The sequence below is a fragment of the Lethenteron reissneri genome, chromosome 54 (genome assembly GCF_015708825.2).
Source record: "Lethenteron reissneri isolate LAM-NWPU_2019-01 chromosome 54, ASM1570882v1, whole genome shotgun sequence".
In the NCBI taxonomy this organism is placed as follows: Eukaryota; Metazoa; Chordata; class Hyperoartia; order Petromyzontiformes; family Petromyzontidae; genus Lethenteron; species Lethenteron reissneri.
Window position 1 is genome coordinate 5392388 of NC_083832.1, and position 129946 is coordinate 5522333.

Here is a 129946-nt window from a genome sequence, read left to right on the forward strand (position 1 = left end):
GGGCCATGGGTGGTTGTTTGGCCATACTTCTCCGCATTGGTTAAATGCCGGTTGTTGAGATCAGGAAGGCCGTTCAGATAGTCATTCGTGAATGATGTTCGCCGTGGCTGAGGAATCGAACCTGGGGACGCCGGGTTGGTAGCATTGCGTGCTAACCACTGCGCCACCAACAATAGTATTATTAGTACAACACATGAATGGGACAACTAATTAAATAGCACAGCAAATTAAAACGTGCGCAAACATGTGTGGAGATACGCGTGCTTTGAATTACACCGAGAGACAAAAAGAGGGACGCGTGGATGAGAGAACGCACGCAGGTAAACTCCATCATTAAGACCCAAAGAAAGTCAGAATCAGAATATGTCTTTATCAGATGGGCTTGGGTCGGACACGTCTCCCGGAGGGGTGATGGCCAATGGTTCGGACGAATGAGAGTGGCAGCCAAGGAACGTTTCGCATCCGATGGGTTACAGCCACCGGGGGGGAGAGATGGAGCGATGAAATCAGTTCGTCTGAAGGTGCTAGGTAGATTCTTGCATCGCAGGATCGTGAGATCGTGGCGTGGCCTTGAAGAGGCGTTCATCCAGCAGTGGATTGACCATGGCCGATGATGACGCCGGTGGTGAAATGCATTTACAGCGGCGTCGTGGATACACAACAGAGGGCTGCAATTCAGCTTCGTAAGCATAACTTTTGTTCTATTGATTTAAATTCCTTTAATTGCGTTACAGCCCAAGGAGATTTATGATATTTTTCTTTACAATTAATTTTTAGTTTGCAATTTGGCAGATAAAAGATATAAGTGGCTTCCAACTAATCTTAATCGGCGGGCGGTGCTGATCTCCTGTTCCCTGCTCAAAACCGATTATGGGAATTCCACAATCCTATGGCAGGGGTGAGTCTATCCATAATTCAACCACTATTTACTCTACACCAAATTGTATGTTTTCAAATGTTTATCATCACCAGAGGAATTAAGACTTAAATTTTGATTTAAAGCTTTCGTGACGGCAGGGATTCATCTTCTTGGTTCTTTCGGTAAAGTCCCTTCTACGTGACTTTACTGATAGAACCAAGAAGATGAATAAAGACTTGTTTTGATCCCCAGCCTGGATTTGAACTCAAACCCTTCCAATTGCGAGCCACGTGTCTCTGACCACTGGACCATGTCACCACTTTAGTGAGATGTTAACGAGCTCGCCTGGCATACGGGAGGGAGTGGGTTCGATCGCCTGTTGTGTATTTGGAGTTTGCATGTTCTCCCCGTGATCGCGTGGATTTTTCTCCGGGTCCTCCAGTTTGTCCCTGCACATTTCAAAAACGTGCGTTTAGATGATTTGGCTGCTGTACATCTCCGCACGATAAGCCTCTTCGTCGAGCGACCATTTGTGGCCAGGTCGCGTCTGAAAATGAGCTATATGGCTCAGTGGGCCCAACCTGGTAAAATAGAAAATAGTTTACACGTGATGAAAGTTCGTCATCGAATTGACGTATACAGTGGCGTAGTAACGACATTATCAGCTTAGGGGGTGCGGCAGTCTGGTCGGTGGGGCCCCAAGATTTGATTCGTCTGCGCACGGTCGCACCCAGGCTATGCATCACGGCTCCATCTTGCCCAATCACATCATTGCATTTAAAGCGCGTTTTAAATTAGTGATGTTGTTTTACACTGTAGAAATCACATGTCGTGGTGGTTGTCAAGGAGGCCCCAACTCGTAGCTTTGGCAGCCGCGGCGGAGTATATCTTTATCGGAAGAGCCCGGTCAACAAATCACGCCACCACCACGGAGAGAGGACACGTGGACTCCAACTATACAACAACAGGCATCGTCAGGGTCCGGGATCGAACCCGCGTTCCTCCTGTGTAGTAGGCGAGGAACGTGACATCTCGTCTCCACCGAGGCACCCTTCATTGCTCGTGTTAACCCTGCGCTGCGTACAGACTGCTCCCAACACCGAGCGTGAACCGCGCCCCAACATTCCCCTGGTCTTGGAATGTTTGTTGAAATTATCTTCGTGAGACTTGGGTTTCACGTAGTCTCTTTCTGTACAAAGTGGTTATCGTGCAGTAACGGCTCAGCGCGTCGAAACCGCAAACACACTCTCTCTGCAGGCTCCTGTTTCTCGTTCGCCCATGAAACAATCCGCGGGGCACTGCTCTTCGTTATGCGTGCGACGATTCTAACGTCTGCGCGCCGACGTGGAAAATCATTGCCCGTAACTTTGTCATTTTTGTCACACAGCGATACCCAGGTGTACGTCGGGCATGCGGCCCTGAAAGGTGCGACGACGAATATCGAAACGACGTAAAGCGAAGCGATTTACAGAGGAGTAGTTGGTGGGTGGGTGGTGGTGGATGCGAAAGCTGAAAGGCAACGGATAACGAAACAAAGTTCAAGTTCATGTATTAGGTATAGCCCTGTGAGCCATTCGGCTCTTGAATCGGGTGCAACCGCAACAAACAAAAAAACAAAAACATGAACAAGAAAACATTTTAAAGTGACTATGCGCAAACAGAAAATCCAAGAAAAGACAGAAACAAGACGGACGATGCCGTCAGCGATGTGTGGGGTTGAGGCGACGCAAATCAGGATCGTGGTGTTAATAAAGCAACGACGTATTTGCGAAACGACGTTAAATGGGGAGACGTAAAATCTAAATATCACTGCACCCAGGCTTGCGATAGAGACTCGATACCGCAGGTCTCTTGGGCTCTCATCTGGAAGCAAAAAATAAATAAACTTGAAACTTGCATGCAGAAGATAATTATGAAAATGGATTTGCTACGAATGTGTCACTTGACAGCCTGGGCAACCCTTGGAAAATGTTCCATCTCAAGGGATTATTCAGCGAAACGTATTACTTTGAAGAGTAGATATCCACTCGGAAGTTGTGGCAGATTTGTTCCCGCTTACGTGCGCCTTACCGCTCAGATAAGAGAAGAAAAATTCGCGAATGAAAAAGCAGATAAAGCTCTGTACTCATTTCGTGTCTCCCATAGCTGCAGTTCGGGTGATCACGTGGCGTGCGAGTGGAGCTTCGCTTGCGTTGCGCACTTTGCACTTCCATCCGATTTTGTCCTTACTCCGATTTACATCTCGCTTCGTTGCGTTTTTGTTTGTTCCTCGACGTCATTTGCTTGAAAGCTAAATTTCGATTCACCTGCTCCTCGTCCTCGTGCACGTGACGACTCCACGTCCACGATCTCCCGAGCTTTGTCACCGGCGTGGGTCAAACGAAACCAGCCTGGCACGCGAACACTCGAAAACGATACACTTGGCTGCGAATCGCGTGTCACGGCTTTGCCTTGGTTTTGTTTGTTGCTTTACACGGAGCGCCAATGCAACGCTCGGCTGACGGCGAAGAAGGAGGCTTGCAATTCATATTCTTAGGTTTTTTCGGTAAAGTCACGTAGGTAAAACATTAAAATTAATAAAAGTAAAATAAAATAAAAATCACGACGATTTTTATTTTATTTTACTTTCATTTATTTTACTTTTACTTTTATTAATTTTATTTTATTTTACTTTTATTAATTTTAATGTTTTACCTACGTGACTTTACCGAAATATGAATCCTTGCAGTCACGAAAGCTTCAAATCTAGAGGCTTGCAATGACTGTGTTCACGATAACCCCGGCATGCGCTCCCCAACGAACAGAGGCTCAACAATTTTTGCTGTTTTCTCCAAGTTTCTGTCGCCCAGATCAACTTAGGCGATGGGAGGATACAACGCCCAACTTCTCGCAAACCGAGACATTTTACCGGCTCCCATTTTAAAGATAATGCCTCGACGGCTAAAGGCTTCATTTATGCATGAGAGAGCATCAAAGATTCATGAACAGCGGGAGAGTGCTTTTAATCTGCATGGGTTGCGTCAAATGCATTGAATTTATTACCGACAATCAATCCACACACACACCTTTCTTGTGCGCCAGCCACTCGATAAATCTTTTGAGCCAAACACCACAGTGGCATTTCGAATGTTTTCCCTTTTGATAAACGATCACTGCAGATTAAGAATACATTTATTTTAATGGATAAAAACCCACCACACACAATGCTTGATTTACAAAGCGGCTGCACATTCTTCACCCAACAGAGTCGTTTGATGCTAAGTTTAAGTGTCGACACAGGTAAGCTGTGATCAATTGGTCTTCATCATGTGCCCGCAGATCAAAATCACCCTGAATACATCTGTGCTCAAACGCATTTCATAAGCTAAGCAAAACTCAAGCCTGGCTTGTCCTCCAGTTAGAGGTTCAGCGATCAGATCGACGAAGCTGGCGGCCTCCGAGATGCTGCGTTCCAATGCCACCTGTGCTTGTAAGCGGGCCCCGGTGTGGAGTGAGCTGTCACGAGGCCTTTGACCACGTGTTCTATTCGTGAGGCTGCGAGGTTGTTGACCAGGAGATGGCGATGCTGAGTGGTACCTCCCTTACTTGTGTCCTTGGCGAGGTTTATCCGGGCTCCTCCCCTTTACTGCCACGACCAAGCCTAAGTCGCATGCATGGAAATGCCACGGTGGCTAGGAGATGTTAACTACCTCGCCTGGTATACAGGAGGTCGTGGGTTCGATCCCGACCCTGACGCCTGCTGCTGTATATTTGGAGTTTGCGTGTCTCTCTCTCATCATCATCATCACGGTGGCTATGAGATGTTAACTACCTCGCCTGGTATATAGGAGGTCGTGGGTTCGATCCCGACCTTGACAATGCCTGTACATGTGGAGTTTGCATGACTCTCTCCTCGTGGTCGCGTGCATTTTTCTCCGGGTTCTCCGGTCTTTCCCTCCACATTAAGAATCAACGTGCATTTAGAATATTTTAGCTGCTTTAAATTTCCACATGATGAGCCATTTCAATGAACTATCATTTGTGTCCAGGTCGCTTCTGAAAAAGGGCTACATAGCTTGGTGGGCCTGACCTGGCGAAATAAAAAATAGTTGTTTCGTGGTTTTATCCCAATACCGGAATCCTGGGTATGCAGATAACATTATTAATATATTCATATAAAATATTAGTCAGCAGCCCATGCTTTCAAGTTACACCTCAATGATGAGGTTGTGCTGTGTAGGAGTCGTCGTTACCTGAACAACAATATAAATACACACACACAGGTACATTGCGTTCACCCGCTTATAAGATGCTTGTCAAAACAGGGTGGTGGCATATTGTTGAGGCCTTCATCCAGCAGTAGATCGTGCATGGCTGAATCATGACACACACTTCGTGGGTAATGGCTGACTGCATCTCTATCTAGGTTTCTTTTTTTCCTGGCCTTGCTGCATCCATCCAAATGATCCTTTACTGGCCACTAAATATACGGCCGTAGAATTCGATTATTGGCATTTAGAACCGGAGGTCATCGACTATAAACGCTCCGCCGGTCAATTCAACTTAACCCTGTGCTGAGTATGAGGTCCCTTATGACCGCAAGGCATAGGGGGAGGTCTTCGCCCGGGAGCGGATTGTCAAACCGGCCTGTAAATGATAACGTTACACGCGTGCCCGAACAACTTTAGGCAAGCGCAGACGTCATCCGTCCATTACCACACCTGAATTACCAGAAGGTGCTGCAACCTTTCGGTTCACGTGGAATTTGCGGGCAGGCATGGTGAATGTCAAAAAGCTTTTAATCGTTTTATATATAAAAAAAAACGAGCTGCGCTTTACAAGACCAAAAAAGAAAGAAAAAATAATCATCCTCGCCTTTCTCCCTCTTTCTTCCTTCTGGGAAATGATCCAAAAATGATGGATCACGAAGGGCCGAAATGCTACGACCACCCCAGACTCTCGGCGGAGCGGTCGTTAAATAATTTAAGCCTCACAATTAGCGAGCTCACCTGCCGTCCCTGCCTTTCAAGTGCGAGCAGAGAGTCAATTAGCCACGCGTGAAACGCTTCGGCACACACACACACACACAAAACAACCAAAGAGAAAAATTAGCAAAGGCCTCTCCTTCATCCTTCTCAGACGCTGGGCTTGCTGGGCGATCGGAGCGAGCTCGATGTTGTGGTCATGGGGGAGTCGAAACCGCGGGGGGGGTGAGGGTGGTAGGGGTGGGGGCAAGGTTGGGCATTGAAAATATGAAAGGTCTTGGTTTCCATACCCTCCCCCCCACCTCCATTCAATCCCATCCCCCATCTCTACCTATCTCCCCACACACTCCCCTATTACACCCACTCCCGCATCCACCTCCATGCACCCCTACCCCACATCCACCGCCACTCCCCCCCACCTCAACCCCCCCACGTCCATCCACCCCCACACCTCTCGTAGAGTGATGCACGCTGCGAAAGAGGAGCACGTGGTTTAGAGAATATTCGCAGGCCTACAGACTCCACGCACGTGGATTAGAGAACACTCGCAGGCCTACAGACTTCATTCCCACTGTGAAGGGAAGTGAGTGGAGCCCAGGTACGATGCATCACGACGAGATTGGACGATGGTAGATGGCCAAGCATGGCAGCGAAGTGGCAGGCCAAAGAATGAAACGTGTACAAGATTATGCCGGTGATGAAAACAGTGTACGGGAATGCGCGGTGAACTTTTTTCGCACCGTACGTAGCCAAACGTGCTCATCGAAGGTTCGAGATGAAGGACAACAAACTAAACACAAAAATAAGTTCAACAGAAGTTAGTTTTCAATCCATATTTAAAAGTGCATGGCTCCAGTGGCTGCCTCATATAGATGCCGTGACCATCTTTGTTCGATGGCGTAGCCAAAAGTCACTGCGAGGGTGACCGGAGTTCACGTGATGATGGGTCATGTTCCTTGACGAAATCACCAAGGCATCGTGGCTCATTTGTGGCCAGCACTTTGTGTGTGTAACGAGTATATATGGAAAGTCTCCTTCAGATGCATAAACATCACCGGTATAGATACCCTCAGGCATGCCCAGTGGTAGAACACCGCACGCAGCATGGTGAATATTCCAAGGGAGAATCAATTTGGCCACAAGCGACGGAGAACGGTCGGTTTTCGTGAAATATGTCGCGGGGTTTTTTGTTGTTATTGTCGTTTCAGTTTAGTTTTTTAACAGCTGTTGAAACGATACAAAGCCGACTGAAAAATGCTATCTGAAAGGGAAGCACTGGTCAACAATTTTTTTTTTCTGGCCTGGATTTTTGCAGCTGTTGTAGACTAATTTTAGGGTGCTGATTCCAAATCTGATCTCAGATTTGCTCTATCACATCATTTTTATGCTATCGGCATACCCCATTTTCATTGATTTTACCCGAAATTAACTCTCTCACTTATGATTGCAAGTTGTTGCGAGTCAATGACTGCTTTAGTGTTAAAATATGGTGCTGTATTTTTAGGATAGTGTGTTTATAACATCATTTTATGTAGATATCAACATTCATTTAATATTTTTCTTCTGCAGTTTTTATTGAAAATGCAATAGTTGATATCTCAAAAACCTGATGTGATAGACAAAAACTGATGCCAGATTTGGAATCAGCACCCCAAAATTGCATTAAACCCGTTGGAATACCTTATGCCAGAAAAAGTGTGTTGACCAGTGTAATTAACGTGCGCCCACGCACTTCAGATTGCCAGAGGTGGGACACGGGGTCCAGACGCAGCTACACGTTGCAGACACAATATTGACGGATTTACAGTTCAACCGAAACCAACGGTAAGCCACGTTGCCTTTACATTACCCCCCCCCCCAACCACTCCTCCCACACCTCCGAAGTGACAAACAATTTGAGTAGACGCTATCTGACCCTTCGTTCCTTGCGTCATCCAAAAGGGTGACGTCACAGAGAATGACGTCACTTCCCGTTCCCCACGAAAGCAGTAGTGTATGTAGTGTATGTTGGACTTCTTTTTCGCCGCACGTAGCCAACCGTGCTAATTGGAGGTGCGGGGGGAGGGCAAGAAACTGAGCACAATAAAAGCAGTACTAAAGAAACGAGTTACCAATTTAGCATAGTGGTGTGGTTATAGTAGTGTATAGTGTAGTGTGTGTAGTGTAGTGTATAGTATTGAATAGCATAGTTGAATAGTGTCGTGTATTGTAGTGATTTGTATAGTATAGCGTAGTGTGTAGTGTATAGTGTAGTATGTACGTATATTGAACTTGTTTCACACAATATGCAGCCAACAGCGCTAATCGGAGGAGCGGAGGATGGACAACAAACTAAGCACAAAAAGGCAGGTCTAAGAAATGGCACAGACGACACTAATTATCGCACAATTGCAATGGTGCAAAAACCAAAACCGATCTGAACATGTCCTTAAAAATACAACATAAATCCACAACAAATCCCTCCCTTCAATCTGCTATCAAGAAGCTTGGAAAATGTATATATATATTTTTTGAGTCTGCAAAAGAAGCCGACGAGACTTCAAAGACTTGACAGGCCCCGTACATCGTTAAGAAGGCGTTTTGTCGTCAAAACCGGTTAAAGTCTTCGTCCCAGACACGAGGGCTCCCAAAGTCAGCCGAGAAATCCCCTCTCGCAATGGAGGAGACGACGGGCAATGCACAGATACGCGCAGCGCCCCTCCGGAGGTGCCTATTATTAAGTAGAACAATGAATTAGAATCGCTTAGAAGCAAACGTCTGTGGCGTTTATCGTCAGCTGCGCGCTGGGATTGTGGCTCTGTCTAAACGATCATTAGTCACTGTAAGTAGCACACGTGTGTGTGTGTACGTATTTTTTCACATGGGGAGCGGTGGCGCAGTGGTTAACACTGCACTAGAGCTACGGACCGAGCGTCCCGAGTTCCGATTCCTGCTCACGGCCACCGACACTAATGACGGTTATCTGAATCGGTCCTGGGCCTGCCCTAGGTCCACTCTGCCTCAAATAAGTACCCAGTGCGGTGTTTAAATTTCACCACTTGGGGTCACAAAGGCGGCCGGGCGTGGTGTTGACCACCCACCCCCTCGTGTGCCGTGCCGACCTTTATAGGTGCTCGCTAACACCACTTGCCCCAACAGTCTGTTACTACTATACGGGGGATTCTAGATTTGAAGTATTCGTGACTGCAAGGATTCATACTCTTAACTATATATTAATGCCCCATCACAAATAACTCCCACTATAGTTATTTTGCTGTGCCTTTTTTACACCTGATGAAGGAAGCTTTATGCGCTGCTGCGAGACCTTGAGCTTGCCACTAAGAGGTGGGGCCTTACCATCAGCCCCACCCAAACTATGCACCTGCCAGGGTATTTTGTACCATCGGACACTCCACCCCCACAAATCCCAATTGGTGATGGGGCAGTTGTGGAGAGAGTGGAGAGTTTCCCATATCTGGGCAGTGTGCTAATGACCAGCTCCAGTTTAACAGCAAAGGTCTCACTCCGAATCAGTCGAGTGGCATTATCTTTTCATCGGTTGCGTAACGCTGTGTGGAAGCTACCTGGTCTGTCACTCCGCACGAAGCTTCAGGTCTTCTTGGCCACAGTCATTCCCTCCCTTCTCTAGGCGTGCGAAACGTGGAACCTCCTAATGGCACAACTTCGCTGGTTAGAAACATTTAGGGTGGCCTGCCTACGATCTATCATGGGTTTAACCAGGCTGGATTGTGTGAGGAGCTCACAAATCCTTGAAAGATCTGGACAAAGTCCCATCGATGAGCTCCTCCGGCAGTCAAGGCTGCGTTGGCTGTGACATGTAGCCCACATGCCCAGTCACCGCATGCCTAAACAGCTTTTGTTCAGCCGGATCGAGGGGGCTAAACGGGCGCAAGACGGGCTAGAGAAGAGATGCAATGATGTGATACAGGCGGCTGTGGAACTGAGTGGACTTGCCGATGACTGGTACCAGTGGTGTAAAGATCAGCCTCTGTGGAGGAGGCTTGTGAAGGACGCTCCTGAGCAGTTGGAGGCAGTCGCCCTCCAACAACGACGGAGGAGCGACGCTCACAACAACGAGCGGAGCGCCGGGTGGCTAAAGCACAGCAAGTTGGTACGGTAGGGGGCACAGGTGGTGCATCAGCCAGTCGTTTCATTCAGTCGACCAGTGGCACCTTAGTCTGCCCCGTGACCTCCTGCCAGTGGGCGTTCGACACTTCACGTGGCCTGAAGGTGCACATAGCCTGGCACAAGCGTCGTGGTGACGTCAACGCCACTTAGTGGCGAATAGCGGTTGTTGTTGTTGCGTGTTTGTGTGTGTGCGTGTGGCTCTCGGGTCACTCACGCTCCGTCGCTCGCGGCAGACGCTGGAGAATTCGTAGGAATGGAAGGAAGGAAAAAAAGAAAACAATTACCGATGTACGTTGACAAATGGCCTTTTCTGCTGTGTGTGTGTTTTTTAGAGTAGTTATGTAACCGCTTTCAGAATACCCACGGCCTATCGTCCCACCTGCTTTCTGAACCGGAAGGTCCCATCGCTGGACTTTTGCGTGCAAAGGCGATAGAAAAGACGTTGTGATATCTTCTTGGTTCTTTCGGTAAAGTCACGTAGAAGGGAAATAATAAAATAATACAAATAAAACATAATAGAATACAATTCTCACGACGTTTCGGCCACAACGCAAGCAGCCGTCCTCAGATGAAGAACAGGTCTGTCGGAAAGACAGCGTCTGAATGAACACCACCAAGCTTGGCAGCGTATATTTAAGCTGGGTTAGAGGAGAAGAGAGCCTCGGCAAAGGAATTTGCATAACGACAAAGGAAATTAGCATATTTATGGAAAATGCGTATCTGAATATCTGCTTTTTCCATAAATATGCTAAATTCATCTGTTGATATGCAAAATCCTTTGTCAAGGCGCCCTTCATCCTTTAACTCAGCTTAAATATACGCTGCTAAGCTTGGTGGTGTTCATTCAGACGCTGTCTTTCCGACAGACCTGTTCTTCACCTGAGGACGGCTGCTTGCGTTGTGGCCGAAACGTCGTGAGAATTGTATTATATTATGTTTTATTTTTATTATGTTATTATTTCCCTTCTACGTGACTTTACCGAAAGAACCTAGAAGATGAATCCCTGCAGTCACGAAAGCTTTAAATCGAAACGTTGTGATATAATTTTTTATTGTATGCTTATTTGCGCGCATGACCATTACGGTTCTGCCAGCAGCAGCAGCAGCAAGAAGATCAGAAGCTAAATTCCCAATGTTGAGATCTGCTGCTGGCCACGGCGAGAGGGCATCAGGAGTGAGTTTGTGTCGTGATGCTGTGGGTTTACTCTTTGCTCCATCGCTTGAATTGCATGGCCACAGCTGCACTACTCTGGCTTGTCTTTAATGTCCCTCCATATGTCTCCATATATATATGGGTCTCTGTGTTTGTCTATATATCTCTTTGTTTGTATGTGTCTCGAGTTGCCTCCTATGTTTCTCCATGCATCGCTTTATGTCTCTAAGGGTTGAAAATATGGTCGATCGGCTGAGTCGCATCGCACCACTCACTCTACTGTGGCTTGGCTTCAATGTTTCTATATGAGTCTCTATGTATCTATCTCAGTCTCTATGGGTCTCTATGAGTCCCTGTGGGTTTACTACACGGCCCAAAGTTTCGGTTGCATGGTTAAATTCACTCTACTGTGGCTTGGCTTCAATGTTTCTCTAGGAGTCTCTATGTATCTCTCTCTGTCTCTATGGGTTTCTATGAGTCCCTGTGGGTTGACTACACGGCCCGTAGATTCGGTTGCATGGTTAAATTCACGCTACTGTGGCTTGGCTTCAATGTTTTTCTATGAGTCTCATAGTGTAAATGCTTACGCCGAGCTCTCAATACTCTGATAGTGCACTGTTTTTTGAGTTGTACGCCTTTTGGCGTCATCTGGTACAACACCAAGTGAGACTAGGCTCTAAGAAACGCTGTCTCGGGTGTGGACCAATCAACTTCAAGGACAGTGCATATCATTATCATCATCAGAGTTGTTTCTTTTTGTTTGCATTTTGACTGCTTGTGTTGTGGTTATTGCAAACATGATGCCTTGTATAAAGGTGTCATTTTTTGTACCAGTTGAAAGGGTAAAAACCTATTACTATATTTTGCCACTGGTAAAGGAGGTCTCATAGTCTCTATGTATCTCTCTCAGTCTCTATGGGTCTCTATGAGTCCCTGTGGGTTTACTACACGGTTTAGTTTCGGTTGCATGGTTAAATTCACTCTACTGTGGCATGGCATTAAGGTATCTCTAGGAGTCTCTCCGTATGTAGCTCTTTGTGTCTCGATGGGTTTACGACCTGATCCTTAGTTCGGGTAGCATGGCCGTGGTTCAATTTAACAGCGTAGGCTGTTGTTTTTGTGGCGATGTTGCAAAGCACCCGCACGGGTTTTTGGGGGTTGTGCCGTCCTTCGCATTCAGATTTCCTGAAACAGCTCGCAGCACGCAGAGCGAAACGTCGGACATCGTGCCGAACGACGCGCGGCGCAAACATCCCGACGGCTTCGGAAAGGTTAAAAGTCTCGGGTTGTGGCTTAGAGGCATGCGCCGGAATCCAGAGACGTCCCTGCAGGGTTGGCAGGTCGCATTAAAACCGCGCGTGTTTGCGTCTGCGTGGCGCATGGAATCATTTTTTATTTTTTATTTTAGTATTTGAATACGAGTAGTAAAATGCTGTGCCGTGAGTAATATACATATATATTTAATAAAGTTATCTTAGTGGTTTCTTGTTTAATTGAGCGTGGCCTAGTACTTATATCTAAATTCACAGCCCTGAGTAGAGTGATGAAACTCTCACATTCCTGTGGGGGGGGGGGGGGGGGGGATGAGCAATTCTTAAAAGCAATGGCTGTGGTTTTCGCACAAAGTAGTCGAAATTTTATTGACCCCAGCGGCATGATGGGCCGAGTCAAGCTCTGGCTGGGATTTGAACTCGCAACCTGTCCACGTTGCGCCGCTCAACTCTACTGTAGAACCACCCAGTCAAATATTATTGAAGGTTAATAATATTAGTAATAGTACTCAATTACACGGACAGATGTAGCGCAGCGCTCTTGATCCCAAGGCTCCTGGCGGCCGCTGGTGGCCTTTAGTGCGGCCCCCCAACAACACACAAAGGGTGACAACACCCCCCATCATCATCATCGTGCTACTGCCAAACCCCCAATGGTGTTAAATGTTTGGCAGCCCTCCTCACACTGGTGAGGTCTTATAGGCAATAGTGCCCCCCCCCCTCCCGTCTCTGAAAATGAATACAGCACACTGGAGTAGGCTGGCAATTGACCTACAGCGTCCTGTATCAATCCGCCGATTTGTTTTATGGTTTCATTCGCAACGTCGAACAACAATGAGCACTTTGATACGAAATTCTGGACGATTTCAATTTTGGTGCCACCTTTTTGGCGTGACGATCATCCGTCCATCCGTGACTTTCCCCTTAAAAAAACTAAGGTGGTGCCACGTGACTTCGTGTGGCCTCAAGCGTTGCCTTTCACGTGGGATTGGCGCGCAACGTTTAAGCGATTCGAAAAAAGTCACGAAGAAAACGGAAGAAAAAAACCCATCGGCAATTTGCCATTGAATCCCAAACGCATCGATCCCTATTTCGTAAAGAAAAAAAATACAAAGTAAAAGCAACGGAGGGGTTGAGTGTGTATGATGAATAAGCTACTTTTGTAAGGAAATAAAAAAAATTCTCCGCAGCAGCAGACACTTCGAGGCGGTGATTTTTCACACTTACGCTGTGCAACATTCAGGGTTGCATTAAAATCAACCTTCGCTTCAGCGGGCCTAGAGCCAGTTTAAAATGTTTAACCAAAACCAGCCGAGAAGCAGGGTGCTGTTTACCGCTGCTTTTCCCTGTAATAGAATGCTGTCAGCTAAAGGCATTTGCCAATGTCGCCTCACTCTCTTATCATCTCAATGGAACCCCCTCCCGCCCCTCCCCCACACACTCCTTCTCTTTCAAATTATTGATTTCGGACACGATAACGTTTTCAAATGTTTATTGCATTGACAATATATTTGTAGTTTACGTGTCTCTCTCTCTCTTTCTCCCCGTGGTCACGTGGATTTTTCTCGGGGTCCTCCGCTTTTTTTCCGCCGCATTTAGAATTAACGGCACGCGTTCAGAGCATTTGACTGCGGTAAATTGTCACGCGATAAGCCGCTCTGTTGAGCTTCTGAAAAAAAGAGATGCATAGCTCAGCGGGCCTCACCTGGTAACATAAAAATATAAATAAACGCTGCCAAGCCTGGTGGTGTTCATTCAGACGCTGTCTTTCCGACAGACCTGTTCTTCACCTGAGGACGGCTGCTTGCGTTGTGGCCGAAACGTCTTGAGAATTATTTTATTATGTTTTATTTGTATTATTTTATTATTTCCCTTCTACGTGACTTTACCGAAAGAACCAATAATAAGTTCAACATGCATACAGATGGAACAGGTGACGTCCAGATTTTTCGTTGAAATCGGACTCAGGTCGCTGGGTTCATAGCATAGCGTGCTAACGCACTGCACCACCACCACTCCCTACCCACACTTCTGCATTGTCACATTCACTGAGCATGTATTTACACACCAAGCATTGCGCCACGGTCCATTAAGAGGCGGACGCATCGAGTAACGCACTTCATTTGCATTCCAGCTATCTGCAGGGCTGAATGCTACAGCGGTGAATGACAGAGAAACTCATTTGCTAAGACGCCTCAAATGCACTTCTACCGCGCGCAAGATACGGGGGAAGGATGTTACGGTCAGAGGCAGGGTGAGACGGAATGATTCAAGCCAAGAGGACGCTGCATCAAATCTGTAATCATCACCCCCCCCCCATCCCTCTCTCCCCGACCCCCATGACTCAACCAAGCTGGGATAAGTCTTGCACCGTAGGGGGGTCTGAACAAGTTTCTCGACTGGTTATTTGAACACCGTTCTACTTTTCATGAAATGTTCATTTTCGCAAACATGTGACGGGCGATGCCCAACGGCAGGCAATGCAACTTCGTGTCCAGCTGCCGACGGTAAAATAATAAATACACATATATATTACCCAATAGAAGATTCGTTCGGGGAATTACTTCACGCAAAGTAAGTGGCAGGAATATTAATGGTGATGTATTTAACAGCATACACAGGCTTTTCGTTCGTGTGCTATTTTTTTTGTTTGTTAATTACATTTATTGACACCGGAAAATTCCTTGAGATGGGACGATGTAACGATGGGACGATGGGACGATGTAACGATGGGACGATGGGACGATGAAACGATCTCACCTCGCAAGGGTGTCCAGGGTGTCGAGTGACACAACGCAAGAGAGATTTGACGGTTTTCTTCAAATAAGTTCGGTTTATTTGAATGAAAAAAAATCCTAAAATCATGAGCATGGATTAAAAACTCAATATATCGTAAACAAATTTACGCAATATTTTGCTCCCGACCATAATAATGAAATGCATTGCGCCTTTTAATAAATTCATCATTTTGCCGTCTAGCGGTGGGGCAACGGTTAGCGCACCGCGCTATGAACGCAGCCAAATGGGTTCGATTCCTGTCCGTTGCGACATTGAGATGTGAACCAATCTCTGGGCGTCTCTCCACCATCCCTCCCACTTCAGCAGCCCGCATCGATCCGCGGGCTAAAACCTGTTCAAACAACTCCTATCAGCGGCAAAGAATGAGACGTTCAAATCCAGCGGTGGATTGACGAAAGGGCCGCAGATTGCCATCGGTACACTAACAATAATCAGGAGCGCAATCCGATAACGTATGTTGAACTTCTTTCGCACCGTACGCAGCCCAACCTGTGCTAATCGGAAGTGCGGCTAATTGCAATCGACTCATCCCCAAGTCGCGTACCATCGAGGGTGGCGCTCGGAGCACGGACGGTGCCGTGAGATGCCCCCCCCCCCTGCATTGTCGAGCTCTGAATTATAAATATTTTCATCACAGCACAAAATATCCGTCTCCTCCGGCGCATGCATTTTTAATTCGAATATAATTCCGCTGGCTTTTTGCGCCGATGCATTATTGATGGGAGGGTATATTACTTGTTAGCTCTCTCGCCGACCCAATGCAGAGAGACAATTGTTATTTTGTAATTTCCCGAGCACGGCGATGTTGGCTTTTCTTTTGTATCAGTCGACCTCCCACCTCCCACATTCACACGAGCCCTGCGCAAAGATAATTATTCGTCATGCCCACTGTTAAATTAAAACACTTAGTGGCGGCGCGCATAGTTAATTCAAGTAACGTTCACGAGGGAACAAGTATAATTTTTCAGTGGGTGATGGACGTCTCGCGTGCGTGAGGGTGCGTGCACTGCGAAAAACAAACCCGGCGACCCGAGTTCGATTCCCGCTCACGGCCATCAACACCAGTGACGATTACCTGAACCAGTCCTGGGCATCCCCTAGGTCGACTCGGCCTCAAATGAGTACCCGGTGTGATGTGTAAACATCGCCATTTGGGCGTGGTGCTGGCCACCCACCCCCTCGTGTGCCGTGCCGGCCTTCGGAGGTGCTACTCGCTAACCGCACTTGCTCCAATAGTCTGTTAAGGCTATACGGGGGATCTTTGTCTGTGTGTGGTTAGGTTAGGGGTCTGCTCTCTGAACCTGGGGGACCGAGTTCGTTCCCCGCTCACGACTATTACCGGTAGGGAATATTTGAACGAATCCTGGGCATCCACGAGGTTGACTAACCCCGAAGCCTTACATGATTACCTGGTGTGGTGTGTGAACGTGAGCACAGGTAGAGACAAAGTCGGCAGCACGTGGTGTTGGATAGCCACCGTCTCGTGTGCCTTGCCGGCCTTCATAGGTGCTACTCGCTCACAGCGAGTAGCACCTATGAAGGCTGGTGGCGCTTGCACCCGATTCAAGAGCCGAATGGCTCACAGGGCTATACCAAATAAATGAAAATGAAAACTGAAAGCAACTGCCCCAAAAGTCTGTCAAGGGCGATACGGGGGAGGTGGGATGGATCTTTGACTTTGTGTGCCGACTAAACCCGTCTTAATTTGGTGAACGAAATTAGCGAGGGGAAAAAAAAAACGTGTGAACTATTACTTCAAGGGGATTAAACAAAAATTATTACGCACGACAATGACTCCGACCTCAACCCTCAACAGGGATGAACAAAAAGTAAGACTGTGTGCCTATGTTGTGTCTCTTTCTGTGTGTCTCTGTGTTGTCTCTCTCTGCTTGTGTGTCTGTCTGTGTGTCTCTGTGTCTGTGTTCTGTCTCTCTCTTTCTCAAAATTAGCAATCTTTGGAAGAACGTAATCAACCAGGTATGGTGTTGACGGTTATGTTAGCCGACTCTCTGTGTTGTACTGCATTATATTTGTAAGTTTACTAGGTTTGTTTTCTCTTTTATTTGTACCTTAATGATGATTGCTTGTGTTGCAATCGAAACGTCGTATGCTATTCATTAATTTATTATTTTCTTTTTCTATGTGACTTTACCGAAAGAACCAAAGAGTAATTCCTGCAGTCACGAAAACTCCAAATCAAGTTTGTGGCTGACGAAATGAGACCAAATTAACCACAGACGTGTGTAATGCAGACGCAGACGGAGGCGAATTAGTACAGCATCATTGCTGGAGACTGCAGTCCACCGAGCAAGACGAAACAATGGGCTATTGGATATTTATGGATACACAGCGATCGATTGATTGGACTAACACTGCTCATAGACTAACACTGCCCATAGACTAACACTGCCCATAGACTCACACTACCCATAGACTAACACTGCCTATAGACTCACATTACCCATAGACTAACACTGCCCATAGACTAACACTGCCCATAGACTAACACTGCCCATAGACTAACACTGCCCATAGACTAACACTGCCCATAGACTAACACTGCCCATAGACTAACACTGCCTATAGACTCACACTACCCATAGACTAACACTGCCTATAGACTTACATTACCCATAGACTAACACTGCCCATAGACTAACACTGCCCATAGACTAACACTGCCTATAGACTAACACTGCCCATAGACTAACACTGCCCATAGACTAACACTGCCCATAGACTAACACTGCCCATAGACTGACACTGCCCATAGTCTAACACTGCCCATAGACTAACACTGCCCATAGACTAACACTGCCCATAGACTAACACTGCCCATAGACTAACACTGTCCATAGACTAACACTGCCCTTAGACTAACACTGCCTATAGACTAACACTGCACATAGACTAACACTGCCAATAGACTAACACTGCCTATAGACTCACACTACCCATAGACTAACACTGCCTATAGACTCACACTACCCATAGACTAACACTGCCCATAGACTAACACTGCCCATAGACTAACACTACCCATAGACTAACACTGCCCATAGACTAACACTGCCCATATACTAACACTGCCCATAGACTAACGCTGACCAATAACTAATACTGCCCATAGACTAACACTGCCCATAGACTAACACTGCCCATAGACTAACACGGCCTATAGACTAACACTGCCCATAGACTAACACTGCCCATAGACTAACACTGCCTATAGACAAACACTGCTCATATACTAACACTGCACATAAACTAACACTGCCCATAGACTAACACTGCCTATAGACTAACACTGCCCATAGACTAACACTGCCCATAGAATAACACTGCCCATAGACTAACACTGCCCATAGACTAACACTGCTCATAGACTAACACTGCCCATAGACTAACACTGCCTATAGACTCACACTACCCATAGACTAACACTGCCCATAGACTAACACTGCCCATAGACTACCACTGCCCATAGACTAACACTGCCCATAGACTAACACTGCCCATAGACTAACACTGCACATAGACTAACACTGCCCATAGACTAACGCTGCCCATAGACTAACACTGCCCATAGACTAACACTGCCCATAGACTAACACTGCCCATAGACTAACACTGCCCATAGACTAACAATGCCCATAGACTAACATTGCCCATAGACTCAACACTGCCCATAGACTAACATTGCCCATAAACTAACACTGCCCATAGACTAACATTGCCCATAGACTAACACTGCCCATAGACTCAACACTGCCCATAGACTAACACTGCCCATAGACTAAAGCTGCCCATAGACTAACACTGCCCATAGACTAACAATGCCCATAGACTAACACTGCCCATAGACTAACACTGCACATAGACTAACACTGCCCATAGACTAACACTGCCCATAGACTAACACTGCCCATAGACTAACACTGTCCATAGACTAACACTGCTCATAGACTAACACTGCCCATAGACTAACACTGCCCATAGACTTACACTGCCCATAGACTAACACTGCCCATGTACTAACACTGCCCATAGACTAACGCTGCCTATAGACTAACACTGCCCATAGATTAACACTGCCTATAGACTCACACTACCCATAGACTAACACTACCCATAGACTAACACTGCCTATAGACTGACACTGCCCATAGACTAACACTGCACATAGACTAACACTGCCCATAGACTAACACTGCCCATAGACTAACACTGCCTATAGACTCACACTACCCATAGACTAACACTGCCTATAGACTCACACTACCCATAGACTAACACTGCCCATAGACTAACACTGCCCATAGACTAACACTGCCCATAGACTAACACTGCCCATACACTAACACTGCTCATAGACTAACACCACCCATAGACTAACACTGCCCATAGACTAACACTGCCCATAGACTAACACTGCCCATAGACTAACACTGCCCATAGACTCAACACTGCCCATAGACTAACACTGCCCATAGACTAACACTGCCCATAGACTAACACTGTCCATAGACTAGCACTGCCTATAGACTAACACTACCCATAGACTCAACACTACCCATAGACTAACACTGCCCATAGACTAACACTACCCATAGACTAACGCTACCCATAGGCTAACACTATCCATAGACTAACACTGCCCATAGACTAACACTGCCCATAGACTAACGCTACCCATAGACTCAACACTACCCATAGACTAACACTGCCCATAGACTGACACTACCCATAGACTAACGCTACCCATAGGCTAACACTACCCATAGGCTAACGCTACCCATAGGCTAACACTACCCATAGGCTAACGCTACCCATAGGCTAACACTACCCATAGACTAACGCTACCCATAGGCTAACACTACCCATAGACTAACACTACCCATAGGCTAACACTACCCATAGACTCAACACTGCCCATAGACTAACACTACCCATAGACTAACGCTACCCATAGGCTAACACTATCCATAGACTAACACTGCCCATAGACCAACACTACCTTGAACCTTGAAACCCGTAATATGGAAGAACAAAAATCGTCCAGAAATGAAATAAAAAAAAAGTGGCAACGGCCATCAACGACAATGGCGACTGAGCGTGACGGAGTGCCCTTGACAATGAGCCCTCAACAGGGCTCGTGTCTACACACAGTTTAAACTACAAACCAAATTAAACTATGCATTTGTTATTTTACCAGGTGAGGCCCTTTCGAGCTAAATAGCTCTCAGTTCAGAAGCGACCTGGTTATCGTCATCACGTGGACATTTATAGCAGCCAAATACTCTAAACGCGTGGTGTTCATTCTAAACGTCGTGGGAAAATCCCGGACGACCCGGGCAGAAATCCACGCGACCACGGGGAGACAGATAGAGAGAGAGACACGCAAACTCCAAATGCACAGCAGCAGGCGTCAGGGTCCGGATCGAACTCACGACCTCCTGCACACCAGACGAGTGAGTTAACATCTCGCTACTGTGGGCGTATCACAAGATGATCACAGCACGTGACCCGCAAATTGAAGTGGGGGGGGGGGGGCATTGTTCGTTCGCCTGTAGGAGGCAATGATTGTGCAATCCCCGGGGGGAAGGTGGGGGGCGGGTGGTTGTGCGTTATGAATTAAACGGAGAGAAGAGATTGTCTGCGGGATCTTGGAATCGTTGCGAATCGCTTATCGACGGCGGGAGGAGGATGGGGAGGAGGTGGCGGGGGGGGAGTGGGACCAGAGCCAAATCGTTGGCTGCAACGGGAGTCTGCCCCCCCCTCCACACCCACCGCTCGCCCGGTCTGCACGGAGCGTCCCTAATGGGAAATGGAAACAAAAATCTATACGGAGTGGCGGGTGGTCCGCGCTGTGCCACGGGCCTTCTTGCCAAACTGCGCAGGCCACGCGCCGGGGAGGTCCGTACCAACCCTCTCGCTATTACTCATTTGCTCTGTTCCGTTTTATGAAACGGCTTTCTCTTCCTCGTGAAGGTCACATCACGGGTTACTTCATCTTGTTTTCGCCGAGCGCGTCACGGGGATGGATCGTCGAGTGTGTGACCCGTGGTCAAAGGGAGAATATCGGTGCTGTTAGCGTCGATTTGTGTGTCTCGGGGTCACCTCCTGTACCTGGCACCCTCCTGGGCTCTCCTCGTTCCTACCTCTCACCCCCCTCCTCCTCCTCCTCTTTCGACCCTCAGCACCAATCTTGAACCCCCCTCAGCAAAACCTGTGGCTGTTGCGAGCCCACGGGCAAAGGGGCAGTCCATAAATGACGTCACGCGATTTTTGACGATTTTTGACCCCCCTCCCCACTCGTCACAAAAAGTCAGACCCCCACCCTCAATTATGACGTCACAAAGCTCTGCCACCTTCCCACCCCCCCCCCCGCAAAACCATATTTCCATTTTGAAAATAAAACATGCTTCAAATCGCTTTAAACTATTGTCATTGTAGTGCGCATTTAATGTGGCGCTGCACTCTGATGTTGTAGGAGAAAACATTTATTTAAAAGTCAATTTAATTAAGTAGAACGTGTTGTCTATATTTATTTAAAGTTGCGCATTTTGATCCGACGTCACATTTCTCAACCCCCCCCCCCCCCCCACCGTCGTCACACATCGTCACAAATGTCTGACCCCCCTCCCCCCCCCCATAGGTGCGTGACGTCATTTATGGGCGGCCCCCAAGAAACGGGGCGCTGTGTAGATTACACGGAGCGGCCCACAGTCGTTGTGAACTTGGAGCGGTGGCGCGGGTGGTGAGCGCAGCGTGCCGTGAATCACGTGGCCTGCAGTGGACACGTGTCGAGCGATATCTGTGTGTTTCGATGAATAAACTGTCAAACGATGATGATATATAGATACAGTGAAGGAAAAAAGTATTTGATCCCCTGCTGATTTTGTACGTTTGCCCACTGACAAAGAAATGCTCAGTCGATAATTTTAATGGTAGGTTTATTTGAACAGCGAGAGACAGAATATCAACAACAAAATCCAGAAAAACGCATGTCGAAAATGTTATACATTGATTTGCGTTGTTCTGAAAACAAATCAAGTCGTGCGGTTCCAAACACTTTGGTTTGCTTTGAAAAGCGACGCATGCAACAGATTGCGTGATGGAAACCAACAGTTCCACGTTTTAAGAAACAGGCTGCTGACTGCTTCGAGATCGTAATCACCGTGTGTATGGGCACGTACTCGGTGGCACAGGGATTATATCGGTGCCAAGTGCCGTGAACCTGGAGAACTGGGTTCAATTCCCATCCGTGACTAACACCATTGGTGAGCGATATCTGAAACGGGTCCCAGAAACACACCAGACGCCTTTGCTAACCTGTACTGACCAGCGTGGTGAAGTATGGTCATTCAAACCCAACGAATTACACGGCCAGGAGAGGCCTTCATCCAGCAGTCAAGTGACACGCGGGCTGCCACAATTTTTTCTCCTATTTATTATTTAACGAAGCCAAACTCTGTACGAAAGCGTCAATCATCATTGAGGTACATTGATGGCGATCACCATCACGGCACGTGCAGTTACTCCCAATTAACCTGCCTTCCAAATGCAATTATATATAAACACAATTCTCGCCTGGGAACTGACGCTAGATTTTATCCGATTTTTTTTTTACCAGAAAAATTAATCGGAAACGATCAAACGTTTAATTACGGGGAGGGACGTTCACTCCTCCGAACACCGAAGTGGGACCGACACACCGATTATCGGAATGGCATAGGGGGATAATGTCCCCCTGATTATGGCTGATTATTTACGTCACAATCCGCCATGCTGTGCGTTTTTGGGGGAACCAATTAACCGTTCATTTTTCTGGCTTCATGATGGGGGTCATACTTAATACATCGGCATTCAATCTTGACTCAAAGCTTTCGTGACTGCAGGAATTCATATTATTGGGTCTTTCGGTAAAGTCACGTTCAAAGTTCATTTATTATGTATAGCCCTGTGAGCCATTCGGCTCTTGAATCGGGTGCAACCGCAACAAACAAACAAAACATGAACAAGAAAACATCTTAAAGTGACTATGTGCAAACAGAAAATCCAGCAAAATATTGCAGAAAAATCATAGGTTCAATGACAATAACAAATGAAAATAACAATGAAAATAACAATGAAAATAACAAATGAAAATAACAATGAAAATAACAAATGAAAATAACAATGAAAATAACAAGTGAAAATAACAATGAAAATAACAATGAAAATAACAAATGAAAATAACAATGAAAATAACAAATGAAAATAACAATGAAAATAACAATGAAAATAACAATGAAAATAACAAATGAAAATAACAATGAAAATAACAAAAAACTACGACGTTTCGATCGCAACACAAGCGATCGTCATCAGGAGAAAAAAATTAGTGGGAAAATGTTTTAAAGGTTTGAAATGGGTGTAGCCCAAGGTCATAAGCGAAATGGGCAGGGCTAGAGATGTTAAAGTGAGGACATCGGAAGGTAGGATGGAAACATCACAGACAGTTATGACTTAAACTGGTTAATGAGTAAAAACTGAGCAATCATTGGAAGGACGTTATTAACCAGTTTAAGTAAAAACTGGCTGTGATGTTTACATCCTCACTTTAACATCATTAGCCCCGCCCACTTTGATAATGACCCTTGGGCTACACCAATTTCAAACCTTTAAAACATCATGTCTCAGCATCTTTCCCGCTATTTTTTTTCTCCTGATGACGATCGCTTGTGTTGCGTTTGAAACGTCGTAGTTTTTTGTTTTTTTGTTGATATTTTATTTCAACCTATCTCGGTGACTTTACCAAAGACCCAATAATACTACTGGTAGGAACCTCCTGGTTACACCAGCCCACAAGGGATTATTATGTCCGTCCGTCGTGCATCCAAAAATGGGAGGGGTCGGGCTGGGTGGAGAGGGGAGGGTGGGGAGGGGCTGGGTGGGGAGGGTGGGGAGGGGCGGGGTGGGGAGGGTGGGGAGGGGCTGGGTGGGGAGGGTGGGGTGGGGCTGGGTGGTGAGTGGGAGGGGTGGGACTTCGTGGGTAGGGGCTGGTCACCCCGTGGTGCCCTTATCAACGTTTAACCTACTCACGCCGGCTTGTGCCCGCCCTCACAGTCGGGCATATTTGCGGAATACACCACGCCGCCGTTGACCCTGGCTATTGACCGAACAACCAAACGTTCCTACCAGCTCCCTCCGCAGGAATGTGTTTTGTCGCCATTAGTTCCACTGGGTGCCTACAAGCAAAGGTGCAGCCGGGCTATAGTCTTGCTCTCACGGCCTCCACCAGAGGGATGCCTACAGGAAGCCGCTCTCGACAGAGTATTTGGCCTACTCTTCCACACTGACCAGATGTCTTTACTCCACCACGCTATGGCCGCAAACCCTGTCAAACTGTATCTATGAATTGTACATCTTCCCTACCTTTCAATCTATGAATCTTTCCTTCTCTACACTATGCCTCCCTTTATCTGTGAATGAGAGCCGGACAAGCCCCTCTCTGTACCAGCGTGGACGGCATCCTCTTGTTCACCTTCTGAAGCGATCGCTCGTCACCGTGGCGTGCGCGATGACCACCACCACCACGTGACTTTTCTTTTGTGTTGTGCGCGGTGCTTTTAGCGCCATAGCGCGTCGATATGTAGCGTTTATTTTCATTTGTTTGCTGGTGACTTCGTGTATTTCATATCGAAATCGCCTCCAGTGCTTTTGCTGTTGGCGGCCATAAAAGTTGTTTAAAAGTCAAAGTCTGTGAATTGTTTTTTTGTCGTACATATGCACGCCTTTGTGTGCGTTTGACCTTTTCGACAACTCGCCGTACCTAATAAGACGTTTTGCTTCCATATATTTGCACGTGATACGCGACTGCGTTGAGCTATCATTGGTTGATGGCCAGGTTTGAAAAATAAGCTAATAGTTCAGTGTGATTTTCTGGTAAGTAAAACAAACAGTTTAGCTGCATTTGTATATATATGTATTTTCTCAGTGATTTGTTTTACTTTGCACTTCTATCGTATTGTTTGTTGTTGTAACGTTCTGAACCGCCTCTACCGGGCATCTGTGAAATATAGCTTCAGAGCTCATTAGATCCCCCCCAGAATAAATAAACATTCTGATTCTGATAATCCCGTTAAAGGTGCAGCCTTGCAATTGCTCACTCAGGCCACAGTACCTTCTGGAGACGACATTGGCCTACTCTTCTACGCAGGCCAGCACGTCTTGGAACAGTGGTCGTCATTGCAAGGCCCTCAGGCCACTGGTGGCTCCTGCCCCCCCCCGACAATGCACACAGAGTGGCAACAACACCCCCATCATTATCATCATCGTGTTGCTGTCAAACCCCCAATGGTTTAAATGTGTGGCTGCCTTCACACTGATGATGTATTATCGGCGAAATTACCCACCCCCCCACCCCCTCTGCAAATGAGTGAAGAACGCTCTCTTGGAAGCTCAATGTGTCTAGCTGCCAGAACCTTTCTACCCTCTATCATGGGACCTTTTTTTGCCAGTATTTTTTGGCGTCCTCTGGTCTGACACTGGTTAAACGAGGCCATGAAGAAAACTGTCTCTGGTGTGGGACAATCAGTTTCAAAGACAATGCCCATATATCATGATAAAATATTTTGTTTGCATGTTCATCGCAAGTATTTGTGGTTAATGCGAACTTGATTCATTGCAAAAAGGTTTCTATTTGGTGTTCGAACATCTTCTGTTTCATTGCCTTGAAGGGTAAATCCTCTTCTTATTGTTTCTTTTTTTCTACCTCTATATCCATATCCATATATCGTCTCTCTCCACCTACGACCGCCCCTCCCTTTTCCATCGCTATGAATGGCTTCATCCACAGCTGTACCCCCTTTTCGTTACTGCCTGGCAGGCCTCTTCTCTGCGGTCACTGCAAAGACAAAGATCCCCCGTGTGACCTGCACAGACGCTTGGGGCAAGTGCTGTCTGCGAGCACTGACGAAGCCCGGCACGGTACACAAAGGCGAAGGTGTCCAGCAGCAGGCCAGCCCACCTTTGTCTCCCCTGTGCTGAGGCTTCTACACCGGGCCAGATACTCATTTGAGGCTGAGTCGACTTCGGGGTGGGGCCCAGGACCGGTCCAGATAATCGTCACTGCTGGTGTTGGCCGTGAGCGAGAATCGAACTCGTGTCGCTGTGTTCGTAATAATAATAATAATTTAAATGTATAATGCGCATTCCATCCTAAGAGGGAAGGCCACTTTGTACAAGATAGGTTTCCAAAGCAGTGCGCTGACCACTGCACTACCGCACACCTCCATTTGTTTAGGGCTTCGAGATGCTGTTGCATTTAGACACTTAATGAATACCAATCGTATTGCAGTGCCCTGCGATTCTCTACCCACGGCTTTAACGAACCCCTGCGCAAGTCGGTGCCACTGTGGCTGGCACTCCCGATGCAGCTTTGCTCGATTTTTGGTGCGATTCTTGATTTCTTCCCTCGGTTTTTTTTTGTAACTCCAATTTCACCGCTCCATGTCCCCCGGGGGCTCTGCTCCCCGCCTGCCTGCCTTGGCTGCTGTATAGTCACGAGGAGAGAGGGGGGGGTGTGGGGGTCCATCAGTTACCGATCCCCCTACACTTTCCACCACCACAAACTCTTCTTTTAGAACTCCGCCATGAAAGTTGCATCTGAAAGGTCACCTCTGAAATTTTAGTGAAGGCTGCGTCACCATTACTCCGGTCCCTCGAGACGGTCGCCCACCCCCTCCCCCCGGGGGGTCGGCGTCGTCTTCAGGGTGACGCGTGCCCCCCCGGGGGGGCGCTGGATTATTCGCCTGTGACAGCGAAGAAGCGAGCGAGCGAGCGAGCGTGCGAGCGTGCCACGCGTCTCCTCGTTACGGGACTCGGTTCTCACGCCGGGCTCTAACAGCCCGGCGATCAGCGATGAGTTCGGCAAATCCGAAACGCGCTTGCAAAAACTTGCGCTCCCTTAAGCATCGCCTGCGACCGCTGTGTGCGCGTCTGAGCGAGCGGTTGCGCCAATTGAGGGAATTACAAAGATCGTGACGACCAATCATCACACGTTGCTGGATGTGATCAAACACGTCGCGACAATATCACCGAGTAGATCGATGCTCAACGTTGAAGGTGCCTCTAATGCAAGCAACCCATTTGCTCCACTGCCTGCAGCTGCTTGCAAAGACGTTAAATCTAGATTTGAAGCTTTCGTGACTGCAAGGATTCACACTCTTAAGTTTTTCGGTAAACTCACGTGGGTAAAAAAATAATAATAATAAAAATATAATTGAAATAATAATAGAAGTAGAAAGACGTTCACAATTAAGAGATTGGGTTGTGTGCGACAGAGCTTCGCAAAGTATATCTTCGGCGTGGCTCCGGCGTGCAAGTCTGTCGCCCCTCGTCCGAGCAGCATTCGTCTAGCCCAGTGGTTCTTCACCTGGGTTCGATCGAACCCCAGGGGCTCGGTGAGTCAGTCTCAGGGGTTCGGCGGAGGTTAAGACACACACCCGACTCATATGATTGTGCACCAGTAAAACATATACACCTATGTTTTGAATTTGAAAAAATCATATTTTATTTTTCCAATTAAGAAGGGTTCGGTGAATGCGCATATGAAACTGGTGGGGTTCGGTACCTCCAAAAAGGTTAAGAACCACTGGTCTAGCCGGATGGAATGGCTAAACGGGGGTGGCATGGGCTTGGCAGGTGGGCTGATGCGATGCAGGAGCATTTGGAGCTGATTGGACTTGCAGATGACCGGCACGAGCCTTGGTCAAGGTTGGCCTCTGTGGAGGAGGAGGCTCGTGAAGGACGCTGCGGAGAATAAAGCAGCGATGCTCATAACAATGAGCGGAACGTCGGGCTGATAAAACACAGCAAGTTTACACAGTATGGGGCACAGCTGGTGCATCTGTCAGTCATTCCATTCATTCAACCCATGGCACCTGGGTCTGTCGTTTGACCTCCTGCCAGGAAACCTTCAACGCTTCATGCGGTCTATAGAGCACATCGCTTGGCGCAAGCGCTGTGGTGACATCAGTCGGTGGCGAATGGAGGCTGTTGTTGCTGCCGTTGCCACTTCCTTCTGGCCAGCTGGCTCAATATATTTAAATAATGAGAAGATTTAATCAAGACCGTGCCAAGAGCGGTCACCGTTTTTATTTTGTTTTAAATTTCCTGTCGATTGTGGTTTGGGGCTTGCGGAGGAGAAAAAAAAAGCAGTTGAATGCGCGGAAGCAGCAGCAGCCTCAGCTGGCCAGCAATGCACGGTCTGGGATGCTAACGCGAAACTCAGTGGGTACGTCCGTTGCTCGATCAGAACATATTGCGACTGAAACCACAATGATTCATTCTTATATATATATAATGAAGGGAATCGCATGGGCCCTTGTTTCTGACTGAATTCCATCTCGGGGAGTTTTAAATATTCGTGTGACAGCCGTGTGGCGAGCGCATTTCTCCAGGGCGGATGGGGAAGGGGCTGATCATCTTGAAGGGAACTCAGACGTGCCTCTGTGATGTCTGCTTACTCAACGATCAACGCGGGGAAGCCTTCATGCAGCGCATTTGGACTGAGAACAGGGGCTGTTCATGAATCCCAGAGCTGCCCATTGGGAACAGAGACCTCTTACAAGGAAGACCTTGGGTTGAAAACACATCAAAGCGCACTAACAATTCGAATGCAAAACACGTGACCTCCACTCAGCACTGTTGACTACGTACGGTGCGAAGAAAGTTCGACGTACGTACAATATATACCAGTACTACTGCGCAGTGACCGTATTAAAACCCGGCATGTGGAGCAAAACGTCGGGCATCACGCTGAACAACGAGCATGCCGATCAGGAAATACATCGGAGGAGCATTCATGCACACCCACTGCATGGCAGCCAGCGGCCTGTGCCTAATCCGGGCTGTCGAGTGCCGTCAGGTAATGGTCTCAGGCCAGTCAGCGATGACTACGCAAGACAATGACCGAAACTGGAGGATTTCTCCACAAAATCCGGCCGTCGCCTGATGATGCCAGTGGTAATTACTGCCGAAACGTCGTACTCGAATTGTAAATGTTGTGGGTTTACTCTCCAACACACCGGTGTGCTGTACTAGTAACGAATCGGTACTTTTTTTTGAAGTGACAAACCTTACTCATTGGCTGTGTCGGGTGGTGGCGGGTTTACCAACACATTTATATTTACGCGATCGAACCCAGCCCCCCCTCTCCCCTATATTACACTGGTCGACACACTTTCCAACGGGTTTAATGTAATTCTGGGGTGCTGATTACAAATCTGGCATCAGTTTTTGTCTATCACATCAGGTTTTTGAGATATCAAATATTGCATTTTCAATAAAAATTGCATAAGAAAAATATTAAATAAATGTGGATATCTACATAAAATGATATTATAAACACACTTTCCTAAAAATACAGCACCATATTTTAACACTAAAGCAGTCACTGACTCGCAACAACTTGCAATCATAAGTGACAAAGTTAATTTCGGGTAAAATCAATGAAAATGGGGTATGCCGAAAGCATAAAAATGAGATGTGATAGAGCAAATCTGAGATCAGATTTGGAATCAGCACCCTGAAATTAGTCTAAAACAGCTGCAAAAGTCCAGGCCAGAAAAAATAGTTTTTTTTTGTTGACCAGTGTTATGGATAATATTGCTTGCCAAAGCTCTACTACGCTTGACATAATCCAGTGATGTTCACGTGTTGGGTCAGAGGAGCCAGGCCCCCACCACCAACGGGCACCAAGGGGGGGGGGGGGGGGGGGCTCAAGCGCCTCTCGCCACGAGGTGCCGATGAAGGGAAGGAGGAGGCCTTACGCAAGAGGTCGCGGGCACTTGACCCCGGGTGAGCGTCACCAACCCTGGGCCGTGTTCACGATGTTCCGACCATTGTTTTCTCGGTTGAAACGTCATTTCTTTAGAACAGTGTTAGTGTGTGTGTGTGTTTAGTTGGCACAGTTGGCACAGTAGCGGGCACAGGTGGTGCATCAGCCAGTCATCTCGGTCATCTCAGTCAGTCGACTCGTGGCACCTGCTGGGTTTGCCCTGTGACCTCTTGCCAGCGGGCGTTCGACACTTCACGTGGCCTCAAGGTGCACATGGCCTGGCACAAGCGTCGTGGTGACGTCACCGCAACTTAGTGGCGAATGGCGGTTGTTGTTGTTGTTAGTTCTTGGTACTTCCCCACCGCGCTTTCGATTCGCACGGGCGGCTACGTACGGTGCGAAAGAAGTTCAACGTACGTACGTGCTGCAGTGTGCAACATCCGAACATCGGATTTCGGCACGCCAAAACCCCGCGCCATCCACTCCCGTGGTCTTCCCCGCACCTAGAGGCGCCGCGTCGCGTGGCTGGCGGCGTCCCCTTTGACAGCAACGAAGCACGTTGGGTAAAGAGTGTAAATGAACCGAACAAAAAAACATATCCCGGGTAAAAACAATACAATACAAAAATCGAAATGTTTGCTTAAAATCGTAAACTCATCCGGAACACACACACACACATTCTTCAGAATCTTTATTTATACTGGAGGAATCCGATGAGCAATGAAGCTCTTTTTCACAGATGCCCCCCCCCCCCCCAAGTCACCACTCCTCCCCCCCCCAAATTCACTAAAAACTCCCACTTTGTTGACAGCGACTCGGGGCCACCACCTCCTTCGATTTAAATTAGTGATTGAAAATTGCTAAACACCAAAAAGTTGACTTTGTCTGCTTACCTGGGACTCTTTCTCCTTCGCTTGCCCGTCTTGGCTTTGACCCCCGCCAAAACAAATGATGCCACCCCACCCCCACCCCCACCCCAAGCCGTCACGCCCCCAGCGGTTTCAAATGTGTGGCGGTCCTCACACACACTGATTGTATTACACTGGTTAACAACAACAAAAAACATTTTTTTCTGGCCTGGACTTTTGCAGCTGTTTTAGACTAATTTCAGGGTGCTGATTCAAAATCTGATCTCAGATTTTCTCTATCACATCTCATTTTTATGCTCTCGGCATACCCCATTTTCATTGATTTTACCCGAAATTAACTCTGTCACTTATGATTGCAAGTTGTTGCGAGTCAGTGACTGCTTTAGTGTTAAAATATGGTGCTGTATTTTTAGGATAGTGTGTTTAGAATATCATTTTATGTAGATATCCACATTCATTTAATATTTTTCTTCTGCAGTTTTTATTGAAAATGCAATATTTGATATCTCAAAAACCTGATGTGATAGACAAAAACTGATGCCAGATTTGGAATCAGCACCCCAAAATTACCTTAAAACCGTTGGAATACCTTATGCCAGAAAAAGTGTGTTGACCAGTGTTATCGGCGAAAGTGGCACCCCTTCTGAGAATTACCGAAGAACGCTGCTGTATGTTGCAAGGGCGGTCAGGGAGATAGCGGTCCAGACAATTTTTTTATTGAAACCATCTGAGTGCGGAGCCTCGATTGTGAATCATTTCATGCGCGTCGGGGGTGTGGGGGTGGAGGAGGGGGGGCTTTTCCAGGTATTCCTGTTTCCTCCCACGTGAAGCCAAAACACTGGCGAACGGAATTCACCAAACATCCCAAAATGAGCAGGGACTTCCCTCCTGAGAGAGTCTTTGATGCTCGACGCGTGAGTTATTCCCGGAGTAAATAAAGGACGTTGTGACGTGCACGGTATTAACCGTAACAATGCTCTAGCGTCGTTTCCAAGTGTCGGCCGTTGTGTGTCTGCGTCATTATCCACGTTTGCCAAATTCGTAAAAAGAAACCCCTCGCATTGTATACACACGGAGCAGTCATTGACCCCCCCCGCCCTCCTCCCCCACTACTGGCAGACAACTGCTCCAGGTCACTCGTGCAAATGAGACTCACCCTGGCCTCTTGAGTTCACGCCTTGTTAAACAAAGCTAACTTGAAACTTTAATCTTTTTCCAAAAGACTAATCACCCGATATATTTGCTCAGTTAGCCGAGGTCTGTCAAACTGTTTGATGGAGAAAGTGGCATGCTAATCACCCACTCACTAACTCAACCGGTCACTCGCTCATTCATTCACTCATTCACCTACTAACTCACTCAATTACTCACTCACCCTGTCACTTACTCGCTCAATCACTCACTAACTCACCCTATCACTCATTTACTCGCTCATTCACTCACTTACTCATTCGCCTCCTAACTCACCCACTCACGCACCCACTCACTTACCCACTCACTCACACACCCAATCATTCATTCGCTCACGCACTAACTGAACCACTCGCCCACTCACTGAGGCACGGGTGTAACCCAGACAGTGAGACAAATAAACTCTATCCCACTGACGAGACCGCGCAGTTCTCATTAAAATCTGCGCAACATCCTCGAATAAAGACCGACGCATTACCGGCACCAAACCAATCCCTGCCACCGGAACACAGATGGCGATTCCCCCGCATTGGCCCCAGTTAAACCCGAACAGGTGGCCATCGCTTAGGGGCCCTGGATGGGACCTCAAGGTGTGTGGGCAGAGACTAATGACGCGCGCCCGCAGGCACCGCGCACGTTTTGATACTTCAAATCCGCGCCTGCAATGCGTAAAAGAACCATCCCCGAAAGCTGTACCATGCAGGCGTTGGTTTCCTGCTCAAATGTGGCGACGGTTGCCACTACAGACCCGTCAACTCCTTATTACAGACTCATACGCTTAGGTTTCTTCGGTAAAGTCACGTAGAGGCGGTTAAATTTAGATTTAAAGCTTTCGTGACTGCAGGGATTCATCTTCTTGGTTCTTTCGGTAAAGTCACGTAGAAGGGAAGTAATAAAATAATGAAAATAAAACATAATAAAATAATTCTCACGACGTTTCGGCCACAACACAAGCAGCCGTCCTCAGGTGAAGACCAAGTCTGTCGAGGCGACAGCGTCTAAATGAAACACCACCACGCTTGGAGCGTCTATTTAAGCTGGGTTGGAAGGGGGGGGGGAAATGCGCATTTTATTAAGTTTTATTTTTATTATTTTATTACTTTACCGAAAGAACCAAGAAGATGAAAAGTCACGTAGGTAAAAATAAAAATAAGTAATAAAATAATAGAAGTAAAAAGAGAAATAAATTAATAAATCACGACGTTTCGGAGGCAACACAAGTCTCCGTCATCAGGTGGGACCGTCACAGCTAAATTTACTGGATTAAGTGAGGCAAAAATTCCAAGAGACCAGCCCCTAAATACAAGTTAAAGGGGGGAAGGGGGGGGCTTATCTGAATGTAGTAACCAGGGAATAGAACGTGGGCGTGGTGGGTGAGGGCTACAAGAGAAATTGGCAAACGCCGACCTAATTACAGACCGACTCAGACCTTATTGCTCACACCATGCCCCTTGCAAACCTCAACGTCCATCCTGCAAAGCCACGTGTTGAAACGTCTGAACGCCGTACGGATCCGAAAACTCTATTTCCCTGTTCAAGAATACGGGGTGAATCGGATGGGTTCACAGCTAAGCCACCACCGGTCCAAATCTCTTCTTCCCCGGGACAGTCCGGGAACTTGGCGTCTGTGTTTTTTTCCGGCGGCAGGGAATTGATTTGTGGAGGAAGGTGGCATACTCGGGAGTTGGCGGTCATCTCCCGTGTAATTCCCCCCCACCATCTCCCTCCCCCCGCCCCCAGAACCAGCGGTGGAAATTCCTCATTCCTGTGTTGGGGGCGAGTCTCCCCTAGGACAACCAGCCGCTGGCCTGTCCACGAAGCAGTGCACGTGTTTTATCGAGCCCGTCGATGATGATGCTCTGGATCGCGTGGTCACACACGTGGGACATGTTCCCCTAGCATGTGGCGCGGCACAGTAGAGGGCAGTCCAGCAAACAAAAAAATACAACATTGTTGTACTGTGCTTCTGCGCTCACATCCTCGCCAACCCCACACCGTCCAGCGGGGTGAAGTATGGTCACTCACATAATTCCACACAAAACAACAATAACAACGATGCAAAATTTCGCTCACCCACGAACAGAGAGGACCATTCAGAGGCACGCGGATGACCCACAGACACACGTGCACGAAAGCAGCCACTTCAATGAGCCTGCGTAAACAATTGTCCAAGATCTGCGGTTCTCTACGTATGGACACGTTATCAGCCAATGAACGAGTGTTTACACATTGGAGGACGCCGGAGTGCCCTTCAGAAAACACCACGCCTTGCGAGGCGACGGCAGGGGTGAACACTCCATCCCACGCAGGCTGGAAACCGATGCTGCCCACGTGTTTGCCGCACCGCCTTCACCTGGCGAGCCACGGGGTTGCTACTCCTTCTCGACGCCCAAAGGGTTGAAGTGAGGGCTACGGTGAACCACCAACCCCTCGCCGCTCTCTCCCGAAGGCGCTGAAATACGCCACCACCAGCGAGCCGGGCGATGAGATAGAATGTCGTTCGAGAGTCGGGTAAACTCCGCGCAGGCTTTTGAGCATTGTTAGCTCGGGAGTTTTGCCAGCGTCTGAAAGTGGCGGCATGAATGCGAATGAGTAACGGGTGGGGGCTTTTTTTGTGGAGGAACGGAGGGGGGTGGGGGGGTAATGCGCACGGCCAAGTCTCGGTGAGTGGGCAGCTGCGGCTAGCACGCAGACCCGTGGGTGGACAGGGGGTCACCCACCTGCGTTAAAGTTAAACAAATGCATTATTTACGACTGTAGATTGAATCCTGTGGACGTTTTTTTTGTATCGGCGCATCGAGCACGCTCACCCAACTGTGTTATAGGCACGCGGCCGTTGGCTGCATCATTTATCCAGGAAAGCCTTCGAGAATGCCGATACTTCTTGTATTCATACTCTTTCACGAAAGCTTCAAATCAAGATTGAGCTTCGTGTATTGTTTTTGTTTTTGTCCCTGCAGGCTTCTGGCAATGGAAACTTTAGCCAATGCCGGTCAGCCTCACATCAGCGGCGACTTTTGGCTCAATCAACCAAAAAAGTGACGGTCGTCACCGCATCGTGCGCCTTCGGATGCGCTTCTGTGGCAGTCTGGAACGCTCTTTCCTTCCGATATTAGGAAGCCACTGGAGCTATGCACATTAAAATCATGCAGATTGAAACCCAATTTCTTTAGAACTGCTTTTTGTGTTTAGTTTGTTGTCTTTCCCCGGCAACTTCGATCAGCACGGTGGGCTGCGTGCGGTTTGACAGAAATGCAACATCCATGCAGACGAGTTAATTACTGTTGCCTGCGGGAGGAAACTGGATTGCGTGGAGAATACCTACGCAGGATCGAACCCACGACCACTTTCGCACTGGGGAATGAAGATAACATCTCCTAGCCACCGCGGCGCCCCCCCAGGTGACATCAATTTTTCTTAGACACGAAATTTGATACTCATGCCGTGAGCATCGACAATCAATTTCATTCAAGCGGACTACTCCACTCAGCTACCCCAGTACAACCACGTGGTGTTCTGGTTGAACAAGCGGACTGCTCCACTCAGCTACCCCAGTACAACACGTGGTGTTCTGGTAGAACAAGCAGGCTACTCCACTCAGCTACCCCGAACGTTGCCGTCGAATGGAATCGGCCGTCGTGCTGGTGCCAGATGGTTTGCTGCATTGCAAGACCGCGAGAGATATTGAAGGCTTGGTGGTGGGAGGTCTTCATCCAGAAGTGGATTGATCATGGTTGATGATGGTCAGGCGTAGAAAAAGCACTCAAGTATGACCGATAACTGGATATGCTGCCCACACACACACACTCCTATGACACTTGCAATCCAGTAATTTATAATTTGATCAGATAGCTATAGTCTCACCGTCGGTCAAAGGAAAATAATAAGGCATTTCACGTGGATTTGCTACCAATTTCATCAGCGGCAATATTTTAAATGAGTTTCTCGATTGGAACCAAGCAGCACTTCACGCATATTACAAGAATGTTTTTTTCATACGATCCATCCAATAACGACAACCTTCACCCACGTACCCCCCCCCCAGTATAAAATAATTCACATCACCCTGACATTGATGCCCACGTAGCCCACGGAAAGACTCACCAAATTACTTGGTTTTGAAATAAAATTGGCTCGCTGTGGGGGTATAACATTTATTTTCTCGCGTGGCCAACGTTTCTTTTTTTTCCCTTCACTGCTGGCTCAAGAGGGCAGAGCGTCAGGCCGGTAACACAGAGCCCCTGGGTTTGATTCCAGGCTACAGCTGCTGTCCACGGGTTACTCAAGCGCAGAGAGTTCATCGCCTCAGCTCCGTCACCAATAGCTCGCATAGCGACTCATGAACTAATATAGAGACTCGTAGATTGACATGGAGATCCATAGACCCACATAGAGACCCATAGATTGACATGGAGATCCATAAACCCACATGGAGACCCACAGACTCACATGGAGACCCATAGACTTAAATGGAGACCCATAGACAGATGGAAACCCATAGACTTTATTGTGCAGTGAGTTATGGTCTCAGCCAGGTCACAAATAACTCACACAGAGACGCATAGACTCACATAGAGACCCATAGATTGACATGGAGATCCATAGACCCCCATGGAGACCCACAGACTCACATGGGAACCCATAGACTTAAATGGAGACCCATAGACTCACATGGAGACCCACAGACTCACATGGGAACCCATAGACTTAAATATAGACCCATAGACTCACATGGAGACCAATAGACTTAAATGGAGACCCATAGACTCACATGGAGACCAATAGACTTAAATGGAGACCCATCGACTCACATGGAGACCAATAGACTTAAATGGAGATCCATAGACTCACATGGAGACCAATAGACTTAAATGGAGATCCATCGACTCACATGGAGACCAATAGACTTAAATGGAGATCCATAGACCTACATGGAGACCCATAGACTTAAATGGAGATCCATAGACTCACATGGAGACCAATAGACTTAAATGGAGATCCATCGACTCACATGGAGACCCATAGACTTAAATGGAGATCCATAGACTTAAATGGAGATCCATAGACTTAAATGGAGATCCATAGACTCACATGGAGACCCATAGACTTAAATGGAGATCCATAGACTCACATGGAGACCCATAGACTTAAATGGAGATCCATAGACTCACATGGAGACCAATAGACTTAAATGGAGATCCATCGACTCACATGGAGACCCATAGACTTAAATGGAGACCCATCGACTCACATGGAGACCCATAGACTTAAATGGAGACCCATAGACTTAAATGGAGACCCATAGACTTTAATGGAGACCCATAGACTTGCATGGAGACCCATAGACTTAAATGGAGACCCATAGACTTACATGGAGATCCATCGACTCACATGGAGGCCCATAGACTCACATGGAGACCCATAGACTTAAATGGAGACCCATCGACTCACATAGAGACTCATAGACTTAAATGGACACCCATAGACTCACATGGAGACCCATAGACTCACATGGAGAACCATAGACTTTATTGTACAGTGAGTTAATGCTCTCAGCCCGGTGACCCGAGTTCGATTCCCACACACGGCCAATATCGGTGACGAACCGATCTTGTGCCTCCGTTAGGTCAACAACTCAGCCTTCCTATCCACCCACTCACGCCCTCGTGTGCCGTGTCGGCCCTTCGTGTACGCTCGCCAACAGCACTTGCTCTGATGTGCGTGCGAGCGAGTGAGTGCCGCGCTCATAAGCCATTCGGCGGTTGCTCGGTGCAAAGGACTCGCAAAGGGCGGACTCCTGGCACGATCCTTTGGAATGAAGCAGCAAAATTAGTTTTTTTTTTTTGGAGGCGGGAGCACTCGATAGCTGGCGCGCACCTTTAATTCGGTGAGACGGTGGGAAGGGTGGGGGGAGGGGAGGGCAGTGGTGGTGGTGGTGGTTGGGGGAGGCGGAGTGACCGTGGGAAGGAAATCAATGAATAGTTTTTGGGGCGTCTCTTAGTCGAGCACAGGGAGAAGCGAATGGAACGGTTTTTTTTTACAGCGAGCGTTCGAAAGGGTCTCCGCGGATCGTCGAAGCATTTTTTGTTTGTTTACATTTTTGTTGTTGTCGTAACTTGTTCTCGGTTCCTACGGAAATTGCAGGTACATTGGAAGGAGCTGCCAGCGCTTGGAGCGAAGCGTCGGGGACATCGTGGCGAACTTACACGAGGTGCGACCTGAAAGCCACTGCGGAGAATCACCCACGAACGACGCAGTCGTGAAAGCCTGAGGGATGTTTGAGTGCAATCCCCTCGTGTGCTGGGTGGGTATCCTCCAGGCGCTCCAGTTCCCTCCCACAGAGCAAATAAAACCCAATACTCCAAAATGTTTATTTTGTTGAACTTCTTTAGCACCGTATGCAGCTAACCGTGTTAATCGGAGGTGCAGGGGAAGGACTACGAACTAAACACATAACGCAGTTATAAAATAAATCGAGGCGATTTAAAAGTGCATAGTAATTCTAGACTTGAAGCTTTCGTGACTGCAAGGAATCATATTCTTAGGTGTTTTCGGTAAAGTCACGTAGATAAAACATCAAAATTAATAAAATAATAAAATAAAAATAAAGATCACGACGTTTCGTGAGTGCATAGTATCCAATGGCTTCCTAATATCGGATAGAAGAACGTTCCAGACGGACGCTCCAGCGCATCCATTATCAGGATGTATTTGTGCCATGCCACACCCCAACCTCCTCGCTAAACTACTCAGCGACCCGAGGTTAAATCAGCCTCAAATGAGGACCTAGTGCGATGTGTAAACATCGCTGATGGGGAGACAAAGGCGGCCGGGCGTGGTGATGGCCACGCACCCCCTCGCGTGTCGTGCAGGCATTCATAGGCGCTGCTCACTAGCAGCACTTGCCTCTGGACGATTAATCGATTTCAAATCGATATCGCAATTTGAAACAATGCGATTAGCAAATCGCAACGGCTGCGATTTCTTGCGATTTGAAAAGTCTTATTAAAGTCTTATTATCCCGTAAATATGCTAAATTCCTCTTGATATGCAAATTATTTTGTCAAGGCGCTCTTCCCCTTCCAACCCAGCTTAAATATACGCTCCAAGCATGGTGGTGTTTCATTCAGACACTGTCTCCCCGACAGACCTGGTCTTCAACTGAGGACGGCTGCTTGCGTTGTGGCCGAAACGTAGTGAGAATAATTTTATTATGTTTTATTTTTATAATTTTATTATTTCCCTTCTACGTGACTTTACCGAAAGAACCAAGAAGATGAATCCCTGCAGTCACGAAAGCTTTAAATCGAAATGTCTTATTACTTTCTTTTTTGAATTGTTTTTTTATTATTATAATAACTTTATCTATTTAACTGAACAATTGTTAAATGTTTGATTGTTCTGTTTCAATTAACACATTTTAATAAATACATGTTGGAAGCAATTAATATATTTTAAGTTCTCATCCTTGCCGTAAAATATATAGAGCAGTTCATATTTTGACGGTATCATGTGGTAATGCTCCATCACGCGTTTTAAATCTATTACACAGTGAAAATTGAACTGAAGCTTGACTTGAAAAAATGGCATCGCAAATCAAATCATCGCAATATCTGTCAGAAAAATCTCAATTAGATATTTCCCCCAAATCGTTCAGCCCTATCGTAGATGCGCCAGAATCTGTACGGAAACTCGCGGCACACAGCTCACGTCCATGCCAATGATAGCCGGAGCGATGATTCGATTTAAAGCTTTCGTGACTGCAGGGATTCATCTTCTTTGTTCTTTCCGTAAAGTCACGTAGAAGGGAAGTAATAAAATAATAAAAATAAAACATAATAAATCGTGAGAATTATTTTATTATGTTTTATAGTTATTATTTTATTACTTCCCTTCTACGTGACTTTACCGAAAGAACCAAGAAGCCGGAGCGACGTTTGTTCTTGACGGTAATAGTTTAGCGATCGTGCGAGAAACGAACACGTCACGGCGAGCTAGCGCCGCACATACGAAATACTCACCCCACCCCCTGCCAGGATCTCGGATAATTCAACGATTCAACGGCATTGGCACCCTCGAAGAAAGAGATAGATTTGATTAGAGCCTGCTTGTGACCTGCCTGCCCGCAGAGGATCCCACTCGTGCAGCGATCTTCATTGCAAGGCCCGCCAGGGGCGACAACACCCCCTACCATCATCGCCATCGTGTCGCTGTCAAACCCCCGATGGTTTCAAATTTGGTGCAGTCCTGCTCACACTCATGATTTCTTATCGGCGAAACTACCCCCCCTTGCTCCCCCGTCTGAGAATGAGTGAAGGACGCTGGCCTAATCGATCGCCCGCTGACCCTTTCGGCTCATTTGGTCTCCACCATGCACGGCCGTGTCACGCACGTATGTTGAATTTCTTTCGCACCGTACGTAGCCCACCGTGCTAATCGGAGATGCGGGGGAAGGACAACAAACTAAACACAAACATCAATTCTAAAGGAATGGGTTTTCAATCTAGATAATAATTTAAGAGTGCACAGCTCCCAGTAGCGTCCGAATACCGTAAGGAAGAGCGTTCCAGACGGCCGCAGAAGCGCATCTGAAAGCGCACTCCACAAGCCGCTGCTGTTGCTGCGAGGATGAGTGGAGTTCGCGTGACGGTGGTTCTTGGACGAGATGATCGAGGTAATTGTGATCCCTTTGCGGCAAGCACTTTCTCGTGTGCGGAACGAGTGCGATGACCTCGTCGCGTCTTCGTTCGGCACAAGCGGAAGCTAACGCGGCTCGGAGAATTCGTCAACGCAGCCGCGAGCCTTCGGTGCCCCTTGGAGTTTCCTCCAAACCTCTTTGCGCAACGAATTCCAACGGACAAAAAAAGTGAAGTGGGTGGGGGGGGGGTTAAAGGCGCAGCCCTGCAATTGCTTGGCCTGGCGCCACTGCCGGCAGATGGGCCCTCACTGGAGTGAGTGCATCAGAGCCCCCCCCCCCCCCTCTAGGATGATGGTATATACATGTTATTCTTCCACGCAGGCCAGAGGTGACAGTACTCGTCACACTTTACTCCACCGCACCACGGCGCTGACAATCATAGACTGTGGTGTGTCCATCTTCTTGGTTCTTTCGGTAAAGTCACGTAGAAGGGAAATAATACAATAATACAAATAAAACATAGACGCTGTCTTTCCGACAGCCCTGTTCTTCACCTGAAGACGGCTGCTTGCGTTGTGGGAGAAACGTCGTGAGAATTATTTTATTATGTTTTATTATTGTTATTTTATTATTTCCCTTTTACGTGACTTTACCGAAAGAACCAAGAAGATGAATCCCTGCAGTCACGAAAGCTTTAAATCAAAATGTGGTGTGTCCATGTATCTTCATAGGGGAGGGATTAAGAAACCGGTCTCATTGTTTCGACTGCCGCGCCGCGAGATCGAAACAAAGCAAAGACCTGGTTCAGAATCGGAATATTAATTTAGACTGGAGGAATCCGAAGAGCTATCAAGCTCCTTTGTTCACAGATGGCCAGTCCGGGGCAGGCCAGAACGTCTCAACAACAAGCAATGGGGCCGTCCATAAATGACGTCACGCGATTTGGGACTATTTTTACCCCCCCCCCCCTTCGTCACACGGCGTCACAAAAAGTCAGACCCCCCCATCTCAAATATGACGTCACAAAGCTCTGCCCCCCCTCAAAACTATATTTCCATTCATAAAATAAAACATGCTTCAAATCGCTTTAAACTATCGTCATTGTAGTGCGTATTTAATGTGGCGCTGCACTCTGATGTTGTAGAAGAAAACATTTATTTAAAAGAATATTAAATTTAATCTAAATTTCTTGCTGTGATTTTCACACCTGATGATGATTGCCTGTGTTGCAATCGAAACGTCGTGAGAATTGTATTGTTTTATTTTTTATCATTTTTTTTATTTCCCTTCTACGTGACTTTACCGAAAGAACCAAGAATATAAGTAGAACGTGTTGTCTATATTTATTTAAAGTTGGGCATTTTAATGTGACGTCACATTTCTCACCCCCCCCCCCCCCTCGTCACACATCGTCACAAATGTCTGACACCCCCCCCCCAGGTGCGTGACGTCATTTATGGACGGCCCCTAACGTGATGCAACCAGAAATGATTAAGATTGACCTGTCGAACTGTATGTGTGTGTGGGGAAGCGGTAGAGTAGTTGCTGTTAGCGCCCTGCGAGACGAACCCAGTGATCCGTGTTCGATTCCCGCTCACGACCGACACCAGTGATGATTATCTGAAACGGCCCTGGGCTTCCCCTAGGTTGACTCAGCCTCAAATAAGTACATGGTGGCGCGTGTAAACATCGCCACTCGGGAGACAAAGGCGGTCGGGCGTGGTGCTTGCCAACGCACCCCCTCGTGTGCCGTGCCGGCCTTCATAGGCGCTCGCTAACAGCACTTGCCCCAACAGTCTGTTAAGGCTACACGGGGGATATTTGTCTTTTTGTCTTGTACTTTACTATAAAATATAGGCGCCAGAATCTGTATGGAAATTCACTGCACGCAGCTCGCGTCCCGTGCCAACGATAACTGGAACGATGCTTGTCCCGATATTACTGTGTGTTGTAAACCTTCCTCCACCCGGCAAAGTCCATTCATAAAAAAAATTCACGTGTTATCAAACGTGGCCAGGATGTATTACTGCTTCAGCAGCATTAGGCACTTACCAGTCAGTGTTTGAACCATAGAGGCCGATCTTGACACCTCTGGAACCGATCATCGGCATGTCCACTCAGCTCCACATCATCCTGTACCACATGAGCCAATCTCTTCTCTAGCCCGTGCCCGTTTAGCCCCCCTCTGTCCCGCCAAACAGAAGCTGTTTGGGTTTAGCAGGGGCTGGGCATGCGGACTACGGGACCCAGCCAAAGCAGCCTTGCCTGCCGGAGGTGGTCGCAGATGGGAATGTGTCCAGATCTTTCAAAGATCTGAAAGCTCCTCAGTATGGATCGTAGGTAAGCGAGCCTGAATGTTTCAAGCAAGTGGAGATGTTCCTTCAGAGGGGGTCCAGGTTTCGCAAAGAAACAGGGAGGGGCATAGCTGTGCCCTCTAACAGACTGTTGGGGCAAGTGCTGTGAGCGAGCACCTATGAAGGCCGGCACGGCACACGAGGGGGTGGGTGGCCAACACCACGCCCGGCCGCATTTGTCCCCCGAGTGGCGATGTTTACTCACCGCTCCAGGTACTCATTTGAGCCTGAGTCGACCTAGGGGAGGCCCATCACCGTTTCAGTCAATCGCCACCGTGAGCGGGAATCGAACTCGGCTCGCCGTGTTCGTAGGGTACACGCTTACGAACGCAACTCACGGACACACACACGCGCGCACTGGTGACAAACTTGTTTTTCATTCTAGATTTGAAGTTTTCGTGACTGCAAGATCCATACTCTTTGGTTCTTTCGGTAAAGGTCACGTAGGTGAAATAATACAATGAAAACAAATGACGTCGTGATTTAATTAATTAATTTTTATTATACTCTTTTTCACCTACGTGACTTTACCGAAAGAACCAAAGAGTATGAACTTTTTTTGTTGTTCTCAGAAGTGTAAATGGATGAGTGGCTCCGAGTGTGAAACGTTGCGCTGGCGGCGTGTGATGGCAACGTCTTGCGAGCCCGGGTACCGTAGTTTCAGCCGTGCACCGATTCCCTGTCGGGGCGTGAATCATCCACGCGATTCCAGCGCTCGTCCTGCAAGGGGCAGCTTTTGTTTCCTGCTTTGGAGGCAAATTTACGGCGCTTCATTTTTTGTGTAGTTTTTTGTATTTTAATGGAATTTGGGGGAACTGACCTTTAAAGTATTTACATTTCTCCCTGTAGAGTAAGTTGTGAGTGACCTTTTGCATGCCTTCACAAATTGGAATCCATATGCAGCAATGCGCATTTCATCTCGAGTTAGTGCTGTGATGTTACATTTTTATCAGTTTTGTGGTTAATTATTACCATTGTATCTTGAGCGAACATCACTTTTAATTTGTAGTACGTAATTATCATTGTTATTTGGGCAGTTAGTCAATCGGCAGGTTATCTGTGGTGGAGTAAATTGTGGATGACTTCCACCTCGACCTAAATGTCTGGACAGTGTGAAAGAGTTTGGTGATTGGACAAAAAAAACTTAAAACATTGGTAGTGGGGAGAGAAAAGAGTACGTCTACCGTGGAGATGGAGTCACAAAATCTTCTCAGATGCAGGTTCCATATTGCTCCATCGTGTAGGAGCGTGAGAGGGCGACGGGGTGGAAGCCTTCATCTGGCAGTGGATCGATCGCGGATGATGATGACGATGCTGATTACGACTGGCGGCTGTTCAATAACGTGACGCCTCACTTTGTTGGAAGCAGCTTCAACATAATCATTTTTATTTCAAGTGGTATTTATAAAAATGTTCATTCCATTTGGCAGCCCGCAATAAAACAGTGACAAAAACCACCACTCTCTATTCTGTGAAATGTCTTACAGCACAGCACGAAGAAGCATTTGCCAGCAATTGGGTACAACGCAAACTTTGACCAGAAACAGACTGTACAGCAGATCTCAGTTCCAATTAAACATCTAGAAAACATTAACGAGGATGGTTTAAACAGGCAATGCAAGCAGGAATTTCATCATGGATGGGGGCGGGGGGGTTAGTTTTTTTTGTCATTTTCATTTTGCAGTCACATAGAAATGCTTTGGAGTTCGGTGGTTTTCAAAATTCCAGCCCCACCATCAGTTCTGAATCTAGTCCAGATTTCCACATTAGATTTCAGTCCAGATTTGAATCTGATCCCAGTCCGGAGTTCTGAATCCAGTCCTGATTTCCACATTGTATTTACGTCCAGATTTGAATAAGGCTCCAGTCCAGAGTTTTGAATCCAGTCCAGATTTCCACATTAGATTCTAGTCCAGATTGTAATCCGAATCCAGTCCAGAGTCCTAAATCCAGTCCAGATTTCCACATTAGATTTCAGTCCAGATTTGAATCCGAATCCAGTCCAAAGTCCCGAATCCAGTCCAGATTTTAATCCGAATCCAGTCCAGAGTCCTTAATCCAGTCCAGATTTCTACATTAGATACCAGTCCAGATTTGAATCCTAATCCAGTCCAGAGTCCTTAATCCAGTCCAGATTTCCACATTAGCTGGTCTTTCTCTCTTTTTTTCGTCTCGCTTTCTCGCACGCTCAAGCCAGGACAGCCCCACCCCCCCCCCGTTTGTGTCCCGTTTAAATTGGAGAAACTTGGAACAATCTGGTGAGCGGATCGCGACTTTAAAGGAACTGGCATTTTTGACAATCGGGCACCTCGAGGAAGCAACGGAAACGAATTTCGACTCAATACCTTTTTAAAATGAGGTCACAGACGACATCACGAGGTTCAGGCAGGGTGATGTAAACGGATGCTGTTTACACTGGGATATAGAGTGTCTCTCTCGCTCTGTTGATCTCTTACCCCTTTAATCGTGTAATAATCATATATTTGTTTCAATATCCCCCCTGTTGACAAACATCCTTTGACTCAAGCATCTTCCTCCACATTAGAAGCTTCGCGCCCAAAACTCCACCACCGCCACCACCACCCCAATGCAATGCGGTTGCTCTATATCAGTAACAAATGTTTGCCTTTTGTTGACGGCCCAGCGCGCGCTGCTCTGGAGTAAAATCTTTTATTTCTCTCTCTCTCTCTCTCCAAAAGAACTTCCATCGGTTATCGCCTCAAACGGAAGTAACGCAGAAAATGTAACAAAAATCCGGCGTTGCAAGTTCGAGCTGGAGAACGTTTTTTTTTCCATTCGTGTGCCTTCGTTTTCACGCCTCTTTACCACCAACCACCCACCACCCACCGCCAAAACCCCATCCCACAACCCACCGCCGCCACTTCCCCGACCTCTCTCCATCAGTCTTGAACAGCATCGCGAGCGAGCGAAATCTTCGAGACGAGCGAAGCAGCGGGCGGCCGGCTGCTCACGTGGTCCCACCACCATCCCCAGCTTTGTTCGCTCCGCTCCGGCGATAGAGGCTGCCGTGAATTCGCGAGGAGCAGGAGGGGGGGGGGGGTGAGAGAGAAGCGAGCAGGTTGCGCTGCAAAGGAGGATTCTTTGTTGGTGTGGTTTTTGAAAAAATATCTTTCCACCAAATCTATTTTGTTTTCACTTTAACTCCTGTTGGGTTGTTGTTGTTGTTGCGTTATCTCAATGTGATCCACGGATGTTGTTGTTGTTACCTCCTTGTAACCCACCGTTGTTGTTGCTGCTGTTACCTCCTTGTGACCCACCGTTGTTGTTGCTGCTGTTACCTCCTTGTGACCCACCGTTGTTGTTGCTGCTGTTATCTCCTTGTGACCCACGGTTCTTGTTGTTGTTGTTGCTTTATCTCATTGTGACCCACGGTTGTTGTTGTTGCATTATCTCATTGTGACCCACGGTTGTTGTTGTTGTTGCATTATCTCATTGTGACCCACGGTTGTTGTTGTTGTTGTTGCATTATCTCATTGTGACCCACGGTTGTTGTTGTTGCATTATCTCATTGTAACCCACGGTTGTTGTTGTTGCATTATCTCATTGTGACCCACGGTTGTTGTTGTTGTTGCATTATCTCATTGTGACCCACGGTTGTTGTTGTTGTTGCATTATCTCATTGTGACCCACGGTTGTTGTTGTTGTTGTTGCATTATCTCATTGTAACCCACGGTTGTTGTTGTTGTTGCATTATCTCATTGTAACCCACGGTTGTTGTTGTTGTTGTTGCATTATCTCATTGTAACCCACGGTTGTTGTTGTTGTTGTTGTTGCTTTATCTCATCGTGACCCACGGTTGTTGTTGTTGTTGTTGCTTTATCTCATTGTGACCCACGGTTGTTGTTGTTGTTGTTGTTGCGTTATCTCATTGTGACCCACGGGAACCCAGCCATCATGGCGACATCGCCACCGTCTCTCTCTTCCGCGTGCATCATCCTCCTCCTCTTCCTCCTCCTCTTCCTCCTCCTCCTCTCGTGGAGGAGAAGAGACTCGCGCGGGTGCACGTGACACGAGCAACGTAGAAATAGCAACGTCATTGCACGGATTTTTTTTTGTAAAAGTGTTTTTTTTCTTCGTCGCCATCGTCGTTGTTGAAGTTGTTGTTGATGTCGTTAGCAGTTGTTGTTGTTGTTAGTAGTTGTTTTAGTAGTAGTAGGAGTATCATTCTTCTGAATGAACTCCAGGGTTCATTCAAGGCTAAAGCGGAACCTTCCGTCAGCGCGCCACCACCCAGGTGTGCGAAGCTAGTCAGGCCCAGGCCCCCACCTCACCTTGGGAGGTGGAGGAGGTTGCAGCTGTCGATGATGATTGGAGTGATTGATCGGCTGAGTGATTGATCGGCCGAGTGATTGATTGGCCGAGAGTCGAGCGCAAAGTTTTTTTGTTTTGTTTTCGCTTTAGATTCCAAGACCACGCGCGGAGCCTTTATCGCCTTTCTTGTAAACTTTTTTTTGGGGATGTGCTTGGCTTCGGCAGGGGGTCATCTCTCTCACTGGCTCCCTTCCCCTCCCACGACCCCCGTTCACATCCTCTTGTCTGTCGCCGTCTAACCCGTGTGGTTGCTGTAGTTTATGTACGTGGCCTTCTTTCCCGGGTCGGCTATTCTCGACACGGAAATGATGAAGCGTAAACAATAACAACACAAATCAAGCAAAGAAAGTGGGATGTAAATAATAAATGCACACACACGCACACGCGCACAGGGACAAGAGTGGGGTTAGCGCATGTTCGTTTGCACGCACGCGCGTGTCCATGCACAGGTTCACAGTTGAGTGTGGGCGGGCATGCGGCAATTCATCTCCGCGGCGAATCGAGTACAAACAATTTGATTGCGTCTTCTTGGTTCTTTCGGTAAAGTCACGTAGAAGGGAAATAATCAAATAATAAAAATGAAACATAATAAAATAATTCTCACGACGTTTAGGCCACAATGCAAGCAGCCGTCCTCAGGTGAAGAACAGGTCTGTCGGAAAGAGACAGCGTCTGAATGAACACCACCAGGCTTGGAAGCGTATATTTAAGCTGGGTTGGAGGGGGAAGAGCGCCCTGACAAAATAATTTGCATATCAATAGAAATTTAGCATATTTATGTTTTATTTGTATTACTTTATTATTTCCCTTCTACGTGACTTTACCGAAAGAACCAAGAAGATGAATCCCTGCAGTCACGAAACCTTTAAATCGAAATTTAATTTGATTGCGTTTTTCATCTCATTCGTTGCCGTCTCGTTTCGCCAAGAACTCTGTCCACCCGAGTTCGAGTCCAGGCCACGGGTTCTGCCCTCCGACGCAACCCTCACTCATCTTCACCAACCCACACTGACCAGCGTGGTGAAGTATTGTCAACAAAATTTTGATTTAAAACTTTCGTGACTGCAGGGATTCATATTCTTGGTTCTTTCGATAAAGTCACGTCATCAGGTGTGAAATCCACAGCAAGAAAATTTAATTGCTGTGGATTTCACACCTGATGACGTGACTTTATGATGATTGCTTGTGTTGCAGTCGAAACGTCGTGATAATCTTTATTTTTTACATTAATATTATTTTATTATTTCTCTTCTACGTGACTTTACCGAAAGAACCAAGAATGTGGTCAACTAGCCACCGTGACCGACACGGCATGGGAAGGCCGTCATCCAGCAGTGGATTTACTAAAGGACTGTGAACAACAATAATAATACTCATCAGCATATATTCATTCTAGATTTGAAGCTTTCGTGACTGCAAGGATTCATACTCTTAGGTTTTTTTCGGTAAAGTGACGTAGGTAGTAAATAAGTAATACAAATAAATAATAAAAATAATAGAAATAATAATATCAATAAAATAAAGCATTATTTATTATTTTACTTCTATAATTATTTCTATTATTTTTTTATTATAATAGAAAAAATAATAGAAATTGAATAATACAATATGTATTACTTTATTTTGTATTATTTCTATAATTTTTAGTATTCATGTTTATTATTTATTTATTTTTCCCCTACGTGACTTTACCGAAAAAACCTAAGAGTATCATATATTCATTATACCATGGATGTCAAAATATCTGCTGGCACAGTCGCAGTCCACCCGTCTTTCAATCAAAACACAAACTCGTGCCTCTGCGTTTTGCCTGGAACGGGGGCCCCATAATTTTCAGCGGAGTGCGCTTGCCAATAACATCCGAGGAATCCGTCAACACGTGTGTTTAACAGGCCTGACTCCGCTGATGAGACTCAAGGATTTCAAAACCGGTCCCGACTTTTGCTCGCCTGAAATCAACTGCCGCTCAATAGCCTTGGTGTGGTAGGCCAAGAGGCTGACGGAGCCAAATTGACGAGACTGTTTTATCTCCGCGCAGAGACAGAACGAAGTTCTTGCTGACTGTGCACTCTCAATCGCAATGGTCTCGTGGTTCAACTTCTTGGTCGGGTGTCGTGTCAGCCCATCGAACATCGATTGACCAATTCCTTAAACACGCGATTCGAAATGCGAGTTCGGAAAGGAACCGGCGAATCAACACGTGCCTTGCGAAAAGGCCTTGACCCGACACAGCCTACCGTGACGACGGCTGCCTTTAATCCTAGCGCCCACAGCTGTCGACGAAGCACAAACCTGCAGTTGCTTACACATTCATTAAACACAGCAAACAGTAAACCTTGCTTATGTAAAGTACTCGGCACAAAGTCGTGCTTTGTGCAGTCGTGGAGAATATAAGTAGCAAAATAAATAGGCAGGCGACGTCTCCTTCATGCATCTGTCCCTTAATTATTTTCACTTTCCATCAGTCACGAGACATTCTGACAGTGCCTCATTTCAGCAGCATTGGTTCGGTACGGGGCGCCTAAGTGGTGAGATGTCATCTCCCTCGTATGCAGGAGGTCGTGGGTTTGATCCCGATCCCGACCCTGACGCCTGTATAGTTGGATTTCGCATGTCTCTTTCTCTCTCTGTGGTCGCGTGGATTTTTATCCGGGACCTACGGGTTTTCCCTCCATATTTAGAATCAACGTGCGTTTAGAGTATTTGACTGCTACACATTTACACGTAATGATAAGCCACTTAATTGAGCTTTCATTTGTGGCCAGGTCGCTTTTGAAAAAAAGAGCTATACATCTCAGTAGGCCTCACCTGGTCAAATACAAACTAAAAACAGCACAAACATAATCTGGGCCGGTTTTTACATACACTGTCTCATCAGCAGTCAGGCTTGCTTGAGCCATGACATATTTTGTGTGCCGTATTTTTATGTTGCTGTGTATTATATCGTTTTGTGCAGAAGTGAGAGCCATGTCATCAAGAGTGGGGCCTTGCATCTAACATTGCGCCGTGCTGCTGCATTGGTTAAAACAAGCCTGCCTCTGCTGATGAGTCTCTACACGTTAAAACCTGCCCAGAGCGTGCTTAGATCGAAGCATTGCATACGACTGTGTGGCAGCTGATGGGTTGTGTAAGGGTCACTTTGAATGACTACGTGGACGGACGGATTCGTGGAGACATTATCCGTGTAAATAAATGTATTAGCTAATATTTTTTGTTTAAAATTAATTAGCTACGTGTGTTTGTGAGAACTTTTCCCCACGGTATGAATCCAAATGTATTAAAATGAGAACAATAATCGCCTTACGCAGTCTTCCGTTCAAATGAAAAATAATACCACGTTAATTAGACAATGTTCGTTTGCATTACGCGGACATCAGACTTAATTACGGCTCTTGTATTTTTTTGTTCAGAGAAAGGAAGAAGAAGACCAAACGTAAATATTTATTAAATAAAAACAAACTTCCACTGTCAACAAACCCAAAAATATTCCGCATCGATTTGTCGGGGAGGAGACTGCATTCGATTCTCGCTCAATTAATGCAAATTAATTAATACAAATGACAAAATATTTATCATGAGACCTCCTTTGCCAGTACCAAAATATGAGAATAGGTTTTTCCCCTTTTTTCTGCCAACAAAACAAATGTTAAGATGTTAAAACAACAAACTGAAACCTTTTACATGGAATCACGTCTGCATTAACCACAATGCTTGTGGTCAGAATGCAAACAAAAAACACACTGTGATAATATATGCATTGTCTTTGAAACTGATTGGTCCACACCAGAGACAGCTTTCTTTTGAGCCTCGTCTCAAACGGCGCTAGACCAGAGGACGCCAAAAGTCTAACATCGTTTGAGACGAGGCTCCAAAGAAAGCTGTCTCTGGTGTGGACCAATCAGTTTCAAAGACAATGCAAATATCAGAATACGTTTTTTGTTTGCATTCTGGCCACAAGCATTGTGATTAATGCAGACATGATTCCTTGTAAAAGGTTTCAGTTTGGTGCGTTAACATCTTAACACAGCTGTTTTGTTGCCAGAGAAAAGAGGAAAACCTCTTCTCACAAAATATTTAATTTCGTTTGTTTCCCCCCCCCCCCCGCGCCTCCCATTAGCACGATTGGCTACGTACGGTGCGAAAGAAGTTCAACGTACATACGTACAAAGTCAGGACACGCGGGGTCATTTAATTTATTGTCACGCTGGCATTAAAACGTTTTAATTGTGTATCCTTGACGTTCATATTTTATCTGTTATCAATTTCTACTTTTCATATCCCTCTGGTGGTCACCGCAAATGTTGTCGTTTTAAAAGCAAAAAAAAAAACTCGACCAAAAACTCCGAATGAATTGAGACGAAACATAATTGATGAACGTTCAGATAATCCAGCTGCAATCTTCGATTAAAAACAAAGTCCAACATTCATTTAAAAATATAATCCATGCAGCATGCATTCGTGCGAATGAAAGGCAGTTTGACCATTTGTTATGATAAATTTCCCTTTGTGATTTGTTAAAATAAACTTAACAGCCACACGTGTGATAATTGTTTTTTTTACCCTTTTATCTGGCAAAAAAACTGACACCTTTTTTACAAAGAGTCATGTTTGCATTGACCACAATACCTGCGGTCGGAATGCAAACAAAAAAACACAACTCTGATAATGTATGCACTGCCCTTGAAATTGATTGGTCCACACCCGAGACAGATTTTCTTAGAGCCCAGTCTCACATGGTGTTGGACCAGATGACGCCAAAAGGCGCACAGCTCAAAGACAATGCACCATCAGAGTATGGGAGCTCGGGATAAGCATTTACACCATTGGAACCTCCTTTGCCAGTAGCAAAATATGATAATTGTTTTTTTTACCCTTTTATCTGCCAACAAAACTGACACCTTTTTTTTGTAAAAGCCCCACGTGTGTCCTGACTTTTGGGCCACCCTGTATAGATTTTTTGACACGCAACGTTCACGCACACGAGGAACATTTCAACCGGAACAAGTCATGGGGCCTTTTCTCTTGAGCGTTAAGGTCACTTTAACCAAAGCGTGCAATGTTAGTGGAAGGTAAAGTATATTTTGATCGTGCAAATGAAGACAATAACAGAAGAAGAAAAACAACAACTCAACAACAACAACAACGAACCATGCACGTGATTATAATTTACTACTATAATACTGGTCAACGCACTTTTCTGGCATAAGGTATTCCAACGGATTTAAGGTAATTTTGGGGTGCTGATTCCAAATATGGCATCAGTTTTTGTCCATCACATCAGGTTTTTGAGATATCAAATATTGCATTTTCAATAGAAACTGCAGAAGATACATATTAAATAAATGTGGATATCTACATAAAATGATATTATAAACACACTAACCTAAAAATACAGCACCGTATTTTAACACTAAAGCAGTCACTGACTCGCAACAACTTGCAATCATAAGTGACAGAGTTAAATTCGGGTAAAATCAATGAAAATGGGGTATGCCGATAGCATAAAATGAGATGTGATAGAGCAAATCTGAGGTCAGATTTGGAATCAGCACCCTGAAATTAGTCTAAAACAGCTACAAAAGTCCAGGCCAGAAAAACATGTTTTTTTTTGTTGACTAATGTAATGAGACATCAATGTTTGTGTCCGGCGCGTAAACGTCACTCCACGTGGACTAGCCCCCCTCCTTAATAATCATGAACAGGTTACGTCCTTACACCATTGGTACCTTAGTTACCAGTAAAAAATATGATAATTGTTTTTTTACCCTTTTATCTGGCAACAAAACTGACACCTTTTTTACGAGGAGTCATGTTTGCATAGACCACAATACCTGGCGTCATCTGGTCCAACCCATGTGAGACTAGGCTCTAAGGAAAGCTGTCTCGGGTGTGGACCAATCAACTTCAAGGACAGTGCATACATTATCAGAGTTATGTTTTTTGTTTGCATTATGACTGCAGGTATTGTGGTCTATGCAAACATGACTCCTCGTAAAAAAGGTGTCAGTTTTGTTGCCAGATAAAAGGGTAAAAAAAACAATTATCAGGTTACGTCCTGTTCTTTGGGTCTTTCGGTATAGTCATGTAGATAGGTCCAAAAGAAAATAACAAAAAAATAACAACAAAAAACTACGACGTTTCGATCACAACACAAGCGATGGTCATCGGGAGAAAAAAAGAGGGGGAAAGCTGCTGAGGCAGACTGTTTTAAAGGTTTGAAATGGGTGTAGCCCAAGGGTCATAAACGAAGTGGGCGGGGCTAGTGATGTTAATATGAGAGCGGCCTTCACGAGGAGGGCACGGAGGTGGCTATGTCAATGTGAGATATTAGCATATTCTAAGGTTTTCGGTAAGGTCACGTAGGTAAAAAATTAAAATTAATAAAAGTAAAATAAAAATAAAATAAAAATCACGACGTTTCGGAGGCAACACAAGCTTCCGTCTTCTGGTGGAACCGTCACAGCCACGATTGCTGTATCAAGTAAGAGAAATTCCAAGAAAACAGTCCTTGTTTATATACTGGTTGAGGGTGGGAGGAGCCAAGGTAGGCACCTGGATATTATTTTTGTGAGGTTCGGTGCGGCGGAAACACGCTGTTAGGAATGCACCTTTTGAGCCTTACTTTATTCATTTTAATTTTTTACCTACGTGACTTTACCGAAAACCTTAGAATATGAATCCTTGCAGTCACGAAAGCTTCAAATCTAGAGATTAGCATGTTCATGGGAGATCGCAGAGCAGCAACGTCGAGCTCGACGTGCAAGGTGGCTGTGTTAGTGTGAGAAATAAAGTTTATCTGGAAGCATATTATATTTTTTGCGACATAGAATTGTAATGTATTACTTACTGTTAGTAGCTCAGCTTATTGGAGAGTATATGAAACTATGTAGTTTATACTTTAGTTGTTTACGTGGTGGTTTATTTACTGCTGCTACATACTATTAACATTCCTTCCCTTTATTAATGTTACCCCTATTCCCTCCCTTTGATGCTACTAATCCTGCATAATGCACGGGCATAATATGACTTTAAACCCCCCGCCAAACCTCCTACGCATTTCACAAGTAGTACTAATTGCATATCTGCATTTCCCATAAATATGCTAAATTCCTCTTGATATGCAAATTCTTTTGTCAAGGCGCTCTTCCCCCTCCAACCCAGCTTAAATAGACGCTCCAAGCCAGGGGTGTGTCATTCAGACTCTGTCTTCTCGACAGACCTGTTCTCCACCTGAGGACGGCTGCTTGCGTTGTGGCCGAAACGTCGTGAGAATTTTTTTATTATGTTTTATTTTTATTATTTTATTATTTCCATTCTACGTGACTTTACCGAAAGAACCAAGAAAATGTAACCTGTTAATGTAAAATCAAAGAGCCGAAAATAACAACTAACATCGGAAGGTGGTAGGATGGGAACATCACAGCCAGTTATGACAAACTGGTTGATAACGTCCTTCCAATGATTGCTCAGTTTATACCCGTCTTCTCGATTGAAGTTGTGGCTTTGTCTGTATATGTGGATGGCTTCATGAACGAATATTTGTTGATAGCCAGTGGGTTTGCAAAGAGCCTTCGTCTTAGAGAAATCTATTTCGTGTGTGCCCACCGCATTAAAACAATGATCAGCCATGGTCGAGGTATTGGTCCTACCGTGTTTCAGATCTGCCTTGTGTTCACGAACACGGTCCGAGACATGTCGCTTAGTTTCCCCAATGTAACTACTGCCGCAGACACAGCTTAGCTTGTAGACACCGGGGGGTATTGCATGTCAGGGATCACATCCTTCACATATGGGATCAGACCACGAAATCATGAGGAAAACACAAGATCCAGGTTCGATTTAACACGGTACATAAAATTCGTGATCTGATCCCATCTGTGAGGGTTTCCTCCGTTTTTTCCCGCTTTCCTCCTCCCACAACAGCGGACACGGCACATGTCCTCAATGGCGTTGGCCCAAACATGCCAATGGAGTCTCCTCAAAAAGAGCCTTTGGACTCAATGTAGCTGTCCTGGGTAAACAACAATCAGCATTATATCACTGAGTGCCATTGACCGCAGTAGCGTCCCTTGCCCCGGTGACATTTACAATGAGCACGGCATAAGCATGGCAAAGCATACTCACGCCATACAATAACGACAACAAAAACGCGCGTTGATTCTCATCGCACGTGCATACGATTTTAAACAACGCTTGAAACGCAATCTCAGCTCCCTCTTCAGAGGAGGCCCTTCCACCACCGATGCAATTGCAGGGCCTGCACCTGCTCCATCTATGCCCCAAGGACAATCAGCTTCCTCCGCCTGCCTCGCGCCGTGATAATTTTTCAACTGGCCAGGTTTCTGGCGAGCGTTTCAAATGTCCCCCCCCCCCCACCTCCTCACCCCCACCCGCAGGGGAAACGTATTCCGAGCGACTCATCGGCCACAGCAGCTTGCGCCGCCGACGGCCGTCAAAATCGACAACTTTGTTCTCAACGCTCGCTCCCCAGAGGCGGTCAACTTCCCACGCTCATCAAGTGTCGCCCGCCCGACCGCCCGTCCGCATGTCAAATCGTCGTCATTGCCAGAGGCGGCGTCTCGTGCGTGCCGACGAGCGGCCTCTCAAACTCGCCGCCGTGACTTTGAGAGGCCACCACAATGTTACACCACCACCCCCCACTTCTCCCCCGGAATCAACGCGACACGGGGGGGCGGTGGTGGTGGTAGTGGTGGCCGATTGTGTGGAGCGGCGTTGGCCGAGGGAGGTGGCCGTGCCGCCGTCACCCGCGTGCTAGTGGCGGCGAACTCAACGAAGTAAACGAAAACGAAAAACGAACTCGATGTCGAGAAGGAAACGGAGGGAGCGGATACATACTTGGAGCTCACTTACTGTTGGGCTCGGCAGCGTTCTCGCAGATCTCCGTCTTCGCCTGACCGTTGGGGCGTTCGCCCGACTTCTGGGACAGCTTCTGGGACATGGTGGCGGCCGTGACCACGGCCTTGAAGCTGCGCTTGCGCTTCTGGACGTTGAGCTCCGGGTGCAACACGATGATGTAGACCTTGGGGAAGAAGAGCATCCCCAGCGACACGGTGGCGCTGAGGCTCATGGAGATGGTGAGGGTCGTCGTCTGGATGTACATCTGCGCGTGGGTGTCGGGCGGGTGGGAGATGCACGGAGGAATAACGAGAGTATCGTTAACAAGAGCAGCAGCAGCTGCAGCAGCGTCATCAGCAGCAACGTTGACAAAAAGCATCGACAGCATCAAGAAATTTAACACGTAGGCTTTCGCGACCAATATTATTCATAATCAACGTTTTTGGGTTTAGATCGCGTTATTTATAAATGTGTCGTAACCCTCCACCACCCGACACGGCCAATCAGTAAAAAACTGTCACGTTGACAAAAGACAATTAGTTCACTGCTTTAGCCTACCGGTGTGTTGAAGCGTGAAACCACAACAATTTACAATTTGAGTACGACGTTTCGCTGGTAATTGCATCCAGCATCATCGGGCAATTCGCCAGAACATGACCGACATCAACGGAATCATCAACACTAAACATTAGTGGCATCATCATCATCAGGAGCAGTGCTAATGTCATCAGGAGTAACGTCGATAACATCATCAACAGCATCAGCACAACACCAGCAACATCCACAAAAGCATTAACAATGAACATCAGCAACATCGACAATGGCAAAACATATCATCCACCACATCCGAAGCGGCAACATCATCATCATCAGCACCATCAGTACAACAATCTCTTCTTGACATTCGGTTTAATTTTCTGTTTCAGTTTTTTTTTTATTAGGTATAGACCTGTGAGCCATGTGGCTCTTGACTCGGGTGCAACCGCAACAAACAAATCATGAACAAAGAACATCTTAAAGTGACGTTTCGCAACAGAAACATCCAGGAAAAAACTGTAAAAATCTTCCACCCTCCACCAAAAGAAGTGAATTAACTTAATGTGGCTTGCGCCCATTAATACTGCTGCTGGGACACGCAGGCGCTACACAAGTTGGAACTAGACACTTGTTTTGCTGCTGGGGTCAAATCCTTCACAGCGTTCTTCATCGCAAGGCCACCAGGGGCCTCTGGTGGCCTCTGGTGGCCTTGAGTGCGTCCCCTGAAGTTGCGGTCTCCCACAACGCACAAAAAGAGACAACAACACACCGCATCATCGTCATCGTCGTGATGCTGTCAAACCCAACCCAAGGGTTTCTCACACACTGATGATGTCTGATCGGCGAAAGTACCCCCCCCCCCCCCCGCCCGCCCTCTGAAAATTAGCGAAGAACGCTGCCTTCATTTATAAACTCCGAGTGAGTTGACAGAAGCGATGTAGATTTGGTTTTCCAGACTGTGTGTCTTGTCACTCAGCAACACACCCACTCACCACACCGCAGGGCACAACAACACACCCACTCACCACACTGCAGGTCACAACAACACACTCACCCACTCACCACACTGCAGATCACAACAACACACTCACCCACTCACCACACTGCAGGTCACAACAACACACTCACCCACTCATCACACTGCAGATCACAACAACACACTCACCCACTCACCACACTGCAGGTCACAACAACACACTCACCCACTCATCACACTGCAGGTCACAACAACACACTCACCCACTCACCACACTGCAGATCACAACAACACACTCACCCACTCACCACACTGCAGGTCACAACAACACACTCACCCACTCATCACACTGCAGATCACAACAACACACTCACCCACTCACCACACTGCAGGTCACAACAACACACTCACCCACTCATCACACTGCAGGTCACAACAACACACTCACCCACTCACCACACTGCAGATCACAACAACACACTCACCCACTCACCACACTGCAGGTCACAACAACACACTCACCCACTCATCACACTGCAGGTCACAACAACACACTCACACACTCACCACACTGCAGGTCACAACAACACACCCACTCACCACACTGCAAGTCACAACAACACACTCACTCACCACACTGCAGGTCACAACAACACACTCACTCACCACACTGCAAGTCACATCAACACAGCCACTCACCACACTGCAAGTCACAACAACACACTCACCCACTCACCACACTGCAGATCACAACAACACACTCACCCACTCACCACACTGCAGGTCACAACAACACACTCACCCACTCACCACACTGCAGGTCACAACAACACACTCACCCACTCACCACACTGCAGGTCACAACAACACTCACTCACCCACTCACCACACTGCAGGTCACAACAACACTCACTCACCCACTCACCACACTGCAGGTCACAACAACACACTCACCCACTCACCACACTGCAGATCACAACAACACACTCACCCACTCATCACACTGCAGGTCACAACAACACACTCACCCACTCACCACACTGCAGATCACAACAACACACTCACCCACTCACCACACTGCAGGTCACAACAACACACTCACCCACTCATCACACTGCAGGTCACAACAACACACTCACACACTCACCACACTGCAGGTCACAACAACACACTCACCCACTCACCACACTGCAAGTCACAACAACACAACTCACCCACTCACAACACTGCAGGTCACAACAACACACCCACTCACCACACTGCAAGTCACAACAACACACTCACTCACCACACTGCAGGTCACAACAACACACTCACTCACCACACTGCAAGTCACATCAACACAGAAACTCACCACACTGCAAGTCACAACAACACACTCACCCACTCACCACACTGCAGATCACAACAACACACTCACCCACTCACCACACTGCAGGTCACAACAACACACTCACCCACTCACCACACTGCAGGTCACAACAACACACTCACCCACTCACCACACTGCAGGTCACATCAACACACTCACCCACTCACCACACTGCAGGTCACAACAACACTCACTCACCCACTCACCACACTGCAGGTCACAACAACACAACTCACCCACTCACAACACTGCAGGTCACATCAACACACTCACCCACTCACCACACTGCAGGTCACAACAACACACCCACTCACCACACTGCAGGTCACAACAACACACTCACCCAACAACAACAGCCACCGTTCGCCACTAAGTGGCGGTGACGTCACAATGGCGATTGTGCCTGGACAGGTGCACTTTGAGGTCACGTGACGTGCTGAAAGCTCGCTGGCAGGAGATCACGGGACAGACGCAGGTGCCACGTGCGTAAAGTATAGCAAAGAACACCCGCACAGCTTCAATAGACTGTTGGGGCAAGTGTTGTTAGCGAGCACCTATAATAGCCGGCATGGCACAGTAACCACGCCTGGCCGCGTTTGTCTCCCAAGTGACGATGTTTACACACCACCCCAGGTACTCTTTTTAGGCTGCTCGACCTAGGGGAGGCCCAGGACGAGTTCAGATAATCGTCACTGGTGGTGGCCGTGATCGGGAATCGAACTCGGGTCGATGGGTTCGTAGCACAGCGCGCTAACTGCTGCACCACCGCTCGTCCCCCCCCCCCCTCAAGACACAAACACACAGACACATCCCAGCAATGTGATACAACCCACGGTCAACATGTTCAAATCATTTTAATAAACAATGTACGCACCCACTCTCGCTCTTGCTTTCTTTGTTTCTGTTGATGCCGCAGGCTGGCAAGGGGTCCCCCCCCCCCAAAAAAAAAAACCCCGTCCCATACACACAGCGAGCGAATTATTCACGAAGAATTAATTGTGTATTTTTTTTTTACTGCGTCTGTTGGACCGTCCTCAATGCTTAGTTCTCGCAGGGCAAACCCACGGTCTCTTTGGTCACGCTGGCCGCGTACCACCGTGCCAGTTGGCCGATTCGGCGAATCCCGGCTGTGAGACACACCTGTCGAGTTTGGCGTTTTCGCCTCCTGAGTTCACAGTTATTTTAGTCCCACTGTGATGTGTGTCGTGCGCGCCGTGTCGGCCTTCATAGGTGCTCACTAACAGCACTTGCCCCTACAGCCCGACGTGGGGCAACATTGGCGCTCTCACTACAATCCACGCCGCTCTCCATCACTCACTACGGGCGCAGTGTTCCCTCCTTAGTTCCCTCCGTATTCCCTCCGTATTGTTCACTATGTATTGTTCCCTCCTTAGTTCCCTCCTTATTGTTCCCTCCGTATTGTTCACTACTTATTGGCCCCTCCTTATTGTTCCCTCCTTATTGTTCCCTTTTTATTGTTCCTTCCTTATTATTCTCCCGTTAGTATTCCCTCCTTATTGTTCCCTCCTTATTGTTCCCTCTTATTGTTCCCTCCTTATTGTTCCCTCTTATTGTTCCCTCTTATTGTTCCCTCTTATTGTTCCCTCTTATTGTTCCCTCCTTATTGTTCCCTCCTTATTGTTCCCTCCTTATTGTTCCCTCCTTATTGTTCCCTCTTATTGTTCCCTCTTATTGTTCCCTCTTATTGTTCCCTCTTATTGTTCCCTCTTATTGTTCCCTCTTATTGTTCCCTCTTATTGTTCCCTCTTATTGTTCCCTCTTATTGTTCCCTCTTATTGTTCCCTCCTTATTGTTCCCTCTTATTGTTCCCTCCTTTTTGTTCTCCCGTTAGTATTCCCTCCTTATTGTTCCCTTCTTATTGTTCCCTCCCTATTGTTCCCTCATTATTGTTCCCTTATTGTTCCCCCGTTAGTGTCCCTCCTTATTGTTCCCTTCCTTTTGTTCCCTCCCCATTGTTCCCTCCTTAGTGTTCCCTCCTCATTGTTCCCTCCGTATTGTTCCCTCCTTATTGTTCGCTCCTTAGTCACCAACTTGCTCTGGGCGTCATTTGGGCTATCCGCGATTCGCATCCGGAAGTCTACGCGACTCCCGGCTGCATCGGGAGAGAGGGCGAGAAGTGATGAGAGTGAGTGATGAGATAACGTTATGAGATGCATCATCAATGCATCACTGTAAGGTGATGTATAGCATCATAATAATTAAAGGTAAGTTTATTCATAAACTATTATTCGATAATTTCATGTTGATTCTAAGCTACTTTATGATTATAGCTAATTCGTGTTGTTGTTTAACTCCGACGATTTGTATGTAGTTAATATCTCGCCTACGTACTTATTTAAGGCAATGCATTTCACAGATTCCGTGGGGCCGATGTCATAATTTTGGCCTTGCCAGAGCTAGACCAAAGGCCGCAAAGAGGTGAACACTCCAAGGACAATGCAAACGAAGCCATAGAAGAGGCTGTCACTGGTGCAGGCCAAGCCATTTCAAAGACAACGAACACATTATGAAAGCATATTTGCATTTTTTACCACGAGTATGTGTGGTCAATGCAGAATTGATGCCTCGTGATAGGTGTGTCTATTTGGTGTTGGAACATCTAAACACCCGCTGTATTTATGCCAATAAGGCTAAAGCCATAAAAACAAAATCCATGAACATTAACGGCCCCTTAGTTAAGATGCTGATGACGATGATGACCCATTCAGAATCCTCCAGCAACATCTCATTCTCTCGCGGTAGGACATCACACGGCGTTCTCTTTCCGTATCACTTCACCGGTAGACGCTTAACACGACACAGACGGCAACATGCACCGCTGTCATCATCGCCGCCGCTGCTGCTGCTGCTGTGCTACTTGTGATATCGTTTCATTGTCTTGTGACGCAAGCATTTGCAGTACTCCACAACCAAGTTCAGTTGTCGGTCGTCACCGCCGCAGACTGCCAACGCCACATCGGTTATCCAAGAAGGCTGTCAATTTGCAACAATTTCGGGACGGCCTTTTTTAGTAGAAGCGCAGCCCCTGCAAGTGCTTGGCTCGTGTCACTGCCGGCAGAAGGGCGCAGCACTCAAGAGAGAGCTCGAGACCAAAGTTAATTGAACTCTTCCACGCCGGCCAGACGTTATTGGAAGAAGTGGGCGTACAGTCATCAAACGTTACCCGACCACGCACGAACTGCCTGGTCATAAACTTCACTGTGGTGCACCCATTGACACTTCAGGGTGTGCAGAGGCGGTGCGTGGGGGTGGTGGTGGTGGTGTGGGGGCGGATTTAATAAACTGGCACCGTTCGAAATGCTTCGCCGAGATCTCAAACGGGCGACTGCCTGGATCGCACTTTTTTTCAGAATCATCAGAATATTTGTTTGGACGGCAGGAATCCGATGAGCTAGTAAGCTCTTGTTCGCAGATGCCCAGTAATGTGCGCAGCGCACTAACCAGTAAGTCGCAGCAGGGTGCCTCTGAGCATGGCTCGTTCCGAGAGAGCAAACATTGGCTCTCTGGAGCCACTGGAAGATGTGGTGTGCAGCAGAGGTCGCAACCGGGTACCCGATACCCGTACCCTATCCGATATCCGGCTACCCGTACCCGGCCGGGTACGGGTAGCCGTTTGCGACCCTGGTACGGCCGGGTACGGGTACGGGTAGGCCGTGAGTCACTGGTGAGTAACCGTTTGTCACTCATTTCGGGTAGGGTACGGGTACGGGTAGGGAACGGGTAGCCGTACCCGGCCGGGTACGGGTACCCGTTTGCGACCCTGGTGCGGCCGGGTACGGGTACGGGTAAGGAATCAAAACCCGTTTACGACCTCTGGTGTGCAGTGATAACGACGCTCCTCCGCATAGCGTCGCGAGCAATTTATTTCATGTTCGCCTTGTTCGCCCGCTGGTTATGGTTATTTTCGAGAAGAGGAGATGCGTTAGTCCCGTTTTGTGTGCGTGTCAAGAGTGCGTTCGTGAGGTCTTGCATCGGGTTCCTTGTTAACAACGAATAGCGGGCAAGGCGAGCAGCAGCAGCAGCAGCAGCAGACGCGACCGTGGAAGTTTACAGCGAGCAAAGCAACCCAGAGCAGCTTTTGTCTGGCCACGCATGTCAGGCCGGGAGTTGTGAACGGTTTAGAAACTTCTTCGTGCCTTTTCTCGGTAAACAAACATCGCCTCACTTCGTCTGTCTTTCTCGCCCCTTCTCGAATTGGTACGAGAGTGTGTGCGCCGTCTTAGTTTTGTTATCACCTGCGTTTAACACGTAGCCGGATTTCGCGACCATTATTCTTCACTGGATTCGAAGCTTTCGTGACTGCAGGAATTACTCTTTGGTTCTGTCGGTAAAGTCACGTAGAAATGAAATTAAATAATAATGTAAATAATTATTTAATTTCTTTCTACGTGACTTTACCGAAAGAACCAAAGAGTAATATTATTCACATTTAAGTTTTTTTGGGGGGGGTTACATCGCGTAAATATAAAGAGTGAATATTGTGGGTTTACTCTGTTGCAGTAACCAGCTGGCACGTGTCGTTCACGTGACAACCCACACTATGCCGGCTGCGTCGGGTGGAGGTGGGGCTCACAACACATTTACACTCAGGCGTTCTCACCCGAATAACACAAAACACCCCACTAATATTATGCATACAAATATTGTCCGCGTGTTGAATTGGCAAGCTTGTGATTGGCAGCGTCTCTCTCTCTCTTTCTGTATAACATCTGAGTCGCCTCTGGCAGCGAAATAAACTAACTCTCACATGCCTCGATCATTACACTGGTCAACAAAAACAATTTCTGGCCTGGACTTTTGCAGCTGTTTTAGACTAATTTCAGGGTGCTGATTCCAAATCTGATCTCAGATTTGCTCGATCACATCTCATTTTTATGCTTTCGGCATACCCCATTTTCATTGATTTTACCCGAAATTAACTCTGTCACTTATGATTGCAAGTTGTTGCGAGTCAGTGACTGCTTTAGTGTTAAAATATGGTGCTGTATTTTTAGGATAGTGTGTTTATAATGTCATTTTATGTAGATATCCACATTTATTTAATATTTTTCTTCTGCTGTTTTAATTGAAAATGCAATATTTGATATCTCAAAAACCTGTGATAGACAAAAACTGATGCCAGATTTGGAATCAGCACCCCAAAATTACCTTAAACCCGTTGGAATACCTTATGCCAGAAAAAGTGTGTTAACCAGTGTTATTATTGTTGCAGCATGCCAGCTCCCGACGATTCCCTTCCTTCAATGCGAACAGATATATCGCCGAACTCTCTTTCCGCTTTATAAATAGTCAAAAAAAATTAGTATTCGTACCAATACAGAATCCAGTAAGAACAAAATTAATCTCAAGGAAAACTTTTTGGGAGATGATCGTCAACTCACACCAAACGTGACGTGTAGAGAAATGTTTGATGAATTTAATTCAGTACAATCTTTACGTTTGAGTATTTTTCATGTCTTTTTTTTTAATGAACCCGTCACGTGACGGGCAATTGCATTCGAATTTACATTGGAATTCATTTGAAAGTCACTCTCAATCTTGATTTTAAGCTTTCGTGACAGCAGGAATCCATACGCTTTCGGTAAAGTCATCAGGTGTGAAAGAAACACAGCAGAATGACTGCTAACACAGCAGGAGGACTCATCTTCTTGGTTATTTCGGTAAAGTTACGTAGAAGGGAAATAATAAAATAATAAAAATAAAACATAATAAAAAAAGATTATTATATAATATAATTTTATTATATTATAATATTATTATATTACTATATAATATAATTTTATTTTTATTATTTTATTATTTCCCTTCTACGTGACTTTACCGAAAGAACCAAGAAGATGAATCCCTGCAGTCACGAAAGCTTTAACTCGAAACAGGAGGACTGCTAAAGTCACCACACCTGATGACGGTTGATAGTGTTGCGATCGAAACGTCGTAATCTATTATTATTTTTCATACCTACGAGTGATTGGGCCCGCGAGTGGCGCATGCCTAGAATCCCTAAATATGGCAACGGGATGCCCCCCCCACCCCCCCTGTCGTTTGTCACAAAGTGTTCCCGCTCATCAATATTGAATCCCAGCCCCCTAGCCCCTACCCCCTGAGCCGCCTTAATCCTGACTCCTCGCCTAAGGAGGTATCCAGTTAAGCGGAGGAAGTACAGTAAACCAAACGCTTTAAGGTGTTTTTTTTTTATTTTTTAAAGGGAGAATACGGGTGGTTATTAATACGGCAGACGGTACCCACGGCAGGTTTCGCTCACTCTGTGCGGGATAGATTTGCGCGATTTCACGGCGCATACGCGGCTCACCAATTTCTGTCCAAAAATCGCTCTGTGCGGATTTAATTCACTCGCACGCGGCTATGCGTTGGGACGTGGGGACAGCGTTGTGTGTGTGTACTGTGTGGTGACAACATTGTGTGTGTGTGTGTACTGTGTGGTGACAGCATTGTGTGTGTGTGTACTGTGTGGTGACAACATTGTGTGTGTGTGTACTGTGTGTGACAACATTGTGTGTGTGTGTACTGTGTGGTGACAACATTGTGTGTGTGTGTACTGTGTGGTGACAGCATTGTGTGTGTGTGTACTGTGTGTGACAACATTGTGTGTGTGTGTACTGTGTGTGACAACATTGTGTGTGTGTGTACTGTGTGGTGACAGCATTGTGTGTGTGTGTGTACTGTGTGGGGCAACATTGTGTGTGTGTGTACTGTGTGGTGACAGCATTGTGTGTGTGTGTACTGTGTGGTGACAGCATTGTGTGTGTGTGTACTGTGTGTGACAACATTGTGTGTGTGTGTACTGTGTGTGACAACATTGTGTGTGTGTGTACTGTGTGGTGACAGCATTGTGTGTGTGTGTACTGTGTGGGGCAACATTGTGTGTGTGTGTACTGTGTGGTGACAACATTGTGTGTGTGTGTGTACTGTGTGGGGCAACATTGTGTGTGTGTGTACTGTGTGGTGACAACATTGTGTGTGTGTGTGTACTGTGTGTGACAACATTGTGTGTGTGTACTGTGTGGTGACAACATTGTGTGTGTGTGTGTGTACTGTGTGGTGACAACATTGTGTGTGTGTGTGTACTGTGTGGGGCAACATTGTGTGTGTGTGTACTGTGTGGTGACAACATTGTGTGTGTGTGTGTACTGTGTGGTGACAACATTGTGTGTGTGTGTACTGTGTGGGGCAACATTGTGTGTGTGTGTACTGTGTGGTGACAACATTGTGTGTGTGTGTGTACTGTGTGGTGACAACATTGTGTGTGTGTGTGTACTGTGTGGGGCAACATTGTGTGTGTGTGTACTGTGTGGTGACAACATTGTGTGTGTGTGTGTACTGTGTGGTGACAACATTGTGTGTGTGTGTGTACTGTGTGGGGCAACATTGTGTGTGTGTGTACTGTGTGGTGACAACATTGTGTGTGTGTGTACTGTGTGGTGACAGCATTGTGTGTGTGTGTACTGTGTGGTGACAGCATTGTGTGTGTGTGTACTGTGTGGTGACAACATTGTGTGTGTGTGTGTACTGTGTGGTGACAACATTGTGTGTGTGTGTACTGTGTGGTGACAGCATTGTGTGTGTGTACTGTGTGGTGACAGCATTGTGTGTGTGTGTACTGTGTGGTGACAACATTGTGTGTGTGTGTGTACTGTGTGGTGACAACATTGTGTGTGTGTGTACTGTGTGGTGACAACATTGTGTGTGTGTACTGTGTGGGGACATCATTATGTGTGTGTGTACTGTGTGGTGACAGCATTGTGTGTGTGTGTACTGTGTGGTGACAACATTGTGTGTGTGTGTACTGTGTGGTGACAACATTGTGTGTGTGTGTGTACTGTGTGGTGACAACATTGTGTGTGTGTGTACTGTGTGGTGACAACATTGTGTGTGTGTGTGTACTGTGTGGTGACATCATTATGTGTGTGTGTACTGTGTGGGGACATCATTATGTGTGTGTGTACTGTGTGGGGACAACATTGTGTGTGTGTGTACTGTGTGGTGACAGCATTGTGTGTGTGTGTACTGTGTGGGGACATCATTATGTGTGTGTGTACTGTGTGGTGACAACATTGTGTGTGTGTGTGTACTGTGTGGTGACAACATTGTGTGTGTGTGTGTGTGTACTGTGTGGGGACAACATTGTGTGTGTGTGTACTGTGTGGTGACAGCATTGTGTGTGTGTGTACTGTGTGGGGACATCATTATGTGTGTGTGTACTGTGTGGTGACAACATTGTGTGTGTGTGTGTACTGTGTGGTGACAACATTGTGTGTGTGTGTGTACTGTGTGGTGACAACATTGTGTGTGTGTGTACTGTGTGGTGACAACATTGTGTGTGTGTGTGTACTGTGTGGTGACAACATTGTGTGTGTGTGTGTACTGTGTGGGGACAGCATTGTGAGTGTGTGTGTACTGTGTGGTGACAACATTGTGTGTGTGTGTGTACTGTGTGGTGACAACATTGTGTGTGTGTGTGTACTGTGTGGGGACAACATTGTGTGTGTGTGTACTGTGTGGTGACAACATTGTGTGTGTGTGTGTACTGTGTGGTGACAACATTGTGTGTGTGTGTGTACTGTGTGGGGACAGCATTGTGTGTGTGTACTGTGTGGTGACAACATTGTGTGTGTGTGTACTGTGTGGGGACAGCATTGTGTGTGTGTGTGTACTGTGTGGTGACAACATTGTGTGTGTGTGTACTGTGTGGGGACAGCATTGTGTGTGTGTGTGTACTGTGTGGTGACAACATTGTGTGTGTGTGTACTGTGTGGTGACAACATTGTGTGTGTGTGTGTACTGTGTGGTGACAAGATTGTGTGTGTGTGTACTGTGTGGGGACAACATTGTGTGTGTGTGTGTACTGTGTGGTGACAACATTGTGTGTGTGTGTGTACTGTGTGGTGACAGCATTGTGTGTGTGTGTACTGTGTGGTGACAGCATTGTGTGTGTGTGTACTGTGTGGTGACAGCATTGTGTGTGTGTGTGTACTGTGTGGTGACAACATTGTGTGTGTGTGTACTGTGTGGTGACAGCATTGTGTGTGTGTGTACTGTGTGGTGACAGCATTGTGTGTGTGTGTGTACTGTGTGGGGACAACATTGTGTGTGTGTGTACTGTGTGGTGACAGCATTGTGTGTGTGTGTACTGTGTGGTGACAGCATTGTGTGTGTGTGTACTGTGTGGTGACAGCATTGTGTGTGTGTGTACTGTGTGGTGACAGCATTGTGTGTGTGTGTACTGTGTGGTGACAGCATTGTGTGTGTGTGTACTGTGTGGTGACAGCATTGTGTGTGTGTGTACTGTGTGGTGACAGCATTGTGTGTGTGTGTACTGTGTGGTGACAGCATTGTGTGTGTGTGTACTGTGTGGGGACAACATTGTGTGTGTGTGTACTGTGTGGTGACAGCATTGTGTGTGTGTGTACTGTGTGGTGACAACATTGTGTGTGTGTGTACTGTGTGGTGACAGCATTGTGTGTGTGTGTGTACTGTGTGGTGACAGCATTGTGTGTGTGTGTACTGTGTGGTGACAACATTGTGTGTGTGTGTACTGTGTGGTGACACATTGTGTGTGTGTGTACTGTGTGGTGACAACATTGTGTGTGTGTACTGTGTGGTGACAACATTGTGTGTGTGTGTACTGTGTGGTGACAACATTGTGTGTGTGTGTACTGTGTGGTGACAGCATTGTGTGTGTGTGTACTGTGTGGTGACAACATTGTGTGTGTGTGTACTGTGTGGTGACAACATTGTGTGTGTGTGTACTGTGTGGGGACAACATTGTGTGTGTGTGTACTGTGTGGTGACATCATTGTGTGTGTGTGTACTGTGTGGTGACAACATTGTGTGTGTGTGTACTGTGTGGTGACAGCATTGTGTGTGTGTGTACTGTGTGGTGACAACATTGTGTGTGTGTGTACTGTGTGGTGACAGCATTGTGTGTGTGTGTACTGTGTGGGGACAACATTGTGTGTGTGTGTACTGTGTGGTGACAACATTGTGTGTGTGTGTACTGTGTGGGGACAACATTGTGTGTGTGTGTACTGTGTGGTGACATCATTGTGTGTGTGTGTACTGTGTGGTGACAACATTGTGTGTGTGTGTACTGTGTGGTGACATCATTGTGTGTGTGTGTACTGTGTGGTGACAACATTGTGTGTGTGTGTACTGTGTGGTGACATCATTGTGTGTGTGTGTACTGTGTGGTGACAACATTGTGTGTGTGTGTACTGTGTGGTGACATCATTGTGTGTGTGTGTACTGTGTGGGGACAACATTGTGTGTGTGTGTACTGTGTGGTGACAACATTGTGTGTGTGTGTACTGTGTGGTGACAACATTGTGTGTGTGTGTGTACTGTGTGGTGACATCATTGTGTGTGTGTGTATTGTGTGGTGACAACATTGTGTGTGTGTGTGTACTGTGTGGTGACATCATTGTGTGTGTGTGTACTGTGTGGGGACAACATTGTGTGTGTGTGTACTGTGTGGTGACATCATTGTGTGTGTGTGTACTGTGTGGGGACAACATTGTGTGTGTGTGTGTACTGTGTGGTGACATCATTGTGTGTGTGTGTACTGTGTGGGGACAACATTGTGTGTGTGTGTGTACTGTGTGGTGACAACATTGTGTGTGTGTGTACTGTGTGGTGACAACATTGTGTGTGTGTGTGTACTGTGTGGTGACATCATTGTGTGTGTGTGTACTGTGTGGTGACAACATTGTGTGTGTGTGTGTACTGTGTGGTGACAACATTGTGTGTGTGTGTGTGCTGTGTGGTGATAACATTGTGTGTGTGTGTACTGTGTGGTGACAACATTGTGTGTGTGTACTGTGTGGTGACAGCATTGTGTGTGTGTGTGTACTGTGTGGTGACATCATTGTGTGTGTGTGTACTGTGTGGTGACAACATTGTGTGTGTGTGTACTGTGTGGTGACAGCATTGTGTGTGTGTGTGTACTGTGTGGTGACATCATTGTGTGTGTGTGTACTGTGTGGTGACAACATTGTGTATGTGTGTACTGTGTGGTGACAACATTGTGTGTGTGTGTGTACTGTGTGGGGACAACATTGTGTGTGTGTGTACTGTGTGGTGACAGCATTGTGTGTGTGTGTGTACTGTGTGGTGACATCATTGTGTGTGTGTGTACTGTGTGGTGACAACATTGTGTGTGTGTGTACTGTGTGGTGACATCATTGTGTGTGTGTGTACTGTGTGGTGACAACATTGTGTGTGTGTGTACTGTGTGGTGACAACATTGTGTGTGTGTGTACTGTGTGTGACAACATTGTGTGTGTGTGTACTGTGTGGTGACAGCATTGTGTGTGTGTGTACTGTGTGGTGACAACATTGTGTGTGTGTGTACTGTGTGGTGACAACATTGTGTGTGTGTGTACTGTGTGGTGACAACATTGTGTGTGTGTGTGTACTGTGTGGTGACAACATTGTGTGTGTGTGTACTGTGTGGTGACAGCATTGTGTGTGTGTGTACTGTGTGGGGACAGCATTGTGTGTGTGTGTACTGTGTGGGGCAACATTGTGTGTGTGTGTGTACTGTGTGGTGACAACATTGTGTGTGTGTGTACTGTGTGGTGACACCATTGTGTGTGTGTGTACTGTGTGGTGACAACATTGTGTGTGTGTGTACTGTGTGGTGACAGCATTGTGTGTGTGTGTACTGTGTGGGGCAACATTGTGTGTGTGTGTACTGTGTGTGACAACATTGTGTGTGTGTGTGTACTGTGTGTGACATCATTGTGTGTGTGTGTACTGTGTGGTGACAACATTGTGTGTGTGTGTACTGTGTGTGACAACATTGTGTGTGTGTGTGTACTGTGTGTGACAACATTGTGTGTGTGTGTACTGTGTGGTGACAACATTGTGTGTGTGTGTACTGTGTGTGACAACATTGTGTGTGTGTGTACTGTGTGGGACAGCATTGTGTGTGTGTGTACTGTGTGGGACAGCATTGTGTGTGTGTGTACTGTGTGGGACAGCATTGTGTGTGTGTGTACTGTGTGGGACAGCATTGTGTGTGTGTGTGTACTGTGTGGGGACAACATTGTGTGTGTGTGTACTGTGTGGGACAGCATTGTGTGTGTGTGTACTGTGTGGGACAGCATTGTGTGTGTGTGTACTGTGTGGGACAGCATTGTGTGTGTGTGTACTGTGTGGGACAGCATTGTGTGTGTGTGTACTGTGTGGGACAGCATTGTGTGTGTGTGTGCTGTGTGGGGACAACATTGTGTGTGTGTGTACTGTGTGGGACAGCATTGTGTGTGTGTGTACTGTGTGGGACAGCATTGTGTGTGTGTGTACTGTGTGGGGACAGCATTGTGTGTGTGTGTACTGTGTGGGACAGCATTGTGTGTGTGTGTGTACTGTGTGGGACAGCATTGTGTGTGTGTGTACTGTGTGGTGACAACATTGTGTGTGTGTGTACTGTGTGGGGACAACATTGTGTGTGTGTGTACTGTGTGGGACAGCATTGTGTGTGTGTGTACTGTGTGGGACAGCATTGTGTGTGTGTGTACTGTGTGGTGACAACATTGTGTGTGTGTGTACTGTGTGGTGACAGCATTGTGTGTGTGTGTACTGTGTGGTGACAGCGTTGTGGGTGTGTGTACTGTGTGGTGACAACATTGTGTGTGTGTGTACTGTGTGGGGACAACATTGTGTGTGTGTGTACTGTGTGGTGACAGCATTGTGTGTGTGTGTACTGTGTGGGACAACATTGTGTGTGTGTGTACTGTGTGGGGACAACATTGTGTGTGTGTGTACTGTGTGGTGACAGCATTGTGTGTGTGTGTACTGTGTGGTGACAGCGTTGTGGGTGTGTGTACTGTGTGGGACAACATTGTGTGTGTGTGTGTACTGTGTGGTGACAACATTGTGTGTGTGTGTACTGTGTGGGGACATCATTATGTGTGTGTGTGTACTGTGTGGTGACAGCATTGTGTGTGTGTGTACTGTGTGGGGACAACATTGTGTGTGTGTGTACTGTGTGGTGACAACATTGTGTGTGTGTGTACTGTGTGGGACAACATTGTGTGTGTGTGTACTGTGTGGGACAGCATTGTGTGTGTGTGTACTGTGTGGGGACAGCATTGTGTGTGTGTGTACTGTGTGGGACAACATTGTGTGTGTGTGTACTGTGTGGTGACAACATTGTGTGTGTGTGTACTGTGTGGTGACAGCATTGTGTGTGTGTGTACTGTGTGGTGACAGCATTGTGTGTGTACTGTGTGGGGCAACATTATGTGTGTGTGTACTGTGTGGTGACAACATTGTGTGTGTGTGTACTGTGTGGTGACAGCATTGTGTGTGTGTGTACTGTGTGGTGACAGCATTGTGTGTGTGTGTACTGTGTGGTGACAGCATTGTGTGTGGATTTGTGAGCTACGTGATGGAATCCAGCCAAGGAATGTAACGCGTCTGAGTGTTCATCCATCGAGGAGATGGAGCGACGAAATCTGTTAGCGGGTTACCACATCACAGGATTGTTGGGAGGTGGCGGCGGCTTTGTCGAGACGTTCATCCAGCAGTGGATCGACCACGGCTCATGATGATGTAATGATTTGCCCCCATAGCGAACCAATTAGATGTCAGATATTCAGGGTCATGATTTATTTATTGCAAGGCCCACAGTCCATTGGCGGGCCCCTGGTGGCCTTTAGTGCGGCCCCCCAACAACACACTAAGATGATTTGAAGCTTTCGTGACTGCAGGAATTAACTCTTTGGTTCATTTCGGTAAAGTCACGTAGAAAGAAAATGAATTAAATTAAATAGAGTACGACGTTTCGATTGCAACACAAGCAATCGTCATCAGGTCGAACTAAATTTGAGAGAGAGACAAAACACAGACACGGAGACACACAGACAGACACACAAGCAGAGAGAGACACACAGAGACACACAGAGAGACACACAACATGGACACACAGGCAGACACACAAGCAGAGAAAGACACACAGAGACACACAGGGAGAGACACACAGCATAGACACACAGAGAGAGAGACACACAGAGAGATACACAACATAGACACACAGAGAGAGACACACAACATAGACACACAGAGAGATACACACAACATAGACACACAAGCAGAGAGAAAAACACAGAGACACAGAGAGAGACACACAACATGGACACACAGGCAGACACACAAGCAGAGAAAGACACACAGAGACACACAGGGAGAGACACACAGCATAGACACACAGAGAGAGAGACACACAGAGAGATACACAACATAGACACACAGAGAGAGACACACAACATAGAGAGACAGCACAGAGACACACAGAGAGAGACAACACATAGACACACACAGACAGACACACAAGTAGAGAGAGACACACAACATAGACACACAGACAGACACACAAGCAGAGAGAGACACCACAGAGACACACAGAGAGAGACACACAGCATAGACACACAGTGTGTCTTTCTGTGTGTCTCCGTGTCTGTGTTTTGTCTCTCTCTCAAATTTAGTTCTACCTGATGACGATTGCTTGTGTTGCAATCGAAACGTCGTATTCTATTATTTAATTTGTTTTCTTTCCACGTGACTTTACCGAAAGAACTAAAGAGTAACACACAAATGGTGACAACGACACCCCCATCGTCATCATCATCATCGTGCTGCCGTCAAACCCCCAATAGTTTCAAACGTGCGGCTGCCCTTCCCACACCGATGATGTTTCATCGGCGAAAGTGTCCACCCCGACCGAAATTGAGTGAGGAACGCTGGTTTAAGGAATCGATTCAGTTTTAAGTTGTTGTTGTTGTCCGCATGTGTCTCTGTATTCCTATGAAAAAAAAATTGTAATTGTAAAAACTGGGGTTTGGTGAAAACAAATAACAGAATTTCGTCGATGCTGCTCCACGTTAGTGTGACCCCTTTTCCGCCCAGCTGCAGCTTCGGTTCCATCCCTCCACTCCACCTCTTTGTGCCCCCCCCCCCTTCTGTGCTTGGCCTCATCTCCGATTAGAACGGTTGGCTACGTATGGCGCGAAAGAAGTTCAACATACTGTCACAAACAAAACACAGAGGTTACCTTGGGACAAGTAACCTTTACTCTGGCACCTCTTGCGCCCACATGTACCACTGTCTTGTTTATCCTATCCACGTGTTTACTTCCCTGGACTTCCTGAACTTGCGGACGGATGCAAACCATCCACATGGCCGTGAGAGGGGCGTTCTAGACCGTAGGGGGCAGCAGAGGAGAAGGAGCGACCGCGCATTGCATGGGACGGTGACTGGCAGAGGTCGCAAACGGGTTTTGATTCCTTACCCGTACCCGGCCGCACCAGGGTCGCAAACGGGTACCCGTACCCGGCCGTACCCGTACTCTACCCGTACTCGGCCGGGTACGGGTAGGGTACGGGTATCGGGTACCTGATTGCGACCTCTGGGATGAAGCCATGTTTGCAGGCGCGGGTGGGTTGATTCTAGGAACTTGAATTGTGAGAAGAGGCAAGACGTTGGGAAATGAGTGACAGTTACTCACCAGTGACTCACGGCCTACCCGTACCCGGCCGCACCAGGGTCGCAAACGGATACCCGTACCCGGCCGGGTACGGGTAGCCGGGTATCGGGTAGGGTACGGGTATCGGGTACCCGGTTGCGACCTCTGGTGACTGGTGACCGTGACAGGAGACCATCGTCCCTGGGTGCAGACGAAAGGTGACGGAAAGGTGCGAGGTGTTAACTGCATCGCCTGGTATGTAGGAGGTTGTGGGTTCGATTCCGACCCCGACGCCTGCTGTATATATTGCACGTTCTCCCCGTTGTCGCTTGGATTTTTCTCCGGGTCCTCCACGTTTAGGAACTTGCATTTGGAGTATGTTGGTGCTAGAAATGTCCACGCGATGAACCACTTCGTTGAGCTATCATTTGTGATCGCCAGGTCGCTTCTGAAAAAGAGCTACGCATCTCAGTGGGGTTCATCTTCTTGGCTCTTTCGGTAAAGTCACGTAGAATGGAAATAATACAATAATAAAATAAAACATAATAAAATAATTCTCACGACGTTTCGGCCACAAAGCAAGCAGCCGTCCTCAGGTGAAGACCAGGTCTGTCGGGGAGACAGCGTCTGTCTCCCCGACAGACCTGGCCTTCACGCTGTCTCCCCGACAGACCTGGTCTTCACCTGAGGACGGCTGCTTGCGTTGTGGCCGAAACGTCGTGAGAATTATTTTATAATGTTTTATTTTATTATTTTATTATTTCCATTCTACGTGACTTTACCGAAAGAACCAAGAAGATGAATCCCTGCAGTCAGAAAAGCTTTAAATCGAAATTTAGCTCATTGGGGCTTTGCCTGCTAACATAAAAGTCGAGTTAGAAAAAGCAGAATGAAACGAGAGGGACTGTTCACGTGAAGTGTTTCGATTTTCCACGCGCCGCGAAATGGGACGATGGGACGATGGTCAAGAATAATCACGGAGAGGCAGCCGAAGAAAAGTAACTCGTCCAAGCGGGACGCCTGCCATGAAGACGGAGCGGCGAAATCAGTCCGTACACAGGAGAGCTGAATGGATTGTCGCATCGCACGTTTGTGATGTGGTGGCAGAGGCCTGGGGAGGCCTTCATTTACAAGTGGATTGATCAGTTGCTGCTGCTGCTGATGATGATGTATTGCACATACGCGTGCGTGCGTGCGCTCGACGGATAAGTGCTCGCGATGTTATTATTGTGCAATTATTGAACATGAAGAGAGAACGCATATGAGCGGTATAGTTGAGCGAGCGCACTAATTCGACGCGCATCCTGACACGCATTATAAACATCCAAATTGCGGTTCATTACGTTAAACGGTCCGCACATTTCTCATCGAACCCACAGACACACGCAAACCGTGATCTGAAAAAGGAGAAAAAAATGCTTTGTAACTCCACAGGGTTGAGTAATGGCGCTAATTACGGCATACAAAAGCACGGGCATTTAACTCAATCACGCAAAGCACCTTAATTTGCCGTTCATGAATCCAAAGGATAAGTAAATTCAGCCGCAGTTGTGGACAATGCCACGCAGTTCAATGGAAGCCTCCGTGATGAAGTTACCCTCCGGAACTGATAAACACATGGCGGTGTGATGTCGTCGCACATGCAGCGGCTCTGGCCAGGCATGGGAGAAGGAGAGAGCCTCGCGTTGATTTAGAATTTGCTGGAGAAACCGAAATGCGATTTTCGTTCAGAAATAAAGTCCGATGGGTCCTTTCCAAGGAATGCAGCTTCCACTATTTATTTCCCATTCGATGAAACTGGTTTAAAAAAATATATATACAGTATGATTCAATCGTAGAATCAGTTGCTCTATGAGAAATATGAAAGTACACCAAGCATAAAAATATATATACATTCAAACTAATTATTTAATTTACTCACTGAGCTGTTTAGTTATTTTTCATGAGTGACCTGGCTATCACAAATGAGAGCTCAAGGAAGTGGCTTATCATCGTGTGGAAATTTATAACAGCCAAATATCCTAAATGCATGTTTCTAAATGTGGAGGGAAAACCCAGAGGAACTGGAGAAAAATCCAAGCGACCACGGGGAGAGAGACATGCCAACTCCAAATATACAGCAGGCGTCAGGGTCGGGCTCGAACCCACAACATCCTCCATACCAGGAGAGGTAGTTAATATCTCGCTACCGTGGCACAAGTAATAATATCAGCACAACATCAGTATTTCCAGCAAACTTGCATCACCATCCAAGGAACGGAATTTGTCTATCCATCGAGGAGATGAAGCTATGAAATCAGTATGAAGGGTGCTCGGTGGATTGTTAAATCCATCGTGGGATCATGAGAGGTGGCAGAGGCTTGGAGAGGCTTTCATCCAGTAGGGGATTGACCATGCCTCATGTTGATGATGCTGAGGACGACGGCACAAGAGTTAACGCAATTTAGTTTTTGTCTTATACTCTGTTAAAAACAACTGTCACCACCAACAGCACCACCACCACCACCATCCTCATCACCGTCACAATGACATCTGCTGTGAGTACACATGAGCTCATTGCAGGTGGTGGCAGCACTGGTCCAGACGTCACTCGCCGTCAGTGACAGGGTGCTTCAAAAAATGCTTTAACACTTACATGGGACTATCGTTTTAATGGGAAAAAAAATACACGGTGACATGATAACAAATGCATGTTCAGAGCTTCAAAAAGTCAAAGAGTCTCGACTTGTTCGTCATCATCGTCAACGCGTGCCTGGATCTTCTCCAGGTGGTCTCCAGAGCCCGGTGGCAGCAGATTTTTTGTGGTGTTGTTGCAAAATCTACTGTGTAGCACATTTTTTTTTATTAAATTTTTGTTCCTGGGTAGTAAGTGTTATTTCAAAATTGCTTATGCCTGAACAGTACAGAAAATGGCTATTATTCCCCATAAACTTTGCTTTTGTGACCAGGACAGTGATATTTGGAAATTTACCTATTTTCCAGAACATTCCAGATAGATTCAGTGCTGAGTAAACTTGGACTAACTTCTAGAACATTCTAAAACTTTCCAGTAATATAAATAGGAGTATAAATACGTCACTTTACCAAAAGAACCAAATAATATTAAGCCCACCAGTTCAGTTTAGTTCCAGCTACCTAAGTGGATACATATCTGCATTTTTCTGAGATGGCATCAAGAGGCTGCAAGCATCCGGCAGACGCATGTTGCTATGTCTGCGGCCAATGTATCAAGACAAGATCGAAAAAGTACTCTGTGGAAGCATCTGCTAAGATGTGTGAGGCCTGCAAGGCATATTTCGGCATGCCTGTCGGGTATCAAGACAAACCCTGGGCACCTCATTTCACCTGCGATCAAAGCAAAAAAAATTCTGGAAGGTAAGATGGACAAATTTTGCTCCGAATTTTATGTTATAAAATTTGACGAAATTTTCAAAATTGTAAAAGTTTTTAATGTAAAAATGTTTTACAGTTTTCAATGTTATTGAAAAAATATATCACGTATGAAAAATGTTAAGAGAATCTCTTACACATTAGTCATGGGTAAAATAAATGTATTTTTGTAGGATGGTACAGAGGGGAAAAGAGAGCCATGAAGTTCGCTATCCCAATAATTTGGCGGGAACCCATTAACCACTCAAGCAACTGCTACTTCTGCATGGTGTCTATGTTGTGTGTCTCTCTCTGTGTATCTCTGTGTTGTCTCTCTCTCTGCTTGTGTGTCTGTTTGTGTGTCTCCGTGTCTGTGTTTTGTCTCTCTCTCAAATTTAGAAGTTCACTAGCTTTGTTTTCTACCTGACGACGATTGCTGCTGTGGCAGTCGAAACGTCGTATTCTATTATTTACATTTCTTTTCTTTCTACGTGACTTTAACGAAATAACCAAAGAGTTATTCCTGTAGTCACGAAAACGTCAAATCAATAGCCATTTTCTATACTTTTTAGGCATGAGCAACTAGGAAATAACACTTACTACCCAGGAACGAAAAATGTGTTATATAGTGTTTTCAGAACTGCTAAAAATTATCTTTGGATTTTTCGGTAAAGTCACGTAGGTAAAACAATCAATAAAATAAAATAAATGAAAACAACTAAACACAAGCTTCCTTCAGGATGGTACAAAGGAAGCTTCCTTCAGGAAGCTTGTGTTGCCTCCGAAACGTCGTGATTTATTTTAGTTATTTTCAATTATTTTATTGATTGTTTTACCTACGTGACTTTACCGAAAAAACCAAAGAGTATGAATCCTGGCAGTCACGAAAGCTTCAAATCTGCTAAAAAAATTTTAAGCAGCCTGTACATCAGGAGTGTGATAAACACATCCATCATCAGGGACGGGGCAGTGTGGGGGATCCGAGTCCCATGTTCATTCGCGCGCGCGGACGCACGCTGCATTTCACTCCGGTTTTGCTTGTGGCGGGGCAAAATGATCTCGGAATTAAATGAAAGTTGGGGGCAACGGGCGCGGCCTCCGTTACCGACGAGCGAACGCCAAACCGAAGCGGCACTCCGGCAAAGCTCCCACCCCAACGCGACGCGGAACGCGTGACCTCTGGGTCGTCGTGGACGGCGGACTACTTTCTTGAGCATGCGCGTTCGAGCGGAGTAACACGGCGCGCGGAACAATACAGCGACGCGGCGTGGTTGCCCCTTCCGTTATTCGCCGCGTGGTGTGCGCGGTGGTTAATGTCGCGTTCGAGTCGGACTTCCTCGTTATTGCATTTCTGACGGGGCAATTGTTTTTTCGCTTAACGCGGTTTCTTTATCGTTTCATGCGGCACCTCCCAGGAACGCATCCACTACCGCACTAAACGAGGGCTTTGCTGCTTCCCCACCCCACCCTGAATGTGTTGTCCCACTCTCTGCCTGCGTTCAAATCCAGACTCAATGCCGTGTTTTTTTTACAATCGGTGGCGAAAGATGTATGAATGACAATGCCTTGTCGCCTCTGCCTCTCTCTTGCAAGGGAATTGTGGCACATTAGGTATGTATCACTCTTTTAATTATATCCTTGTGCAGCAAGAGAGTAAAGTTTGGTTCTGTGAAAGTCCTTATGTGCTGTGCAGTGCATCAATGCATGTGTGTACAGCAGAATGTGATGACTGAGTCGGGCCTGTAGGTGGCTGGCAGGGTTAGTGAATAACCGCACGTGTAAACCAGCCATGTGGTTAATGGCGTCTCGGACGAATTGCTGCGTGTAACACACGTGTTGTTGCATTTTACAGGTAAAGGACCCAAAGGTTGTTTTTGATCGTTATATAAATGTTCTAGACTTGTTCTAGACTTTAAGCTTGGCTTTGAATTGTTCGTTTGTGATATATGCAATTAGAGGCGTTTTAGCACTGTGCATTGTAAAGGGATGACGCACTGTAATTAGTTACTGTCATTGTAATTCTCTAACTCTAATACTGTTTAGTCTATAACCATGCCCATGTACCCAGAGTATGACTACTTGCAATGCTATTGAGAATAAGCTGTACAATGGTGATATACAGTACGTATACTGTACACATACAGTACATATAATGGGTGTAAGATACCGATAGAAGTGGATGGTATAGATAGACATACAGATAAGGATTCAAGTAATAGTCGAATAGTGATGTGCAAATGTGATTGTTAAAGACAAGGATGGTTTATAAGTAGTAGAATTGGGTTTAAAAGAAAACGTTAATGAATAACCGCACGTGTAAACCAGCCACATGGTTAATGGCGTCTCGGAAGATTTTCTGCGCGTAGCACACGTGTTGTTGCATTTTACAGAGTGACGGTGCTGTTCTTCACAAGATGAATATTAACTACAAAAAATGTGCTTGCCCTCGATTTGGAGCACCTGCCCACGTCCTTCATTTCGAGTGTGCAACAGAATACGACAGCCGCTGTTGCCGCACGGGCAGCATGTTGAGATGTCATTGGAACGAGAGGCCAAATTACGTCAATACATTTTCAACATCAATGTATCGTTCGCCGGGCTGAGACCATCAAATCACTCGCTGGAGAACATCGTATGCGCTATGACTGAAAATGCAGGTTTCTCTCTCGCTTCGCGCGGGAGACCGGATTGTGCGATTTCGCATCTTTGCGGATCGCCCGTTTATAACCCAACATTTGCTCTTCGCGATTTGAATTTACTCTGATGCGGCAAAGCGGTCGGACGTGGGATGACATTGTGTGTCTGCTGTGTGCGCTACTCGCCAGGCAGCTGCCTCGCACAGAGGTAACAGCGACATTCGCCACTGAGTGGCAGTGACGTCGCCACGGCGCCCGTGCCAGGCCAGGTGCACTTTGAAGCCGCGTGAAGTGTCGAAGGCTCGCTGGTAGGAGGTGACGGGACAGACCCAGGTGCCATGTGTTGACTTACTGAAATTACTGGCAGATGCACCACCTATGCCCCCTACTATGCCAACTTACTGCATTTTAACTGCCCAGTGCTCCGCCCGTTGTTGTGAGCGTCGCTCCTCTGCTCTCTGTTGTTGTTGGAGGGCGATTGCCTCCAACTGCCCAGTAGCGTCCTTCACGAGCCTCCTCCATAGAGGCTGATCTTGACACCGCTGGTACCAGTTTTCGGCAAGTTCACTCAGCTCCACATCATCCCATAACGCATCACTCCATCGCTTCTCTAGCCCGTGTCAAACCCATTTAGCCCCCTCTATCTGGCCAAATAGAAGCTGCTGGGCATGCGGTAGCTGGGCATGCGGGTTATATAACTCAGTCAACGCAGTCTTGCCTGATGGTGCTCACCAGATGGGAATGTATCCAAATATTTCAAGGATTTGTGAGCTCAAATAATCCAGCCTGGTTAAACACAGGATGAATCATAGGCAGGCCAGCCTGAATGTTTCTAACCAGTGCAGATGTTCCATTAGAGGGGTCCACGTTTCACAAGCATATACATAGACACAGATACATACACATAGAGATCCAGAGATACAAAATTGCGTGTGTCCTTTGAGTAGTGTGGTGGGAGCTGCAGTAAAAATACCATGCACTTATCCAGGAAAGCCTCACCGAACCTTAAGATTGTCTCTCCGAATGTGTCCTACTGCACTTGGATGTTTGGTCAATGTCCATGGCTTGGTGTTTGGCTTGCAGAAGAAAGTCAGAGTAATTGGAGAAAACCCACACCATACGAGGGCGATGACGCTCAAACAATCCACTCAAATTTAAGATGAAATAAGACCACCGATGAACTATGGGTGGTCTTATTCGAAGGAACCGATGTATATGTGAAAGGAGGCATGAAGGGGAATGGTTAGACCTGGAGCATGGCGTCTGAACACAGCTGGGGGTGATAACGATGCCAACAATGATGATGATGACGAGCGGACGAAGCCAGACAGCTCACCGTATAATCCACCAATTCTCTCGACTGCACGGTCCTAGGGAAGAAAATCTCCTGACCGGGACTAAGACCGTGCAACCTCTCAAGTCGCGGTTTAAAAAAAAAAACCCACCCGCGTCATGAACTAAAGCAACAACAACAACCACAACAACAACAACAACCACGCATAAAAGTACCAGCGAACAGTTTTCAATTATGAACGCGCCGCGGTCCAATTATTCAATTTGATTGACATCTACGGTTGGTTTAGTATTACTACTACTTAGAAATGTGAACTACCCTACCACCGAACAATCAGTCAGGTTCCATCTAATAACGCACGCGCTGGCCCCCGGTTCCCTGTAATTCAATGCTGTTCCAATTCACCAAATCTAGTTTTGTTGTTGTTATTGTTGTTGTCAGCTATTAAGTGAGTTTCTGGTAGCTGACGTTCATTGAATTCCTGGCTAGGCAGGCCGGAGAGACAAGCCACGCTGGGTGGACGTGGCCAGGCAAGGGCCGGCCGTGTCCACCCAGCGTGTCCGTGTCTCTCCCTCCGCGCCTGATGTGCGCGGCACACCCACGGAGGGAAGTCTGACAAGCAAATTACGCTCGCGTGCGGCAGTGTCTGCGAGCGGCGCCAGAGGTGTTTAATGAACTCTCGTCACCGGCTTCGCTTGCCTGGGGGGGGGGGCAGGCAGGCGGGTGGGGGGGGAGAACCAGGGACGGGGGTGGGAGTGGGGGAGTGGTGGTGATGTCACGTGAGCGCGTGAACAGCGCGCGCGTCCGTGGGTGCGCGTGCGTTGCGCACAAAATTAAATCAGTTCGGAAGGAGCGGTGTGGCAGTGGTCGGTTCGCATTTTGAGTCCCTGGTCACGAGAAATAACAATCGGTGGCGAAAATCTGAACTGGTCCTGACTCAACAATGCAGTGAGTACGAAGGTGCGGTGCATATTAGAACCGGAATAAACAGCACTTGCCAAACAGCCTGCGAGAGGCTACAGCAGGGAGAGGCGATGGGGTGTTTTATTTTTATTTTTTACACGCTTTTAGTTAACTCACTGTCTGTTGTCGTCGTTGTCGTATTCTCAAATCTTGTAACTCAATTTTAACCCACTTCCCAATGTGGTATCGACTGCAAACTTGGTATACTTATGTCATACTGATGACAATACTATATTCTATCATAAAATATAAAATAAGTATTTTTAAACATTATTTTTTATATGTTATGTTTCGGCTTGGGTCTAATTGTCCACGCTCAACTAACGTTGGCTGTAATTAGCCACGGTCCCTTACGCTGTGGCAAGCTTCGGGGTCACTTTCTGGCAGAGGTGGGACAAAGTCATTGTTATGCAAGTCCAAGTCGAGTCTGAAGTCATCAAATTCATGACTCGAGTCTGACTCGAGTCCAAGTCACATGACTCGAGTCCACACCTCTGCTTTCTGGAGTCGTGGAGTTCTGCCATTACTAGTACGGTACATTTCATTAAAGCGAGTTAAAAAAAAGTATTTTAAAAAATAAATTATTTTGTTATCTTCCCGTGTGTTGTCCTGGTGTGTGTGTAGGGCACCACGGTGGTGAGATGTTAACCACCACGACTGGTATACAGGAGGTCGTGGGTTCGATCCCGACCCTGACACCTGCTGTACATTTGGAGTTGTCCTGGATTTTTTTTCGGGTCCTCCGGTTTTTCCCCTCCACATTTAGAATCAACAACACGCGTTCGGAGTATATGGCTGCAAAAAAAAAATATCCACGTGATGATACGCCACTTTTTTGAGCTGTCGTTTGTGACCAGGTCGTTTCCGAAAAAGAGCGACATAGCTCAGTGGGACCTTACCTGATAAAATATATATTTATATATCGGCAAAAATAAAAAAAACAAAAAAACAACCGTTCTAGATTTGAAGCTTTCGTGACTGCAAAGATTCATATTCTTAGGTTTTTTCGGTAAAATCACGTAGGTAAAAATAAATATAAATAATAAAATATGATTTTGTGATTTTATTTTATTTTTTATTTTACTTTTATTAATTTTAATTTTTTACCTACGTGACTTTACCGAAAAAACCCTAAGAATATAAAAAACAAGCGCTCGCTTGCGCGGCCTTAAACGAACTGTAGAAGTGTGAAAGTTCGACTATCTACCTCACCAACCACCCGGCGGTTCCATGAATTGTCACGATTTCCGAGTCAAGGTTTTGATCACAGACTACGCATACGTGTTGTTTTGTATCCTTTAAATAAAGCTGCGACTGTAGCGGCATCTTGTGGCTGCAGGAGCCACGTGACTTCGTAAGGAGTTGGAATTGGAACACGTTGATCCTAATAGCCCAGGTGGCTCACAGGTCCGGGTTTTGGAGGCAGCCCAGTGCGTGCAGGTGGATTTTTGAGTAACTGGAATGTGATGGCAGTGGCTTCAATCAGTCCACAAAGTCGGCTTTCGCGCGACCTTTATTATTCATAAGGGGCCGTCCATAAATGACGTCACGTGATTTTGGACGATTTTTGACCCCTCCCCCCCTCGTCACACGGCGTCACAAAAAGTCAGACCCTCCCCCCTCAAATATGACGTCACAAAGATCTGCCCTCCCCCCCTCAAAAAAACATGCTTCAAATCGCTTTAAATTATTGTCATTGTAGTGCGTATTTTATGTGGCGCTGCACTCTGATGTTGTAGGAGAAAACATTTATTAAAACGTCTATTTAATTAAGTAGAACGTGTTGTCTATATTTATTTAAAGTTGCGCATTTTGATGTGACGTCACATTTCTCAAACCCCCCCCCCCCTCGTCACACATCGTCACAAATGTCTGACCCCCCCCTAGGTGCGTGACGTCATTTATAAACGGCCCCTAATAGATATTCGTTTGAGGTTAGATCGCGTAAATATATAAACGTGTCGTTAACCCACCACCACCCGACACAGCCGATGAGCGAGGTTTGCACGCACACAATTCTTGCACATCGCCTGATGAAGCTGGTTGTAATCACCAGCGAAACGTAGTGGCTACATCATTTGCTCGCTTAGAGATCCAGAGACTCACTTAGCAATGCATGGACTCATAACGCATAGAGACCGACAGATTCACGTAGATACTTCGAGGCTCATATGGAGAAACATTCACACAGAGACCCATTGACTTACACACACAAAGTCAAAGATCTCATGCTATGTGGCTCATAAAAGTTGAAAAAAATAGGATTATTATATTTATTTTAACAATTCACAAAGGATTATTTCATTCGTTTTAACAAATGTTCAAATTGGCTCCCATTAACAATCATGCATGCTGCATGGATTCTTTTAAAATTAATTAAAGACTTTTTTTTAAAGATTACAGGTGTTATCTTTGAGTTTTGTATACGACAAATTTGAAGTGACCCCTCCAGGAAGGAGAAAAAGAACAAATATTGATAATGATGACAGATAAAGTGTTAAGTTAAGGGTTAAACAATGGATATGTTTTAATTCCAGTGTAAAAATAAATGAAATAATCCAATTTGTCATGAAGTTTGGGCCACCCTGTGTAGTGTTTAACAAACTGTTGGCCAAGTGCTGTTAGCGAGGACCTATTAAGGCCAGCAAGGTACACGAGGAGGTGGTGTGGCTAGCACCACGCCTGACCACCTTTGTCTCCCCAGTGCAGATGTTTATACGCCACACTAGGTATTCGTTTTAGTCTGAGTAGATCTAGGAGAGGGCCACACACCGTGCAATAACAATAGCCGCCATTCACTAAGTGGCGGTGATGTTACCATGGCTGCTTGTGCCAAGCTAGGTGCACATTGAGGCCGCGTGAAGTGTAGAAGGCTTGCTGTTGGCAGGTCAAGGGACAGCCCCAGGTGTTATGGGTTGACTGAGATGACTGGCAGATGAAAACATACATGCAAACACGCACAATGCAAAAATCCCCCGTATAGCCTTAACAGACTGTTGGGGTAAGTGCTGTTAGCGAGCACCTATGAAGGCCGGCACGGCACACGAGGGGAATGGGTGGCCAGCATCACGCCCGGCCACGTTTTTTCCCCAATGGCGATGTCTACACACCGCTGAGTCGACCTAGTGGACGCCCAGGACCGGTTCAGATATTCGTCACTGGTGTTGTTACGTGAGCGGGAATCGAACTCGGGTCACCAGTTTTGTAGCTCATCACCCTAACCACTATGCTACCGCACCCTATTTTACACACGCACACGCAAAGACAAAGATCCTCAGTATAGCCTTGACAGAATGTTGGGGCAAGTGCTGTTAGCGAGCACCTATGAAGGCCGGCACGGCACACGAGGGCTGGGTGGCCAACACCACGCCCAGCCACCTTTTTCCCCAGTGGCAATGTCTACACGCCGCACCAGCTACTAATTTGAGGCTGAGTCGACCTAGGAGACGCCCAGGACCGGTTCAGATATTCGTCACTGGTGTTGTTCCGTGAGCGGGAATCGAACTCGGGTCACCGAGTTTGTAGCGCAGCGCGCTAACCACTATGCTACCGCACCCCATTCTACACACGCACACGCAAAGACAAAGATCCTCAGTATACAACAGACTGTTGGGGTAAGTGCTGTTAGCGAGCACACACTCACACAGACACATACACGCGCACACGCACGCGGGGGGGGGGGGGGGGAGAAGGGGCGGGGGGTGGGCACCTTCTCGGCGGACTGCGCGGTGCCAAAGAAGATGGGGATGAAGGCGAGCCACACGATGCAGGTGGTGTACATGGTGAAGCCGATGGGCTTCGCCTCGTTGAAGTTCTCCGGCACGCCGCGCGTCTTGATGGCGTACACGGTGCAGGTCACCATGAGCAGGATGCTGTATCCCAGCGAGCAGATCATGGAGAGGTCGGAGATGTCGCACTTAAGGACTCCGCGCGCGTCCTCGGGGTCGGGCGCGCGCTGCTCGTGGTAGTCCACGATGATGTGCGGCGGGTCGACGCCGAACCACACGAACACGCCGAGCAGCTGCACCGAGATGAGGCTGCACGTGAGGACGAGCTGGGACGTGGGGCTGATGAACTTGGGCGGCGTCACCGCCTTCTTGCCCTGCTCGAAGATGCGGTAGATGCGGTTGGTCTTGGTGAGCAGCGCCGCGTAGCTGATGCACATGCCCAGGCCGAGGAAGAGGCGGCGGAATGAGCAGAGCACCACGCCGGGCGTGGCGATCATCAGGAAGGTGATCGCGTAGCAGAGGAAGATTCCCGTGAGCAGCACGTAGCTGAGCTCGCGCCCCGACGCGCGCACGATGGGCGTGTCGTTGAAGCGCACGAACGTGCCGAAGATGAAGGTCGTGGCGACGATGCCGAGGATGGCGAAGAACACGGGGATGATGGCCCACGGGGAGTGCCACTCGAGCTTGACGATGGGGATGTCGCGGCAGCCCGTGCGATTCTCGTTGGGGCGCCGATCGTAGGGGCACAGCTGGCAGTTGAACTCGTCCAGCTGAAACTGGTAGCCCTCGCACTGCTCGCAGTGCCAGCAGCAGGGCACGCCCTTGACGCCCTTCTTGCGCTCGCCGGGGAAGCAGGGCAGCGAGCAGACCGACACGGGGATCTCCTGCGAGCCGCCCGCCCACTGCATGGCGTGGACCTGCGGGGCGGCCACCGAGCGGGGCGCAGGGTCAGGGCACGGGGTCAGGGTATGGGGTCAGGGCACGGGGTCAGGGCATGGGGTCAGGGCATGGGGTCAGGTCACGGGGTCAGGGCACGGGGTCAGGGCGCAGGGTCAGGGCACGGGGTCAGGGCGCAGGGTCAGGGCACGGGGTCAGGGCACGGGGTCAGGGCATGGGGTCAGGGCACAGGGTCAGGGCGCAGGGTCAGGGCACGGGGTCAGGGCACAGGGTTAGGGCGCAGGGTCAGGGCACGGGGTCAGGGCACGGGGTCAGAGCACGGGGTCAGGGCACGGGGTCAGGGCACAGGGTCAGGGCCGTCGTCGATTCAGTGGGGAGGGGGGGGGAGCGAGTAGTTAACGGTGCAGAGGAGATTCTCCCTTTCAAGGGAGATGAGCAGCAAAACAAAAAAAACTCTATCGATTCCTGATGGCGAATCACTCGTGATAGTTAATACAAAAAATACACGCAAACTCCAAACATACAGCAGGGGTCAGGGTCGTGATCGAACCCACGACCTCCTGTATAACAGGCGAGGTGGTCAACATCTCCTTAGTCAACCGCAGCGCCCGTCTCGTGTCCTATCACCGTCGTCTGCCGTGGGGACCGCAGCACGCAGCTCGATGTCCTCGCCGATGAGCAGCAGCAGAGTTGGCAACCGATTTTTTTTTATAAATCTCGCCCACCCCCTCCCCCTAGCGATATCGATCTTGTGTTCCACGCGGGCGTTATTAAACTCGGGGGGGGGGGGGCGGGGCGAGGGGGGGGCATCGGAGAGGGCACGCGGCTAAACACGGCGGCAATGCCATGGCGATTGAGCCCGATGCCGAGCGGCAAGATGTGACGGCCAATTGCCCATGGGCGGTGAAGGTGTCCGTTGCTGTGTACCCCCCTACTACCCTCCCTCCCCCCTCCCACCCCCCCCCCACCACCCCCCTAACACCCCCTCGACCACCCCCCACCACCACCCCCCACCCCCCCCAACCATCCCCCCCACCCCCCCCCACTACCCACCCCACAACCCCCCCCACCACCCCCACACCCCCACTACCCCTCCCCCATCACCCACCACCCCCCTCGGGATTGCAATCGATGCGCCAGGAATTGCTTGTGGAGTCTTGCCAAATAAATATTTCTTTGATCGCCAACAGATCGGAGGTGTCACGAGCGAGTGTTGGCATCGGCGGACGAACAAAAGGGTGTTGACCTTCTATTTATTTCTTCACCATGATGACAAATTGCCGAGCACAGGCCCGGAGGTGCTCAACGCCGAGGGGGCCAGCAACAGTCGGCACTGTTGAAGATGCAATACGCGTGAAGGCGTTTGTTGAATTGGGCAAAAGGAGACGTCGGGAGGTACGAAGCAGAAAAGAGAAGCGGCTGTGAACTGTTGTGCGGTGAGTGAGTGAGTAGATGGGTGAGTGGGTGAGTGAGTCGGTGAGTGAGTGAATAGATGGGTGAGTGGGTGAGTGAGTGAGTGGGTGAGTGAATAGATGGGTGAGTGGGTGAGTGAGTGGATAGATGGGTGAGTGGGTGAGTGAGTGGGTGAGTGAGTGAATAGATGGGTGAGTGAGTGGGTGAGTGAGTGAATAGATGGGTGAGTGAGTGAATAGATGGGTGAGTGGGTGAGTGAGTCGGTGAGTGAGTGAATAGATGGGTGAGTGGGTGAGTGATTGAATAGATGGATGAGTGGGTGAGTGAGTGAGTGGGTGAGTGAGTGAATAGATGGGTGAGTGAGTAAATAGATGGATGAGTGGGTGAGTGAGTCGGTGAGTGAGTGAATAGATGGGTGAGAAGGTGAGTGAGTGGGTGAGTGAGTGAATAGATGGGTAAGTGGGTGAGTGAGTGAATAGATGGGTGAGTGGGTGAGTGAGTGGGTGAGTGAGTGAATAGATGGGTGAGTGGGTGAGTGAGTGGGTGAGTGAGTGAATGGGTGAGTGAGGGGGTGAGTGAGTGGGTGAGTGAGTGAATAGATGGGTGAGTGAGTGAGTGGGAGAGTGAGTGAGTGGGTGAATGAGTGAATAGATTGGTAAGCGGGTGAGTAAGTGAATAGATGGGTGAGTGAGTGAATAGATGGGCGAGTGGGTTAGTGAGTGGGTAAGTGAGTGAATAGATGGTGAGTAGGTGAGTGAGTGGGTAAGTGAATGAATAGATGGATGAGTGAGTGGGTGAATGAGTGAATAGATGGGTGAGTGAGTGAGTGGGTGATTGAGTGAATAGATGGGTGAGTGGGTGACTGAGTGAATAGATGGGTGAGTGGGTGAGTGAGTGGGTGAGTGAGTGAATAGATGGGTGAGTGGGTGAGTGAGTGGCTGAGTGAGTGAATAGATGGGTGAGTGGGTGAGTGAGTGGGTGAGTGAGTGAGTGAGTGAATGGGTGAGTGAGTGGATGAGTCAGTGGGTGAGTGAGTGAGTGAGTGGGTGAGTGAATAGATGGGTGAGTGAGTGGGTGAGTGAGTGAATAGATGGGTGAGTGAGTGGGTGAGTGAGTGAATATATTGGTAAGCGGGTGAGTAAGTGAATAGATGGGTGAGTGAGTGAATAGATGGGTGAGTAGGTTAGTGAGTGGGTAAGTGAGTGAATAGATGGTGAGTAGGTGAGTGAGTGGGTAAGTGAGTGAATAGATGGCGAGTGGGTGAGTGAGTGATTAGATAGGTGAGTGGGTGAGTGAGTGGATGAGTGAAGGAGCGGGTGGTAGACTGTTTGGTAGTGAGTGGGTGGTTGAGGTGAGCAGATGATAGATGAAGTGAGTGGGTGTGTGAGGGTAAGGCCCTAATCCAGCAGTGGATTTGATCTTGCTGTGGTTGTCCCACCTGATGACGGAAACTTGTGTTGCTTCCGAAATGTCGTGATTTAATTTAGTTATTTGTATTTCTTATTTTTATTCTCAATGTTTTCACCTACGTGACTTTACCGAAAGAACCAAAGAGTATGGATTTAATCATCGCTGCTGCTGCTCATAATGATGATGAATTATATTTAGTCTTTGTTGTCCTTACCCCGCACATCCGATTAGCGCGGGTGGCTACGAACGATGCGAACGAAATTCAACATGCAGGCTTACCTGCGGTAGATCAACCACTTTATATATTTAGAGCTTAGCAACTAAGGTTAAAAGCTTTTACGCATTCGCTGTCTGTCAGCCCATCTGTGCGTAACACGGGGTCACGATAACCCTCGTGATTATAATTTAATGTGAGCAACAACCGTGGGACAACACTGTGTTGCTACGTGCCATCCAGCGTGCGTGCCCAGGGTCCCCAAACCTCTCGTCGACTGCTCAGACACAGCGTTATAACCACCGGCGTGTCGTGCGTTATCACGGTACGCATTCCCCGTTACAACCGCACACGTTCCCCGTTACGATGGGCACGTGCCGCGCTATAACGGCGCTCGTTCCGCGCCTTGCCAAAAGTGGACCCTAAAATCCACACGCCATTCGAGGGGAGAGAGAGAGACACACGCAAACTTCAAATATACAGCAGCAGGCGTCAGCGTCGGGATCGAACCCACGACCTCCTGTACACCAGGTGAAGTAGTTAACATCTCCTAGCCACCGTGATAATGATGAGAGAGAGACACGCAAACTTCAAATATACAGCAGCAGGCGTCAGGGTCGGGATCGAACCCACAACCTCCTGTACACCAGGCGAGGTAGTTAACATATCCAAGCCACCGTGATGATGATGATGAGAGAGAGATACGCAAATTTCAAATATACAGCAGCAGGTGTCAGGGTTGGGATCGAACCCACGACCTCCTGTACACCAGGCGAGGTAATTAACATCTCGTTACCTGCGGCGCCACAAAAGCCCACGAGTGTGCAGGGACTGGGGAGCGGGTTGCACTCAATCCCGATACAGATGGGGACGAACCCGCTTAATCAACTGCCTTACTTACCCTGGCCAACAGGGCACGGCAACCACACGCCGTCCGTGGGTAGGCAGTGAAGTTTCCCCGAATGTGTGCTGCGACCCACGCAAACTCTCGCTGTGCTGGTTTGCAGGCCACATGCGTAGCCACTCGCGGAGTTGCCCGTAATGCGCCGTCTGTACGATTTTAGTACGGTGTTAATCGTGTATACCGCGATAATCAATGTTGAAACAAAGCAATTATTACAAAACAAACAGAGAAAAAGTTGCACGGCATTTCCACGTGCACTCCCCACAAGTGGAGTAGGCTTTATGATTATGACTGATTAGCATATACATGAACAGAAGGCAGCCCACCGCAATTGTTTACGCTTTGGCAAACACGGCATTAATCAATTTACTCCCCGCAAAAAATACTCAAAACAGAGAACGGAATCTGTTGGGGCATACTAATTCATCCGCGTACATTTCACACGGTTGCGGTAGAGTCTGCGTGGCTTCCGCAAGACGTCTGGCTCGTGTGGGGGACAAGGGAATACGGATTTGGGGAATGTGGATTTGCGTTTATCGGGTGCTTTTAAATATCCCCAACATCTCGCCCAGCGCCTTACGTATGTCATGCGAGCGTAAACGGGGTTCGCTGCTGGGCTCTGGCCCAATCATACGGCCCGGGGTATTGGGGGGCGGAGCCCAGTATGGAGGGCGTATGGGAGGGCCCGCCGTTCACCTCGGGTCCAATCGGAAGCGAGGTGAACGGGGGTGGAGCCAGCAGGGCGCTATGGGAAGGCCGGATGTGACGATCCGGAAGGGGAGGAGACAGGATCACGTGGTGAAGGGGATATAGGTGGAAGCCTGGAAGGGCTCCGGGTCAGTTGTTGGAGTGAAGAAGCTGAACCACGTTGGGTGGCCGGAGGGGATCCGCGCCATCAGCCACGTGGCTGGAAGAGCTTCGGAACGCCCGTCGGCCAGCGGTGTGCGGAGTGGGGGAGCCGGAGGAGCTGACGAGGAAGCGAGTGAGGGGCACGCGCGAGGAGACGCTGGTCCGCTGTCAGGACCAGCGGGGTGCGAGAAGGAAGCTAAATAAAAGAGCAACGGAGGCCAGCAGTGTGTGACGAAGTCTTTTATTACACGTATGTTGAACTTTGTTCGCACCCTACGTAGCCAATCGTTTTCATTGGAGGTGACTTAAATCCGTGGTTGATCTCTTTTCCACCGCAGACCTGAAACCCGGACACATCTCACTCCTGACATCTAAAACCGTGGCGGCGAGATGTCAACTACCTCGCCTGGTCTACAGGAGCTCGTGGGTTCGATCCTGACCCTGACGCCTGCTGCTGTATATTTGGAGTTTGCGTGTGTCTCTCCCCGCGGTCGCGTGGATTTTTCTCCGGGTCCTCCGGTTTTTCCCTCCACATTTATAATCAACACCACGCGTTCAGAGTGTTTGGCTGCTATTCTTTGCCACGTGATAAGTCACTTCGTTGAGCTGTCATTTGTGAGCTGTCATTTGTGATAGCCAGGTTCCTTCCGAAAAAGAGCTACATAGCTCAGCGAGCCTTTATAGTTTAGTTCCATTCATTTTTCTCCTTTAGCCATGTTCAGGGGTCGTAAACCTTCGGCTCCGAAGCCACATCTTTAATAAGAGGCGGCCTCTTATTAAAGACCTTTCTGTGACTTTATTTATTAAGGACCACCGTCTAGTTTTCATCACACAGTGCGTAGCGGCTCTTGAAATATTGATTTGTTTTTGTTGTTGTTGTACAGAATTCGAAAAATATTTCTCTTGATTTGAAGCTTACATGACTGCAGGAATTACTCTTATTTGATTATTATCATTATTATTTGATTTTCTTTTTTCGGAGACTTTACCGAAAGAAGCAAAGAGAAATGTCTATTGTTGTTGTTTTGGTTGCCGACTCCTGGCATCGGTCTACGATTATCAAAACTGCGACGGTGTTCTGCGAAAGAGTGCTCATTCATGGCCTGTTCCAAGCCAACCCCAGACATGTAGCAAGTCAAGTGGGTGGGTGGGTGGGTGGCTGGTTGGGTGAGTGAGTTGGGTGAGTTCGAAACTAACTCGGCACATTGAATTAGTGAATGAGTGGGCGAGCGAGTAAGTGGTTGAACACAACAATACCGGTGCCAGATGTCCGTTCAAGTTGATTTCTGCCACCTGAACACAAGATGCCATTTCCTGGGACTGCTTTGGCCAAACCTCACTTGCATCACATCCTAATCGTTTTAATGCCCAACTGCACGTGCCATGGATCCATTCTGCGTATGTTACAATACACATACTATTTATTGTTTCTATGTATGCATATGCACATTTGTATAAAGATGTGGGTAGATGTAGATGCTGTGCAAAGCCAGATTAGGCTTCCAGCTCGCTTTATAGGTGCTTATTGTGAAAAAGATTCGGTTTTTGATTTTAAGTACGATGCTGTGTTTTGGAAATTTTATTTTAACATCACGTTATACTCTTAGTTCTTTCGGTAAAGTCACGTAGGTAAATAATGAAATTTAAATTAATAAAATTAAAAACAATAAAATAACGACGTTTCGGAGGCAACACAAGTCTCCGTCATCATGACGGAGACTTGTGTTTCCTCCGAAACGTCGTGATTTTATTTATTTTTATTTTTATTCATTAAATTTTTTACCTACGTGACTTTACCGAAAGAACTAAGAGTATGAATCCTTGCAGTCACGAAAGCTTCAAATCTAGAATTAACATCACGTTACTGCTGGCGGAAGGGCTCCCACCAGAGGGGCGAGCTCGAGAGGGTGTCTAGGCCTACTCTTCCATTCCGGCGAGACATCTCGGGAAAAGAGGTGGGAGTGCCGACACTTTACCCCACCACACGTGACCTGTGTCTATGCATTGGGAGCCTGGGTTAGGATGGAATTTCGATTTAAAGCTTTCGTGACTGCAGGGATTCATCTTCTTGGTTCTTTCGGTAAAGTCACGTAGAAGGGAAGTAATAAAATAATAAAAATAAAACATAATAAAATAAAATAATTCTCACGACGTTTCGGCTACAACGCAAGCTTGCGTTGTAGCCGAAACGTGAGAATTTTTATTATTTTATTACTTCCCTTCTACGTGACTTTACCGAAAGAACCAAGAAGATAGGATGGAATTGTTTTGCCATCCAACTGGACAAAAGCAACTGGGAAAAGCAGACGATGGAAGAAACTGACAACAACAACAACAACAGCAACAACAACAAGACGCCGGTGTGTTTTACAGTCGTATCCCTGAAATGGTTACGGCTCGTGACTGCATTCCATCTGATTGAGCAAGCATCACTTCATCCTGACGATTTGATTGCACACCGGGCGTGGACGCGCGTTCCCGCATGCAAATCGCATTATCCGCAAACAGCGAGCCGTATTTCTGCTGATGAAGGCCGTGAGCTAATGTGATATCCCTGAACATTCGAAAGGGAGGCAAGCTGAGGAATTGCCCCACCCGTTTGAAATTTACATCCTTGTCGGTGCAGCTGGTGCCGGAGTAAAGATTTCTGATCGTGTTGGCACTTTTTGGATGCAAATTGCACGACAGATAAATGCCCGCAAGCCTTGCGCACACGGATAAGGATTCACCGCGTAGCTTTTGCACGTATGTGCGTGTGTATGTTGAACTCATATTCTTGGTTTTTTCGGTAAAGTCACGGAGAAGAGAAATGATACAATAATTAAAATAAAACAATTAAATTCTCACGACGTTTCGATTGCAACACAAGCATCCATCACCAGCTGTGAAAACCGCAGCAAGAAAATTTGAAAAAAGTGTTTTTTTTACTTAACTTTTTTCAAATTTTCTTGCCGTGGTTTTCACACCTGGTGATGATTGCTTGTGTTGCTATCGAAACGTCGTGATACTTTATTGTTTTATTTTTATTATTTATTATTTCCCTTCTACGTGACTTTACCGAAAGAACCAAGAATATGAATCCCTGCAGTCACGAAAGCTTTAAATCAAAATTAATATTGAACTCCTTTTGCACCGTGAGTAGCCAACCCCGCAATCGGAGGTGCGGCTTTAACAGACAGTTGGAAAAAAGTTAACCCGTAAAAACAAAGTTTTTCACTATAAATCCTTTATATGCGTGGCATCAGTTTTATTTTATTATTCATTTCTGTTTTTCTTGAGTAAGTGTTTCATTTTTATCACATTGGTATTTTAAATTAAATATGAAATTATTTTTTCCCTAAAAAGTGGAAAATTTTGGGAAATTTTTTTCACGAAAATAAATTGTTACGCAGAACGAGTCTGTGTGCAAAATGTCAGCTCGATTGGATCACGGGAAGTGGGTTAAAAAACGACCGAAAGATTTGCACGGTCGTAAGCGTGCAAGCAAGCAAGCAAGTGAACTTAATATAAAGGATTTAAAAAGTGCTGTTAGCCAGCACCCATAAAGCCCTTCACGGGGAACACCTATTGAGAAGTGGTGTTGGCCAACACCACGCCCGGCCGCCTTGGTCTCCCTCGTGCTGATGAAATTTGCACACGACACCAGAGGGAGTCACAGGGTCGGTTGAGAGAAATGCCACTGTTATTGGTCACGAACGGGAATCGAATCCGGGTCACCGGGTAACTGCTACGCAACTGCTACCAATGTCTTGCACAGCAACAAAAGCCACCATTGGCCACTAAGTGGTGGGGACGTCACCATAATGCTGGTGCCAGGCTAGGTGCACTTTGAGGCCATGTAAAGTGTCGAAAGCTAGCCGACACGGGGTCATGGGAGAGACCCAGGTGCCATGTCTTGCAAGACAAAGACAAAGATCCCTCCGATAGCCTTAAGAGACTGTTGGGGCAAGTGCTGTTAGCGAGCACCTGTGAAGGCCGCTATGGCACACAACGCGGTGGATGGCCAACACCACGCCCGGCTGCCTTTGTATACCCAGTGTCGATGTTTACACACCACATCAGGTATTCATTTGAGGCTGAGTCGACCTAGGGGAGGCCCATGACCAATTCAGATAATCGTCACTGCTCTTGACCGTGAGCGGGAACGGAACTCGGGTCGCCGGTTTCGGAGCGCAGCGCGCTATCCACTACACTGCCACACTCACAACAATACAATACAAAGATAGCCTTAGCAGACTTTAGGGGCAAGTGCTGTTAGCGAGCACCTATGAAGGCCGGAACGGCACACGAAGGGGGTGGGTGGCCAACACCACGCCCGGCCGCCTTTGTCTCCCCAGTGGCCATGTTTACACACCGCACCAGGTATTCATTTGAGGCTGAGTCGACCTAGGGGAGGCCCGGGACCAGTTCAGATAATCGTCACTGGTGTTGGCCGTGAGCGGGAATCGAACTCGGGTCGCCGGGTTCATAGCGCAGCGCGCTAACCACTACACTACCGCTCCCCACACACACACAGACACACTCACACACACAGAGACACACACAGGTACACAAGACGTGCGCGTGCCAACAACAACAACAAACGTGAATCCTGTTGATACTTCCTTACCCACCGGGAAACATTCTACAGACACATTTTTCTTTACTTTTGTTCAGCGCAAAGAGGTATGGAGGACACGCGGGATGAATCTAACGAGGATTAATAGACGCGTCCGCAACTCGAGACGGCAATTGTGGAGAAAGATGGGAAAGGCACAACGCGAGTGAGTGACGGGCCCACCGCTTGAGCGACGGAACCGATGGCTCTCAGCAGCCGATGGCTCTCAAAAGTAAATTTTTAAAGAAATATATCGCTCACGTTGTGAGAGAACTCCATCACCGCTGTAGTAGCACTGTCACGGTTACCACCGCCCCTTCCCCCCACCTGAGTTGACATTCTAGATTTGAAGCTTTCGCGACTGCAAGGATTCATACTCTTAGTTCTTTCGGTAAAGTCACGAAGGTAAAAAAATTAACAAAAATTAATAAAATTAATAAAAATAAAATAATATAATAAAATAATATAATATTTTATTTTTATTAATTTTAATTTCATTTTTTACCTGAGTTGACATCTCCTGGCCACCGTGGCGAGGAGATGTTAACCCCCTCGCCTGGTACGCAGGAGGTCGTGGGTTCAATCTCGACCCTGACGCCTGCCGCTCTATATCTGGAGTTTGCGCGTCTCTCTCCCCGTGGTCGAGTGGAATTTTCTCCGGGCTCCACCGGTTTTTCCATCCACATTAAAAGTATTTGGCTGCTATAAATGTCCACGTGACGATGAGCCGTCACCTCGTAGAGCTACGATTTGTTGCCCGGTTGCTTCTGATAAAGAGCTCCATAGCTCAGTGGGGCCTTACCGCATCTCCGATTTGCATGGTTGGCTCGGTACGGTGCGAAAGAAGTTTAACGTACATGGTACAATTAAAATAGTTTAGTTTCATTTAATAATTTTTTTAAATGTCTAGTTCAAGTGTGAAAGTTGGACAAATACGAAAGAGAGATCGCAGCGACGGTGACACATTCCGCTGCTCGTGACGCGGCTGTCTGGGCTTGATCACCTGAATACGAAATTGTAGTCGATGCTCTACATCATACTGCAACACGTGATACATTGCAGTTACATAATCATGATACATTACGTTCAGGTTGTCGTGAGGGCTACACCGAGGGTTGGGGCGGTGAGGCAATGTGTTTGCACATCATGTCCAATCGAACGAAGAAACGCACGTGGCCCGTGCAGCTCACAATCTCGTTTGACACCCGCCCCTTGGGGCAAGGTGGCGTTACCCAAACAAACACAATTAGCTCTGCCCCAATTACCTGTCGCGAGCAAGGTATTTAATGGCATTATTAAAACAAATCTGCCTCCGCATTGAGAGCGGGCACGTGCCTGTTAATTTTGCTTAATTGCCATGATTATTATGACGTCTAAAAGGATTTGGGAAAACAAGTGCACGCCCCGCAGTTAAATATCAAGTAATTATTATGATTATTAAGTATCGCCCGCTCTAATTAACAGCAGCCTCTGCGGTAACCTCTCCCTGAGCATACATATTTAAACAGGTCGAATTAATGTGGAACAACGTTTGGAGTATGGGCAAGCCCATTATTTCCCTACAGCCAATGAATTCGCCAGGCGGTGCATTATTAAGTGGTAAATGTGTGTACAGTTTGGGCTACAGCGCTCGACACAAATGCACAGCGCATAAATCACGTTCATTACGAGCATTGCTAATTAGCTCATTAAAGGCGCGGTATTTACGTCGCCACAATTAAAATGTATAGCACTGCATGCGCACTTGCCACGTGTGTGTGTGTTTGTGTCTACGCGTGAGTGCTCGAGCACAGCACTTGCCCCAAGAGTCTGTCAAGGGCTATAAGGGTCATCTTTGTCTGTGGTGTTCGGCAGGCAGGATCGCAGCTGAATGGTGGCGCAGTGGTTAGTCCCACTTCCGACGCTGTGTCAGAATCAGCCCTAAGCCTTCCCCTAGATCGACCCAGCCTAAAATGAGCACCCAGTGCGGTGTGTAAACATCGGCGCTGGGGAGACAAAGGCAGCTGGCCACACCGCCCCATTTGTGCAATTTGTCGGGGTTCACAGGTGCTCGCTAACAGCACTTACCCCAAAAATGTGTTAAGGCTATATGGGGGATCTTTGTCTTTGGGGAGTGGTAGTGCAACGGATAGCGCATTGCGCTGCAACCTGAGTTCGATCCCACTCATGACCAACACAGTTACATTAATCTAAAACCTGTCCTGAGCCTCCCCTAGGTCGACTCAGCCTCACATTAGTACCTTGTGCAAAGTATAAACATTGCCACTGGGGAGACAAAGGTGGCAGGGCGTGGTGCTGGCCACATACCCCTTCGTGTGCTATGCCAGCCTTCATAGGTGCTCGCTAATAGCACTTGCCCCAACAGTCTGCCAAAGGCTATATGGTGAATACTTGTATTTGTCTTTGATAGAGGGTTGTGTATCAATCAACATTTTCGGCTTGATTCCCGGTCATGTCTTCTGAATCCAGAGCCGACACTGATGGATGGGGTAGCGAATTGTAATCAGTTAATTTCAACACTTCTCATCGGTATGAGCAACCAGGTACTCATTTGAGGCTGAGTCGACCTCAGAGTAGACCCCGGACCGGTTCAGATAATCGGCACCGGTGTTCGTGGCCGTGAGTGGGAATCGAACTGGGATAGCCGGGGTCAAAGTGTAACTCTCTAACCGCTGCGCTAGAATTTTCTGGTGGCTGGACTCGCAAACCAGTAAGCAGTCTATTAGCAACTGTGCCACAAACAACACGCACACACACACGCGCGTACGTCTGTGCACAGGCTGAAAGTGATTTTCCAGTAGGGCAAACACTTGGGCTTAAAACAATGTTTTTGATGTAGAGCTTATCAGCTTGAAAGGCCAATGCCTCCGGCTATCTTCAGACAGGGACAGATAATGACAAAAACAACTATCTGCCTGAGCAGGGCTGCTAGGCTCAATGGAAATCAACTTGGCTCGCAGAAGAAGAATCAAAGATTACGCTCAGCGTTGTTGCACCGTCGATGTTGACACGTTTTTATCACGTGAGATGCGTTTGTTTTAACACGGCCGCAAATCAATTGTTATAACGAGCAGAACGCTTCTCGGCGGCGAGGGGGCGGGGGTGGGGGGAGCGTGGGTGCTAGAAATTGTTCGAGAAATGGCTAAAAAGTTGTAGACAAGAGACAGAGTTGGAGCGAGATGAGTGGAATGAGAGATGATACTGATGACGAGAGAGAGATGTAGTTGAACGAGAGAACAGTTGACAATAGACAGAGTTGGAGCGAAATGAGTGGAATGAGAGATGATACTGATGACGAGAGAGAGATGTAGTTGAACGAGAGAGCAGTTGACAATAGACAGAGTTGGAGCGAAATGAGTGGAATGAGAGATGATACTGATGACGAGATAGAGTTGTAGTTGAACGAGAGAACAGTTGACAATAGACAGAGTTGGAGCGAAATGAGTGGAATGAGAGATGATACTGATGACGAGATAGAGTTGTAGTTGAACGAGAGAGCAGTTGACAATAGACAGAGTTGGAGCGAAATGAGTGGAATGAGAGATGATACTGATGACGAGATAAAGTTGTAGTTGAACGAGAGAACAGTTGACAATAGACAGAGTTGGAGCGAAATGAGTGGAATGAGAGATGATACTGATGACGAGAGAGAGATGTAGTTGAACGAGAGAGCTGTTGACAAGAGACAGAGTTGGAGCGAGGTGAGTGGAATGAGAGATGATAGTGATGACGAGAAAGCGAGAGATGTAGTGGAACGAGAGAGCAGTTGACAAGAGACAGAGATGGAGCGAGATGGGTGGGAGAGAGATGATACTGATGACGAGAGAGAGAGAGTTATAGTGGAACGAGAGAGCAGTTGGCAAGAGACAGTGTTGGAGCGAGATGAGTGGGAGAGAGATGATACTGATGACGAGAGAGAGAGTTGTAGTGGAACGAGAGAGCTGTTGCAAAGAGACAGAGTTGGAGCGAGGCAAGGCAACAGAAACACAGGAAAGAGAAAGATGAGTGACATGACGCAGCTTGTAACGTGTATTCAGATCTGAACTGGAGCTGGTATTTTCCGCACACCGATGTTTCATGCATAAGGGGGCCACGTGGGCTTCTTGAGTGCCTAAATGTTTGCATGTTTACTTCTTTATTTACTAAATAAATATCTATTTTTACCTAGCACCGCCACTGAACACAACGCTCGGGCCGATTCCAACACACAATATTGTCACGTTGTGTCTTAATCATCGACGGGTCTATTATCATCATCATCATCAATATTATTACAATCATTATTCCTCGTACACTGACGAGCTAAAAGTTCTGGCGCGGTGCACAAAACAACCAAACCACACAGCCACATGCTCGGCGTGTCTGCTGCCTCCACGGGCGCTCGACACGGATCGGGAGCAATCCAGCAAATGGTTTGCGGCTCCCTCGCCCCTCTCCGGCAATTTCGTGATTATTTGTGCGCTGATTGCTGGGAGTACGGTGAGAGCGCGGAGAGAGTGGGGGGGGGGGCAAGGGTGGTGGTGGTGGTGGGGGGAGGGGTGGAGGGGGGCATCTCGATGTTGACGGCGAGGCGGACGAGGACTTACGTCCAGTTTGAGCAGGTCAATCCACTGGCCGATGACCTTGTAGCCGGGGCTGCTGGTGTTGGTGAGCTGGTACTGGAAGATGTCGTAGCGTCCGGGGGCGTCGCCATTCTCGTTGAACAGCACCGAGGTGCCGGCGCTGCCTGCAACGCACCCGCGACGACAAATCAGGATCAGAATTGTTTTCGATTTAAAGCTTTCGTGACCGCAGGGATTCATCTTCTTGGTTCTTTCGGTAAAGTCACGTAGAATGGAAATAATAAAATAATAAAAATCAAACGTAATAAAATACATTATTTTATTATGTTTTATTTTATTAGTATGTTTTATTTTATTATAAAATAATTATTTCATTATGTTTTATTTTTATTATTTTATTATTTCCATTCTACGTGACTTTACCGAAAGAACCAAGAAGACAGGATCAGAATATTTTGTACCGGAGGGGATCCGATGAGCTACACAGATTTTTTTTGTTCCTCAAGCATGTCCAGTATGGGGCAACGGGGGTCAGAACGTTACAAAGCACGGGAGGGGGGGGGGGCACGGGGGGGGGCACGGGGGGGGGGGCTGCTTCTACTACAGCAGCAGCAGCCTCCACGGCGTGCAGGAGCCGTTCGCTGAGCTGTGTTGATTTTTGTTCAGAAGCCACCTGGCCACAAATGATAGCTCAACCAAGTGGCTTATCACGTGGAAATACAACAGCAGCCAAATACTCAAAACGCGTTGATGTTGATTCGAATTGCGGAGGGGAAAACCGGAGGACCCGGAGAAAACATCTACGCGACCACAGGGAGAGATAGACATGCAAACTCCAAATGCACAGCAGGCGTCAGGGTCCGAATCGAACCCACGGTATTGACCTAACGCATTCCCAATGCTGAAAAATCATACTGCGAGTCACTCAAATTGGATTACGCACAGAGCAGCAAGCAACATTGCCTCGCTACTGCGAAAAGTTGGTGATGCTTTCTTGCGCAAATAAGCACAAGAACGATACGTGCGCACCGGGTTCACGTAGGGCCAGGCTTCTTCGGGGACACATGCTCATGGGTGAGGCCCACATTGAGAAATGGGCCAACACAGGTCTCAGTGGTCCATGACAAAGCAGCAAATGCACGCGAAGACGTCGGACTTTTACTCGGAATGAGGTAAGGGCCCTTTGTGGCACGATGCCTGCGTGGCTTCGCAGATCCGTGGGTAATAAACAGCGGCTCCTGTACTCGGGAGCTTGGCAAAAAAGCAAATTAGTGTTTATGATACGTTGCTTCTTTATCAGCAGACCTCAGCACAACCCCTTTAAGAATATTTTGAATTATATAGTCGTATGTACGACGCATGTATAATACTATGTTTAAGCAATAACATTTTCCCGTTAGAGTTACACACACAAGTGCTTTGGATTCTTATGCCCACATCGAGTTGATTTTTTTTTTGCGTGGATGCCTTTTTTTTATTGACAAAAGTTGATATTGTAAATGATGTTGATTCACTCTTCAACACACCGGTGGGCTAAAGTAGTGAACTATTTGCCTTTTTTAAACGTGACACATGTTTTACTGTTTGGCCGTGTCGGGTGGTGGAGGAGGGTTACGACACATTTATAAATAACGCGATCTAACCCCAAAAGACCTTTATTATGAATAATATTGGTCGCGATGGGGCTATGTGTGGTCACGTGGTTGGGACCCAGATCCTTCCCGAGGGTTCTGGAAGGTGGGCGTGGTCATCTCTGCCCTTGGCCACGCCCACCTTCCAGAACCCTCGGAGAATATCAGCAGGGTCCCAGATAGGGACCGGCGTTGTTGTTGTTGTTCATTCTGGACGAAACCATCCGTCTACGTTCTACGTTCAACGAGTCTCCAAATACGGGGACGACGTCTGCGACTCAATTGAACTCACTACACATCTATGAACTTCAGTTGCTGAGTTATCAGCGAAAAAAAAAACACTTATCTGGACTACATAATTCAAAACCCTGTTAAGCTACCGCGCTTATGTGCACTACGAAATCAAGTGTATTATCTGTTGGCCGCGAGGTCCAAACGTCAAGCCTAGCGGCAGGCGTCCCTAGCAACAGCATCGCTAGCAACAGTGTCCCTAGCAACGCTGTTCATAGCAACAGCATCACTAGTAGCGGTGTCCCTAGCGACGCTGTTCATAGCAACAGCATCGCTAGCAACGGTGTCCCTAGCAACGCTGTTCATAGCAACAGCATCGCTAGCAACGGTGTCCCTAGCAAAGCTGTTTAGAGCAACAGCATCGCTAGTAACGGTGTCCCTAGCAACGCTGTTCATAGCAACAGCATCGCTAGCAACAGTGTCCCTAGCAACGCTGTTCATAGCAACATCATCACTAGTAGCGGTGTCCCTAGCGACGCTGTTCATAGCAACAGCATCACTAGCAACGGTGTCCCTAGCAACGCTGTTCATAGCAACATCATCACTAGCAACGGTGTCCCTAGCAACGCTGTTTAGAGCAACAGCATCGCTAGTAACGGTGTCCCTAGCAACGCTGTTCATAGCAACAGCATCGCTAGCAACAGTGTCCCTAGCAACGCTGTTCATAGCAACAGCATCACTAGTAGCGGTGTCCCTAGCGACGCTGTTCATAGCAACAGCATCACTAGCAACGGTGTCCCTAGCAACGCTGTTCATAGCAACAGCATCACTAGTAGCGGTGTCCCTAGCAACGCTGTTCATAGCAACAGCATCACTAGTAGCGGTGTCCCTAGCAACGCTGTTTAGAGCAACAGCATCGGGGAGGTTGCTGGGGAGGTGCTGGACGGAATGTGTTAATGATGCAAGATTGAGAATTGATTAAAAGAATGAGTGATTGGAATGCGGGTTGATGTTAGAGAAATTAACTTCTAAAATTATGTTTTGTTCTTAAAAGATCGTTGACGCAATGCTGTTCATATGTATTGTGACATTCATTCGATAACTGCCTGAAGATGCTGATGTGCATTACAAATTTAAATGTTTGCTGCTGTTCGCCAAAACACATTGTGTGGTGCAAATGAATCAACGAACAGACGAGGGGGAGAACGAAAGAGTTAACTTGAATGAACCATTGAGGAATGAGTAAATGAATGAAGCACAAGTGAGAAAATTAAGAACGAACGCATAAACGAGAGAGTGCGTGATTGAATGAGAGATAAATGAGAAATGAAGGAATTAAGAGGATTGAGTAAACTCAATGAGTGATTCATTGATTGAATGAGGTAAGGATACGAATGAAAGTGTAGTGGTGTAGTATATTTGTGCAGTGAAGTGGTGTCAGTACTTTAGTGGTGTGGTATAGTGTCAGTTGTATAGTGAAATGGTGCAGTCGTGTATAGCAGTTGTGTAGTCTGAAACGCTCAATAGAAGTAAACTAAAAAGATTTCATACTGGTAGGAACCTCCTGCTTACACCAGCCCACAGGGGATTATTGCGTCCGTCGTGCAGGGAGGGGCTGGGTGGGGAGGGGAGGGTGGGGAGGGGCTGGGTGGGGAGGGTGGGGCTGGGTGGGGGATGGGAGGGGTGGGGCTGGGTGGGGAGGGGCTGGTCACCCCGTGGTGCCCTTATAAAACTCAACGTTTAACCTACTCACGCCGGCTTGTGCCCGCCCTCACAGTCGGGCATATTTGCGGAATACACCACGCCGCCGTTGACCCTGGCCATTGACCGAGCAACCCAACGTTCCTACCAGCTCCCTCCGCAGGAATGTGTTAATGTGGCAACCATCATCAAAAATCAACTCGGGACCTCAAAGCCACGTTGTGTGTGTTTGACTTTATTCGCAACATATGTAGCCAACCGTGGTCATCGGAGGGGCCATCCCGAAATAAGATTGCCAGAGATGCCTTGACAAATGGCAGGAAAGCTGGAATCAATATCGTGTTCGCTCAGGAAGATACTACTTTAAAGGAGACGCATTTAACGAGGAACGTCGCACTTTTGCTTTGCTTAAATCAAAGCAGTCACGGTACTTTTGGATAAACCCTCGTATGTTGCAACTTTACGCTCGCCAAAGAGGCTCCAAATCTGTTCAGATCCTGCTAGAGGCACTGGTGAGCTTACACTGAGCTTTTGGCAGCCATTGATTTGAACGATATTGTAGCTTTCGATGAACATTATGTAACGTGGCCTCGGACAGGCGGACGTAACATTGCCTGGGCGACGCCATCAGAAGTATCCTGACGACTCCCAAAACAATCGAAGCCAGAGGTTTGCGAATCGAAGCTGCACTGATATCGTGTGATAAAATGCGCGGAGCTTGTCAGGTTTGGTGTGAAATGCAAAAAAATGTCTGCAACAGTCACTACCCCCACAGCGTCCCAACACTTAAATTATTAATCATGATGAAAATAAAAAAAGGGTTTGCTGATGACTGGGAAACAGAGTAATTGTAGTCATCCTAATTTTACAACTGTGGTGATATTATAATTAAAAAAAAAACACTGTCAGCATAAAGCCACATAAAAAATGACGAACAGAGACAACGATTTCCCCGTGTAGCCTTCACAGACTGTTGGGGCAAGTGCCGTCAGCGAGCACATATGACGGCTCACACGGGAGGTAGGTGGCCAGCACCACGCCCGGCCGCCTTTGTCTCCCCAGTGGCGATATGTACACACCGCACTAGGTACTCATTTGAGGCTGAGTCGACCTAGGGCAGGACCGGGACCGGTTTAGATACTGGTCACAGGTGTTGGTCATGAGCGGGAATCAAACCCGGGTGGCCGGGTGTCGTCGCGCAGCGTGCTAACCGCTGGGCCACCGCTCCCCAAACTTACTGCCACCAGCGCCGCTGTGAAATAAGTAACATCGTAGAAAACACAAAGGCACACGGAACGCTGCGAATGCTAAAAAAGCTACACATTATGAGTTTGCTGCTGCCGCTGCTTTATGGCTTTAAAAAAATTACTCAGTCACTCCAGCCAAAGTAACAGTTACTGGGGGATATAAAACATTAACAATGCATGAGGACGGACCTTTTGAGTGCAGCTACATCTCTCTGATGTAATATTAATGCGGTGAAAGCACGCGTGAGGTCAGCGAGAAATAAACATAACACTTAAAAATATCGTGACAAAATTAGCGGCTGTCGCTACACGTAGCACTTTCTCTCGAAATAATTTGTGCGCCATTTGAAGCCTATGCACATGCATTACATAGACAAATGGGGGGGGGGGGGGATATTCAGCGTTTAGATATAAAAAATAAAAAGATTCCCCCATATCACTCTTACAGATTGTTGCAGCAAGTTATGTTAGCGAGCACCAATGAAGGCCGACACGGCACACGAAGGAGTGGGTGGCCAGCTCCACGCCCGTCCGTCTTTGTATCCACAGCGGGAAACTTTACAGATCGGACCAGGTACTTATTCGAGGCTGAGTCGACCTAGGGAGGGTCCAGTACCGGTTCAGATAATCGTCACAGGTGTTGGCCGTGAGCAGGAATCGAACACTGCGTCAACGCTCCCCACTTTTAAAGAAATATATTTGTATCAATACACGGAAAACATGCTCACGAGTTAACAATTAGTGAACTTTATTCTTAGGTTTTTTCGGTAAAGTCACGTAGGTAAAACATTCAAATTAATAAAAGTAAAATAAAATAAAAATCACGACGTTTCGGAGGCAACACAAGCTTCCGTCTTCAGGTGGAACCGTCACAGCCACGACAGCCGTATCAAGTAAATGAGAGATTGCAAGAGCTACCACTCCGTATATATAATGGTTGAAGAGGGGAAGGGCCAAGTACGGCACACTTTTTATTAAAATGGTAAATATGGTAAACCTAAGAATATGAATCCTTGCAGTCACGAACTCTTCAAATCTAGAATTAGTGAACTTATTTTGACTGGAAAGCCATCGACTGCAATGTTATATCGTGCAATTATACAAAACTCAATTTCGAAATGACTGATTTTCCGTTCACTTACATCATTCTAATTCGTGAAAGTATTTCCGTGCCATCAGTCCGCGCTGCATAAAATCACCCCCAATGGTTTAAATGTAACAACTTACAATTAATAAAAAAATAAAAATCTGAGCAAGGCGGTCCAATAAATGAGCAGCCTTCCCTTCTCAGAATTAATTTTACAAAGTGTGAACTCTCCAGTAACAAAAAAAAGAAATGTGTGCAAAGTGCAACCCTTGAATTAATTGCTCCGACCACTGCCAGACGAAGCTTCAGAGCTCCCCCATGGGTGGCAGTACACACCACAATTTGCCCGACCACAATTTGCCCCACCGAGCGATTAACCTGCGGTGTTGCCCATCCGTACGGACTGGTGAACAGCTGCAGCAGTGGCGGGGGGCTAAGGAACGCGTGTCGTCCGTTTAATTGCCACGCTGGGACATCGAATCACGGTGGCGAGATGTTAACGAATTCACCTGGTATACAGCAGGTCGTGGGTTCGATACCGACCCCTACGCCTGTTGTATAGTTGAGGTTTGCGGTGTATCTCTCCATCGTGGTCGTGTGTATTTTTCTCCGGGTGCTCCGGTTTTTCCCTCCACATTTAGACTCAACATGCATTAGGAGTATTTGCCTGATATACATTCGCACATGGTGATAAGCCACTGTGTTAAGCTGTCATTTGTGGCCAGTTCGCTTCTGAAAAAGCGCTATAAACGTCAGTGGGCCTTACCTGGTTAAATAAAACAAAATAAAAATCACGACGTTTAGGAGGCAACACAAGTCTCTGTCATCAGGTGGGACCGTCACAGCCAGATTTGCTGCATCTTGATTCTGCATCTTGATGCAGCAAATCTGCCTGCGACGGTCCCACCTCATGACGGAGACTTGTGTTGCCTCCGAAACGTCGTAATTTTTATTTTATTTTTATTAATTGTAATTTCATTTTTTACCTACATGACTTTACCGAAAGAACTAAGAGTATGAATAAAATATGTTAATAGTTAGCAATAGTATAAATAAGCCATCGGCCAATCCAAAGAAGGGCATTTTCAGACCAACGTACTCATGGGAAATTGTTGTGGCTGCGAAAAAAAGGCCGCCTCATTTTCTGACAAAATCAATTAGCAATTACTTCCACAGCCTCCAGATGTTTTGTTTATTTTTAACTAGCCCCCCCTCCATCCTCCCCCCCGACCCACCGTAGTGATTTTACAAACACAGCCGTCGGTGATTGTAACGATAGCAGGGAACGGAACTTGTTGGGCTCCTTAAGCTCTCAGGCAAAGGCGTTTCCTCTCGCACGCGTGTGTGCGCTCCATGCTCGTGCCCCCGAGTACAAAGTTCCAATCGATTCTTCACAGATGGGAGAACAACTTCACCGAGTCTCAAGGAGTTTTTTTTTTTCAGGAGTGTTCCTGCCACTTTGTTTAAACGTTTGGCCAAATTTCGCTCACGAGCCTTTGGCCTCGAGCAGGAGGAGTCTTCTTTCATCCGAGAGAAATCCGATGAGCTATGAAGCTATTTTTAACGGATGTCCAGTAGGAGCGGATCAGAAAGTCACAACATCAAACAACCCGAGAACCCAGGGAGAAAACCCCCAGCGCCACGCGTACGAGAGAGAGGGGTGTACACGAAGCACAGAGTTCTTCACTAATTTTCAGGCGGCACTTTCGCCCATGAGACATCGTCAGTATGTCAGGGCCCTCCACACATTTGACACTATTGTTGGATTTGACGGCAGCACGATGATGATGATGATGGGTGTTGTTGTCACTATTTGCGTGTTGTCGGGGGCTGCACGTCAGGGGCCGCACTCAAGGCCACCAGAGGCCGCACGTGGCCTGCAGGGCCTTGCATTGAAGAGTGCTGCACTAAGCATTGCCATCTCCTGGCCGAACCTCACTGCGGCCCCACTCCTACGACACCTGGCAAGCCCCGGTGATCACCCATTCAAGTACTAACCAGGCTCAATCGCCCACTTGGTCCAGGATTTGAATTAATTGAGTGACATTGTGATTGCGAGCAGCCCGCCCTACCGCTGAGTCACGGAGACGGCACGAGGCATTTTAATGCCACACGATGCGTTCTGTGTGTGTTTGTGTCTTTGTCGAGGCCAGGCAACGATCAGCGAACTTCGCTACGAACCCGGCAGGCCGTGTTGGATTGCCACTCAGGGCCAACAACACCAGCGATGATTAGCTGAACCGGTGCTGGGCCTCCCCTAGGTCGACTCAGCCTTGAAACGAGTACCTGGTGTGGTGTGTAAACATCGCCACCGGTTAGACAAAGGCGGCCCAGCGTGGTGCTGGCCAACCATCCCCTCGTGTGCCGTGCCGCCCTATCATAGCTGCTGCTCGCTAGCAGCACTTGCCCCCACAGTATGTTAAGGCTACACGGGGGTCTTTGTATTTGTTTACACGCCTGCCCGGGAACCAAAGATGAAGAAAGCTTATTTCGCTTTGCCGTTGATTTCTTTTTTTTCTCCAGATCACCCACTCAGCAGATATCACGAAAAAAATCGCTGACAAGAGTGAGAATTATGCATCGGGAGTGGCAATTACTTTCGCTTCCTAATCAGAATGCCGTTGAGCATTCTTGCATAGGCTCCTGCGAAGTCTTTTTCGCGAAAGAAAAAAAATGAGAAGAGACGGATCAACAATCTTAACGTCCGGCCCGGATGGGAGCACACATCGATACGATGCTTCCACTAAACCGCGCCACGTCCAGTTACATTCAGCACCATCGCAAGTGGCAGCCCCCGTGACCCCGGATACTTGAATAACAGAAGCACATCTTCTCTCGCTGCAAACAACGCGAGCGAAACGGAATGAAAATTAATGATAAAAAAATTAACCCGTAAAAACAACGTTTTTCACTATAAATCCTTTATATGCGTGGCGGCTAGAGTCCTCTCGTCCTCTGGCTTGAGATGGCTGCCACCTATGGGTCAGATGATTGCCTGCCACCATTAAGCAATTGGTAATTAAATATAAAAAAAAATCCTATAAAGTGTAAAGTTATGGAAAAAAAAATGTCACGAAAATAAATTGTCACGCACAACGAGTCTGTGTGCAAAATGTCAGCTCAATGGGATCACGGGAAGTGGGTTAAAAACGACCGAAATATTTGCACGGTCGTAAGCGCGCAAGCAAGCAAGTGAACTTAATATAAATGATTTAATAACGACAAGCATCTCACCAACTGCGGCGCTATTGCCGGCCCAGTGGCGGCAGTGCGAGAGAGTGGAGCTGCGTGGGCATCGCAGTCGAACTCAGGACATCACTCCATGTCACTGTTTGCGGTATACATAGCGGGAGCGGTGGCGCAGTGGTCAGCGCGCTGCTCTACAAGCCCAGTGACCTGAGTTGGATACCCAGTGACCCGGAGTTCGATTCCCGCTCACGGCCAACACCAGTGGCGAATATCTGCACTGGTCCTGGGCCTCCCCTCGGTCGAATCGGCCTCAAATGAGTACCTGGTGCGATGTGTAAGACGTCACCACCAGGGAGACAAAGGCGGCCAGGCGTGGCGCTGGTCACCCATCCCGTCGTGTGTCGTGCCGGCCATGGTAGGTGCTCGCCAACGGCACTTGCCCCAACATAATGTTAAGGCTATACGGGGGATCTTTGTCTTTGTACTCGGTAACATCCCAGAAAACATGGAACGTCGGGGTCAACTTCGGGCCAAAGGTTCCAACCAACACACCGATGTCAGTGGCCAGCGGAGCATGTTGACCAATACTCGTCTCGTTTGTAATTCACGCTGGCTCCTAATAGAGACAGATATATTTAATGGGCCGATGTTTTGGGCGATTGCCCTTCTTCAGAGCAGATCGTGAGAGAGAGAGCAGGAGACTGACATGTCTTGAACAGACGCGAGGCTGCCATTCACGCGGGGGTCGTCACTCAACACGTGCATGTATAAAACAAAACAACTTCATATATCGGATTCCAAACCATTCGTTCGTAAACAAATGCAACTGTTGGCCCCTTCGACATCCCTGATTTGTCTGTACGGCATAGAGCCAACTTGCGTTCTTAAATGAAAGACCTCGGCTTGTGGAGCAGAGGCCCAAAAGCGCAGCATGCCCAGTAACGAACGGCTGCAATAACGTGGCGATAGATGAAGAGCACAACGCGTTTCTTGGAATTGAGCAAGGTTGCTATGAGACGTCGAGAAGGGAGACGATGGGAGGGAATTTCAAAGTGGAGCCGTGCGAGGGAAATGAACAGGAATTGAAGTGACGTGACCTACGGTGCAGTGAGTGGGTAAGTCGATTCTAGATTTGAAGCTTTCGTGACTGCAAGGATTCATACTCTTAGTTCTTTCGGTAAAGTCACGTAGGTAAAAAATTTAATGAATAAAAATAAAAATAAATAAAATCACGACGTTTCGGAGGAAACACAAGTCTCCGTCATGATGACGTAGTGATTTCAGGCTGAGTCGACCTAGGGGAGACCCAGGACCGGTTCAGATAATCGTGACCGGTGTTGATGGCCGTGAACGGAAATCTAACCGGCGCAGCGTGCTAACCGCTGCACCACCGCTACCCCACTCCTCAACTCAACTTACCCATACTCTTAGTTCTTTCGGTAAAGTCACGTAGGTAAAAAAAAAAATGAAATTAAAATTAATAAAAAATAAAACGATAAATATCACGACGTTTCGGAGGCAACACAAGTCTCCGTCACCAGGTGGGACCATCACAGCCAGATTTGCTGCATCAAGTGAAGGCTTACATCTTGAATCCCGCCTTCACTTGATGCAGCAAATCTGGCTGTGACGGTCCCACCTGATGACGGAGACTTGTTTTGCCTCCGAAACGTCGTGATTTTTATTGTTTTATTTTTATTAATTTTTATTTCATTTTTTTTTTACCTACGTGACTTTACCGAAAGAACTAAGAGTATGGGTAAGTTGAGTTGAGGAGTGGGGTAGCGGTGGTGCAGCGGTTAGCACGCTGCGCCGGTTAGATTTCCGTTCACGGCCATCAACACCGGTCACGATTATCTGAACCGGTCCTGGGTCTCCCCTAGGTCGACTCAGCCTGAAATCACTACCCTGGTGCTGGCCATCTAGCTCCTCGTGTGCCGTGCCGGCCTTCATAGGTGCTACTCGGTAAATAGCACTTGTCCCAACGGTCTGTTGAGGCTACACGGGAGATCTTTGTCTTTGAGGTATTGAGTGGGTGAGTGAGAGAATGCGTGAGCTAGTGAGCGAGTGAGTGAATTAGTGAGTCAGTGAGTCGACAAGTGAGTGAGTGGGTGAGCGGGTGAGTGTGTGGATGTGACCTGTAGCCTTACAGTGGCCGAACAATGGTTGAGTCCCCAACATGGGAGGAGGAGGAGGAATAATTAATTGAGTGAAGTTCACGCAAGAGAAGAGCGTTAAGGTGCCGACTGACTTTTCGCGTTCAGTTTGTTCTCCTTCCGATTTGCACTGGTGGCTACGTACGGTGGTGTGAAAGAAGTTCAACACACACGCACGCGTTCGAGATCAAGTTCGTTTTGTGTAACCAGTAGAAGAGGTCACAGACAGAAAGGGTGCAGGGGTCTCAGTCGCAAGAGTGACTGGTGGGGGGGGGGGGGGGGTCACCAAAATGACGAAAGAAACAAAAACTAATTACAATAAAGCGCCGTGCAGCAACGGTGCAAAATATAAATCGGCGCGCAATAAAATCGAGAATATTACACAAACATAAATCGGCGTGAGCATAACGACGGGAGTCTCTGCAACGTAAGTCGGCCCTTCGCCAACGGGCCAATAAAAGTGACGGATGACGAAGACGTTTTAGTTTTAGAGGATTTGTTAAGGTGCTCGCTCGGCACCCTGTAGCCGTGTCGCAGAAAGCGGACGCAAGAGCGAACACAGAATGTTCACACTTAAATTCTAACTTAGCAATCTTTGAAATACGTAATCGACCAGGCCATGCGTTAATTGTGTGTTGACCGACTATCTGTGTCGTTTTACACAACATTTCGATACTTTGCTAGGTTATTTAATTTAGTGTGTTCTTTCTCCCTCTAAGCATGCGTACTTTACTACGCGTCTCTTCGTACTCATTGACATGCACATTTTTTCCTCTAACCCCTCCCTCTCTCTGCCTCCGCCCCCCTCTGTCTATTTAAGGCCACCCCACAGAGACGATCACCCCTCCCTGTTACCTGTGTTGCTCTCTCTATGTATCTTGGTGATATCTGTCTGCTAATATGTCTGTCTATAGTTTTCTGGTTAGATTTTATGTCGCTATTTCATTATACCTGATGATGATTGCTTGTGTTGCAATCGAAACGTCGTATGCTGTTATTTAATTTATTATTTTATCTTTATACGTGACTTTACCGAAAGAACCAAAGAATAACAGCCGGTTGTGTTGACGCGACGAGGGGGCAGCTATCTGACGAGAAGTGGCATGATCGGGAGCGCCCGGCAGTGAAGTCCATTGAGGCGTTATCGTGGGGTGACTTCAAAACAGACGCGCTGGAAACATGATATTTATTCAGCGCGCCGGCAAATAACGATAATATATAGAACTCGATGCTTCAAACTCCAGAGAGGAAGGCTTCCAAAGCGGCCATTATCGCGAAAAAGTTCGGCAACCGGCGCTTTCTCAATAGTTCCAACAAAACAAGAAGAAAAAAAAACACCACCATTTAATGCCGATACAATTTTTTTCTCAATTAAGTGCAGTAAAACAAAATCATGCGAGGATAAGTGCTAGATTTTATGGTCACGCTGTGTGTTCCCGCAGACGTGGTCCATTTGACGCGAGGTCTTGGGGGAAGTTTACAAATAAACGGGCAACCCGTCACTACTCTGCCCCCGTCACCAGCGGAGCGAGCAAACCAACGGTGCCTGACGCGAACGGAATCATCGTTGGCGTCGTCGTCGAAAATATTCGCGAGAAAACGAATAAAAGGAGACAATATGCATCCTTAGCACATCTGCCCCCCCCTCCCCTCCAGATTAGAATAAATAAATACAAATTTCAGGAAAAAATAATATATGAAAATAATATGTGTGGATGTGTAGGATGCGTAGAATTGTCTATATATAAATACATATGAAAGATATTTTATATATCGATATAAAAAAAATCTACACATCCCATCAGCCACAGGCCCCCTTCTGGTAGTATATAAATTCAGCAGCATTGGTTGAGCACGAGCAGGCTCTGGAACCTAAGGCACGCCTCGAAATTCGCATCCCTGAGTTCCGCAAAATACGCAGGGCAATGCTCCTTTCAGCTTCGATAAACACTGCAAATACATTTCATTGCATCGTCTCTACAATCGAGCAGAATTCCCGATGCATTGTTCTCACGCGCAAACGAGGCGGTGTTCATCTCCTGAGCCAGTGGTGGAAATTACACGTTCCTATGGCAGGGGTGAGTCCACCCACAACCACTGTTGACTTCCCCGCAAAGTGACGTCCCTTTTTTATCGACCCCGAGTGAATGATGGGCTGCTTTTGTCCTATCACGATCTTCTCCCATCGACTTCATTCGAGTTGCGCTGTCGTCATCACGTGACGAGAAGATGTCGTGTGAATTCGGGTCTCTCGCAAATAGACACCGCGTCACGCGGTGCTATAGACATTGCAGAACTACTCCTGAGATCCCTTACAGCGCCCTCCGATGCATGCGCGCACACCAGGGGGAGCACCGTTACATTACACCCTGCCATGGAGAAATGTTTGCCACATGGCAGACAAACACGCATTTTTTTTAATAGCCGGGATGCAGCCAAATGAAGTGGACATTCCACTGAATGTGATGTTGTTTTGCTCAGCCATTGGCGACCTGGCTGAGATCATCAACTCCCTCCGCTCGGTTAGCATCACGAGAGGCCTAAACCCGGAGTCGGAACCGGGATCTCAACGCTCCGAGCACTGAGCCACCTGGCCAATTGCCTTCTTTTCAATTCACATTTTAACGGACTACTTGGAGTCACTCCTTTGAATTGTACGTCATCATAGAGGCTGTGTTTAAAATAATTGTCGAACCTATTCCAATTGATGGAAAATTTAATTTGACCCAGGTGTCCCCTTGAACAACAAATAATACTTTGTTTAATCTGAATGGAAGGCAAAGGCGCAGCTCTGCAATTGCTTGCTCACGCCGCTGCTCGCCAGAGGACATCCACTAAAGGCCTCCACAAGAGACAGTCGCTAGAGACAGTCGCTAGAGGCCTCTACTAGAAGCCGCTCTACAGAGCCCCCCTGGAAGGTCTATTTGGTCTCACCTTTCACGCTGGCCAAACATCTTGGGAGACGGTGGGGGTACCCACACTTTGCCCGACCACGAATAACTTACCAAAACGACTAAGCGTGGTGTAATAATAAGGATAATTTAAATTTTATATCACACCGTTAATGCCAATCGCGTCCCACAACTTTGTACGTTAATAATGCATCCTGTATACAGCGACTGCCAAGCAAGTGAAAACCCTCAGAAAATAAAAAAAATTAACAAGCAAGTGAAGAAATGGCACCAACATCCAAAAAGCACAAACAACGCAGAAGTTATCACAATGGAGAAGTTAGTCCGTTAAGTCTCCGCATCCCAGACTTTATACTGCTTGGTGGACAGATGATGTTGGGGGTGGAGGGAGGAGGAAGAGGAGGGATGGGTTTAACAAACTCGCCCGTCATTTCAAATCGCCACACTTCGGGATATCGAGTCTCCGGATCGCAAGATCCACGTCGCTGCCCATCGCAACGCGGCCGCGTCAAAGGACTCTAACTCGGGTGGTTTAAACAACACGACCGGACCAATCGAGTTACCCTTAGAGAGATCGTTTTGAGCCTCCGTTATATATATACTTAAACAAAAACCTTGCCTACGTTCCAAGGGCTTACGCGTTCCGGTAATCCTGTCGCAGTCAGGGGAAAGTGAGCGTCGTCGTGTCGATACCCCTGCCGTTTGGGAGCGGTTTGGGCACTCGGATTAATGTCTGGCACCTCCCTGTCACGGACTTAGATCCACGGTCATTTAAATGTTTTCTCATTAACATCATCGATTGGGGCGAATTGATCGGTTAATCAGCATTGATTTCCAGGTTGCGGAGCCGGGCCCTGCCACTGTGTTAATGGAGAAGTCGCCTGCCTAACGGATGGCCTTCGACTTGTTTGTTTCGCGAGCAATAATGCGTGGCCGTGTTCCGCTTTCACTTCCTCCCATCCCCCCCCCCCCCCCCCCGCAAAACCTACCGGCTAAAACATTTTTAAATCCTTTAAATTAAGTTCACTTGCTTGCGCGCTTACGACCGTGCAAATCTTTCGGTCGTTTTTTAACCCACTTCCCGTGATCCAATCGAGCTGACATTTTGCACACAGACTCGTTGTGCGAGACAATTAATGTTCGTGAATTTTTTTAGCAACATTTTACACTTTTTAGGATTTTTTTTATTATATTTAATTACCAATTGCTTAATGCTTCCAGGCAATCATCTGACCCATAGGTGGCAGCCATCTCAAGCCAGAGGACGAGAGGACTCTAGCCGCCACGCATATAAAGGATTTATAGTGAAAAACTTTGTTTTTACGGGTTATTTTTTTACTTCTTCTCCTCCCCCCCCCTCCACAAAACCACCCGGCTGAAACATTTTTCCAGCTCTCCCATTGCGTGCCAACCGCATCCAGGGACCGTGGCTCGCCCGTCGCTGCCTGGTGTTGGTGGCATCTCGGTGGCACGTTGGTAACGGCGATAGCCAGCCGAAATGCAGAAGTCAGAAAAGCACTCGTGCAGCGGATACGTTGAGGGATATGTCCGTATGTTGAACTTCTTTTGCACCGTACGTAGCCAACCGCGCTAATCGGATGTGCGGGGAGAAGGACAACAAGCTAAACACAAAAAGCGGTTCTAAAGAAGTGAGTTTTCAATTTGGGTGATTTCAAAGGATCGGGGTAGGAAGCGTTCTGATGAAGTGTTGGTGTGGCACACGGTGTACACCGGCCCATTTCGATCAGTGGCGATGTCAATCATAACAATGATCATCAAGTTCATTAGAAAAGGCTTCACCTTTTTTCTGGCATAGATACAGGAGGTGTTAAGGTGTTCATATGTAAAATAGACGCAACTATTACAAGGCATCATGTCTGCATTAAGCACACATGCTGGTCTTAAGACATGTGTGCTCTGTCCTTGAAACTGATTGGCCTCCAAGAGATCCAGCCTTTTTACATGGCTTTGTCTCATCAATGCTATCGACCAAAAGTCTGCTGCGAAGGCAAACAGGGCAAGGACGATGCGATGTCTATAAAAGGGAACCATGGCGTTTTATGCATCCCATAATAATAATGATGCGTTACATATTCAAGAAACGGCCATCTCACCGCCAGCTGAGCAACGGCGACGTCTCGTGTGGTGGCTGGGTAAGAGAGACTTACTGGAGTCAAGAGAGACTCTAAGCCGGCAACCGCTGGGATCGAACCTGGCTTTTTCTCTCCGGCCGCCAAATCAAACCGCGATCAAAGTGCGGTCCTCAAGTGCGGCGAGCCGACGGTTCTCATCGCGAGGTTGCATTGCCGATCGACGGTTTCTCAACGTGACGATGCATTTCCGAGTAGACGAGTGGCGCCCGCTACTGCTGTGCTGCACCGCGCTTGAGTGAAGAGAATCCACCAAAGTGTTTGTCGAGCTGGTCCGCCACGCTGCTGCAGTCGTCGCGAGTTACAACTCCGCCGAGGGGGGATTGGAGAGACTCGTCCCTGCCGTAGGCACGTGGAGTGTCCAGCGGTGGCCGCCGACTCTCTCTCAATGGTCGTTTGGAGCAGGAGCCCTCCTTGAGTTTAGTTAGCTGGGTGGGAGTCCCGGAGCGTTGAGGTCCGTGCAGTTTTGACAAGGCCCCCCTCCCGCCCACCCCGGGTTACTTGAAGTCAATTAGAACACTTTCAGAATAAGTTAAAACAAAAGACATTCAATGATTCAGGGATCCCTCTTTACCCCATTATATTCTTAGGATTTTTCGATAAAGTCACGTGGGTACAAAATTAAAATTAATAAAAGTAAAATAAAAATAAAATAGAATCACGACGTTTCGGAGGCAACACAAGCTTCCGTCTTCAGGTGGATCCGTCACAGCACGATAGGCTGTATCAAGTAGCTGTATCAAGTATCCTCTCACTTGATACAGCAATCGTGTTGTGACGGTTCCACCTGAAGACGGAAGCTTGTGTTGCCTCCGAAACGTCGTAATTTTTATTTTATTTTTATTTTACTTTTATAAATTTAATTTTTTACCTACGTGACTTTTCCGAAAAAACCTAAGAATATGAATCCTTGCAGTCACGAAAGCTTCAAATCTAGAATTACCCCATTATGTTCGTTATCTTTCCCATCGCCCTTCCCTCCCCGTATCAGCTTCCTCGTTCTCGCTCGCGGTCCCCACTTGGGTGTTGGGGGGGGGCAGAGAGCCCCCCATCGTCCCCACGGCCCCCTCATTAAGCCCCTGGCACTCCGACCTCGGGGTTTTGGCTCGCGGAGTTTCTGTCCCCCCCCCCCCTCCTAACCCCCCATGCACTGTGACCGGTTCTTTGTCCTGTGCGAGTGTATAGTCGCAATACGAACATATAACGAATCTGAACTGCGTGTCTAACAACTGAATGCGAATGTATATATTTAAAAAAATTATCGATATAATAATGATGATCGGAATGTCAGCTCGTAACGTGTGCCGCACGGTACGCTCTCGTTCTCGACGGGAGAGGCCTACTCGGGGGCGCAGCAGCATGGAGGAGGAGGAGGTTACGGACGACTCAGGGAAGAAAGCAGCAGCAGCAGCAGGAGCTGAAGTGAACCACCACCACCACCCTTCCCAATAGAGATCGCGGTCGCCTCCAGCGCAAGCTCGCGCGAGCAGACAGAGGCAGAAACAGAGAGAGACGAAGTGATGGCGCGGTGAGGTCAGGTGACAGGGGCAGCTTGCGCTGATTCGTGTGTTTGCTCTCTGCTGCAGACGAGGGGGGGGGGGGGGCATCGGCTGCTCTGGAATATTTACGCGAAACCGAGAGCGGTCGGGTCGCCGGTGTGCTCCATCACCGCAGCGGGGACGAGAGCGGCACTTTGAAGGGATCTCGGACGCAGCTCCGCAGTGTCTACTTCCCGCGAGCCGTTTCGCGAACGCGGGTGGCAGCCAGTGAGTTACTACTTCAGCAGACCGGGTGTGTTGGAGAGTAACAGGAAGGTTAGTTTTTTCACAATTATGGCAAATAGCCTGATGTAGCTGGTTGTTGTTGTTGTTGCTGCTGTAATCACCAGCGAAACGTCACAATACTCATTGTAAAAGTTGTGCGTTATTTTAACGCGTAGGCTTTCGCGACCAATATTATTATAATATAGGTTTTTGGGCCAGATCGCGTTATTTATAAATGTGTCGTAACCCTCCACCACCCGACACGGCGAAACAGTAAAAAATGTGTCACGTTTTCAAAGGACAAAATAATTCTCTTCTTTAGTCCACCGGTGTGCTGAAGAGAGGATCAACAGCATTTAACTCCCCAACACACCGGTGGGTGCTGAAGTTATAACCAATTTGCACCTTATGTTTACGTGACAATCTAACAAACGCAAAAACAACCTCTAATAAGCATAAACATTCGTCGCGAACGTCTACAACGTGTAAAATGTATTTGCAGGAATGATGAATGTGCATGCAAGGGGACGGTGATGGTTTAATGCAGCTCGCAATGATGAATAACGCAGTCGAATGCACCAGATGCATTCCACATGGAAGAGCGCGTTGACTCTTGAACTTCGAGTTTAGTTCGCCGTACAAACAAAACGTTACAACTCTCCCCCACCCCCATCCACCACCGTCTTTGTTTGAATAATGTAAATGTGATTCTTGAGTCGTTTTCATATTTCCGTCCTTATTAATGTTTAAATATTCTTAATTCGTGCGGGCAACACAGCTGCATCCACTGTTATCATCATCGTGGACCAAGCAGACTGGAACATTCCACGGGAAAAAAGCACGAATAAACATCTCACTTGCAACTCCGGTGGTCCCCATCGAACGGCAAGGAATGGGCATCGGATTTGTGCACCCGTGACCACCCATCAATGACCTCCCACGCCCAATCTCCATCGAACCTCGGAAGCTAAGCAAGTGCGAGACTGGCTAGCACCTGTATGTACGTTGCGTGTAGTATCACTTAAGATGTTTTCTTGGTCATGTTTTTGTTTTGTTGCGGTTGCACCAGAGTTAAGAGCCGCATGGCTCACATGGTTATAACCTCATGATGAAACTGAAAACTGAAATGTCCGTTGAACATCTTCACAACGTACGTAGCCCAACCTCGCTAATCGGAGGTGCTTAGGAAGGACAACAAGCTAAACACAAAAAGCAGTTCTAAAGAAATGAGCTGCTTTCAATATAGAATTAGAATGTGCATAGCTCCAGTGGATTTCCTTATATAGGAAGGTAGAAAGTTCCAAAAACGCATCTGAAAGCGGGTGACCGTGTTTGTTCGATTTATAGGTCATAGCCACTGCTGCTGCGAGGATGAGCGGAGTTCGCGTGATGGTTGATGCTCCTTGACGAGACCACTTGGATCGTGGTGGGGCAGGCATTGTAGGGTGTAGCCCTGTGAGGTGTGACCACGAGAAGGCAGCACAGCAGTGAATTCTTACATCTAATTGTGGAGGTTTGAGTGTCGTGCCTTGAGAGTATTCTCTGGATTTATTTTTGACAGGAACTACAGTTTCCTCCTAGCTGCCGAACACTCGCACACGGAATAAGGCGATCATCTGAATGCAGCGCCCTCCTGAATTTTTTTTTTTTTACAACGGAGCGATGTTGAGCACTCTGAACATCTGAAACAATGGGACAGGTTTCTTAAACCATTTCCTCCCCATCACCCTCCGCCTCGATCTAACCGGTAGCGTACATTTGCACACCACGGTAAGTCTATCGAGCCGTCTGGACAAGAGGAGAATCCGATGAGCTATGAAGCTCTTTGCTCACAGGCGTCCAGTCTGGGTGGATCTGCAGCGGCACGAGCAAAACGGTCACAGGGCTGCATCGTCACCACCCCGTGCCGCCTTATAATTATAATATCGTGGCGTTCTCATTATAATATCGTGGCGTTCTCATTATAATTGGTGGTGATAAGTATTGAACGAGGGGCAAGAGGGGTTAGTTCGTTACTCGCTCGCAGCGCTTTGCGCGACCACCACAACCACCACCACCAACCACCCCCGCCACCCACACGGTGGTCGGGGGGGGGGCGATTTTACTTGCGGGCCGAAGCGACGACGGCGAGAGGGAGACGAAGAGAGAGCCCCCCCCACCCCCCGGCCGTCGCGTTGCTCACGGCTCCTGAGATCCACCGCCGGCCTCATTGACGTGCGGCGGCACGGACGCACCCCGTGGTTGATTCGCTCGCTGCGTGCACGAGCGCGTGCTGCCGTGCGTGCTTCTGTGCATGCTGCCGTGCTTCCCTGCGTGCTTCTGTGCGTGCTGCCGTGCATGCTTCCCTGCGTGCTTCTGTGCGTGCTGCCGTGCATGCTTCTTGTGAGTGCTTCTGTGCATGCTGCCGTGCTTCTGTGCGTGCTTCTGTGCGTGCTGCCGTGCATGCTTCCCTGCGTGCTTCTGTGCGTGCTGCCGTGCATGCTTCTGTGAGTGCTTCTGTGCATGCTGCCGTGCTTCTGTGCGTGCTTCTGTGCGTGCTGCCGTGCATGCTTCCCTACGTGCTTCTTGTGCATGCTGCCGTGCTTCCCTGCGTGCTTCTGTGCGTGCTGCCGTGCATGCTTCCCGCGTGCTTCTGTGCGTGCTGCCGTGCATGCTTCTGTGAGTGCTTCTGTGCATGCTGCCGTGCTTCTGTGCGTGCTTCTGTGCGTGCTGCCGTGCATGCTTTCCCTGCGTGCTTCTGTGCGTGCTGCGTGCATGCTTCTGTGAGTGCTTCTGTTCATGCTGCCGTGCTTCTGTGCGTGCTTCTGTGCGTGCTGCCGTGCATGCTTCCCTGCGTGCTTCGGTGCGTGCTGCCGTGCTTCCCTGCGTGCTTCTGTGCGTGCTGCCGTGCATGCTTCTCTGCGTGCTTCTGTGCGTGCTGCCGTGCATGCTTCCCTGCGTGCTTCTGTGCGTGCTGCCGTGCTTCCCCTGCGTGCTTCTGTGCGTGCTGCCGTGCATGCTTCTGTGGAGTGCTTCTGTGCATGCTGCCGTGCTTCTGTGCGTGCTTCTGTGCGTGCTGCCGTGCATGCTTCCCTGCGTGCTTCTGTGCGTGCTGCCGTGCTTCCCTGCGTGCTTCTGTGCGTGCTGCCGTGCTTCCCTGCGTGCTTCTGTGCGTGCTGCCGTGCATGCTTCTGTGAGTGCTTCTTGGCATGCTGCCGTGCATCCTTGCGTGCTTCTGTGCGTGCTGCCGTGCATGCTTCCCTGCGTCCTTCTGTGCGTGCACGCCGAGCCATTCTCCCGGTCTCCCCCCGAGCAGCCACAGTAGTCGAGAGGGATCGAGGTGTCCGCTTGCGATTTAATTGAGACTAATAAGATATGTATATAATTTATTTATTCATATCTTTTTTATATCTATAAAAAAAACGCGATGGAAAGCCGGGCGGTCAATTTTCATTCGAGAATCCTGCGGCTGCCCGGAACAAAACACATTCCTGGAGCAATGCATCTTGAGAAGATTGGCAACACAACCCAAGAATTGCTTTGGTACGGATGCCTCTGTAACACCGCCCCCCCCCCCCCCCACTGTGAATCGGAAAAAGTGAAAAGAAACAGCGAGGAGATCGTGCAGCTCTATAGCTCCGACCCCCTCGCGATCGAATTGCGAGCACCGGGCTCAAACGCATCACGGCACGATTACTGACGTCGTTTGGCCACGACAGCGCGAGTTTGGAGAAAGAAAGTAGCAAAAAAGTGGCTTTTCCCCCGCCGCCCCTTCATAACACCTTGCCGCAAGGTGGGACAAGTCATTGTTATGCAGTCCAAGTCGAGTCTGAAGTCATCAAATTCATGACTCGAGTCTGAATCGAGTCCAGTCACATGACTCGAGTCCACACCTCAGAGGGTGGGACAAAGTCATTGTTATGCAGTCCAAGTCGAGTCTGAAGTCATCAAATTCATGACTCGAGTCTGACTCGAGTCCAAGTCACATGACTCGAGTCCACACCTCAGAGGTGGGACAAAGTCATTGTTATGCAAGTCCAAGTCGAGTCTGAAGTCATCAAATTCATGACTCGAGTCTGACTCGAGTCCAAGTCACATGACTCGAGTCCACACCTCAGAGGTGGGACAAAGTCATTGTTATGCAAGTCCAAGTCGAGTCTGAAGTCATCAAATTCATGACTCGAGTCCAAGTCACATGACTCGAGTCCACACCTCAGAGGTGGGACAAAGTCATTGTTATGCAAGTCCAAGTCGAGTCTGAAGTCATCAAATTCATGACTCGAGTCTGACTCGAGTCCAAGTCACATGACTCGAGTCCACACCTCAGAGGTGGGACAAAGTCATTGTTATGCAAGTCCAAGTCGAGTCTGAAGTCATCAAATTCATGACTCGAGTCTGACTCGAGTCCAAGTCACATGACTCGAGTCCACACCTCAGAGGTGGACAAAGTCATTGTTATGCAAGTCCAAGTCGAGTCTGAAGTCATCAAATTCATGACTCGAGTCGACTCGAGTCCAAGTCACAGACTCGAGTCCACACCTCTGCCTGCCGTGTGCACAGGTTCGGACAGGAGGGGCTGACGCACGCCCGCCGAACGCCGCGGCACCGTTCGCACCGGGAAAGCGACGGGAGGTACAAGCCGCACTGACGCGACTCGCGTTCTCTCCGCTCTTGCGCCCGAGTGATCTCTCGCAAACGCCGGCATCATCACGTCGTATTCCTCTCCTGGCTCCACACATTTTTTTTTGGGGGGGGGGGTGGGGCGGCTTGCTCCTTGTTAGGGCAGCTGCCAACGTCGGCAGCCTCGATATGGTGACATCACCTGGAGCGAACGTCGCCACGTGTCGCACCGTATCTGGTACATATAGCCTTCACCGTCTTTGGGGCAAGTGCTGTTAGCGAGTAGCACCTATCAAGGCCGGCGCTCTCGCACACGAGTGGGTGGGTGGCCACCACACCACGCCTGGCCGCCTTTGTCTCCCTAGTTGCGATGAACGCACATCGCACCAGCTACTCATTCGAGGAAGGCCCAGGACCGGTTCGGATAATCGTCACCGGCGTTAAACCGTGAGCGAGCAGTAAACAGAGATCGCCGGGTTCGTAGCGCAGAGCGCTAACCCGCTGCGCCACCGCTCCCCGCGCACACACACACACTGCCGGCGTTCACGCACGCAAGCACGGAGCGTAGAGGCTGCTCGTTCACTCGGAGCTACGGCGGCGTCGTGTGTTCGGCTGTTGACAAATAAGGAATAAGTCGTGTGGCATCTCGCCTGAATGTTCCACCCACTCATTGCCACGACTCTCAGTCTAGCCTGATTTCACCCTTCTCCTCCCTCCTCCCATGTGTTACCCTTAACTTGCCAGAGCACATTAGTGTCAAGTGATTGTATGAATGCGCAGGGGCAATCAATAACAACACGCGCATGATTGGGCCAGAAAAACTCCCGCCGCACTTCATCACGTCCCTGGCCACAATTTTTCGTACATCAGTCAATAAAGAAGGGGTGGTGGGTGGGTGGGGTGGGGGAGAAAGGTCAATTTTGTATTTTAGCTTCTGCTTGTTACCCCTTTGTCTGACAAAGCCAGCCAAATGCCTAAGCACTTTGCTTGGTGCCATAGGAACACCCCAACCACCCCACCACCCCCCACCACCCCCCACCACCACCAGCCACACCACTACTCCCACCCCCACCACTACCACCACCACCACCACCACCCCGGGGTTGATCACCGGCATACGACAGGAGGGAGTGGGGGGGAGGTGCAAAAATGAAACTCACGAAACTGCCAACTCCCTCTCCGTGTGTGCGCGTGTGTGCGTGCGCGTGTGTGTGCGCATGTGTGTGCGCGCGCGTGTGTGTGTGCGTGTGTGTGTGCGCGTGTGTGCGCGAGTGTGTGTGTGCGCGTGTGTGTGCGCGTGTGTGGGCGTGTGTGCGCGTGTAACGCATCTCCCGGCAAAGTCGACGGATTGCCACGGTTTGAAGCGGCGATACAATCCAGTAACGGGTTCTTAGTTGGGCGCGGTTATATTTACATCGTAGGGGTGAGCCTGCTTCGGTGCTCGGATGTGCGACCTGTACCCCAGGGCTTGCCAGGTGTTGTAGGCGTGGGGCTGGAGGGTGTTGCCGGGAGACGGAAACAGCCCAGACTTCGCATCGAATGAAATTGGACAAACATCCCAATGCAGGAGCCTCCTCACAAAAATAACGAGTCTTGATACTTTCTGAGGATTTCCTGTGTGATTAACATTTTCCTGCGGAGGAGCTGGTAGGGAACGTTGGGTTGCTCGGTCAATAGCCAGGGTCAACGGCGGCGTGTGTATTCCGCAAATATGCCCGACTGTGAAGGCGGGCACAAGCCGGCGTGAGTAGGTTAAACGTTGAGTTTTATATGGGCACCACGGAGTGACCAGCCCCTCCCCACCCAGCCCCACCCCTCCCACCCCCCACCGCCCCACCCTCCCCACCCAGCCCCTCCCCACCCTCCCTTCACCACCCAGCCCCTCCCCACCAAGCCCCACCCCTCCCATTTTTGGATGCACGACGGACGGACACAATAATCCCCGGTGGGCTGATGTAGCCAGGAGGTTCCTGCCAGTAAAATAAAATCTATATAATGATTGGATCTCATTTATATATTGTTTAACAATAATGACAATTATATTCTTGGGTCTTTCGGTAAAGTTACGTCGAAAGTTCAAATAAATAATCAAAAATAACAGAAAGCTACGACGTTTCGATCGCAAACGCAGGCGGTCGTCTTCATAACGACAATGAACAACGTTGTGTAAAACTCATGACGCTATGTAGTGGAGTTTTTTTTTTCTGGTTAACATATCAAATGTACCTTCAATACGTGAGAAGGTCAAATTGCAGCCCTGCAAGTGCCTGCTCGCTCCACTGCTGAGGAAAGACCTCAGATAGGGGGGAGCTCTGGAGAGGTCCTCGAGAAGGTTTGTGGCCTACTCTTCCACACTGGCCCGACTTGGCAGGAAGAGAGATGACCCACACTTTACCGCACTGCACACCACAGCCGATCGACTGACTGCGCTTTGCCCATGATACTGTCATGTAGACAGGGGGGCGTGGAGGGGGTTGAATAACTCTGGGTCAAACACACTTTTTCTGGCATAAGGTATTCCAACGGTAATTTTGGGGTGCTGATTACAAATCTGGCATCAGTTTTTGTCAATCACATCAGGTTTTTGAGATATCAAATATTGGCATTGTCAATAAAAACTGCAGAAGAAAAATATTAAATAAATGTGGATATCTACATAAAATTATATTATAAACACACTATCCTAAAAATACAGGACCATACTTTAACACTAAGCAGTCACTGACTCGCAACAACCTTGCAATCATAAGTGACAGTGTTAATTTCGGTAAAAATCAATGAAAATGGGGTATGCCGATAGCATAAAATATCAGAATGTGATAGAGCAAATCTGAGATCAGATTTGGAATCAGCACCTGAAATAGTCTAAAACAGCTGCAAAAGTCCAGGCCAGAAAACAACTTTTTTTGTTGTTGACCAGATGTAATCTTTACCATCATTTCAACTGCCCTGAGGTTTAGCCGTTCTACCTCTTCGATCTCACATGCAAGTGCGAACAATTGCAAGGTGCAATTATTCGTCTAACGCTTTCTGCAGGTTATAAGACGCTCCGGAAAATAAAACGCATAGCCCAACTTTTGCCAGGTGTCAATAATGCATCAAAGTCTGCCTCTCCACACGCAACACACCATACCTGGCCAGACTATAAGACAGTAACCCCCCCCCCCCCCCCCAACTTTACTACACAGCACAGGGACAGTGCGCCTTATAGTCTGGACACTAACAGAGATAAGTTATGTTGGCATCGCATCACCAGTGCGATTGTTTCAGGGGACATATCTCTTAACCCGTACGTTTTACCTGTATTCTTGTACAGCGAAATTGAGTTGTCAGGTTCATACGACATACAGCCGTTTCAATGCGTGCAAACCAATATATTTTTCTTCTTGGTTCTTTCGGTAAAGTCACGTAGAAGGGAAATAATAAAATATATAAATAAATTATTATTAAATATTTTATTATGTTTTTATTATGTTTTATTTTATTATTTTATTATTTCCCTTCTACGTGACTTTACCGAAAGAACCAAAAAGATGAATCCCTGCAGTCACGAAAGCTTTAAATCGAAAAATTAAACCAATATATTGTTTGTGTTTCTCCCTTGTGATTGGACTTTGTCGGATGAACGTTGATATGTATAAGGGGTTACGGGGTGAATAATAAGGTCTGAATTGGTCTGTAATAAGGTAGGGCACTGATGAGGGTTGACAGGTTTGAGGGATAATCATATTCTTAGGTTTTTTCGGTAAAGTCACGTAGGTAAAACATTAAAATTTAAATTAATAAAAAATAAAATAAAATAAAAAATAAAATAAAAATCACGACGTTTCGGAGGCAACACAAGCTTCCGTCTTCAGGTGTAACCGTCACAGCCCGACAGCTGTATCAAATAAATGAGAGATTACAAGAGATACCACTCCGTATATATAATGGTTGAGGGGAAGGGCCAGGAACGGCACACTTTTTATTATTATGGTAAGATGCGGCTTGAGACTTCGAATAGACTACATAACAAATGACTGAGCCTTTATTATGGAGAGGTGCGGTTTGTGACTACGCCTTGCCTACATAACAAAATGCTGCAAAGGTTTGAGGGAGGCTCAGCTCAGCCTCATGAACGTGACTCTTCTCGTCGAGTTCGACGAAAGCGGTGAGGTTGATGCATTTGTAGCAAGTGCCCTTGGGAGCTTGAGTGCGAGTGCATTTACTGCACTGATCTCTCCGTCGCTGGGATCTTCTCCGACACGTGATGGGTCTTCTTGTAGCGTACTGATCTGTGCCAAAGACATAGCGTTCGCACCTTGCTTGAGAAAAAAAAAAAACTACTCTGAAACTCTTTTTTTATTTTTACCAAGGTCAGGGCCCCACTTAGCTATGTAGCTGTATTTTTCAGAAGTACCTGGCCACAAATGATAGCTCAACGAAGTGGCTTATAGCGTGGACATTTTTTGCAGCCAAATACTCTAAACGCGTGTACAAATAAAATGAACCGGGGACATTGCAGGAAGAACATCTCACACAACACGGTAATTCCGCAAAAGTTTGTCTGTTCCGGCCATCTGCAAGCTGCAGCGACAGTAACGTAATAAAAAAAGACAGTTTTGCTATGTGTTTTCCAAAAGTTGTACTCCAATTGTGCTATTGGCGTCGCTTCATGCTAATCTATTCACAACTTCTCAGCCAACACCTCACAACACCTCACAACACCTCAGCCAACACCAATCCCCTGCCTGGCCCCATGCTCTGGCGAACATTCTGCCACCAAATATCTGCAGAGACATCGCATGTTTGGAGTCTGCGTGTCTCTCTCTCGCCGTGGTCGCGTGGATTTTTCTCCGTGGTCCTCTGGTTTTTCCCACCACATTGAGAATCAACGTCATGCGTTCAGAGTATTTGGTTGTTATACTTTTCCACGTGACGATAAGCCACTTCTAGATTTGAAGCTTTCGTGACTGCAAGGATTCATATTCTCAGGTTTTTTCGGTAAAGTCACGTAGGTAAAAAATTAAAATTAATAAAAGTAAAATAAAAATAAAATAAAAATCACGACGTTTCGGAGGCAACACAAGCTTCCGTCTTCAGGTGGAACCGTCACAGCACGATAGCTGTATCAAGTAACATTTGAATAACATATACGTCCGTGTACTTGATACAGCAATCGTGCTGTGACGGTTCCACCTGAAGACGGAAGCTTGTGTTACCTCCGAAACGTCGTGATTTTTATTTTATTTTTATTTTACTTTATTAATTTTAATTTTTTACCTACGTGACTTTACCGAAAAAAACCTAAGAATAAAAATGGTTCCGGTTTAGATTTGGTTCTCACACCAACCACAGCTGCGATGGCATTTTCTCGAGTGTGTGAAAGGGCAAGCCTTGATCTTGATCAAGCGACGGAGGGGCAGCGTGCTCGCAACAATGGGCAGGCGATCACGTGCGGCCACGTGACCTGAATACGGATTGTCATCTTGAATCACACCGGCAAAAAGAAACAGAACAATATCCCGGCCACCACGGGTTTGTTTTACCGTGAACCCAGTAGAGCAGGGGTCGGGAACCTTTTTGACTGGGAGAGCCATAAAAGCCAAATATTTCTAAATATCTTTCATTGAGAGCCATATAGTAATTTTTTACGTATAATAAATTAAATACGTCTTACTTTTAATGCGACTTCTGGTCACGGGACCCGTGTGACCCGTGACAATTTATCTTCAAAACTAATTTCTGTTCACTTTAAAATGACACAGCATTATTAAGCAAATATCACAAGTATTTTAAAATCAGTTCCAAACTGAATTTTTTTTTTCAACTCAAAA

The 129946-nt window shown here is 47.5% G+C and overlaps 1 protein-coding gene across 1 annotated transcript; it reads right to left on the minus strand.

Annotated features, from left to right (window-relative positions):
* Nucleotides 1-44419: 44419 nt before the first annotated feature.
* LOC133356474 (metabotropic glutamate receptor 7-like) lies at nt 44420-120410 on the minus strand. The gene is made up of 5 exons (XM_061574005.1): nt 120389-120410; nt 101489-101628; nt 86600-87535; nt 56257-56506; nt 44420-47673 (listed from the first exon to the last, which is right to left on the minus strand). The coding sequence occupies exons 1-5, from the start codon at nt 120408-120410 to the stop codon at nt 47621-47623; spliced, it is 1401 nt and encodes a 466-aa protein (XP_061429989.1). The 3' UTR covers nt 44420-47620.
* Between the last annotated feature and the right edge of the window lie 9536 nt (nt 120411-129946).

What these genes read in the sequence shown, in the direction of transcription:
- LOC133356474 (XM_061574005.1), bottom strand. Translation starts at nt 120,410, where the DNA reads ATGGGGACCACCGGAGTTGCAA. An exon ending in TTGACCTGCTCAAACTGGAC is followed by an intron (nt 87,536 to 101,488) that starts GTAAGTCCTCGT and finishes GCCGCCCCGCAG; the next exon opens with GTCCACGCCATGCAGTGGGC. An exon ending in GAACGCTGCCGAGCCCAACA is followed by an intron (nt 47,674 to 56,256) that starts GTAAGTGAGCTC and finishes TGTCGAGAATAG; the next exon opens with CCGACCCGGGAAAGAAGGCC.